General features: G+C 46.3%; 1 protein-coding gene across 1 annotated transcript; it reads right to left on the bottom strand.

Annotated features, from left to right (window-relative positions):
• Positions 1-630: 630 nt before the first annotated feature.
• Positions 631-98,045, bottom strand: DNAAF9 (dynein axonemal assembly factor 9). The gene is made up of 37 exons (XM_081332220.1): positions 97,910-98,045; positions 89,221-89,300; positions 82,454-82,573; positions 82,209-82,333; positions 79,239-79,335; positions 76,012-76,118; positions 73,742-73,819; positions 65,205-65,303; positions 62,925-62,980; positions 61,525-61,660; positions 60,723-60,804; positions 59,863-59,899; positions 58,556-58,643; positions 57,938-58,014; positions 55,861-55,905; positions 52,901-52,946; positions 49,202-49,313; positions 47,663-47,733; positions 45,312-45,362; positions 44,276-44,363; positions 42,169-42,272; positions 37,587-37,733; positions 34,116-34,204; positions 33,113-33,211; positions 32,294-32,408; positions 30,409-30,497; positions 29,141-29,299; positions 22,113-22,238; positions 20,231-20,268; positions 17,622-17,757; positions 16,597-16,683; positions 14,324-14,430; positions 13,778-13,852; positions 11,349-11,557; positions 8,430-8,495; positions 6,732-6,825; positions 631-5,412 (listed from the first exon to the last, which is right to left on the bottom strand). The coding sequence occupies exons 1-37, from the start codon at positions 98,005-98,007 to the stop codon at positions 5,300-5,302; spliced, it is 3,546 nt and encodes a 1,181-aa protein (XP_081188346.1). The 5' UTR covers positions 98,008-98,045; the 3' UTR covers positions 631-5,299.
• Positions 98,046-121,896: the final 23,851 nt, after the last annotated feature.

Here is a 121,896-nt window from a genome sequence, read left to right as displayed (position 1 = left end):
CCCGTATAACTTCAGCCACTTCTGACCACACTCATCCTCGTGTCGATAGGAAATAAAAAATAAAAACCACACAAACGGCTACGTGGGAAGTCAGCAAGCACGGAAACTCCTTGAGGACTGGGTTCGGTGCTGTTTGAGCCAGACGGCTGTGGTAGCCCGAGGAATCATGTAATAGCACTTTGGATGGGGAGTGTTTTGCAGCTCCAGAGGGCTGCTTTTCAGTGTTGTGTGCGTGTGTGTGTGTGTTCTTTTTAAAACAGCAGGCTAATTTTCTTGGCTACCACTCCCCAATTAAACGCCTATCAGCCCTGCCGTTCCCCTTCCCCTTAAAATATATATTTCTATATATAATAAAATAAAGAAAATTAGTTCCCCACCCCACCCCTTTAATAAAAAATGCTGTCGGTCTGTTGAAGCAATTCCTAATGGGGGAAAAAAGCCCGATTGTCTTCAAGTTCCCGACAGGATCAAGTATTATTCCGTTTTTATTGATTTATTTCAGTCCTCAAAGAGTTTTGAGATTCTCATTCTTTTAAAAGAACACCAGACGGAACCTAACTAAATACGTGTGCTAAATACGCTTTGCTAAGTTCAGAGTCCTTTCACCAAATGGTTTTTTGTTTTGTTTCCCCCCCCCCCCACTTCAAAAGAGAGCGCGGGAATTAAGGACCGGGACGTCACCCAGGTGTCCAGATCGGGCGGCGGTTATCCGTAACGCCGCAAAACAAGGCACTGGTATGTCTCGGGACAAGATCCTCGTCGTCACAGTTTTAGAAATGATTTTGGCTATTTAATTCTTCCCCGCCCCACCCATCCTGTTTTAGAGGGGGGGGAAAATCATCATCATCATCATCAAATCACGGTTAAAGATCAACCGAGTTGAGGTAACGAAACAAATTAACGAACAAAAAGGTCCCTACTCCAAAAAGAGAGAATTATTCACGTGGTACCGAGATGGTGAAAGGCTTTGAATCTAAAATACGGTGATTTTTTTTTTTTTAAAAAAATTCTTCTATTTTGCATGCAGTACAGAATACATCCTTCTCTAACGTCTCTTCGCTTTCAGCTTCTGCTAAATGGCTGACTCGGCGGTGCCAGCACGACTTTTAACGCAACACACGCACACAACAGCCAATGGCCCTCGGAAAGATCGCCAACGGGGCCCCCGGAGAGGCGCATGGACGAAGCCTGTTCTGCACCCTAATATATATATATATAATCCCTCGTTGTTCGTCAGATGCAGAATCGGAGCATCTGATTGAGCTTAAAGAATCAAGAGGGGATTCGGGCTATTTTCTGCGCACCGCTGGGTGACGGATGCTGGGTGCAGTCCGATAAGCAGGAAAGTTTCCTACACAATGGGAACCGTGTGCTATAGATTGATAGCTGTCCTAAGAAGCAGCATGAGCAGTCTGCTAATGGGCATGAAATTCGGAGCAGCTAGGCACACGGCGACACTGTTGTGTTGGTTTCACGCACACGTGGTTTCTGTGGGTGAAGGACTGTGCTTAATGCGGTCCCTGGAGCAGTGTTTCTCGAGCTTGGGGACTTTAAAATGGGTGGACTTCAACTCCCAGAATTCTGGGAGTTCAAGTCCATCCATCTTAAAGTCCCCAAGTTTGAGAAACACAGCCTTGGAGATTTTTTTTTTCTAGGCAGGACCTCCTGTGTGTTTCCGAGTTCAGCAGAGCTTCAATTCGGCAAACCTACTTCATTCATTCACAATTGCACTTAAAACCTACTCTTCTCAATCGACGCAGAAGCGGAGACAAACCCAGACTACGCTGCCTTTGTCTCCGCTTCCTGATGCTGGGTAGCAACAAGGTTATTTCGAGATATATGGCTTCGCGGATCATTCGACAAACTATGCTACGCAAGAGGAGCCTTCCGTAAAATGTGGCCGGATGGGCGAAAAAAAATAATAATAATTCTCCACCGGCTTTCCCTAGGAAGCGCTGGAGAAGCCGGAGGTGTTTCGAGGATCACCCTGTTTGGATCTTTCCCCTTTCTGGATGTCCCAGTTTGGGAGATATAACTCAACCGGGAAGAACTCCAGGATTGGAATGGATTTCGCGCCAAGACCTGCACGAAGAGTCCTAGTAAAAATGGCGAGAATCACATTGGACAACCCTGCCCATCTCTCCAAAACACCTGGCCTTTTCACCCGTTACAGCCACATGGACTTTCCATTCATGCTGCTCCTTCCTAAACAACTCCTAGCTACGTTACTCCTACCAGGCACTATGAGTTATATCTGAAGATTAACTAGGTTACAGCCATGCATAGATAAAATTCACAATTCTGATAAGGACACTCTATTCGTCTGCAAGAGGGGCGTTCAGACCTCTGACGGAAAGCTTTCTGCGTGGATTGAATTAGGAACCACTAAGCCTTTCCACTTTAAGGAAGTCACTTTATCCCTTGCAGACGACCTACGGAGTTTGAAAAAAAAAACAACTAAAAAACTAACCCTAACCCTAACCAGCCACCGTAAAGTATTCCAGAGCTTGGCTGTTCCAGATCAACTGGGATTCTTTTTCCAGGAAGAAGAAGAAGAAAAAAGGAATGAATTAATCAACCCTAAGAGGTAAAAATATGAAACGGCGTGAAGGATTTGTTTTTTCTTTTCGAAACATTTTAGGGATCGATTTTATTTCCCCCCCCCCGAGCCCGAAACGGACAGACGTGTTTTTGTTTCAACACGCCCAGCGTTTTAATAAGTAGCTGGGATTTCTTATCAGAATTAGGACACTTGCTGCCAATCTCCTTAGGTTGCTTAGGAGCAGCTTCGCGGAATACTTTAGTGTGTGTGTGTGTGCAGGGGAAAATAATTCAAAGACCATCATATGCTCTCAAAAATTTACGTTTCCCCCAGGTTTTTTTTTTTGCTTTAGGGACAGTTTAGAAACCAGAGCATGTTAATTTTGAGCATTGCTTAAGAACGCAAGTCTTCTCCACTGCTCAAATTTACAAATATACTCTATTTTGTACTTGTCTTCACAATTTGGGGCAGCTGTCTAACATCACTTGTGTTCCTCCGTTTTTCGCTTTAGGAATCTCACGGAAGCTGCCATGTTGATTAGTAGCAGTCCTTAAGAACGGCTACGTCCCCTCATTTCTCGCTTGAGGAACATCTCCAAAACCTCAAATGTTGGTTTGGGCTCAAAGTCAATTGTGTTCCCCTTATTTCTCGCCGCAGGAATGCTAACCAAGCCACCATGCTGGTTAGCAGTGGTTCGTAGGAACCAATGTATTTGCTCATTTCATGGCTTAGGAACAACATAGGCAGGACGCTATGTTGGACAGTAGCATATCTGGTTAAAAACAGGCATGTTCCCCCATTTCTCGCTTTAGGAACATCTTCAAACCATTGTATGTTGGTTTGAGGCAGTGTCAACATCATTTGTGTTCCCTCATTTCTCGCTTTGGGAACACCACCATGCTGGTTAGTAGCACTCTTAAAGGACAGATATGTCCCTGCTTTAGGAACATCTTTAAACCACAATTACATGTTGGTTTGTGTTCCCCCATTTCTCGCTTTGGGAACACCACCATGTTGGTTAGTAGCAGTCCTTAAGGACAGAGATGTCCCTGCTTTAGGAACATCTTTAAAACATGATTACATGTTGGTTTGGGGTAGCTCTTAAGATCATTTGTGTTCCCCCATTTCTCGCTTTGGGAATACCACCAAACCACCATGTTGGTTAGTAGCAGCTCTTAAGGACAAATATGTCCCTGGTTTAGGAACATCTTTAAACCACGATTACATGTTGGTTTGGGGTAGCTCTTAAGATCATTTATGTTCCCCCATTTCTCGCTTTGGGAACACCACCAAACCACCATGTTGGTTAGTAGCAGCTCTTAAGGACAGATGTGTTCCCTCAGTTCTTGCTTTAGGAACATCTTTGAACCCTCAAATGTTGGTCTGGAGCAGATCTAAAGATCATTTGTGTTCTCTCATTTCTCGCTTCAGGAACACCAGCAGACTATCATGTTGGTTAGTAGCAGTCCTTAAGGACAAGTACGTTCCCCCATTTCTCACTTTGGGAACATCTTCAAAACATTGGATGTTGGTTTGAGGCACTGTCAACATTATTTGTGTTGCCTCATTTCTCGCTTTGGGAAAACCACCAAACCACCATATTGGTTAGTAGCTGTCTTTACAGACAAGTATGCTCCCCCATTTCTCGCTTTAGGAACATTGTCAAACCACGATATGTTGGTTTGGGGCACTATCAAAATTATTTGTGTTCCCCCATGTTTCATTTTGGTAACATCTTCAAACCATGAGATGTTGGTTTGAGGTACTGTCAAGGTCACTTGTGTCCCCCAATTCTCGCTTGGGGAACGCCACCAAACCTCCATGTTGGTTAGTATCAGTCCCTAAGGACAAGTATGTCCCCCCATTTCTCGCTTTAGGAACATCTTCAAACCATAATATGTTGGGTTTGGGGCACTGTCAAGACTGTGTTCCCCCATTTCTCGCTTTAGGAACATCTTCAAACCATGAGATGTTGGTTTCAGGTACCACCAAACCACCATATTGGTTAGTAGCAATCCTTCAAAGCAGGCATGTTCCCCCATTTCTCGCTTTAGGAACATCTTCAAACCATGAGATGTTGCTTTGAGGTACTGTCAAGGTCACTTGTGTCCCCCATTTCTCGCTGTGGGAACACCACCAAACCTCCATGTTGGTTAGTAGCAATCCTTCAAAGTAGGCATGTTTCCCCCTTATACTCGCTTCAGGAACATCTTCAAACCATGAGATGTTGGTTTGAGGCAGCTCTTAAGATCATTTACATCCCTCCCATTTCTCGCTTTTGGGTTATCACCCCAAATCATCCTATAGCCTTTTCAGGTGGGTTTCCCTCAGGAACACAACAGGGGCTGCCAGACAATCACAGGCCCCGATTACGTTGCTCACAAAGGCATTTTGGGGAAGGTCAGAAAAGCAACGTTAAGGAACAGGAAATGCAGCTCTGGAAACGTTCGAACAGAAAAGAAAAGAAATTAAATCCCTACGTTGCTTTTCCATCAATAAGCCCATTGCTGATCTCGGCACAGATTTGGAAATACACCCCACCCACCCACCCCCCGACAAATATTCCTGGACCGTATCACATTTTAAGGTGCCAACCTCATGTGAATGCAACTTAAATATCAAAAAAACAAAACGAAACCAGCTGTAAATCTAGCAAAGGTGAAAAGGTGTTTTCTCGGTGACAAATAATTTTCAGAAGGTAAAGAAAGGTCTCTGGGGTATTTTTTCTGTACCGCACGGCGGGGGTGGGATCCCGCCTTAGGTCTTCCGCTCGAAGAGATCGTGGTATTCCTGCTCGTCCAGCTCTCGATTGTACTTCTCAATCTCGCGATTCGCCTCTTCCAAGTAATCGTTCATGAACTGGTCCATCACTGGGGTGAAAACGTTAAGGAGGAGAAAAAAAGGGCTTCCTGGGAAGAACCTGAGGAACGACTGAAGTGCAGTCCTTGACTTACGACCACAATTTGAGCCCGAAATTTACCTCGCTAAGTGAGACGTTGGTTAAACTGAGAGGGATCTCGGAGTCCTAGTGGAGGATCCCTTAAATAGGAGCCAGCCGTGTGCGGCAGCTGCCAAAAAAAGCCAACCCAGTGCTAGGCTGCATTAACAGAGGGATGGAATCAAGATCACGTGAAGCGTTAATACCACTTTACAAGGCCTTGGTAAGGCCACGCTTGGAATACGGCATCCAGTTTTGGTCACCACGTTCTAAAAAAGATGTTGAGACTCTAGAAAGGAGAGCAACAAAGATGTTCAAGGGACCGGAGGCTAAAAGATATAAGGAACGGTTGCAGGAATTGGGCATGTCCAGTTTAATGTAGAGAAGGACGAGGGGGGACAGGATGGCAGTCTTCCAGTATCTCAGGGGCTACCCCAAAGAAGAGGGAGTCAAGCTATTCTCCAAAGCGCCTGAAGGCAGGACAAGAAGCAACGGATGGAAACTAACCAAGGAGAGAAGCAACCTAGAACTAAGGAGAAACTTCCTGACAGTGAGAACTGTTAACCAGTGGAACAGCCTGCCTCCAGAAGCTGCGAATGCTCCAACACTGGAGGTTTCTAAGAAGAGATTGGACATCCATTTGTCTGAAATGTTTCCTGCCTGAGCAGGGGGTTGGACTAGATGACCTCCAAGGTCCCTTCCAACTTTATTATTATTATTGAGTTTGTGCCCTATTTGAGGACCTTTTTTTGCCACAGTTGGTAAGTGAATCGCTGCCATCACTAAGCCAGGAACATGGTTGTTGTTCAGCGAACCTGGCTCCCCCGTTGACTCCGCTTGTCAGAAGGTCGCAAAAGGGGGATTGCGAGACCCCGGGGGAAACGCTGTGACTGTCGTAAATACGAATCAGTTGCCAAGTGGCTGAATTTTGATCACGTGACACCCCCCCCGGGACGCTGTGACAGTCGTTAAGTGTGAAAAACGGGCCTAGGTGACTTTTTTTCAGCGCCGTTGTAACCTTGGGCGGTCAGAAACGGTTCTAAGTCGGGGACTACCTGCATTCTTATTGAATTCTGCGCCAATCTCTCTCAGTCCAATCCTAACCTGATAAAGAGTTGTGGGGAAGAGGAAGGAATATTAGGTTATATTCCTCACCGTAGGTTATCGATGAAAATGATGAAGGTGATATATAAATAAAATAAGGAATGCCCAGCTAGACTGCACAACCACAGGACGCAGGACAAAAGATACGCGGGTGATAATCCATCTTGTCTCCAAAGAAATTCACAAACTGGGTGCCGTTGTAGAAGTAGCCAGTTGGAAGCGGGTCCAAATGCCGTTTTACCTGGAATTCAGAGAGAGAAAGAGAGGGATTGCGGGATTGCGAGATCCCTAAAAACACACTCCCGTTGCAAGTCCCTGAATGTATATTTTTAAAATTTTAATCTGCATAGTTTCAATATGTTCGTTATTTTTCTGCCTTTTATAACCAGTGAGCTGCCCAGAGTCGCTGTATAGGGAAGATGGGCGGCAATAAAACTTTAATCAATAGAAATATAAATAAATCGGGATCACAGGGGAAGCCAGCTTGTCTGCAAACTGGGACTTCTGAAGCATGAACCCCCACAAAAAACGTCCCTTAGAACTGGCCCCAGCAGAGACCAGCACAAACCAACATAAAGAAGTAGGGAACTACATGTAGTCCTCGGCTTACGTCCACAACTGAGGCCAAAACACCCGTTGCTCAGTGAGTTTTGCTCCATTTTACGACCTTTTTTTGCCAAAACGGCTAAAGGAATCACTGCGTCTGTTAAATGAGTCACACGGTTGTTAAATGAATCTGGCTTTCCCGTTGGATTATGTGCGTCAGGTGGCCAAAAGGGGGATCGTGTGACCCTGGGGGGGGGACACCACAACAGTCATAAATACGAGTTGGTTGCCAAGCGGTGGAATTTTGATCATGTCGACCCTCCAGGACGCTAAGAGTGCCATTTTTTCAGTGCCGTTGTAAACTATCGGTCGCTAAATGAAACTGCAGTAAGTCGAGGACTACCTTTAGACAACTCAAGAGGAAGAAAATGTGCAAAGTGCTTCGGCACGGGGAGGGAGCACATTCTGCCTTTTTATCTAGCAGATTAAATTAAATAATAAATGAAGAAGGACAGACGGGAGGAGAGGAGACAAAATACAGCTGATCAACGGAGTCAGGACTCTAGTTGAAATGAAGGACTGTCTGTCTCCTTTATGTCCTTTATCGACTTTATTTTCCAAAGCCCCTGAAGGCAGGACAAGAAACAACGGATGGCAACTAATCAAGGAGAGAAGCCAGCTGGAATTAAGGAGAAACTTCCTAACAGTGAGAACAATCAACCCGTGGAACAGCTTTGCCTTCAGAAGTTACGAGTGCTCCACCACTGGAGGTTTTTTAAAAAAGGACTGCATAGCCACCTGTATGAAATGGGTATAGACCAGGGGGTAGGCAACCTTGGCTCTTTTAGGACTCGTGGACTTCAACTCCCAGAATTCCTGAGCCAGCCAAGCTGAGGGGAAAGGGAGAGGTTTCCAAGCTGAGCCAGGCTGGCTCAGGAATTCTGGGAGTTGAAGTCCACGAGTCCTAAAAGAGCCAAGGTTGCCTACTCCTGGCCTAGGCCTAGGCCGCTTTATGACTGGTGGACTTCAACTCCCAGAATTCCTCAGCCAGTCACGCTGAGGGGAAAGGGAAAGGTTTCCAAGCTGAGCCAGGCTGGCTCAGGAATTCTGGGAGTTGAAGTCCCCGAGTCATAAAAGAGCCAAGGTGGCCTACCCCTGGTCTAAGGTCCCCTGCTCGAGCAGGGGATTGGACTAGATGACCTCCAAGCTCCCTTCCAGTTCTATTCTGATTGATTGATACTTTTTGCCCCGCTCTGCTTACTCAGCTGCTCCTGCCCAGAAGCCACTTTGCTCACTTACATGGATGCTCTTGATCTCCTGGGACGTCAGCATGCCCCGGGTCTTCAAAGCTTTTCTTTGTGGTTTCTGCGTTTGGATGAGAGAGAGAGAAAAACTCAAGTTCAGCTTATTGAAAACCAAAAGGAAAACGAACAAACAGAAAACAACCCCAGGGTGGGATAAATGTAGGGTATAATGTGTTGGAAAACAAGTGTTGTGATTCCTCGCCAGCCGGTGGATCCGGCAGCTGAGTGAGGAATCAGAGGAGGAGGAGGAGGAGGAGGAGGAGGGGCCTGGAGTGACATTGGAGTCGGAGGAAGGCTCTGAGGAGCTCTAAGACTTACAGTCGGACGAGGAGCCTGGCCCCTCTACTCGCGCTCAGGCTGAGACACAGCTGTGCTGGGAGCCTGAGTTGGACGGTGATGAGGAACAGCTGGGAAATATCCAGGATGCACGAAAATGCCGGCAAGAGAAGCGAGTAGGACAGAGGAAGGCAATGGGGCGGCTCCAAAGGCAAAGGAGAAGGCATTAGGGAGCCACGCCTGGGCTGAATTATAAAAAGGGAAGGTGTGAGAGGTGCTGGTTGCCAAAGGCAGCCGTTCGTGTTGAGGATCGAGTTTCTGCGGATCGTGTTTGTTTGTCTTGGACGTTGACTCAGGTCTGTGAGAATAAAAAGGGGATGCCTGTTTCTTGGAAGAGGGCTTTCTCCTGGTGAGCCTAACCAAGACTCATGCAGGCTGGGGACAGAAGAGACGGGCACAGCCCACCAGGTTGAGATGCAGGCAACACAGACTCGCCCCTAACCACCTCTGCCCGTCTTCAACCACGAAGGCCGGTGGCTATCAAATATTCAGATTCCCACCTGGGATCTGGCCATGGAAACGTGGACCGCCGTTATTTCAGAGAGGACTGGGCCACAGAGACAGCCTGGCGCCAGGCGCGGGCAACTTCTAATCCAGAGCGGTTTAATTGAACAGCTGATCCAGCACAACGCCCTTTCGGCTTTGATCTCCCGGCGGAAAAACTGGGCAGCGCTCAGCCGGATTCGAACCAACCACACGGCAGGTGCCAATGTTGGAAACAGAAATGGGGGCTGGGGGAATAATCCTAACTTTTGACAACGGAAACGGCCCGCAAACTTTACGTCGCACTGCGACGGAAGCCCCCCCACCCCCACCCCCCTGGATCCTTGCCTGAAATACAACTTCTCGAGGGCGGTGCTGTCCAATGGTTAAAATGATCTAGCTACCCAGCCACGGGCTTAAGCCACCCCTAGTAACTTACTCATACTTAATTTAATGTTGTTCACAATTTTATGCATCACTCGTGCCGTGCGTTTTTTAAAATGGCTCAACTGAGCTGGTGTTTTATATTTCGGAGAAGCATTGGATACGCTTTTTTTTTTTACAGGTTTTTATGCATTTAATGCCGCCTTCTGTTACGCCGTACATGACCAAGGGAATAACCGGGGGGAAGGAATCTTGGCCAACGGCATAGAATCCAGGATTGTTGTTGTCTTAAACCAGCTAACTTTTCTCTGTTGAAGAATTCGTATCGTGACAGGAGGGAAGAAAAATGTTTTAGAAACGGCAGCCTAGACTGATGCTCACCCTTGGCAGCCTGATACATTTTTAAAGGACTTGGCATAGATATCAAAGATCCAGAAATCAAGCATTCCATCTGACGAATGTTCCACCAATCAATTTTCATGCGATGTTCGGAACCGATACACATTAATTAGGTGAATCACGGATGCGGATTGGGGCGGTTGATGAATTTTAAGATGCTTTAAATGTCAAGCTTCCGAAGAATCCTTTTTCCCATGTGCGAACTGGATGGCACACCTAGCTAGACTGTGTGGGCTTGCGCTTAAGATATTTGTCTGTGCGCCCACCAATGCAGATAACGGGACTTTCCACTTTGCTTCGATGCATACGGAACAGTGGGGGTGGGGTGGGGGTGTTTGGTTTTCATTCCCCCCCCCCTGCATCTGCTGGGTGGTTGCAGCAGGTTTTGGTCAATTCCCATGACCCTGGGACACTGTGACCGTCATAAATATGAATCAGTTGCCAAGCATCTGAATGTAAATCACAAGAACCTGGAGATGCTGCAACATCCCAGCTGATTGGCGCTTCTTCTGGGCTGAGCAGAAGCACCAGGATCAGCGCCGAGCTCCAGCTGGAGCCTGGTGCTGATCCTGGCGCTTCCGCTGAGCCCCGACAGCCCTGAAGAAGCGCTAATTCTGGCACTTCCGCTGAGCCCTGACAGCCCTGCAGCTCCAGCCGTCTCTCGCTCAGGCTTGTGCGGTGCGGCCACCGGTTCAGCTCATTCCCTTCCCCCGCTACCCCTTTTCTAGGATGGTCGCGTACCACCTGCCAGGTGCCAAAGTACCACAGGTGGTACTCGTACCACTGGTTGAAAAGCCCCCGATCTAATATTTAGGTGTCTGTCAAAGAGAGGGGTCCATCTATTCTCTAAAGCACCCAAGGGCAGGACAAGAAGTAACAGGTGGATCTAAGATCGGGAAGATCTTCAACCCATGCAACATAGGTGCGCACTTCAAACATGAGAATACACTAAGGCAGAAGCTTGTCCGCCCCAAGGATAAAACAGCCAGACAGAAACTGAGCCAAGTGGTATATGTGCAGTACAGTGCAGTGAGCCCATGGGCAGATCTGCACATTGGGGAAACAAAACAGCCACTTCATAAGCGCATGGCACAACATAGGAGATCGGCGCTTCTTCTGGGCTCAGACCATCCTAGAGAAGTGGCAGCGGGGGTGGGGAATGAGCTCCTCGTCCGACCGCAAGTCTTGGAGCTCCTCAGAGCCTTCCTCCGACTCTGATGTCACTCCAGGCCCCTCCTCCTCCTCCTCCTCGGAGTCCCCAGACTCGACTGCCGGATCCACCGGCTGGCGAGGAATCGCAACACATCCTCACCTGTTTGGCCGTCTGCCTCAGCCAGTCCTTGATGTCGTCTTCTTTGAGGGAGCATCCCACGAAGACCAGGAAACATTCCTGCGATCCAGGGTGGTCCCGGTTCTCGGTTCTGGAGTCAGGAGGGGCGGGCAGGGGCCCCTCCAGGACGGGTACCAGGCTTAAGGTGTTGGAAGATGTGTTGTGACACACTTCAATCATCCGGTCAGTATCTGCGCCAAAGAAAGGCAAAGGGTGAGGGTGGTATTAATGGCTGGTGGAGTTTTTTCTTCAGTGAGGGGGGGGGGGGCGCGGTCCTGAGGTGCTCAAGAGCCACAAAAGTCCCACCTCCACTTAACGCTAGCAAAAATAAATACCAGTCGGGAATAACAATTAATACGATAGTTCAGCTATTGGTCCGAAATGATATAAAGTCTCCCGCTTGAGCAGCGGGGGTTGGACTAGAAGACCTCCCAAGGTCCCTTCCCACTCGGTCGTTCTATTAATTGATCAGATCTGAAAGGCTGTTAACTTGTGTAGACGTGCAAGAAGCAACACAATCGAAGGCGGAGGAAAAATCCATTCTCTGGTTCAATAAACAAACAAACATTTATTTATTTACTCTGGGCGCTTGGCAACCAGACTGTTATTTATGGCTGTTTGTACTGTCCTGCAGTTTTGGGATGGTTTTGCCAAAAGCTGGCATTTCTTTCTGACTTTCAGGCCATTTTGGTCTAGTGGTTAAGGCAGCAGCTACAAAATTGGGAAGGCGCGGGTTCGAGTCCTGATTTAGCCATGAAAGCCAGCTGGGTGACTTTGGGCCAATCTCCAGGAGACGGTGAGTTCTAGTCCCGCCTTAGGCATGAAAGCCAGCTGGGTGACTTTGGGCCAATCACCAGGAGACGGTGAGTTCTAGTCCCACCTTAGGCATGAAAGCCAGCTGGGTGACTTTGGGCCAATCACCAGGAGACGGTGAGTTCTAGTCCCGCCTTAGGGATGAAAGCCAGCTGGGTGACTTTGGGCCAATCACCAGGAGACGGTGAGTTCTAGTCCCGCCTTAGGCATGAAAGCCGGCTGGGTGACTTTGGGCCAATCACCAGGAGACAATGAGTTCTAGTTCCACCTTAGGCATGAAAGCCAGCTGGGTGACTTTGGGCCAATCACCAGGAGACGGTGAGTTCTAGTCCCGCCTTAGGCATGAAAGCCGGCTGGGTGACTTTGGGCCAATCACCAGGAGACAATGAGTTCTAGTTCCACCTTAGGCATGAAAGCCAGCTGGGTGACTTTGGGCCAATCACCAGGAGACGGTGAGTTCTAGTCCCGCCTTAGGCATGAAAGCCGGCTGGGTGACTTTGTGCCAATCACCAGGAGATGGTGAGTTCTAGTCCCGCCTTAGGCATGAAAGCCAGCTGGGTGACTTTGGGCCAATCACCAGGAGACGGTGAGTTCTAGTCCCACCTTAGGCATGAAAGCCGGCTGGGTGACTTTGGGCCGGTCACCAGGAGACGGTGAGTTCTAGTCCCGCCTTAGGCATGAAAGCCAGCTGGGTGACTTTGGGCCAATCACCAGGAGACGGTGAGTTCTAGTCCCGCCTTAGGCATGAAAGCCAGCTGGGTGATTTTGGGCCAATCACCAGGAGACGGTGAGTTCTAGTCCCACCTCAGCCATGAAAGCCAGTCAGGTGGGCCAATCACCAGGAAACTGTGAGTTGTAGTCCAGCCTTAGGCATGAAAGTCAGTTGGTGATAGTACGTTCGCCGCTTTGAGATATTTGTAAAAAATAATAAAGGCAGGATGTAAACCCATTAAACAAATCCTAGCAAACTACTGTTTCACTCAGTGAGCACTCAGCATTTGCTGAACAACCACAGATTTGCTTAACAACCACTGCAAAACAGGTCATAAAACTGGGGACGGTCACGTGACTGAGCTTATAACTGTTGTGCATCACAACTCTAATGGGCAGGCTCCATTATGTTCATAACTACCTGTAAAGAAATAAGGGAAATTTCATTTCTTTCACTTCTGCAGCAGATAGATCTGGCAGATGTTTTGCCTGAAATGGTATAGGGTTTCCTGCCTGAGCAGTGGGTTGGACTGGATGACCTCCAAGGTCCCTTCCAACCTATTATTATTATTATTATTATTATTATTATTATTATTATTGTTGTTGTTGTTGTTGTTGTTGTTGTTGTTGTTGTTGTTATTATAGATGTGCTGAGTTTGGGGGAGGTTGGGAGTTGGGCTGTTACCCCAAACTTTGCCTGGAGATTATCGCGGCTGTATAAAAAGCCTATTTCTGTGCTCCAATTACTTCCTTCAGCTCCCAAACTAAGACACCCATTGAGACTCCGAAGTCACCAAGCATAAATACAAGCATTAACACAGGTACTATCAGATGACAATTTGAAAGACTTGAGGATAAAGAGAGTGAGGTGGAGGCTAAACATTTACCTGAAAACTTGACTTTGCCAAAAATGTGGTAGATGTTTCCAGAGAACGGGCTCGATTTGTTCGATGACTTCAAGGCTGTTTTGAAAAGGAAAAAAAAGACAATAATCAGGATCAGAGCAGAGTGTTTCTCAACCTTTGGGGATTTTTAAGAGGGGTGAACTTCAACTCCCAGGATCCCCCGGTCGGCACTGCCCCCAAAGGTTGAGAAACGCATTTTTACCCCCAAGTGCTTCTGTACAAGCCAAAAACACACACCAACGATGAAGACAACGATGGCAAGGGTGATCTTTAATGTCAAGAGGGAAGAATTCGCCGCGAGAAAAGCATTTTTTTTAAAAAGAAGTATATTCTAGGCTGGGCTGCAGTAATGTGAAAATAATTGCATGACCGGGGAGCTTTAAAACCAGAAAAATGATGGTAGACGTATTTCATTTGAAGTTTACCCAGGCTGCATTTGCTGGTTAACTGTTTCAGCCATATATTCTTGTTAGCCATTCCAGAGGCGGGAAATGCACAACACATGTGGCTGAAGAAAGAATAATTTACCTTTACATTTGGCTGCAAAGCGCATTTTCTCCAGAGGGCGGTTAAACCACACACAAATCTGGACCATGGGAGGGAAAGCAGAGCCGGCTCTAAATTTCCCATCAAACCTGAAAGTGGGGGGGGGGGGGAAATATTAACTTTTAAAAAATAATAATATTTTATTAATTTTCCAATTTTACATTCGAGTATTTAAAAAGCAACGCGGCGACTGGGTTAATCAGTCGTTCGATAACAAAATCTTTAGTGCAAGTCTCAGGTTACCACATCAGATATTTCTTCTCTTTTTCCCTTTAACGTTTTCTGTCTCGTATTCAAGCTAGTACAGTTCTAGTTATATCACCTCAATAAAAACAGAATTATTACGTTTATCAATAAATTTTTAGCTTAGACGTAACCTTAATCGCATTCAATCTTCACAAACAATTCATAAAGGTAAAGGCAAAGGTTCCCCTGCACATGCGTGCTAGTCGTTTCCAACTCCGTTTCAAAGCCGAAGAGCCAGCGCTTGTCCGAGGACGTCTCCGTGGTCATGTGGCCGGCATGACTAGACACCAAAGGCGCACGGAACGCTGTTACCTTCCCACCGGAGTGATCCCTATTTTCCTACTTGCATTTTTACGTGCTTTCGAACTGCTAGGTTGGCAGAAGCTGGGACGAGTAACAGGCGCTCACTCTGTTACGTGGCACTCGGGATTCGACCCGCCAAACTGCCGACCTTCTGATCGACAAGCTCAGCGTCCTAACGCCACCGCATCCCTAAACAATTCATATCCTGCTATTAATTTTGGCCCAATTTTTAGTCTCTCATCCATATTCCAATTTACCCTTGGATATTTATAATCTTCAGACTTTGGGTAACCGAGATTTCCCTTGTCTCAATTCGTAACACAATAAAACTATCCAAGATACACATTTCCTCTGTTCGAATGCAATCTTGTTCTATTTCCTAAAGCTTATCTATTTCCCACCGTATTAAATCATCTACTTAATAATACAAAAAGTTTTGCTTTTCGAGGAGAAAAGCAGCTGAAGAGGAGATAATGAATGTGAGGTCACAGAAAATATATGCTGTCTGGATTTGTCCGCTTTGAGCACTTAGGCACGCATGTTAAAAAGAGCATGAAATCTGGGAAGGTTATAAAAGCTGATCTCATGATCCTCGGGACGTTGCAACTGTCATAGCCACATGCCAGTTGCCAAGCGCCTGAATTCTGATCACGTAACCGTGGGAATTCTGCGATGGTCGTAAGTGCGAGGACCGATCAGACGTGACTTTTCCAGTGTTGTCGTAGCTTTGAATGGCCGCTAAACGAATGACTGTTAAGTCAAGCACGACCTATAGTTAGTTCTGTCTGACTGCACCTGGTTTGCTCTCAGCTCGAGACTATAAGTCCTTAATGTAGGCTGCCCGAGCAAGTCGTTAATTTTTCTCGAAGTCAAGTAAAAAGAGGCTTACGGAGTGCGCTAAATGTGTGCACCTCATAACAGAACACAAAGAAGAAGAAGAAATATGCAACTTCACAAGATCACATAAACATTGCGAGAGGAGTTCCAGATGTGCTGGATTCTAGCTGGGAGGGCAGGGCCCGAGGGAGGGGAAATTAAGCTTTGCAAATAGCGGAGGAGAAAAATTCCTAAAAATTCGTATCCAAAAGGCTCTGCTTAAGTTAACGGGAGTGCCTTCTGGGAAGCCTAACGTAAGATAAGACATTAGCATGAATTAAAGGGGAGGAAAATTAATGGCAATTAAGTAGGGAGAGGAATCCTCTAAAGCAGGGGTCTCCCCAAAATGGCGACTTTTAAGACTTGTGGACTTCAACCTCCAGAATTCCTTCAGCCAGGAGGAATTCTGGGAGTTGAAGTCCACAAGTCTTAAAAGTTGCCGAGTTTGTAGACCAGGCATGTCAAACTTGTGACGTCACCTGACGTCGCGCGACGTATCGCAACTTTTTCCCCATTGTCGGCAATGGGATGGGCGCGGTTTCGGCATGATGCATCCAGCCCGTGGGCTGGCAGTCTGACATAGCTGTTGTAGACCCTTGCTCTAAATTACCCTGGTTCTTATAAAACAGGGGTCTCCAAACATGGCCGCTTTTAAGACTTATGGACTTCAACTCCCAGAATTCCACCTGGCTGAGGAATTCTGGGAGTTGAAGTCCACACATCTTAAAGTGGCTAAGTTTGAAGGCCCCCTGCACTAAACGAAGGATTGTAAATCAAGGGCTATCTGCAACGTGCATATCAAAAGACTTTTTGCCAAAACCGATACTTGCCAGCCAGGATACATTAAATAGCGAGTCGCCAGCATCTGAGGATCGGAGAAGCTGGTTTCCGAAAGAATTAGCTCAAGGTCCTCATTCCTGGTGGAAAAGAATCAAGATATTATGGATTTATTAACATTTACCGAAATTTTGCTTTCACAGAGCCTTGAAGCAGGATTTCTAAAAATCGGATCTCTCTAGAACAGAATTCACCAACCTCTCTTGGTTGGTGGACCGGAGGAAAAGGGAGGGGGAAGCATTTTACACGTGTGTGTGTGTGTGCGCGCGCGGGGCCGTGAGCACACGAATGATGTAAACAGGGTGGAGCTAGCGCTTGTGTGATACTCACTAGCCCCGCCCTGTTCTTGCGCGGCACAGCATCGTTTCCGCGTCCTGGGGACTCAGTGGGTTATCCTGTTTTTGTGCCCCGCATCGCGGCAGCCTCCCGTTTTCGTACCCCAACGCTCAGCAGCGGCCCGTTTGTGCACCCCATAGCGCAACGTTGTGTTTTTGCAACCCGCCTTACGCACGAAAGCCAGATGGGTGACTTTGGGCCAATCCCCAGGAGACGGTGAGCTCTAGTCCTGCCTTAGGCATGAAAGCCAATTGGGTGACTTTGGGCCAATCACCAGGAGATGGAGAGTTCTAGTCCTTCCTTAAGCCTGAAAGCCAATTGGGTGACTTTGGGCCAATCACCAGGAGGCGGAGAGTTCTACTCCCGCCTTAAGCCTGAAAGCCAATTGGGTGACTTTGGGCCAATCCCCAGGAGACGGTGAGTTCTAGTATCGCCTTACCCACGAAAGCCAGCTGGTGACTTTGGGCCAATGACCAGGAAATGATGAGTTCTAGCCCTGCCTTACACATGAAAGCCAGCTGGGTGACCTTGGGCCAGTCCCTCCCTCTCAGCCCAACCCACCTCACAGAGTTGTTGTTCTGGAGGAAAGTAAGAGGAAGCAAGTGTTGGGATATGCTTGCGACCTTGAGTTATTCATAAACATAATAAAGGTGGGATACAAAGATAAGTCTCGACAGCTTACCGAGTTACGATGCCGTTTTCTGCCAGGATAAAACAAACGGAGGAGTTGGCAGCTCGGATGAGTTTCTGCAGCTGGACGAGGAGCGGGTTTCTCTGCTCGGCCGTGTGGCTTGTGAACACGACGTTACTCACTAAACCTGCCGGAGGAAAAGAGACCATCTACGTTAAGGACCGGGTACTCCAAGGATGCTCTGCTCTCTGGAGTCCAGAATGACCTCTAGGAACGGACAGTGTCTGACGTCCAATGCCACCTTACTTCTGGTGTCCTGCTATGAACCCCTGGGAGGTATAGATAGACCTCAACGTGCGACCACGTTTGAGCCCAAACTTCCCACGGCTCAGCGGGACGGTTGTGAAGTGAGTTTGTGCCCCATTTTGCCACTTTCCTTGCCCCAGTTGTTTGGCAAATCACTGCAGTCGTTAAAGTTAGTGACCCGGTTGTTAAGTGACTCTGGCTTCCCCATGGACTTGGCCAGTCAAAAGTCACAAAAGGGGATCACGTGACCCCCGGGACACTGCCACCGTTGTAAATACGAGCCGCTTGCCACATGTCTTAAAACAGAATAGAATCTGGAAGGGACCTTGGAGGTCTTCTAGTCCAGCCCACCGCTTAAGCAGGAGAATCTATACCATCTCAGACAAGTGGCTGTCCAGTGTCTTCTTTAAAACCTCCAGGGATGGAGCGCCCACGATTTCTGGAGGCAAGCAGTTCCACTGGTTGATTGTCCTCACTGTGAGGATGTTTCTCCTTAATTCCAGGTTGCTTCTCTCCTTGATCAGTTTCATATCATTATTTCTCGTCCTTCCCTCTGGTGCTTTGGAGAATAACGTGACCCCCCTCATCTTTGTGGCAGAATGGGATGGAATGGAATGGAACAGAATAGAATAGAATAAATATTGGAAAATAGAATGGAATGGAACGGAACAGAACAGAATAAATATTGGAAAATAGAATGGAATGGAATGGAATGGAATGGAATGGAATGGAATGGAATGGAATGGAATAGAATAGAATAGAATAGAATAGAATAGAATAGAATAGAATAGAATAGAATAGAATAGAATAGAATAGAATAGAATAGAATAGAATAGAATAGAATAGAATAGAATAGAATAAATATTGGAAAATAGAATGGAATGGAATGGACTAGACTAGACTAGAATAGAATCTGGAAGGGACCTTGGAGGTCTTCTAGTCCAGCCCCCTGCTCAAGCAGGAGACCCTACACCATTTCACAGGTGACTGTCTAGCGGCCTCTTCTTAAACACCTGCAGTGATGGAGCGCCCACAATTTCTGGTGGCCAGCTGTTCCACTGGTTGATTATCCTCACTGTCAGGAAGTTTCTCCTTAATTCCAGGTTGCTTCTCTCCTGGATCAGCTTCCAACCATTGTTTCTCCTCCTTCCCTCTGGTGCTTTGGAGAATAACGTGACCCCCTTCCTCCTTGTGGCAGCCCCTCAGATACTGGGATACTGCTATCATGTCTCCCCCTTTTCTTATTTTCTTTAGACCATGGGGATGCTAAAAGGTCGTAAGTGTGTACAATGGTCGTAAGTCAACCTTTTCGGTGCTCTTGTGACTTTTGAATGGTCACTAAGAGAACGGCTGTAAGTTGAGGACTGCCTCGACAGACTTGTTGGCAAGAGAATGTAGTTGCTAAACTACTGGCAATCTAGGAAAAATTTCCAACGGATCCACCCATAAACAGCAGTGGAAAGGAATGACAGACAGTTCTCGGTTTCGTTTGAAGTCACAACAGAACAGGGGGGGGGGGAAAGTGCCTTACAACTGATTCTCACACTTACGACCGTTGCAGCATCTCCGGCCGCAGGATCGAATTACCAGCGTTTGGCAAGTAATAGATCTTTATAACATTTGCAGTGGTGGTGTAATTACTACTGTATTTATGAGCATCCCCAGCCAGCTGGTGATGAGCAAAAGTCAACGAGGGAAGCTGGGTTCGCTTAAAGACGCACGCTTCGCTTAACAACCTGGCTCGGCACAAAGGGGTGTAAAATTGGGAGTGAACCCCCATAACAACCGGCCTGTTTAACAAAGGAAAAATCTGGTCCTAATTGTGGCCGTAAGCGGAGAAGCGCCTGTATTTTATTTCATACATTTCCCATAGGGAATCCTGTTAACCTGTTATGGCAAATATTATCAAAAGAGCCCCCAAAACAAGATAAACGTATTATTGGTTTTATAGCCCCCCCTCCCCATTCCCAACAACTCTGGACTGTTTATTTTTTTGTTGTTGTTCCTCTGTCTCAGGGTTTTCCCAAACTTGGCAACTTTTAAAACTCGTGGACTTCAACCCCCAGAATTCTTCAGCCCAGAGGAATTCTGGGAGTTGAAGTCCACAAGTCTTAAAAAGTTGCCAAGTTTGGGGAAAAAAAACCCCTTGCTTCTAGCTGCTCAGGGCATTGTGGCTAACTCCTCCAAGCGGGCCTTCTAGAAAAGCGAGACTCCGACTACCCTAATCCCCAGCTCGCACAGCTTTTGTTCGGCCGGGCATGATGGGTGCCAGGGTGCTGCAGCATCACTGAGAAGGCAGCCGGAAAGATGTGCCTGTTCTTCTCTCTACAAGCCAATTTTGGAGACATACTGACCTTGAGAACACTGGTCCAGAAATTTGGGAAAAAGAAACCTGAAAGAGACAAGGATGCGCGTGCGAATTTGGTACGAAGAGAAAGGCAATAATTGGCAAGCTTTTTCGCGCGATTCAAATTTAACGCTCTGCAGATTTTGTTCTTGGCTGAAAGCTCCGGGGCACAATTCGCGGGGGGGGGGGGATTGAGAAGTCAGTTCCTGAATGAGGAGGTTACAATAGAATAACGGGGTTGGAAGGGACCTTGGAGGTCATCTAGTCCAACCCCCTGCTCAGGCAGGAAACCCTATCCCATTTCAGACAAGTGGCTGTCCAGTCTCTTCTTAAAAACTTCCAGTGTTGGAGCATTCACCGCTTCTGGAGGCAGGTTGTTCCACTGGTTAATTGTCCTCACTGTCAGGAAGTTTCTCCTTAGTTCTAGGTTGCTTCTCTCCTTGACTAGTTTCCATCCGTTGCTTCTTGTCCTGCCTTCGGGCGCTTTGGAGAATAGGTGGACCCCCTCTTTTTTGGGGCAACCCCTGAGATTGTTGTTGTTGGGTTTAAGCCTTTTAGCTAGGGTTCCTCACCTTGGCCATTTGAAGAGGTGTGGACTTCAAGTCCCAGAATTCTCCAGCCAGCCATGCCCCCAGAATTCTGGGAGTTGAAGTCCCCAGCTCTTCAAATGGCCAAGGTTGAGGTACCTTGCTTTTAAGCACTTTCCTTCTGGGGATAATTTCTGTGCTCTTCGTCCCCTACCCCCACCCCAGAGCATGGAAGCCAGCTGAGATCCATTATTGTTATCAGTTCCTGCCTAATCTCAGCCAGTTTGGCTTAGTGCAGGGATCTTCAAACTTGGCCCTTTGAGGACTTCTGGACTTCAGCTCCCAGAATTCCTCAGTCAAGCACGCTGGCTGAGGAATTCTGGGAGTTGAAGTCCACTCTTCTTAAAGTCTGTATCAGGGGTCTTCAAACTTGGTCCTTTTAGGACCTGTAGACATCAACTCCCAGAATTCCTCAGCCAGGCACGCTGGCTGAGGAATTCTGGAAGTTGAAGTCCACTCCTCTTAAAGTTTTTATCACGGATCTTTACAAATTTGGCCCTTTTAGGACTTCTGCTCCCAGAATTCCTCAGCCAGGCACGCTGGCTGAGGAATTCTGGGAGTTGAAGTCCACTCCTCTTAAAGTCTGTATCAGGGGTGTTCAAACTTGGCCCTTTTAGGACTTCTGGACTTCAGCTCCCAGAATTCCTCAGCCAGGCACGCTGGCTGAGGAATTCTGGGAGTTGAAGTCCACTCCTCTTAATGTCTGTATCAGGGGTCTTCAAACCTGGCCCTTTTAGGACTTGTGGACTTCAGTTCCCAGAATTCCTCAGCCAGCGTGCCTGACTGAGGAATTCTGGGAGTTGAAGTCCACAAGTCCTAAAAGGGCCAGGTTTGAGCACCCCTGGCCCAGTGCTTAAGGCAGGAGCCTCCAGACTTGGCAACTTTAAGACTGGTGGACTTCAAACGGCTGGGGGAATTCTGGGAGTTGAAGTCCACCAGTCTTAAAAGTTGCCAAGTCTGGAGACCTCTGGGTTAAGGCACCCGCCTGGAAAACAGGGGACAGGAGTCCAAATCCCGCCTTCTTCACGAAAGCCAGTTTCTCTTTCTCTCGGCCCAACCCACCTCGCAGGGTTGTTGTTCGTGGAGAAAACAGGAGGAAGGAGGTGTGTTGAATACGTTCGTCGCCTCAAGTTATTTGTAAAGGCTAATGAAGGTGGGACGCACGTAAATCAATTCGAGCGAATTAACGAAGAGCCACTCTGCATAATAGCCTCCCGTTTCTTATGTGGCTTCTTGGGAAAATTCACAGGCCGTACGTGACCCACCAGGAGAAGAGGAGATGGTGTGTGTGTGTGTGTGTACCTGTGTTCCATGTAAGAGCTGAGGGGTTCGACACACGTTGTGACTGCACCAATGACAAAAGAGGCCTTCACGTCTGCGTCCGGGTGAGTCTGAAGCGCCTGGACAACGTCAATCACGTCGGTGTATCTGTAGAGGACATTGAGCAAAGTCAATGGGAGGCAAGCCCGATCCGCTTAACAGCCGTGCGACCGACTGGACAACTGGAGTGATTCGCTTAACAGCCGTGGGAAAAAAAGCCTGTAAAATCAGACGTGGCTCATTGGGAATTCTAGTCCTCCCTCCCGCCCCCCAGTCATAAGTTGAGGACAGGCTACCTGTACTTAGCACCATTTGTTTTAGTAACTGTTCCAAGTTAAAACAGCACTGGAAAAAAAAAGGGACTCATGAGCATTTTTCACCCTTATGACCCTTGCAGCCTTCCTGGGATCAAAATTTGGAAACCTGGCGACTGACTCGTATTTACGACGGTGGCAGAGGCCTTTAATGGCAGTTTGCGACTCTCTGATGCTTGGCAACCGATTCATATGTACGGCCGGGGGTCACGTGAGTCCCCTTTTGTGACCTTCTGACAAGCAAAGTCCAGGGGGGGGAGGCAGATTCACTTAATAGCTGTGCTACTAACAACTGCAGTGATTCACTTAGCAACGGAGGCAAGACAGGTGGTAAAATGGGGCAAAACTCACTTAACAACCACCTTGCTTAGCAACTTAAATTTACATCACCAGGATGTAAAAAAGATGTTGAGACTCTGGAAAGAGGGCCGAGAAGAGCCACAAAGATGATCACGGGACTGGAGGCTAAAACATACGAAGGATGGTTGCTGGAATTGGGGATGTCCAGTTTAATGAAGAGAAGGACGAGGGGGGACAGGATAGCAGTCTTCCAGTATCTCAGGGGCTGCCCCAAAGAAGAGGGAGTCAAGCTATTCTCCAAAGTGCCCAAAGGCAGGACAAGAAGCAACGGATGGAAACTCGTCAAGGAGAGAAGCAACCTAGAACTAAGGAGAAACTTCCTGACACTGAGAACAATTAACCAGTGGAACCACCTGCCTCCAGAAGCAGTGAATGTTCCAACACTGGAAGTTTGTAAAAAGAGACTGGACAGCCATTTGTCTGAAATGGTGTAGGGTTTCCTGCCTGAGCAGGGGGTTGGACTAGATGACCTCCAAGGTCCCTTCCAACTGTTAATCTGTTTTCCTTCCTTCCTTCCTTCCTTCCTTCCTTCCTTCCTTCCTTCCTTCCTTCCTTCCTTCCTTCCTTCCTTCCTTCCTTCCTTCTTTCCTTCCTTCCTTCCTTCCTTCCTTCCTTCCCTCCCTCCCTCCTACCCTTGTCCAAAACTGGAAGTTTTTAAGAAGAGACTGGACAGCCATTTGTCTGAAATGGTATAGGGTTTCCTGCCTGAGCAGGGGGTTGGACTAGATGACCTGCAAGGTCCCTTCCAACTTTACTGTTATTATTACTTGGAAGAGGTGAACCACAAGATTTAAAAAAATATAACCCAGAGCTGGACGAGCAAGGAATACCCCGCGGCCTCTTCGAGCAGAAGACCTAAGTCAGGAGCCACCATAAATTTGGGGCTCAAGTGTAGTTGCAAGAACGACCTCTAGAAAGGGCACAAAACTCGGGAAACAGGGGCAGCGATGGGCATTCGCTCCAATAAATGCATCTTCACGGCATCTAGAAAGGGCCACGGAGCTGTGATTTTTTTGATTATTTTTTTGGGGGGGTTGGATCACAAAAGTCAGGGTTGTGAAGCTGCTGAGTCCAACCTTCTGTTCAGGGCGGGGATCCAAATTCCATCATCCCCGACAGATGGCTGTCCGACCTCCACCGGAACCCGTGCAGGGAAGGTCGCTTGGCTCTCACCTCCACCCCTCATTCCGCATCGTGGTTTGTAGAGGAACAGAGAGCGGGGTCCTAACCTCCTCCTGCGCGACGCCCTTTGGAAATGCCAGCCTTTTGGCCCTCGTTTCTCCCGGCTAAATCTGCCATCTCCTTCCACCACTTTGGGAAAAAAACGGAGGGAGGGGGGTGGGGGGGGAAAGGATTTAAATTCTAGTTCTGACGGAAGAGAATGCTTTGAACTGCGGCCGAAAAGCTCACAAAATGGCTTGTCGCTCCGCAAACCAAGATGTGGTGGGGGGGCTGCTAATGGCAGGTGTAAGTCAGGGGCTAACCTGTTATTACTCTCCGCCCGTTTCGCAAAGCTGGATTACAGGGAATCCTCAACTTGCAACGGTTCACTTACCGACGAAGTTCAAAGTTACAAGGGCACCGAAAAGAAAAAAAAGAAAAAAGAGAAGAAAAAGTGGCCTGAGACCGTTTTTCACACTTAGCGACCGTCGCAGGGTTTTCCCCCACCCCCCCACCCCACGGTCAGGTGATCAAAATTCAGAAACTTGGCAACTGGTTCGTACTTATGACGGTCGCAGCGTCCCAGGGGTGTGTGTGTGTGAGAGAGAGAGACGTGATCCCTTTTTGTGACCACCTGACGAGCAAAGGAAGCGGGGGGATCCAGATTCGCTTAACAACCGTGTTTCCAACTTAACGACCGCAGGGATTCCCTTAACTGCTGTGGCAAGGAAGGTCGTAAAATGGCGCAAGACCCGCTTAGTCACGGAAATTTGGGGCTCAGTTGCGGTCGTGAGTCGAGGACTACCCGTGGGTTGTTTCGATGTGATCCGTTCCAGATGTGCTCGAGTGCAACCCAGATGCTGAGGGGGGGAGGAAGTGAGCGCCCCGGTGTCCAGCACATCTAGAAAGCATTGAGTTGGGGGACAGTCGTGCTTGGAGGCCATCCACATTCAAATGCCAGATGCCCCCAGCCTCACCCAGAGAAAACATCTGCCTTGAGGAACCGCTTGTGAATTTTCCCAAGGAATGCAAGCTGGCTCCGTCTTCAGATTCTGGATTATGGACAGAGAGACCCTCAAATGCAACCAGGAAGTCTCTCTATCTATCTATCTATCTATCTATCTATCTATCTATCTATCTATCTATCTCTATCCAGTGGCGTAGCGTGGGGGGTGCAGGGGGGGCAGGCCGCACCGGGCGCAACATCTGGGGGGGGCGCGCTCGCACTCGCAGCTCTCTGCCCCTGCCTGGCTCACTCACTCTCTCTCACTGCAGTGCTGGCTGTGTGAATCCGATCCGAGCCACCAGGTCGCCACCCACTGTGGAGGGGGTTAGGGGGCGCAAATTACTTGCCTTACCCTGGGTGCTGACAACCCACGCTACGCCACTGTCTCTATCTATCTATCTATCTATCTATCTATCTATCTATCTATCTATCTATCTATCTATCTATCTCTATCTCTATCTATCTATCTCTATCGATCTATCTCTATCTATCAATCTATCTATCTATCTAATTATCTATCTATCTATCTATCTATCTATCTATCTAATACCTATCTATCTATCTATCTATCTATCTATCTATCTATCTATCTATCTATCTTATCTATCTATATCGATCTATCTGTCTCTATCGATCTATCTATCTATCTAATATCTATCTCTGTATATCTATATGTCTGTCTGTCTATCTATCTATTTATCATCTCTATCTCTTTTATCTCATCTATCTCTATCTCTATTATCCTATCTATCTATCTATCTATCTATCTATCTATCTATCTATCTATCTATCTATCTATCTATCTATCTATCTATCTATCTATCTATCTTATCTATCTCTATCTATCTATCTCTATCTATCTATCTATCTATCTATCTATCTATCTATCTATCTAATATCTATCTATCTATCTATCTATCTATCTATCTATCTATCTATCTATCTATCTTATCTATCTATCTATATCGATCTATCTATCTGTCTCTATCGATCTATCTATCTATCTAATATATCTCTGTATATCTATGTCTGTCTGTCTGTCTATCTATCTATCTATCTATCTATCTATCTATCTATCTATCTATCTATCTAATATCTATCTATCTAATATCTATCTATCTATCTATCTATCTATCTTATCTATCTATCTATATCGATCTATCTATCTGGCTCTATCGATCTATTTATCTATCTATCTCTGTATATCTATATGTCTGTCTGTCTGTCTATCTATCTATCTATCTATCTATCTATCTATCTATCTATCTATCATCTCTATCTCTTTTATCTCATCTATCTCTATCTCTATCTCTTTCATCCTATCTATCTATCTATCTATCTATCTATCTATCTATCTATCTATCTATCTATCTATCTATCTATCTATCTATCTATCTATCTCTTCTCTCATCTATCTATATCTCTGTCTTATCCTATCTATCTATCATCTATCTATCTATCTATCTATCTATCTATCTATCTATCTATCTATCTATCTATCCATCCATCCATCTATCTATCTCTACCTATCTGTCTGAGATGCTCTTCTGCAACCAGTTTTGGTCACCACCCTATAAAAAAGATGTCGAGATGCTAGAAAAAATGCAGAGAAGAGCAACAAAGGTGATCAGGGGACTGGAAGCTAAAACATATGAAGAACAGTTGCAGGAATTGGCTCTGTCTAATCTAATGAAAAGAAGGACTGGGGTGACATGATAGCCGTCTTCCAATACTTGAAGGGGTCTCATAGACAGGAGGGGGCTCAACCTATTTTCCAAAGCCCCTGAAGGCCAGACAAGGAATAACGGATGGAAACTGATCGAACAGAGATTCAACCTAGAAATAAGGAGAAATTTCCTGACAGTTTGTGACAGTCAACCAGAGGAACAGAAGTTGCCTTCAGAAGTTGTGGGAGCTTAGTTACTAGAAGCTTTCAAGAAGAGAGCGGACTGCCATCGGTCAGAAATGGCGTAGGGTCTCCTGCTTGGGCGGGGTGGGTGGGGGTTGGACTAGATGACCTCCAAGGTCCCTTTCAACTCTGTTATTCTGCATTCCCAGTGATTCCAAAATGGGCCTAGGCCAGCAAGAGGAAACCGACATGGACTTCTTTTTTTTCTGTTTGGTTTCCCTTATCAAATCCATCTTTTCTGCAGATGGGATGCAGCTGCTGGATTGTGGGAAGGTCTCCCAAAAAGCCTTGTTTAGATCACCCCAATCGCACACGCGTGGTTTCTCCGAGCACGTCGATCATGTTAAAGACGTTTATCTGTAGTTATTTCGCCACATCTGTCAAAGGCCCCCAACCTAATTCTTAATTTCACGCTTGAATTTCGCAGAAAAGGCCACGGATTTGAGGTGATCCGTAAGTTCCACCTCGTTTCTAAAATTAGAAAGGCGTTTTTAGCTGAGGCAAACAGCTTTGCTAGAGATTGTCCAAGGTCCCTTTCATCTTGAACAAAACACAGAATAAACACATGCTTTTGACTTCACCTCAGCATTTTTACTAGATTTACACAATACCCTGAAGATTTCCACACTTAATACCTAACTCCCTCGATTTAAAACTGCACTTCCCTTGGGGAAAGAGATTTAAACGACTCCACCCAAGATACAATGCTCACCACATCCTATTTTTACTCGCTATTTAGGGAACATGATTTTAATCAAGAATAAGGCAACTTGCTCCCCCGAGTAGCTTGGGACCACTTACAAAAAAAAACCAACTCAGAATATACTTGTGATCTATATTAAAAGCCAGTGGCTTATTAAACATCTTGTATTTGATAAAATACTTTTTTTTCCTTTTCAAAGCTGGCTCGGTTAAGTTTGTGGGTTTTTTGGTCATGGATGTGTATGTATGTATATATAATAATAGAGATAGAGAGTAGATAGTAGAGATAGGTAGAGATAGATAGATAGATACATACATACATACATACATACATACAGTATAATAGATGTTAGATGTTTTTGTGCCAGCCCATGGCAGTTCCCCAAATAGGTCATCAGATAGGAGCAAAGAGGCTTCTTTGCTCCCACTGGTGGGTCAGGGGTCCCCCGGCCCCTGCAGCCCCATTGGCCAGTGTGTTTTATGGTTAGGGAGGGGCTGAGACCCCCCATAAATACCTCTGCTCAGGGGCTGCTCTTTGTTCGTTTTTTCTTTCTCTCTTGCATGCATTCTCTCTCTATCATACAGGCATGGATGCCTCCATGCCATATAGCTCTTTCTATATAATCTATCGATGAATAAAGCTTCATAATGATTGCATCTCTGCATCCTGCCTCTTTTACTTGGAAGCACCTTAACGATCCATCGATCTCTCGTGAGATCATCTTACAATAGATGTGAGATGGTCTCACGAGGTCAATGGATCGTTAAGGTGCTTCCAAGTAAAAGGCATCACGCAGAGATGCAATCATATGAAGCTTTATTTAACGATAGATTAGATAGAAAACTAGCATAGCATAACTGGAACAGAACAAGAAGCAGAAGCAGAAGCAGAAGCAGAACTAGAACTGAAGAAAGAGCAGCCCCTTGAGCAGAGGTATTTATGGGGGGTCTCAGTCCCTCCCTAACCATAAAACTCTCTCGCCAATGGGGTTGCAGGAGTCTGGGACCCCTGACTCATCAGTGGAAGCAAAGAAGCCTCTTTGCTCCCATCTGATGACCTTTTTGGGGAACTGCCAATGGCTGGCACAAAACATCTAACAATAGAGATAGAGAGTAGATAGATAGATAGATAGATAGATAGATAGATAGATAGATAGATAGATAGATAGATAGATGATAGACAAATAGAATGGAGATCGATAGAGCGCAGAAGATAAATAGAGAGATTACAGAGACAGACAGACAATGCAACCTTCCCCGCCCACTTCCGAAAGTCAAAGGGGAAGCTGGATTTGTTTAACGATCGCACAGTTCACTTAACATCTGCAGTGACTCGCTCAACAGCCGTGGCCAAAACAGTTGCAAAATTGGGCATCCCTCACGACAACAGCAAGGGAAATTCTGTTTCCGACCACAAGTCAAGGACTGGCTGCAGAAAGTCCATGGAGAAACCAAATCCTCCTTCCCCAGGGAAGTGAGGACGGCTAGAGATCTAAACACACACACACACACACACACACACACACACCAACCCTTGTGGGCGGATGGGAACTCTTACCCTTGAAGGACCACCAGCAGCCTCATTTTCTTCCGATGATAAGCAGAGGGCCGGGTGCTTCGGCTGTGCTGAGATTCAAGGACACCCGACAGGTATTTCTGGAAGTGCGCGGCGCTGAAGCATTCGGGACTGTCCATGGTTTGGCGATAAACAAGCCACCTGGAGGAAAGGATGAGGGTTTATTTGCTGCACTCTCCCCGGCCTGCTACGTACCTCAACCCGACCTCTTTAAACGGGAGCATGACAAATACAGACTTGGCTTTGACGGACAAGAATATCTGTAGCTGAGAGTTGTGGGGGGTCCTTGGCGCTGGCTGAGCTTGAGAGTTTTCCTGCAGACGTTTCATGGCCCAACTAGGTTACATCATCAGTGCTAGAAAGGAGTGGGGTTTGTCAAGAGGAGAAGGAGGAGGAGGAGGAGGACGACGACGACTGTGGGGTCCTGGGTGCTCTCTTGATGGTTTCCTTGCAGACGTTTCATGACCCAACTAGGGAACATCATCAGTGTTAGAAGGGATTGGGGTTTGCAGGGAGGAGGAGGGGGACTGTGGGGTCCTTGGTGCTCTCTGAGCTTGGGGGTTTTCTTGCAGACGTTTCGTGACCCAACTAGGGAACATCATCAGCACTAGCAAAGGGTTAGCAGAGAGAGGAGGAGGAGGAGGAGGAGGAGGAGGAGGAGGAGGAGGGAAAAGCATTATGGGGTCCTTTATGCTCTCTGAACTTGGTTGTTTTCTTGCAGACATTTCATTACCAAACAAGGTAACATCATCATTGCTAGAAGGGAGTGAGATTGGAGGAGGAGGAGGAGGAGGAGGAGGAGGAGGAGGAGGAGGGCGATGATGACTATGGGGTCCTTTACGCTATCTGAGCTCGGTGGATTTCTTGCAGACGTTTCATTAACCAACTAGACAACATCATCAGCGCTGCTGATGTTACATTAGTTTGGTAATGAAATATCTGCAAGAAATCCACCGAGCTTAGAGAGCACAAAGGTCTCCACCAAAACACGGTTTATCTGAAATATTTCGGTCAACTGAACAGACTCTCTGTAGATGGGCCTACAGTGGCTGAGAGACACAATCCCAACATCTCTGGAAAGCGCTTAGCTGGAGAAGTAAACATGCCTAGATTTGCAAGAAGTTAGAGGGCAAGTTGTGCTTCCCGGGAGATTTGTCAGACCACAAGTTAAAGACTGCCGAGGATTTCAGCTGAACCTACTTTTAATCAATCCTCAAGAAAAAACAACAACAACAACGGGTTCTACCAACCTTCCGTATTCTTTGTTAAAGTTGACCAAGAACGAGCATAGTTCACTCGACTGGCATCCGGGAAGACCCGTCAAGATGGTAATCACCACCTCAAAAGAGAAAGGAAACTAACGGTTATGAAATTATCACAGCTTTTTTTTTGGGGGGGGGGGGAAACCAGTTCTCGAGATTTTTAGGCTCAGGACTCCCAAGATTCTAAATCTGAGGAAGCTGCTCCCAGCTGCCCCTGTGGAACATCCGTCTCAGGAGACACCGAGTCAAGATCAGCCATGAGACTGATCAAAAACCGGTGCTGGAACAGTCTGATGAAGACGAGGCCCTAAACCTGCACACAGGTAGAGCCGACTGCAGAGCGGAGATGTTTTATGATGCTCCTTGCCAAGCAAGAGAATAAAAATCTACAGCCGGATTTTAAGAGGCAGCTCTGACTCGTAATGTTCCCTTTGCTGGAAGCAACACCTGATCTCCAGCACCTGTGTGATGTTTCTGCGAATCCTGTTTGCCGAAGAAACCTCTGTACTTCTGACCTCTGGGCTGGCTGACAATCCTGATCCGGCTCTTGGAAACTTGGACTGGTTTTGGGACTATTCTTCTGTGCGTTCCTATTTAAAAGCCAGTCATTCTGACAAGCATTGGAAGCTCGGCTTCGCATTCTTGACGTAGGACAGGGCTTTTCAACCACTGGAACGGGTACCCTCTGTGGTACATTGGCACCTGGCAGGTGGTACGCGACCATCCTAGAAAAGCGGTAGCGGGGGAGGGGAACGAGCTGAACCGGTGGCAGCACCGCACAAGCCTGAGCGAGAGACGGCTGGAGCTGCAGGGCTGTCAGGGCTCAGCAGAAGCACCAGGATCAGCGCCACGATCCAGCTGGAGCTCGGCGCTGATCCTGGGACTTCTGATGAGCCCAGAAGAAGCGCCAATCAGCTGGAATGTTGCAGCATCTCCAGGCTCTTGTGATTTACATTCAGATGCTTGGCAACCGATTCATATTTATGACGGTCAGAGTGTCCCAGGGTCACGTGAAGTGACCGAAAACCTGCAGCAACCACCCAGCAGATGGGGAGGGGTCTTGCTCGGCTGTGGCTGGGGGGGGGGCTTTTTTCAGTGCCATTGTAACTTCGAACAATCACTAAGCGAACTGTTGTAAGTCGAGGACTACCTGTATTTCATCACTTTTTTTCCTTTGGGGGGGTGTCATCAAGTTTTTGACCCCTTGCTAGGCGACTGGTGGTACTCGGATATTGCCATATCCTAAAAGTGGTACAATGGGCGAAAAGATTGAAAAGCCCTGACGTAGGAGATGACCAGGCTGAGCCCGAGGGAGGAGGGCGTCAAACGCGTCATCAGTCTCAAGTCCCTTTGCGCCCACAAGAGAGATAAAACTCTGGCCCTCCTTGAATTCCTTTGACTCTTATCTTACCGCCAGTTTGCTTCGACCGTTCGTAGTTCAGATTCTTGTAGAGAACTTAAAACCTACAATGAACCTTCATCGGTTCATTTAAACTGCCTGGGTTTCCCGATTTGGCACTCGACACCTTGGTTACCTCTTGATCTTGAGTTAAGTTGAATTACCGTTGCGACGGGGTCCGAACCAGTAGTTGAAACCAGAAGGACATATAAGACAGAAATGTTGTAAATTGTGACCGTGGACGCCACAATCGGCCATAAACGCAGGCCGGCTGCCAAATGCTCAAAATGCAATCCTGGCTGGGGGGAGTGGGAGTGCAGGGGTCATAATTTCGAATCTGGGTCACTGACGTATCTTTGAACATTCGCTAAGGGACTGGTCGTAAGTCAAGGACTACCTGTGTAGCCAAGGCAGTCGAAGCAAAGGGCAATTTGGAGATGAAAAGTTTTGCGTCACTGATAATGACCGCCTTACCTTGTCATTTTGTGCGTTATCCGGAATGGCCTCCGTCTGCTGCAGGAGCACCGGCAGATGCGGCCTCACCACTGGTTCCTGGCTGACGCTACCGATAGTAAAGTGCTGTAGAAAACTTTGAAGGAATAAGTGGAGTCAGACTTCATTGTCCTCCAAGTTCGGTCTACTTGCATTTTTTGGAGATGCGCTGGAGGGAGTCCTCTGAAGACCCACTTTATGTCCAGGCAGACCAGCCAAGATGGAACTGAACTATCTGAGAAGGCTTCACGTTCGAATGACTTTGCCCAACCGCGTCGTTTCTCCACCTTGGCAACCTGAAGGCGGGCGGACTTCAACTCCCAGAATTTTCCAGACAGCTGAATTCTGGGAGTTGAAGGCCACCCATTTTCAAGTTGTTGAGGTTGAGAGACACTGGTCCAACCCAAAGGTGGAACTAAGGAGAAATTTTTCTGACAGTGAGAGCAATTAACCAGTGGAACTACCTGCCTCCAGAAGCGGTGAATGCTCCAACACTGGAAGTTTTTAAGAAGAGACTAGACAGCCATTTGTCTGAAATGGGATAGGGTTTCCTGCCTGAGCAGGGGGTTGGAGTAGCTGTACTGGCTGGGGAATTCTGGGAGTCGAAAGTCCACACCTCTCGAAAGTTGCCAAGGTTGAGAAAAGCCACCGTAGGCAACGGCAAAGATGCTGGGAATTGCAGCTCAGCCACCGATGATGTACCCGTCGGACAATTAAAAAAAACAAAATGACACGGCTGGACCTCAGTGGGACAATCTGGGTTCGGTTCAGCACAAAAGCATTGTGGGAAGAAGCCCTCACCTGGCCAGATCTGGGAGGCCGGTGAGCAGTCTTAGTTGGCTCCATCGTTCTCCGGCGGGATGAGATGAGACTTCAAAGAGCTTCTGTATGTTGGAATGTCTAGAAAGAAAAGAGGCTGATAAATTGTCGGGCCCTTAGGAAGCACGTCAACACAAAACTTGTAAAGGCACAAGTAGGTTGTGATGCCTTGAACCAGGGGTGTCCAATCTTGGCCACTTTAAGACCTGTGGACTTCAGCTCCTGAAATTAAAGTCCACAGGTCTTAAAAGTTGGCTGGCTGGGGAATTCTGGGCATTGAAGTCTACGAGTCTTAAAAGTTAGCTGCTGGGGAATTCTGGGAATTAAAGTCCACGAGTCTTAAAGGTTAGCTGCTAGGGAATTCTGGGAATTGAAGTCCACGAGTCTTAAAACTGGCTGGCTGGGGAATTCTGGGAATTGAAGTCCATGAGTCTTAAAAGTTGGCTGGCTGGGGAATTCTGGGAATTAAAGTCCACGAGTCTTAAAAATTAGCTGCTGGGGAATTCTGGGAATTGAAGTCCAAGAGTCTTAAAAGTCGGCTGCTGGGGAATTCTGGGAATTGAAGTCCAGGAGTCCTAAAGTTGGCTGGCTGGGGAATTCTGGGAATTGAAGTCCACGAGTCTTAAAAGTTAGCTGCTGGGGAATTCTGGGAATTGAAGTCCAAGAGTCTTAAAAGTTGGCTGCTGGGGAATTCTGGGAATTGAAGTCCAGGAGTCTTAAAAGTTGGCTGCTAGGGAATTCTGGCAACTGAAGTCGAGTCTTAAAAGTTGGCTGCTGGGGAATTCTGGGACTTGAAGTCCACGAGTCTTAAAATGACCAAGGTTGGACACCCCTGGCATAAACACTAATGTTCAATATGGGGTAAAAGTTTACGAGAACATCAAATCTTTACCTCAAATGTTTCCCCACTGACACACACCCCCCCATTCCCCATTTTCTCTCCAATGCTGCTTGTGGAATACTAGAATTGGAATTAAAAACTTACAATCTCTCCTGTTCTGCAGACAGGGAATCGTCCTGGATCATTTTTAAGGCTACTCCCGAATTTCCCTGCTGTTGCCAGGCAGAAAAAACCTACAACGACAACGCAAGTCTAACTCACACCATTTCATAAGGCACATTACAACCTAAATGAAGCTTGAAGAAGGGAAATTGTTCAGGAGGGTGAAACCTGCCCCTCCCCCACACGTTTGGCTGCTGATAAAATGCTGGGTACTGAAATGTAATTAAAAATTCTCTCTATCAGTATCCTTTAATAATTGCAAATTGTGCTTGCTGGTCATTGCTCTGCTAATAAATGCGACAAGAGATCAATTAGCCCATTTGAATTTATTTTTTTTACAAAAAATTGCCGCGTTTAATGGACGAGCAATCATTTTTTTCCTCCTTGGGCTGTACGGTAAATCGAGTTCTTTTCCCTTCTTAGCAAGGGAGGTGGGCAAACTCTGGCTTCATTTGATTCTCTCGCGTCGGACAGGCTAGTCCTCGACTTACAACCAGAAGGGAACCTGTCCACAGTCATAAAGTGGGTCACACAGATGACCGGCTTGATTGTACTACCTTCTCGGCGGTGGTCGTTCAGCGAATGCCTCGGTCGTAAAGTGACTGTTGCAGTTGTTCCGCAACCCCTGTGTTCGTTAAGCAAAGCAATGGTTTGCTCTTTGGCTGGTTTTGGCGGAAACCGGGAGTAAATGCCCATTTTCAGCAAAAATGACGTAAAAATGCAGCCAAGGTGACCGTGGGACACCGCAAACGGCGGTAAACGCAGCACCCAAAATGCCACCCTGTTATTGTAGGGAAGAAGAGCTGTCAAAAATTCAAAACCAGGTTGTTAAGTACCGCTGGGGAAGCCTGTTGTAACTTTGAATGGCAGCTAAGTGACCGATCGTAAGTTGAGGACTTTTGGGTTTTAACTACGAGTAGTCCTTGACTTACAAGAGTTTGCGTAGTGACTGTTCAAAGTTACAAAAGCATTGCAAAAAGAGACTCATCACCGTTGTTCACACTTAATGACCGTCGCAACATCCCCAGGGTCACGTGATCAAAATTGCCAAAACGCTTGGCAACTGGTTCATAGTCATGACACTTGCCGTGTCCCGGGGTCGTGTGAACCCCTTCTGCAACCTTCCAATGAGCAACATCAATGGGGAAGCCAGATCCACTCAACAACTTAACAACTGCAATGATACACTTAACAACTGCGGAAAGAAAGGCCATAAAATAAGGCAAAATTCACTTAACAACCGTCTCACTTAGCGACATAAATTTTGGGCTCAATTGGGGTCTTAAGAGAACCTACCAATCGATCTCCCCGCAAAATTCTTGCCAAGTGGCCGGTCATTAAGTCAAGGGCTATCTTTACTCACTTGTAGGTTTTAACCGTCTTCCTTTAAGATTAAACAACTTTTCTCTTTTCTAAATTCTTGCCCGGTGACCAGCCACAAGCCGAAAACTACCTCGGTCGCTTCTAGGTTTCCTGTTTGACTGAACGATCAATATTCTCCCTAAATTCTTGCTTCTACACCAGTCTCTGCCCAACTAAACGCCGGGATGCATAAGAAGCGTGTGATAAAATGCTCCAGCATTAATACTTCGTTAACATTGACAGGAGCCCTGGTGATGCAGTGGCTAGAATGCAGAATTGCAGGCTAATTCTGCCCACTGTTACGAATTCGATCCTGACCGGCTCATGGTTTGACTCATCCTTCCATCCTTCTGTGGTCGGTAAAATTGCTAAGCACATTGATTTGTGCTTTAAATTGTAAGCCGCCCTGAGTCTTCGGAGAAGGGCGGGATATAAATGGGATTAAAATAAATATAAATAAATAAATAAAATGAGGACCCAGATAGTCGGGGGCAATAGGTTGACCCTGTAAACCGCTTGGAGAGGTCTGTAAAGCACTGTGAAGCGGTATATAAGTCTAAGTGCTATTGCTCAGTGCTAAGGAAAGAAGGGAGGGAAGGAGGAAGGAAGGAGAGAAGGAAGGAAGGAGAGAAAGAATTGGGAAGGGAGAGAGGGAGGAAGGAAGGAGGAGAGAGAAAGAATTGGGAAGGGAGGGAGGAAGGAGGGAAGGAAAGAAAGAAAGAGAGAGAGAGAGAGAGAGAATTGGGAAGGAAGGAAGGAAGGAAGGAAGGAAGGAAGGAAGGAAGGAAGGAAGGAAGGAAGGAAGGAAGGAAGGAAGGGAGAATCCTGGTGGTACAGTGGTTTTAGAATGCAGTATTGCAGGCTGACTCTGCCCACTGCCAGAAGTTTGATCTGGACGGGGCTCAAGGTTGACTTATCCTTCCATCTTTCTGAGGTCGGGAAAATGAGGACCCAGATTGTTGGGGGCAAGAGGCTGACTCCGTGAAACGCTTAGAGAGGGCTGTAAAGCACGATGAAGCCGTAGTTAAGTCTAAGTACTAGTATTATTGCCCTTCCTCCCTCCCTCCCCTCCCCCCCTGCACAGTGGTTAGAATGCAAAATTGCAGGCTAACTCTGCCGACTGCCAGAGGTTCGATCCTGACCGGCTCAAGGTTGACTCGGCCTTCCATCCTTCCGAGGTCGGTAAAAATGAGGACCCAGCTTGTGGGCGGCAACATGCTCTGTAAACCGCTTCCAGAGGGCTCCGAAGTACTGTGAAGCGGTAGATTAAGTCTAAGGCCGTGGTGGCGAACCTGTGGCACGGGTGCCACAGGTGGCACGCAGAGCCCTCTCTGTGGGCACGCGCGCCCTGGCCCCAGTCCCAGGCCTTCAGCTGGGTTTTATAAAACCTTTTCGCTTTAGGCTTCCGCCGTCATGTGCACAAAAAAAAAGAAAAAGAAAAAGAAAAAAGTTCAATCAATCAATTTCAACTTCTCGCGGGGAAAAAAAAAATCTCGCAAAGTTGGAACTGATTGATTGAACTTTTTAGTCCCACCCAGTCTGCCGTTACCACCGCAGCCACGCCCACCCCAATGAGCCACGCCCAGCCAATGGGCCACACCCAGCCAATGGGCCACGCCCACCCGGCACCCAAAAATACGTAAGTGGGCTTTGGGTTGCAGTTTGGGCACCCGGTCTCTAAAAGGTTCACCATCATTGCTCTAAGGCAGGGGTAGGCAACCTTGGCTCTTTTATGACTTGTGGACTTCAACTCCCAGAATTCCTGAGCCAGCCATGCTGGCTCAGGAATTCTGGGAGTTGAAGTCCACGAGTCATAAAAGAGCCAAGGTTGCCTACCCCTGGTCTAAGGGCTATTGCAGCGGGTGTTAATCTTTTCAGACAGGCAAATTCATTCCCCAAAGCCACTTGTCTGCATTGGTGAACATGCCTAATAATGACGGCTTAGCAGATTCCTCCTCCACAAGGCATGCCACGTCTTCTCCGCTCTGCCAGAAGGTCAGGCAAGAACCCGGAGATTGTCTCTTTGCCGCAAAAGCAAAGGACAGAGATTTGCGCCTAAGCCAAACCCGGACAGAGCGCGGCGGATGTTACCTGGGAGTAGAAAGCTTTGTAAAGGCTGGATTTGGGGCAGAGCGCAATCATCAGGACGTTGCTTGGGGCGTGCAGCTGGACTGGCAAATGAGGAAGCAGAGAAGGCTTGTATTTTATAAAAAGCGCGGCAACCACGCTGGTGGAATCCTAGAAGAAGACAAGGGGGGAAAAATGACAGACGTTTTGATACGACAAAGGACACGGAATTAAGCCAGGAGGAAGTTGGTACTCTCTGTCCACTTTCTGATGCTCTCTGTCTTCAGCGTCCCGGCGACAAACCTCCAAGACGCATTAAGTCGATGTTCCGTTACTCTGAAGCCAGAAAAGCAGCACTTTTAACACGCTGGTTGCAAAGCCCACAGTGCGAGTCAAGATTGAAAACAGCCAAGAAAGGTAGAGGAACAACACTGTGCCTTAACTAAGTGTCTTCCAGGTGTACCAGGACTATAAAATCTGAGCATTTCCAGCCAACGTGGGACTTGTAGCATCAGCATATTTGGAAAATAACAGCGGGGCAAAAAGTCAAAACGAAAATTCTGGCTTGCTCAACCAAGGCTGTGTTTTCTGAGCCACTGTGGAGAACGTTTGGAGAAAAGCAACTCAACGTTACTCCACGTTAGTGTTTGTTTTTTTTTTTTTAAAAAAAACAGGCAACTTTAAGATGTCTGGACTTCAACGTCCCAATTCCCCAGCCAGCATTCAGACTCTAAGAAAGAGTGCAGAGAAGACCAACAAAGACGATCAGGGGACCGGAAGCTAAAACATATAAGGAAAGGTTGCTGGAATTGGGTAGGTCTAGTTCAGGGGTAGGCAATCTGGGCTCTTTTATGACTCGTGGACTTCAACTCCCAGAATTCCTGAGCCAGCATACCTGGCTCAGCTTGGAAACCTCTCCCTTTCCCCTCAGCGTGGCTGGCTTTATGACTTGTGGACTTCAACTCCCACAATTCTTGAGCAAGCCATGCTGAGGGGAAAGGGAGAGGTTTCCAAGCTGAGCCATGCTGGCTCAGGAATTCTGGGAGTTGAAGTCCACGAGTCATCAAAGAGCCAAGGTTGCCTACCCCTGGCCTAGGCCGCTTTATGACTCGTGGACTTCAACTCCCAGAATTCCTGAGCCAGCCATGCTGAGGGGAAAGGGAGAGGTTTCCAAGCTAAGCCATGCTGGCTCAGGAATTCTGGGAGTTGAAGTCCACAAGTCATCAAAGAGCCAAGGTGGTCTACCCCTGGCCTAGGCCACTTTATGACACGTTGACTTCAACTCCCAGAATTCCTGAGCCAGCCATGGCTCAGCTTGGAAACCTCTCCCTTTCCCCTCAGCGTGGCTGGCTCAGGAATTCTGGGAGTTGAAGTCCATGAGTCATAAAAGATATGACGAGGGGCCTTGGACCCATGCAAGAGCTCAGCTGGAATCTGAAGTATTCAAGAGCCTGGGTCGTCGTGGTCGTGGTGGTAAACTAGGTTGGCTGAAGCCAAGCACGTCTTTCCCTAGACGCCTCTCAATGTGAAAAGCAAACAAACAAACAACAGAGGCCCTGAAGGGAGAAACACACCCTTGTGTACTCGTTTCCATAGCAACCAAACCGCTTATCTTTTTCCCTTTCTTTTATCACAGATGTCCCGTAAACCCCTGGGCCCGATTCTTGCCTTCTTTTGTGTTATTCTTAGCTCTTCGGCCTCACCCCTGGCCGGCCTTGGGGGGGCGGGGGGGGGGAAAGAAACAATGCGAATTATTCCCTTTCAAGGATTTGTTTATTTTATTTTTTTTTTTTGCTTTGGACAAAGGAAAAAAAAACTGATCAAAACCCGGCTACGTTTTCAGGAGTGACAAGAGGGTCCCATAAATAGCCGTACACCCCCCCCAAAAAAAATGAAGGTCTTGAAACCGAACAATAGCGAAAAAGCCGGTTTGCAAGGCTTACAAAAAGGGGAGTGGAGCAGGAGAAGAAATGAAAGAAGAAATGAAATTTTTGCAATTTAATCAGAGCGAACAGCCCCTCGTGGAGAATGAAGGCTAGCTGTGGAAATAAATCCCCCCAGGGCGAAGAGGGGACGTGTGTGTGTGTGTGTGTGTGTGTGTTTGTGTGTGTGTGTGTGTGTGTGTGTGTGTGTGTGTGTCCCCACTTGACTCTTTGCAGCCCAGCTGAGGCCTGCCCTTCAGGCACACGCACACATACACACACACACACACACACACACACACACACACACAGAGTGTAGCATTGTTGGGTTGTGGGGCTAAGGAGGGGTGGGGAGCAGGCTGGGATGAATGGGTCCTAAGGCATTTTGGAGGATAGAAGAGGAGAGACAGGGAAGGACCGCCAGGGTCAGCTCGGCTGCTGGGTTGCAAATGTGGCAACTTTTAAGAGGGGTGGACTTCAATTCCCAGAATCCCCCAGTCAGCTACACCCAAGCACACACACATTGGGGTGTGTGTGTGTGTGTGTCTCAGTTTCTCTCACACGCACACCTCTCATGCACGTCTCTCACACACACATCTTGTCTCTTACATACACACATATCTCTCTCACACATACACGTCTCACACAAACATCTCACACAAACCCTGTCACACAATCTCACACACGGAAATATAAACAACTCTCACAGTCTTTCTCACACAAACACATAGATGTCTCTCTCACACACAAACACCCCTCTTTCTCACACACGCACACAAACACACTCTCTGACACAAACTCACACCTCTCACACACACACATTTCTCACAAACACACAAACACCTACCTCTCTTTCACACAACCTCTCACACAAACATCTCTCAGTGTCTCTCTCTCACACAAACACGTGTCTCACATGAATATCTCTCTTTCTCACAAACACCCAACCCACATCTCTCTCACACAAACATCTCTCTCACACACACACACCCAAATGTCTCTCTCTCTCTCACACACACACACAGAGAGAAATCTCTCGCGCTTACACACACACACACAAAATACCCCCATCCTCTCTCTCTTTCTCTCTCTTTCTCTCTCTCTCTCACACACACACACACAAAATACACACATAGATATGCTGACTGGGGGATTCTGGGAATTGAAGTCCACACGTCTTAAAGATGCCAACTTTTAAAACCAGTTCAGTTCTACCTGAAATGCCACATAAGTCTTAACCAGGGCTAGGCAACCTTGGCTCTTTTATGACTTGCAGACTTCAACTCCCAGAATTCCTGAGCCAGCATACCTGGCTCAGCTTGGAAACTTCTCCCTTTCCCCTCAGCGTGGCTGGCTCAGGAATTCTGGGAGTTGAAGTCTATTGCCCTAATTCAGGGGTAGGCAACCTTGGCTCTTTTATGACTCGTGGACTTCAACTCCCAGAATTCCTGAGCCAGCATGGGGGAACTATGGCCCCTTCACGACTCGTGGACTTCAACTCCCAGAATTCCTGAGCCAGCCTGGCTCAGCTTGGAAACCTCTCCCTTTCTCTTCAGCATGGCTGGCTCAGGAATTCTGGGAGTTGAAGTCCACGAGTCATAAAAGAGCCAAGGTTGCCTACCTCCTGGTCTTAACAAATAGATAAATTGCCCCAGTTCCCGACTGGGCCTCGTACCTTAACCATGGTTAAGTCCTTCTCCCGAAGCTACTTTCATCATAGCTAAAGCTTTGATCCTAAATTCTGGATGGGGCTCTAGAATGAGGAGGCTGCTTCGGTTCCCCCTCTAGAAAATCGGATGGGATCAGGAGGGAATTTTGTGGATCTGGTTCCTAATTTTCAGGGAGAAGCCACAGATCTGAGGCTTCGGGGGACTATTTATAAGGCGCTATTTCAAGTGTCCGCACGCGTCACGGGAGAAAAGCAGATAGAATGCAACGTAATGTAATATAATGAGGATTTATAGCTGGAGGGGCTCAACGCTGCCCTGAAGATTTTCCAAACGGGCTGAGAAGACGACGAGAGGAAGCCCTTTTGCTTTTATGGAATATTTAGATTAGATCAGGTTATTTTTTTCATCTGTAATCTGTATTACTTTATAAGTAAGTCAGGGTGGTGAAGCTACCAACACGCTTTCCTCCTCCTACATTCCCCATAACAACAACCCTGTGAGGTGGGATGGGCTGAGAGAGAGAGAGAGATTGGCCCAAAGTCACCCAGCCGGCTTTCATGCCTAAGGCGAGACTAGAATTCGCCATCTCCTGGTTATTGACCCAAAGCCTCCCAGTCAGTTTTCATGCCTAAGGGGACTAGAATTCACCGCCTCCTGGTGACTGGCCCAAAGTCGCCCAGCCAGCTTTCATGCCTAAGGCAGGACTAGAACTCTCCATCTCCTGGTGACTGGCCCAAAGTCACTCAGTTGATATTCAAGGTTTAGGCAGGACTACATTTCACAGTCTCCTGGTAATTGGCCCCAAACCACCCGACTAGCTTGCAGGTCTAGAGCAAGACTAGAACTCACGGTCTCCTAGTTTCTGGCCTAATGCTTTTCTCAGTGAACTAACCTGGCTGTCTTGCTATCTTGCTAGAAGTCCCAGTCTCCCGGTTCCTGATCTGGTGCTCTAACCCCTAGACCACACTGTCCCTCACGTCCTACTTTGTACGAGCCAGGCTGGCAAGCGCTTACCCCATCGTAGAACTGAATGGACGCCATGTGTGCCTTGGAGATCGTAATGCTCCCGTGGTGGGGGTGGCAAAACAAAAGACCCTCGGAAAAGAAATGAAGCTTTCCTGCAAAGAAAAATAAACCAGGTTATGATATCTTGGATTTAAACTGATTTATATCACCAATTACCAAGATGATACCGAGACCACAGATATTAAAAACTGTCAAAAGGCTGCTTCAGACGCAGCCTGTAATTCCCATCTGCAATTAAAACTCTGTGTAACGTAAAAGTAGGCCTCGACTTACGTATCTCAACTGAGCCCCAATATTTCTGTTGCTAAGTGGGATGGTTGTTAAGCGAGTTTCGCCCCGTTTTACGACCTTTGACACAGCTGTTAAGTGAATCATTCAAGTCGTTAAGTGAGTAACACGGTTCTTAAGTGAATCTGGCTTCCCCATTGACTTTGCGCGTCAGAAGGTCGCAAATGGGGATCGCGTGACCCTGGCGGGACGCTGCGACCATCATAAACGCGAGTCGGTTGCCAAGTGTCTGAACTTTGCGGATGCTATAACGGTCATAAGTGTGGGAAATGGTCACAAGCCACTTTTTTTTAGCCTGTATTACTTCAAACGGTCACCAAACAAAATGTTGTAAGCCAAGAACTACCTGTATATTCCAGGCATAATTGCGCGGGTAGTAGATTTTATCTCGCTAAATTCAAACGTTCATTGAGGCTGTGAAATAAAGAAACTTTACAAAATAGAACAACAGAGCTGGAAGGGACCCTGGAGGTCATCTAGTCCAACCCCCTGCTCAAGCAAGAGACCCGATACCATTCCGGACAAATGGCAGTCCGGTCTCTTCTTGATTGATCTTCTTTATTTTATTTATTATTCGCCCGGAGTTTCTCAAAGGTGAGATGGGCAGGATACCAATTGAATTAAGTAGATCAATAAAAATGAAATAACTGGCGTTACCAGAGAGGCGATCTCAAGTCTAGGCAGAATATTATTATTATTATTATTATTATTATTATTATTATTATTATTATTATTATTATTATTATTATTATTATTATTAATTGGATTTATATATTGCCCTTCTCCCGAAGGACTCGGGGTGGTGTACAGGCAATTAAAACACAATATACAATATACACTATACAAACTTAAAAATAAATTAAATTAAATTAGCCCTAATAAGTAAAACACATAATAATGGAGATACGTCACGCTGACAATAAGGGTGGGTACTATCAAGACCAGGGCTTTTCAACCAGTGGTCCGGGTACCACCTGTGGTACATTGGCACCTGGCAGGTGGTACGTGGCCATCCTAGGAAAGTGGCAGCCGGGGAGGGGAATGAGCTGAACCGGTGGCAGCACCACACAAGCCTGAGCGAGAGACGGCTGGAGCTGCAGGGCTGTCAGGGCTCAGCGGAAGCGCCGGGATCAGCGCCAGGATCCAGCTGGAGCTCGGCGCCGATCCCGGCACATCTGCTGAGCCCAGAAGAAGCGCCGATCAGCTGGAATGTTGCAGCATCTCCAGGGCCTTGTGATTTACAGTCAGATGTTTGGCAACCGATTCATATTTATGACGGTCACAGCGTCCCAGGGTCATGTGAAGGGACCAAAACCTGCTGCAACCACCCAGCAGATGCGGGGGGGGGGGGGAAATAAAAACCAAACACCCCCACCTCCCACCCCCGCTGCCAATCCTCAGCAGAAATGCTCACAACCATGAGAACCTCGGACAGGAGGAAGAGCGCCGCCAGGCGGTCAGGCAGGTGTCTTGCTCGGCTGTGGCTTGGGGGGCCCTTTTTTCACTGCCATTGTAACTTCGAACCGTTACTAAGCGAACTGTTGTAAGTCGAGGACTACCTGTACTTCATCACTTTTTTCCTTTTTTTTTTTTTTTTTTGGTCATCAAGTTTTTGACCCCTTGCTAGGCGACTGGTGGTACTCGGATCTTGCCATATCCTAAAAGTGGTACAATGGGTGAAAAGGTTGAAAAGCCCTGATCAAGACTACAGTTTTCCAGCTGCAATATCTGTCTTAGACAAGTGGATCCCCCAAGGAAAAATGGTTGCCTTTGAACTGTGGCGCTGTGGACATTTTTGATTACTTACCTTCCTCCGGTCTACAGAGACAATTACTAGCAGCAATATAGGCTCCATCGCCTCCAGTCAGGAGGGTCCCCAGGAAACTGTCTTCTTTCTTTTTAAAAGAAAAAAAAGAACAGAAAAACAGTTTTTGAAGGATATTTCCATGTGGAAGTTATTGGCTTTACCACGAAAGGCCAACACCCCCGATGCTACAGGGCAGGGGTCTTCAAACTGCCTCCTGCCTCATCGTAGGACGTTGGCCAATGGCGACGCTGTCCGTGCTGCTGACCTCCCCCTGTACCAAGAGGCAGAAACGCAGGCAGTCCTCAACGTTATGACTGCAATTGGAGCCTGGGATGAAGAGTCGTCAATCGTGCCGGCGGTTAAGCGGATCGCCACGGCGGTGGGGCTAATTTTACCACGTTTCTTGCAGAGGTCACGAAGCGAATCCACGGTCGTGGAAGAAGAGAACGTGGCGGTTCGACAAGGGAACCCGTAGCCAGCCACGGGTGTTTTTTTTGGGGGGGGGGTCGGAAATGGGAAGCAGATACCAGTTTGCAGCGAAGCCATTGTAAATTGGGCTCCCGTGAGCGTAAGAGGCTGCAAATGGCCGCAAACGTAGGTTGGGGGTGGGGGGCAAGCACCCAAAATGCGATCGTGTGGCAGTGTGTGTGTGTGGGAGGGAAAGGCTGGTTGTCGAAACTTTGAATCTAGGTCGTAAGTATGGTTTTCTGGATCTGTCGTAATTTCAAATGGCCACTAAGCAATCAGTTGTTAAGTCAAAGACTGTCTGGAATACCATTTTTCTCAAGCTGAGCAACTTTGAAGACGGGGGACATCAACTCCCAGAATCCTCCAGCCAGCCATGCTGGCTGGAGGATTCTGGGAGTTGAAGTCCCCCGTGTTCAAAGTTGCCAAGCTTGAGAAACACCAAACTTAAAGAGATGAGCAAAACTAGCTAACTCACAATATTTCATGCTGGCTGGTGGGGGTAGTTAGCAACCCCCCATCTTGCCATGCCCAAACTAGAAGAAGGGAAACACCAAGTTTTGAGACGAACCTTCAGGATTTGCTGCGCCCGTTCGGATAGCTTCACTTCGTTCTCTTCAACCTAGAGGCAAAGCCAACAACAGCTTCAATTCTGGTTTAGGGACGAACATCCTGCATTCAATTCTGGTGTTCCGTTTCCCATTCTCTGCAACCTTGCAGCTTAACCCCCCCCCCTTGCAATGCTGTTTAAAAGAAAGTGATCAAGGCTACGATGGCCCAAAATACTTAAGCAAAAATATAATACAATAAACATCATAAATATCATATCATCTATATAACAACATATATCATAACAATATAACAGCAACAGCATATATCGTATATATGATATATGATTGATACGATACAATATATACTATACTGTACTGTATTGTACTATACTATAATATACGCTATACTATACTATACTATAATAGAATTATAATAAATATGATAAATATAATAAATATAATATATCATATACATAACATATATAACAATATAACAGCATATATCGTATATATATGATAGATACGATACAATACGATACGATACAACATATACTATACTGTACTGTACTGTACTATAATATACACTATACTATAATAGAATTATAATATGATAAATATAATAAATATATCAAATATATCATATATAACATATATAACAATATGACATAACAGCATATAATAGCATATAACAGCATATATCGTATACATATGATATATAATTGATACGATACAATGCAATATATACTAATACAATACAATACAATACAATACAATACAATACAATACAATACAATACAATACAATACAATACAATACAATACAATAATATCGTGCTTATGCCTGGAGCCTCAGCCCAGATGGGGTTTGCTTCTTGGTTACGATGAATGTCTGAAGGTTAGGGTTGTTGTCTTATATTTTCCTGGTTGCTATAGCTTTTACGGGTTTTTTTTGCATGTGTTTTAAAATTGTTTTTAAGACTGTTAGCCGCTCAGAGTCATGTAACTGAAACAGGCAACCATTTAAATCTACTAAATAAATTATAATCCCAAGTGTTAATGCATGAACTGGCCTTATTGCCTGGCCTGCCTGCCAAGAGCTTGATTTTTTTTTTAATTAAAAAAACAACCCCCTGGAATACTGGTATTTTAATATAAATGTGAGACAAGTTTCCTCAGCTGTGAAAACCATAAAAGGTTTTCTACACCTCATAAAATGATCTATGGGTAAACCTACAAAGATGGCTAATCTTTTTCCCCCGATATTATGGGAGAGATTTAATGTTTTTGCCAATCAGTATAAACACAAAGTGAGCCGGTTTGGGGTAGCAGTTAAAGGCACCAGGCTAGAAACTGGGTGATGGTGAGTTCTAGTTCCACCTTAGGCACGAAAGGCAGGCGGATAAACTTGGGCCAATCATCTGGAGACGGTGAGTTCTAGTCCCACCTTAGGCATGAAAGCCAGCTGGGTGACTTTGGGCCAATCACCTGGAGACGGTGAGTTCTAGTTCCACCTTAGGAATGAAAGGCAGGCAGATAAACTTGGGCCAATCACCTGGAGAGGGTGAGTTCTAGTTCCACCTTAGGCATGGAAGCCAGCTGGGTGACGTTGGGCCAATCACCTGGAGACGGGTGAGTTCTAGTCCCACCTTGGGTATGAAAGCCAGCTGGGTGACTTTGGGCCAATCACCTGGAGACGGTGAGTTCTAGTCCTGCCTTATGCATGAAAGCCCTAGGCTGGCTGAGCTCAGCCATAAGAAGGAGACAATGGCCGACCGCTTATGAAATCCCACCAAGAAAACTGCAAACACCGCTCCGGGCAGTTGCCGGGAATCAAGGCTGACTCAAGTGGCACCGAAATCAGTAAATAAAACGCAACACCAAATACGGGGCGATGGATGTTTTTCTTTGCACCCAGCACGCTTCTCAACCCGAAAGGCCCTGATTTGGGGATAAGGGCGCCGTGTTTTGCACAGCCCAGACTCTCCACCTCAGCTGCCCGCAGCCACCTCAGCACTTCCTTGCTTGGCTCTCATCTGACCTGCCCTGCCTGGGGAAAAAAAAATCAAAGGCACACACACTCCCGAGAGAGAGAGAGAGAGAGAGAGAGAGAGAGAGAGAGAGAGAGAGAGAGAGAGAGAGAGAGAGAGAGAGAGAGAGGAGAGAGAGAGAATTCACCCTTTTGTGTTTTCAACCACCTGCAAAACCGTCACAAAAGAACAAATTTTCCCTCCTTGCTTTGGACCGGCTGGGGAAAACAACTCCTTAAATCTGTTTTTCTACATTCATTTTGCAAAAGGAAGGGAGGTGGGGGGTGGGGGTGGGGGGAGAGAGGAAAACCTCCGAGGCTTTAGCAGGAGTCAAGGTCCGCTTACCAGCCAGGACGCCGATCTGGGGATCACCGCAGTCAGGATGAGGTAGCTGGTCTCTGGGCTCAGGCTGCCATCTGCAAGAGAACGGAGAGGGTGTCAGAATCCATTTATATCACATTCATAAATGTATGTTTAAAACATTATCCCTCCCCCGCCCCGGATTCTGCCATCTCCCGAGGAAGGAGGAGCGGATGTGGATTCAGCCTGCCTTAGGTTATTTCAAAGACCAAGGGGAAACTTTTGAACTGGGGGAACAAAGGGGAGGGTTAGGGAAGGAGGCGTCTGGCCTGTGTATCCATTTGAATCTGTAAAGGCAGAAGGCAATAACCGTAAAGATCCGAAGTTCCCTTTTTCCCACGAAAGGGATGACACGAAGTAAATGATGGGGGGGCTGACCAAATGGGGTTGAGGGAAGGGGGGGGTTGAACTGGGAACTCTTTATAAAGTTTCAATCTGTAAAACAATACCAGGTCCTGTCTTGTATTTCCACAACCAAACATGTCCTAGTAAAAATTCCTTTGGGACTAGAACTGACTCCAAGAGTTTTTGTTTTCCTAAGACGTGGATTGGGGTGGGTCCTGACAGAGGGGGTGGGGGAGCTGAGTGGCTGGAGGACAGTCCTGAAACGTCAAGTCACTGCGGGGGTCCTCGAGGGGTCTCTGAGCTTGGCTGCGCTCTTGCGAGACATTTCGCTAACCAGCTAGGTAACGCCACCATGCCGGAAGGCGAGAGGGACCCCCACGGAGTGGTTGGTCTGATTGGTCTCATCAGTGTGTGTGTGTGTGTGGGGAGGGAATTGATTGGATTGGGTTAGGGTGGTTTTTTTTATTTCTGTAAGCTGCCCGGAGTCACCGTGAGTTGCGGCCATGTAAGCTTTCGAAACAGAGAGTAAAATAAAATATATAAAGTAAAACCAGAAGGGAATGGGATTTTGGGAGAGTGGGGGGGAGGAGGAGGAGGAGGAGGAGGAAAAAAAGGGACTGTGGGTCCTTGGTGCTCTCTGAGCTGGGTTGTGTTTTTGCAAGACATTTTGTTAACCAGGTCGGTAATGCCATCAAGGGTAGAAGGGTGTGGAGTTTGCAGAGAGAGGAGGAGGAGGAGGAGGAGGAGGAGGAGGAGGAGGAGGAGGAGGAGGAGGAGGAGGAGGAGGAGGAGGAGGAGGAGGAAAAAAAGGGACTGTGGGTCCTTGGTGCTCTCTGAGCTGGGTTGTGTTTTTGCAAGACATTTCGTTAACCAAGTCGGTAATGCCATCAGGGGTAGAAGGGTGTGGAGTTTGCAGAGAGAGGAGGAGGAGGAGGAGGAGGAGGAGGAGGAGGGAAAAAGGGACTGTGGGGTCCTCGGTGCTTTCTGAGCTGGGTGGTTTCCTTGCAGACGTTTCACGGCCCAACTAGGTAACGTCATCAGTGCTAGTGCAAGCAAACAGCCCAGCCCAGAGCGCGCCAGGGACACACACACACACACACACCCATTTCACACCACTCCCTTTGACCCCCTTTGAAATCAACTGTGAAAGTAAACGAGGTTGGTTTCTCCGCACAGAACCTTTTTCCTTCACAAGAATCTGCGACGTCAGGAAGGACTCCGAGAAGACCACGGAGCCCAGGCAGCCTCTCCCGGCCAGCAGGTCAGGGATGTCGTACGCAGCCATGGTCACCTGCAGCCAAGCAGGAGGAGAGCTGGTTAGAGGCAGTCCTCGACTTACGGCCACAGCCGCGCCCAAACTCTCTGTGGCTAAACGAGACGGTTGCGAAGCGGGTTTTGCCTCCCTTCACCACCTTCCTCGGCGCAATTGCTAAGGGAATCCCTGCAGTTGTTAAGTTAGTAACAAGGTCGTTAAGAGAACCCGGCTTATTAACAGGTCGCAAAAGGGGATCACGTGACAAACCACCACCACCCCGGGACACAGCGACCGTCATAAATATGAGTCAGTTGCCAAGGGTCTGGATTTTAATGCTGCAAGGGCGATTCGGTGTGAAAAACAGTCCTAAGACGCTTTTTTCAGTGCCGTCGTAACTCGAAAGCAGTCACTAAGCAAACCGTAGTTCCCGACTTACAACAGTTCACTTAGTGACCGTTCAAAGTTACGACGGCGCTGAGAAAAGGGACCTATGACCCGTTTTTCACACGTAACGAGCGTTGCGGCATCCCCGGGGCCATGTGATCAAAATTCAGATTCTTGGCACCTGACTCATAGTTATGACGGTCGCAGTGATCCCCTTTGGCGACCTTTTGAGAGGCAAAGTCAAGGGGGGAAGCCAGATTCACTTAACGACCGTGTCCCTAACTTAACAACTGCAGTGAGTCACTGAACAGATGTGGCTAGAAGAGTCGTAAAATGGGGCGAAACTCACTTGACAAATTTCTCACTTAGCAACACAAATGTTGGGCTCCATTGTGGTCATAAATCAAAGACGGCCTGTACCTGTACTCGGCTTCTTTTTAAAAGGAGAAGGCCCTAATTCAAACCTTCCCAGGGATCCTCCCACTTCCTAACTTGGTGCTTTAACCACTCCCCCATACTGTCTCTCCTTTACTTTGCAGACGTGATGTGGTTTTCTCATTACATTTGTGTACCTGCCTGCAGTATATCTTTTTTTCTTTTTCCTCTCCAGCCTGTGGATCTGGCAGCTGAGTGAGGAATCAGAGGAAGAGGAGGAGGAGAGGCCTGGAGTGACATTAAGAGTCAGAGGAAGGCTCTGAGTTGCTCCAAGACTTACAGTCGGACGAGGAGCCCGGCCCCTCTACTCATGCTCAGGCTGAGACACAGCTGCACTGGGAGCCTGAGTTGGACGGTGATGAGGAACAGCAGGGATAAATCCAGGATGCATGAAAGCACCGGTAAGAGAAGCGAGTAGGACAGAGGAAGGCAATGGGGCGGCTCCAAAGGCAAAGGAGAAGGCATTAGGGAGCCACGCCTGGGCTGAATTATAAAAAGGGAAGGTGTGGGAGGTGCTGGTTGCCAAAGGCAGCCATTCATGTTGAGGATGGAGTTTCTGTGAACTGTGTTTGTTTGCCTTGGACACCGACTCAGGTCTGTGAGAATAAAAAGGGGTTGTTTTTTTCTTGGGGTTCCTGCCTGTTTCTTGGAAGAGGGGTTTCTCCTGGTGAGCATAGCAAGAAAGCACGTAGGCTGGGACAAAACACTTTCTTTCTTTCTTTCTTTCTTTCTTTCTTTCTTTCTTTCTTTCTTCCTTCCTTCCTTCCTTCCTTCCTTCCTTCCTTCCTTCCTTCCCCTTCCTTCCTACTATTCATTCATTCATTCATTCATTCATTCTGCGTAGGAGAAACAGGCAGAAGACTAGCAGAACGCATCCATAAACGCCAACTGGGAGTCAGAAGGCCTGAAGGAAATTCTTTCGTTTTACAACATTCAGACAAGATTTAACCACGGTTTCAATTGGGGAAAGGTGACCATCCTAGACCAGGCCAGATCCAAAAATGCCCGGGGAATTTCTAGAAGCCTGGTGCTCTGACCGATCAGCCACAGACATTAACAACATCGAAAGATTATGCAGAAGAGACAGCCAGCCCGCCCAAAAGCGAAAAGGGCCCCAGCGCTTCCAACAGTAATCAGCACTCAGATCAGCACGGATTAACTCCCAAGGTCAACAGACCAACAGTCAAGGAAGCAATGTAATCTCCCCCGGCCAAATCAAGAAACTGCCAAAGAGCCATTAGTAGCAGCCCAAGCAGAGAATCCCTAAGATGCCCCACACACACACACACACGCCCAGACAGGCAAGACACCAGAATATAAACGGACACTAGCACTGAGGTGGTTACCTAGTTGGGTCAAGAAAAGTCTTCAAGAAAAGAAGCAAGTTCAGACAGCACCAAGGACCTCACAGTCCTCCTCCTCCCAAACCCCACTCCCTTCAAGCACTGATGAGGTTACCTAGTTGGGTAATGAAATGTCTGCAAGGAAACCACCACCCAGCTCAGAGAACATCCAGGATCCCTCAATCTTCCTCTTCCTCCTCCTCCTCCTCCTCCTCCTCCTCCTCCCAAACCCCACTCCCTTCAAGCACTGATGAGGTTCCCTAGTTGGGTCAAGGAACGCCTTCAAGAAAAGAAGCAAGTTCAGAGAGCACCAAGGGACCTCACAGTCCTCCTCCTCCTCCTCCTCCTTTCTGCAAATCCCACTCCTAGTAGGGTCATGAAACGTCTGCCAGAAAACAACAACGCTCAGAGATCCTCAAGGAACCCATTCCACCTCTTCCTCCTCCTCCTCCCCGCAAACCCTACTCCCTTCTAGTACTGATGATGTTAACTAGTTGCGTAATAAAACATCTGCAAGAAAACCACCAAGCTCAGAGAGCACCAAGGACCCCACAGTTGTCGTCCTCCTCCTCCTCCCTCCTCCTCCTCCTCTCTGCAAACCCTTCTCTCTTCTAGCACTGATGATGTTACCTAGTTGGGTCATGAAACGTCTGCAAGAAAACAAGCCAGCTCAGAGAGCACCAAGGACCCCTCATTCATTCATTCATTCATTCATTCATTCATTCATTCATTCATTCAATCAGTCAATCAATCAATTTATTTGCTGCCCATCTCGCCACAAAGCATATGGCTCAGTGGATGTTCTGAGTGAGATTTTACCCCATTGCTGAATACGTTTTTTTCTTCCTAATATGGTTTTTACGTACAGGTTTTATATGTTTGTGGCTTTTATGTGCATTTTCTTTATTCTGCGAAGCCTTGCTTTTAACGGTTGTGAGCGACAAGGAGAGTCAGCCCTGTGAGGTGGGCCGCTATATAAATTGAAGAAATAAACGGATGCATCTCCTAGTGGAGGACGAGAAGTCAGCTTCAATTAATTTTTTTTTTAATTTTAATTCCATTTATATCTCGCCCTTCTCCGAAGACTCAGGGCGGCTTACAAGCTTAGCAGTAATATGTAGGTATGAAATGTCTCTACCTTTCCACAAAATAGGAAAACATTAAAAGACACACCGGACAATCTTCGTTGGTTTTACACGTAGAGGTAACCCTTGACTTGCGACCACAATGGAACCCAGAATTTTCGTTGCTAAGCGAGACATTTGTTCAGTGGGCTTTTGCCCAATTTTGTGACCTTTCGTGCCAGAGACCGCTAAGTGAATCGCTGCGGTGATTAAATCAGCAACACGGCTGTTCGGTGCCTCTGGTTTCTCCCACTGTCCCAAGATCGTCACGACAAATGCCCCTCGGCGTGTTCAAATGTCAGTAATCCTGCTGCAGGCAGAAAAAAAAACTACTCACAGTTTTAACCAAGTACAGGCTGTCTTTGTTATCCACTGGAATAATTCTGCAGGGGAGGAAAAATAAGATTTTAGGATGCTTTCGTTGCGAGGCGGATCGCGTGGCGCGTCTCCAACGTTCAACCCCAATGGCACAAGTTGGGCAGAAATAAAGGGGGGGGGGACTTTAGCATTGGAAAGTAGAACAGAGCTAGAACTCACTGTCTCCTGGGGACTGGCCAAAGACACCCCAATGACTTTTAATGCCTAAGGGGGAACTAGAACTTACCGTCTCCTGGTGACTGGCCTCAAGTTGCCCAATCGGTTTTCGTGCCTAAGGCCGAACTAGAACTCACCGTCTCCCATATTTTAGCTCACCACTATACCAAACTGGGTCTCCTTTAGTTTACTTTCCATAAAACTAGGATGGGTCTTTTCTGATGCTTCCCACATTTCTTTTTCTTTCTGTGGGATGAGAACTCTAACCCTTTTTACATGACGGTTGCCTCATCTGTTATAACAACAACAGTAGTAGCAGTAGTAGTAGTAGTAGTAATAGTAGTGAGGTCTTCTAGTCCAACCCCCTGCTCAGGCAGGAAACCCTATACCATTTCAGAGAATAGAGTAGGGTAGGGTAGAGTAGAGTAGAGTACAGTAGAGCAGAGCAGAGCAGAATAGAATAGAATTAAAAACAGAATAGAGTAGAGTAGAGTAGAACAGAATAGAATTAAAAATAGAATATAGAGTAGAGTAGAGTAGAGTAGAATAGAATTAAAAATAGAATATAGAGTAGAATAGAACAGAATAGAATAGAATTAAAAATAGAATATAGAGTAGAGTAGAACAGAATAGAATAGAATTAAAAATAGAATATAGAGTAGAGTAGAGTAGAATAGAATTAAAAATAGAATATAGAGTAGAGTAGAACAGAATAGAATTAAAAATAGAATAGAGTAGAGTAGAGTAGAATAGAATAGAATTAAAAATAGAATATAGAGTAGAGTAGAATAGAATTAAAAATAGAATATAGAGTAGAATAGAATAGAATAGAATAGAATAGAATAGAATAGAATAGAATAGAATAGAATAGAATAGAATAGAATAGAATAGAATAGAATAGAATAGAGAGAAGGAATGGAAAAACAATAGAATAGAATGGAATGGAATGGAATAGAAATAGAATTAATAGAATTGAAATAGAATTAATAGAATAAAATAGAATAGAATAGAATAGAAATAGAATTAATAGAACAGAATAGAATAGAAAAGAATAGAAAAAAATAGAACAGAACAGAATAGAAAATAGAACAGAATAGAATAGAAAAAAGAACAGAATAGAAAAAAGAACAGAATTGAAAATAGAATAGAATTGAAATAGAATAGAATAGAATAGAATAGAATAGAATAGAATGGAATGGAATGGAATGGAATGGAATGGAATGGAATGGAATTGAATGGAATAGAACAGAACAGCACAGCATAGCATAGAATAGAATAGTTGGAAGGGACCTTGCAGGTCATCTAGTCCAACCCCCTGCTCAGGCAGGAAAGCCTGGCCTACAGCATTTCAGACAAATGGCTGTGCCGTCTCTTCTTAAAAACGCCCTGCACTGGCGTGGTCACAACTTCTGGAGGCAGCCTCTGGAGACCCTACCTCTGACGTACGGCCTCCTACTCGAGCAGAGGGCTGGACTAGAAGACCTTCCAAGGTCCCTTCCAGCTCCTCTCTGCTGATTCTGATTCCGACCTCCAGCTCTCCCTTCTTGTCTGCCAAGGTCATTCTTATTCCCACAGACACGACCGTCGCTTTCTGGACCTGCTCTACCCCAAAGGGCTGTCGTGGGTTTTCCGCCCACACGAAAAAGCTGCCGACGGGCTCAGCTCCTCTCTCTCTCGACGACCCGTGTCCTCCCTCCCTCCCGCCCCTTTCTTTCCTGGGCTCCCCTCATGCATGATTAAGCGTGACAGGCGTGTTTGCAGGGTGTTGCATTCCAAAGAGAGACTCTGGGGTCAAAAACGCTGCCCCCCCCAGCAGCAGCATCAGCAGCCGAAGCAGATGGTAGAATCTGCCCTGGGCGACCTGGGTCTTCATGCAGAGAATGCTAAATATCGCCTTATACTGGATTGGCAGCTCAAAAAAAAAAATCTCTGCCAGCGTCAACGGCTGTTTGCTTTGTGCCCCTCGGGGATGAGGGCTGCTCAAGGCCCAGAACATGCCGGAAAAATGTTATTCGCGTTTTCCATTAAGCCATCTGAGTTTGAACCTGCTATCAGGGTTTAGCGTTATTTTTGTCGGGATTTAAACCGCGTCTTCTCCGTTTCCGTGAAAGCCGGTTCGCTCTCTAGTGGGAGATGGTGAGTTCTAGTCCTGCCTTAGGCAAGGAAGCCGGCTGGGTGACTTTGGACCGATCACCAGGAGACGGTGAGTTCTAGTCCCGCCTTAGGCAAGGAAGCCGGCTGGGTGACTGTGGGCCAATCACCAGGAGACGGTGAGTTCTAGTCCTGCTTTAGTCACGAAAGCCAGCTGGGTGACTGTGGGCCAACCACCAGGCGACCGTGAGTTCTAGTTCCACCTTAGGCATGACAGCTGATTAGGTGACTCTGGGCCAATCACCAGGAGACGGTGAGTTCTAGTCCTGCTTTAGTCACGAAAGCTGACTGAGTGACTCTCTCTCTCTCTCTCTCTCTCTCTCTTTCTCAGCCCAGTCGACCTCACAAGGCTGTTGCTGTGGGCAAAACAGGTTCTAGTCCCGCCTTGGGCATGAAAGCTGGCTGGAGCAGTCCCGGTTTCTCAGCCCAACCCACCTCGCAGGATTGTTGCTGGGGGAAAAAGATTTAAGAGGCAGATTGAGATATAGAAAAACAGTGGGATTGAAAAAAAAATCTAATAATGGGAATAGCGACAAACATGACCACAGCCCCTCACATCAAACCGCTTCGGACCGAAAGGCCTTGTCTTCTCGAGAGAAGCAGAGCACTTACCTCCCCTGTTTGTTCACAGCCTGAATCCAGAAATCTATCTTGGTGCTGCAGAAAGCAGGGAGAAATTTGAAAAAAAGAAAGAAAGAAAGAAAGAAAGAAAGAAAGAAAGAAAGAAAGAAAGAAAGAAAGAAAGAAAGAAAGAAAGAAAGAGGAAGATAAATGAAATGCCGAAGTTAAGCAGATGCTCCTGTCAAAACTAAATGTCACGTTTTCCAGGCCGGTTGGAGGAACAAGCTACAGGCAGTCCTCGACTTACAACCACGACGGAGCCCAAAATTTCTATTGCTAAGCGAGACGGTCGCTCAGTGAATTTTGCCCCATTTTTAACCACCTTTCTTCCCACGGCTGTTAAGTGAATCACTGCAGTCGTTAATAACACGGGTGTTAAGCCGCTTTCCCCTTGACTTTGCCAGTCAGAAGATCGCAAAAGGAGGTCTCGGGACCCCGGGGATGCTGCAACGGTCGTTAAGTATGAACCCGTGGCCAGAATGCAGCCGCGAGAGTTGTGTTGGGAGTCTCCCGATACTCCCACGTTACACCTCTGCTCCGTGAGCTGCATTGGTTGCCAGTTGTCTTCCGGGTGAGATTCAAGGTACTGGTAACGGTGTTTAAAGCCCTCCATGGCATGGAGCCGGACTACCTTAGGGAACATCTGCTGCCGGCATCAAGCTCCCTGCGCCCTGTGCGTTCCCACAGAGAGGGACTCCTCAGGGTGCCACCGGTCAGAGAATGTCGATTGGTGGCCCCCAGGGGGAGATCCTTCTCTGTGGGCGCTCCGGAGCTGTGGAATCAGCTACCGGTAGAGCTCCGGATGGTGCCCGATCTTCGCTCCTTTCGTCGCGATCTCAAGACGTTTCTATTTGTACAAGCCGGCCTAGCCTGATGGGGATTGGTGGGGTTTTTTATTTTTGGTGTCTTAATTTTAACTTGGTGTTTTAGAATTCTATTCCAATTGTTTTAACTTGGGCAACCATTTAATCTTTTTTTAATGTTTGTATTTAGTATTTTATTCTGCCCTGTGAACCGCCCTGAGTCCTCAGGGAGAAGGGCGGTATACAAATATTATTAAATTAAATTAAATTAAAATTAAATTAAGTGTCCAAATTTTGATGGCATGATTGAGCGTCCCGCCGGCACTAGCGCCACGTCAAGCATCCTGCTGGCGTTAGCACCACCCCGCCCTGAGCGTCCCGCCGGCACTAGCACCACCTTGAGCATCCCACTGGAGTTAGTGTCACGTGACCCTCCGGCACTAGCACCACGCTACTGAGAGTTCCACTGGTGCTAGCGCTGCCCCGCCCCGAGCATCCCTCCGGCACTAGCACTACACCAAGCATCTCGCCAGTGCTGGCGCTGCCCTGCAGCAACCATCCCGCCGGTGCTAGCGCTGCCCATTTGTGGCACTCGCACTTGCGCAGCCCTGTTTGCGCATCCCCATGTGCTTTCACGCGGCCCATTTGCAGATGCCCATGCACTCGTACGCTGCCCATTTGTGCATGCAGACGGGCGTTAAAGGTGCCGATGTCAACGCTGCTAACATCGGATGTTTTTGCTTTGACAACATGTGGAGATGCAATCGTTTTTCTTCTTATGTTTTACTCTTAAGAGTTAGAGTTAGATGATGCTGGGGTGGGGGAATGTGCACGAGAGTTTAGCTAGACATAACAATAACGAACCTAGTGTGAGAACCAAGGTTATTGAAAGAAGAGATGATAAGGATTGGTGGGCTGGAGAACTGGAGGGAAAGAGCCTGCATTTCAAACTAATTGGAGAATGTGATTTATGACTGTGAATTGAGGGAGGGAATTGTGCTTTGATACTGTGTGCTCAGGGGGAGGGGAACTCAGATTTTGACTTCGACTGTGTACGTGCCGACGCTATGCTACTCAAATAAAGATTCTTTAAGGCAAGCAATGCCTCGAAGTTCTTTGAAAAGTTTCATCTGTCGGAACCATGACATTAAGCCAAAATCTGAATTTCAGGGCCGCCAAACCAAACAGGTTGGGGAATTCCAGGTTTCACAATCCCAATTGTGTAAAAAAAAATGCTAAGAACGACAAAACAGAGACAGACGTACCGTAGCGGAGTTTTAAAGCAGGAAAGTCCAAAGGCCTCAAGCATCTTGAAAAACACTTTCTCGGCTTCTTCTTTCGCCTGAGGAGAGAAAGGATGAGGGGAGGGGAAAAAAATTAAATCCAATCCAATCCAGGCTATTCCCCCCAAAATTACGCACAAGCGCATCGGACAGGGGAAGGAAGCGGGTTGCACGATAGAGGCGGTCCCTGACATACGACCAAAATTGAGCCCAAGGCTTCCATTGCTAAGCAAGACAGTTGTGAAGTGACTCACGCCTCATTTTGCCACCTTTCCCCCCCCCAACGGTTGTTAAGGGAAGCATGGAGTTATTAAGCGAATCCAGCTTCCTCCAGATGGCTGCAAAAGGGGATCGCGTGACCCCTGGGGATGCTGCAACCGTCGCGAAGTACAAGCCAGTTGCCAAGTGTCTGAATTTTGATCACGTGACCACGGGGATGCTGAAATAAGCGTGTGTTGTGTGTGAAACTTTTTCCTCTTTTTTCTCAGTGCCGTCGCGACCTTGAGCGGTCGCTAAATGAACTGCTGTTAAGTCAAAGGCTACCGGGACCGAAGGCTAATCGCCAACTTTCCGTTTTTGAAAAAGGAAAAAAACTCGCACCCGGGTAACACTGGACGTTTTTGAGAAGGTCTCTATGCCGGCCAGGACAGCCTCCACCACGGCGAAATAGATCTGAGATAAGAGTTTACTAAAAAAAGAAAAAAGAAAGAAAAAGAAAAGAAAAGAAAAAGAAATGCAACATTAATTATGAAAGTTATTTAAGATTTTTTTTTTACTTCGCGCAATCCCAAATTCCCTTTACAGAACACAGTCACACAGTGATAGTTTTTTTAAAGAAAAGTCCAAGGTCCCTTCCAACTTTATCATTATTATTATTATTATTATTATTATTATTATTATTATTATTAAACTTTTATTCATTCAACATGAACCTGTCAACTGAACAATTATTATTATTATTATTATTATTATTATTATTAAACTTTTATTCATTCAACATGAACCTCAGTCAACTGAACAACTATTATTATTATTATTAAACTTTTATTCAACATGAACCTCAGTCAACTGAACAACTATTATTATTATTATTATTAAACTTTTATTCATTCAACATGAACCTCAGTCAACTGAACAACTATTATTATTATTATTAAACTTTTATTCATTAAACATGAACCTCAGTCAACTGAACAACTATTATTATTATTATTAAACTTTTATTCATTCAACATGAACCTGTCAACTGAACAACTATTATTATTATTATTATATTATTATTATTATTATTATTAAACTTTTATTCATTCAACATGAACCTCAGTCAACTGAACAACTATTATTATTATTATTAAACTTTTATTCAACATGAACCTCAGTCAACTGAACAACTATTATTATTATTATTATTAAACTTTTATTCATTCAACATGAACCTCAGTCAACTGAACAACTATTATTATTATTATTAAACTTTTATTCATTAAACATGAACCTCAGTCAACTGAACAACTATTATTATTATTATTAAACTTTTATTCATTCAACATGAACCTGTCAACTGAACAACTATTATTATTATTATTAAACTTTTATTCATTCAACATGAACCTCAGTCAACTGAACAACTATTATTATTTTTATTATTATTAAACTTTTATTCATTAAACATGAACCTCAGTCAACTGAACAATTATCATTATCATCATCGTTGCTTTTTTAAATAAATGTACAACTAGAAAATCGATAAAACATGTTTTTAAAAAAGGAAATAAAGCATTTCAAACTGCCATTGTGTACGGAGTACAATCACGACTGGCACACACACACTCTGGGTTGTTGTGTTAAGGCAAGGAGGGCTTAGAAAGGATCGGAGAAGCATAAAAAGGACATTTTTAAAGACTTACACATCTTCCATTTTCTTTTCCAATCCGTCGCCGTTCCCTTTTGCACAAATAGAGAAACGCAGTTAATTCCTCCTGTCTGCCGTGGCCAAAACACACCCCCCACCCTTCCCTGGTTGTTTTAAGATTATTTTATACAATTGTTGAAGCGCGCTGAAATATCTCGGGGGCACTTTTAGCGTTTCGAACTTAGGATACACACAGGGTGTACCCCGATGTGCGACGGTTCATTTAGGGACCGTACGAACTTAACAAGGGGCGCTGAAAAAAAGTGACTTTTGAGCATGTTATAACCGTTGTGGCGGCCCCATGGTCACGGGATCAGAATTCGGAAGGTCGGCTCACATTTATGACGGTGGCCGTGCCCCCGAGCAGTCGCGTCATCCCCTTTTGCCACCTACGGACGAGGCAAGTCCATGGGGAAGCCAGATTCACTTTAACGACCGTGTGACTAATTTAACAACCCACAGCGGTTCCCTTAACAACTGCGGCAGGAAAGGTCGTAAAATGGGGAAGAACTCGCTTAACCAGTGTCTCACTTAGCGACCAAAATGTCGGGCTATACTGTGGTCGTATGTTGAGGACTTCCTGTATGCACTTTTAGCGTTCTGAACTTGGGATACGTAGCGCTGAACGACAAGTAGAAGTTTACTAGATGTTTCTAGAAGGATCTGGAAGAGGTGTGTGTGTGTGTGTGTGTGTGTGTGTGTGTAAAAAAGGCCAAGAGGGAGTTGCCATCCTCTCCCCCGGTCTGCATTTTGCGATAGTCGTCTGAACTTATGGCCATTTTTAAGGGCTGCCTATTACGGGGGATCCTCAAGAACCAGGAAGGTGAGGCGTCCTGGTTTGGCGGCTGGACTTACCGAGGTAAGGAGTGTGGGTGGCGCCGAAGAAATAGGTCCTGGAGCAGGCCAGAGGGCCCTTGGGGGAGACACACTGCACGGCCTGTTGTGGGTAAACACAAAATGCACTGGTCAATGAGGGCCTCAACAGCTGCCTGCCTGCCTGTCCATCTCTCTCTCTCTCTCTCTCCATTCATCCCTCTCTCTCACTCTCTCTAACTCAATCATCTAACATCTATCTATCTATATCCATCTATCCATCCATCTTTCTATCTCTATCATCAATCTCTCCTATCTATCTATCTATCTATCTATCTATCTATCTATCTATCTATCTATCTATCTATCTATCTATCTCTATCATCAATATCTCATCTATCTATCTATCATCTATCTATCTATCTATCTATCTATCTATCTATCTATCTATCTATCCATCCTTCCATCCATCCATCCATCCATCCCCCCCCCCCCCTCTCTCTCTCTCTCTCTCTCTCTCTCTCTCTCTCTCTCTCTCTCTCTCATCAATCTATTTCCCACATTTTTACAAAGAACTGAAGGCAGCGAACAGATCAAAACACATCTTCCTCCTCCTGTTTTCCCCACACCAACAACCCTGTGAGGTGGGCTGGGCTGAGAGAGAGAAGGAGGTGGGGGGGCGAGAAACAGGCCGAAAGTCACCCAATGGGCTTTCCTGCCGAAGGTAGGACTAGCACTCGCCGTCTCCTGACAATTGGCCCAAAGCCAGCCAGCCAGAATTCCCCAGGCAAAAAGACGCAATGACCCCCAGCTGCTGCTTAAAATTTCGTGCCTTCAGGCTCACCATGTGTTTGGCGATGCTGCCCGCCAGGCCCGTGTTGCGGAGCAGGTGTCCTTCCGAGGGGAAACTGAAATTGCCCGAATTCAGGTTTTCTCTGGATGAGTGGGTGCCAAAGAGCGCAAACGGTTGCCTGCTGGGACTGATCACACACACACACAAAGAGCAAATGACAACACTTCTGTGCTATTGAAAGTCTGGCTCCAAGCACTAAGGAAGAGGTCCCCAGCCCTCAGAACTCTGCATATGGGTCATGAAGCACCGTTTTGGGGATCCATTGTAACTCTGAACATTTGTTAAGTGATTGGTTGTAAGTTGAGGACTACCTGTACATCCTCAAAAACACTATGGCAAGCCTCAGGTGCATTCTTCATGGGAAAAACATGATTATTCAGAGGCCTTTTTAACCTATTCAGTGGTTTTTCTCAGGGAATTCTGACGTAAGTAGAGGGGGAAAAAACCCCACCCCAGGGTTGAATTTCCCCAAGTCTTCCGATAAAACACCTGGCTAACAGCTAAGACGAAGACCCCTCTTTTGTGCCAGAGACACATGACAGCGGCAATCTGACAAAATAATAACAGGTCTCCCGCTCCGCTATACATCAATTTCCAAGGTTATATATCTGGGCTGGATGCCAAAATGTTGCCGGGCAGGAAAAGCAAAGTTAACCTTGATGACACGTGATCGGACTTTGGGATGAATGCAACAAATCTTACATTTTATATAGCATTCTTGTTAGATGTTTAGTGCCAGCCATTGGCAGTTCCCCAAAAGGGTCATCAGATGGAGGCAAAGAGGCTTCTTTGCTTCCACTGATGAGCCAAGGGTCTCGGACCCACAGCCCCATTGGCGAGAGTGTTTTATGGTCAAGGAGGGGCCAAGACCCCCCATAAATACCTCTGCACGAGGGGCTGCTCTTTGTTCTCCATTTTCCAGCTTCTCCAGTTCTATCTCTACTCCTAACCTCTAGTTTAGTCATGTAATCCTAGCTTGTTTTGTTTTATTTTATTTCTCTCTCACATGCAGGCATGAATGCTTTCATGCCAAGTATTTCTTTCCCTTTGATCTATCATGAATAAAACTAATATGATTGCATCTCTGCGTTCTGCCTTTGCTTGGGAGCTCCTTTAACGATTCATTGTGAGTCCACCTCACAATTCTTCCTTCGGCGGTTTGATGGGAGAAGAAACGGTTTTCAAAGGCTCAAGGCGCAAACGTCTCCTCTGAAATTATAGCTCCTTCCCCCCGCCCCCCCCCCCCGTTAAGAGGAAAAAACTAGAAATTATATTTGCACGGGGATAGGACCCTGCGTGTGAAGGAAGTTATACAAATAATTAATAATAATAATAATAATAATAATAATAATAATAATAATAATAATAATAATAATAATAATAATAACAACCTGTTATCTGTTATGTGGCTTGAAATCAGCCCGTGGCTGAAGTAACTTCGGAATGGCTAAAGAGGAGGGTGAAAAAAAAAAACACATGGATATCATTAAAAAGAACAGGGAGGTTAAAATGGATCGTCCTTATGCGACCAAAGATTGACGAGTGTAGCGCTGCTCTGTAAACTATTACAGATGACGGACATATTGGTGGTCCTCGACTTACAACGGTTCATTTAGTGACTGTTAGAAGCGACATCGCGAAAAACAGTGACTTGTGACCCGTTTTTCACACACTTACGACCGTGGCGGCCTCCCCAGGGTCCTGTGATCAAAATTTAGAAACTTAGCCACTGGCTCACATTTATGACGGTCGCAGTATCCCCTTTTTGCGACGTTCTGACAAGCAAAGTCAGAATAAGCCAGATTCACTTAACAACCGTGTTCCTAATTTAACGGCTGCGGTGAGTCAGTTAACCCCTGTGGCGAGAGAGGTCGTAAAATGGGGCAAAATTCGCTTAGTCCCAGAATTTTGTTTTTATGATCCATTGTGGTCCTAAGACCACAAACCGTGCTGGGAAAAGGGCCTTGTGACCGTTTTTCACACTTAACGACCGTCGCGGACATCCCCACAGCCACCTGATCAATATTCAAACACCAGGCAACTGACTCGTATTTACGACCGTTGCATTGTCCCAGGGTCACATGATCAAAGTTCAGACGATTGGCAACTGGTTCCTATTTATGACGGTTGCAGGGTCCCCGGTGTGTGTGTGTGTGTGTGTGACGTGATCCCCTTTTGCGACCTTCTGACAAGCAACGTCAATGGGGCAAGCCAGATTCACTTAACAACCTAACTTGACTGCCCTTGATTCCCTTAATATCTGCTCCAAGCAAAGTCGTAAAGTGGAGCATACCTCACTTCACAACTATGTCGGTGAGCCCCACACCTTTGGGGCTCGACTGTGGTCAAGGACTACTTATACGCAGACATGCCAGCTACTTCTCCCAATGGCCAGCCCTAGCCAAGCCCGACAACGTTGTGTTCTCAAGAGCGGTTTGGGCTCTTGCAAGAAGCTTCCTGGCCATCTCCAGGTGGCACCTCCTGCGCCCCCAGCCGTGTCTGTGTCTTCTTCCGTTGGGCAGGGTCCAGTTGGCCTTCACCCAGCCAGGTTGATGCCTTTTTCATTCTCGAAGAGGAAGGATGCTTGATCTCGGGCAGGGAACCAAGGAACTGAAAAAGGCTGGTTTCATTCCACCCTTATCCTACCCTAACCCTAACCCTATTCTCTGTTCTGTTCTATTCTATTCTATTCTATTCTATTCTATCCTATTCTATTCTATTCTGTTCTATTCTAGTCTATTCCTAATAATTCTTATTCTGTTCTGTTCTGTTCTGTTCTGTTCTGTTCTATTCTATTCTATTCTATTTTTTTATTCCATTCTATTCTATTCTATTCTATTCTATTCTATTCTATTCTATTCTATTCTTTTATTCTATTCTATTCTATTCCGTTCTGTTCTATTTTCTATTTTCTATTTTCTATATTCTATATTCTATATTCTATATTCTATTTTCTATATTCTATATTCTATTCTATTCTAATTATATTCTGTTCTGTTCTGTTCTGTTCTATTCTATCCTATCCTATCCTATTCTCTGTTCTATTCTATTCTATTCTGTTCTATTCTATTCTTTTATTCTATTCTGTTCTATTCTATTATCATTATTCTATTCTATTCTATTTTTGTTCTATCCTATCCTATCCTATCCTATCCTATCCTATCCTATCCTATCCTATTCCATCCCATCCCATCCCAATTCTCTATTCTCTATTCTATTCCATTCCATTCCATTCCATTCCATTCCATTCCATTCTATTCTATTCTATTCTATTCTATTCTATTCTATTCTATTCTATTCTATTCTATTCTATTCTATTCTGTATTTCTATTCCATGCCATTCCATTTCATTCTATTCTCACGGTCGTTAAGCAAATCCAGCTTCCCTACTGACTTTGCTCGTCAGAAGATCACCCAAAAATGATTATGACACCTCAGGACGCGGCAACCCTCATAAATATGAGTCAGTGGCCGCGCACCTGAATTTTGATCACGTGACCACAGGGAATGCTGCAAAGGTCGCAAGTGTGGAAAAACGGTCCTAAGTCCCTTTTTTCCAATGCTGTTGTTAAGTTCAAATGGTCACTGAATGAAGGCTTGCAAGTCCAGGACGACCTGTAATCAGATAGGTGAAATTAAGTTTTTCTTTCCCTCCGAAATTCGGCCCCTACCTCTCCTGTCTGAGATTCTGAGAGTTCCAGAATGAAAGGAATATCCGTGTCAAAGTTGGCAAAGAAGTTGGTCCACTGGTGTTCAAAAGTCATCAAGTCCTAGAGAGCAAAAGAAACGTTTTGTTACCGACCCACAACAAGCCAACACCATTTTAAAAAAAGAACCCCAAAAGAGGGTGAAGGAAGAGGTCAAACATTTGCATTGATGGAGCTGGAAAGATCAAGGCCTAACCTGCTCAAAACGTTTTGCAGCAAAAAAAAAAAAGCTTTTTTTAAAAACGAAAACGACAACAACGACAAGCTGCTTCTTGTCAAACTCTGAAGTCAAGCCAGCTCGGGGGTTAAAGACAATAATAAACGGCTGGCAAAAATTAAATTAACTGCACATCAAACCTATCCTTTTGCCGGTAGCAGCTGCCGGAAATAAGATTCCACTACGCCAGCAAGGAGGAATAAAACATCAAAAGAGGGGGGGGGGAAACAGAGCGTGGCAATTTCGTGTAATTTATTGATTATTTTTAGAAACAACTCAGCCGAAAGCAATCCCTCCGGATCCCTCTGGATTTGATCTTGGTGGAGGAAGGACCGGTTTGTTTGTTTCGGGTTTGAGAAAAAGACATAGGGCCCTCCACTATCTTGCCTATATAATCGGTCATTTAATACGCCATTTGCTGTCCCACGTCTTGGAGAGGTTCTGCCAACAGACCCGAATGCGCTGAAGGATGCTTCAGAGCAGAAATATCTACACGGGAGCGTCTTATTTTTTTGAACATTACGCAGCCGGCGGAAAGGAAACAGTGGTCCAAAACAGCTCAAGTGACGGCCACTAGGTGGCAGCAGAGGAGCGGTTATCGACTCTTCCCAGGTTGTCGAGGGGGAAAAAAAACTCTTCCGGAATATGAAACGCTAGATCAGTGATGGCGAACCTTTTAGAGACCGGGTGCCCAAACTGCAACCCAAAACCCACTTACGTATCGTCGGGTGCCGGGTGGGCGTGGCCCATTGGGTGGGTGTGACCCATTGTCTGGGCGTGGCGCATTGGCTGGGCGTGGCTGCGGTGGTAACGGCAGACTGGGTGGGACTAAAAAGTTCAATCCATCGATTCCAACTCTGCGAGATCTTTTTTTCTTCCCCCATGAGAAATTGAAATTGATTTGATTGATTGAACCTTTTGTGTGGGGTTTTTTTTTTTGCACACAGCGGCGGAGGCCTAAAGCGAAAAGGTTTTATAAAATCCAGCTGGAGGCCTAGGACTGGGGCGACGGCACGCGTGCCCACGAAGAGGGTTCTGCGTGCCACCTCTGGCACGCGTGCCCTGGGTGACCAAAAAGCTTAATAGCCTCTTGGAATCTGAACGAAAGCTCGTGAGCCCGTAGCAAAGCCAAAAACAAAAATGAAAGAAGCCACAACGCGGCAGGTGATGGAGAGGGGAGCGTTCCTCGTGCAGTGGCACTCGCACTCACACAGCCCTGTTTGCGCATCCCCATGTGCTTTCACGTGGCCCATTTGCAGATGCCCATGCACTCGCATGCTGCCCATTCGTGCATGCATACGGGCATAACAGTGCCGATGTCAACGCTGCTAACATCGGATGTTTTTGCTTTGACAACAGATGGAGATGCAAACATTTTCTTCTGACGTTTTACTCTTAAGAGTTAGAGTTAAATGACACTGGAGGGAGGAATGTGCACGAGAGTCTAGCTAGACACAACAATACCGAGCCTAGTGTGAGAACCAAGGTTATTGAAATAAGAGACGATAAGAATTGGGAGAACTGGAGGGGAAGCCTGCATTTTAAACTAATTGGAGAATGTGATTTATGACTGTTAATTGGAGGAGGGAATTGTGCTTTGATACTGTGTGCTCAGGGGAGGGAAACTCAGATTTTGGCTTCGACTGTGTACGTGCCGACGCTATGCTACTCAAATAAAGATTCTTTAAGGCAAGCAATGCCTCTAAGTTCTTTGAAGAGTTTCATGTGTCGGAACCGTGACATGTAGCCCATCTGAAACACACCCCACTTAATCCAGGTATAGTCCTTGACTTAGGACCACAATGGAGCCAAAATTTCCACTGCTAAGCAAGACAGCGAGGTAGGCCTTGCCCCACCTTGTGATCTTTCTTGCAACGGCTGTTAAACGAATCACGGCAGCTAAGTGAGTTAAAGCGGTTGTTAAGCAGATCTGATGTTGCTTGTCGTTTTGCAAAAAGGGGATTTATATGACCCCGGGATGCTGCATCCGTCATAAATAGGAGCCAGTTGCCAAGCGTCCGAATTCTGATCACGTGATCACGGGGATGCTGCAACGGTCGTAAGTGTGAAGTCACTTTATTCAGTGCCCCTGTAAATTTGAAGAGGCACTAAACGGTTTGCAAGGCAAGGACTAGCTGTGTGCTTTTTTATGTTGTGCTTTTAAATCGGTTTGCTCGAGCTAACAGCAAAGCTGAAAATCTCTGTATTTGCTGGAGGGTTCACTGGATCCAAAAGAACCAGTTGCCTGGGCACCTGATCACTGCCTCCTGCCCCTTGGCGGAACGAGGGACAAACGAGGTCCCCAAACATGCGTCCCTCAAATGCATCTGGACACGAACGGAGGAGTGACCGCTCTCCGTGCTTCCAAGACAGGGTCCACCTGGAAGCCATTTTAGAATCAGCCGCCCTCTCTCTGCCGTTCTTCCTCCTCGACAGCCCACCGAACCACCTGACGGGTACGTTTTCTTGAAATGACCCACAAGAACTGTGAGAGGGATCTCGGAGTCCTAGTGGACAATCGCTTAAATAGGAACCAGGCCATCTGCGGCAGATGCCAAAAAAGCCAACACAGTCCTAGGCTGCGTTAACGGAGGGACAGAATCAAGATCAGGTGAAGTGTTAATACCGCTTTACAAGGCCTTGGTAAGGCCACACCTGGAATACGGCATTCAGTTTTGGTCACCACGATGTAAAAATGATGTCGAGACTCTAGAAAGAGTGCAGAGAAGAGCAACAAAGATGATCAGGGGACAAGGATAAAACATATAAGGAACGGCTGCTGGAATTGGAAATGTCCAGTTTAATGAAGAGAAGGACGAGGGGGGACATGATAGCAGTCTTCCAGTATCTCAGGGGCTGCCCCAAAGAAGAGGGAGTCAAGCTATTCCCCAAAGCACCTCAAGGCAGGACAAGAAGCAATGGATGGAAACTCGTCAAGGAGAGAAGCAACCTAGAACTAAGGAGAAACTGCTTTGCTCAAGAAGCAGGCGAGACAGCAAGTTAACAGTTTAACTTTTTATTTGGAACCAGGCAAAGAACAAGGGAACAAGACATCTATTTATACTGACAGCTGCCGGCGGCTTGACCAATCAGGGGTGAGTCTGCTCCCGCGCCGTAGTCTCCGCCAATCGGAGCCGTCCGGTTTTGACAGCTCGGAGCTGTCATCTGTAGCGCGTGTTGAACTGTCAATTGTTGGCGCTTGCGCGGTTTCGCCTGGCAGCTTTTGACAGCTGTCAAAAGCTGCCGCGGTTTTACCTCAGCCCTTGTACTTCTGTTTAATTCACTATAATAACAATTAGTAAATACACAACACCCCTTCCCCCTCCCTCTGATTGAGTTGAATTTACCCCAACTGTTTCTTTTTAGGGTTTCCCCATTCGTAGTCTTTCAGGTATGGGGGAGGTTTCTTTAATCTCTCGGAGCGCCGGGGGGTAGTCTCGGTGGTATGTTCTGGTTCTCTTGGCGCTTCTTGGGTTGGCTCCGGGGGTGGGGGGTTTGGCTCTGCTGGATCTGCGTTGATTGGAGTGGGGTGTTGGAATGGTATGTTCCGGTCAGGGGAGTTTTGGCGTGCCAGTCTTTGCGCCGGTGCTTCTGTCGGTATTTCGTCGTCACCCCTTCCCCCTATAGTTTGAGGACTGCGTTGGCGTAGTTGGTCTATGTGTCTGCGGATGTGTATATTTTGTCCGATGTCAATGATGTAAGACAAGGGACCTGTTTGTTCGATGACCACCCCTTGTGTCCATTTGTTTCCTCCCCCGTAGTTTCTCGCCCAGACAGCTTGCCCAGTGGTGAGGGTTCTATGATGGAGGGGCAGTTCTGGGTCTGGAGGGGATCTGTCTGGGTGGAGACGGTCCAGTCTGGTGGTCAATCTTTTGCCCCAGCGAAGCTCTGCTGGGGACTTTCCAGTAGTTGTGCAAGGCGTGGTGTGTTGGGAGAGAAGAAATTGCGCCAGTCGTTGGTGCCAGTTGCCGGAGATGATCTTGCGCAGGGCCTCCTTGGTTGATTTTACCATCACCTCTGCCAAGCCGTTCGATGATGGGTGAAAGGGAGCCGAGGTGGTGTGCCTAATAGAGTTCGCCGTTGTGAAACTCTGGAATTCGTAGGAGGTAAATTGGGGCCCGTTATCGGAAACTATAACATCAGGGAGGCCGTGAGTGGCGAATAATCCCCTTAAAACTTGTATAGTGGCCGAGGAGGTTGTGTTGGCAACCGGCGCCACTTCGAGCCATTTTGAAAAGCTGTCTACGACAATTAGGAATGATTGTCCCTGGAACGGACCTGCATAATCTATATGGATGCGGGACCAGGGTGACTTTGTCGTTTCCCATCTATGTACGGCCGCCTGTGGCTGAGCTGCTCTAACCAGCTGGCAGGCATAGCAGCCAGCTACGTGTGCCTCAATGTGTTTGTCTATACCCGGCCACCACACATAGCTCCTGGCCAGGGCCTTCATTTTGACGGTGCCCGGGTGTCCTTCGTGGAGGCTATCTAGCACCTTAAGCCTGTGTTTGTCAGGGATGATTACTCTGCAGCCCCACAAGAGACATCCCTGATGGGTGGATAATTCCTTTTGTTTTAAGAAGTAAGGTTGGAATTGTGGTTCTTGGGGTGCATATTGCCAGCCCATGGTGACATAGCCTAGGACTCTGCCTAGGATTTTGTCTCCCGCGGTAGCTGCGGAGATATCTTTGACAGTTAAGGGGCATTCTGGCAGTTCTGAGATAGCCAGTATCCTTCCAGCTGGTGCTGGGTCTGGGTCAACAATTGGCTGCGGCAGTCTGCTCAGGCCGTCTGCATGGCCCATGGTTTTCCCTGGCCTGTATTCTAGTTTGTATGAATAGGCTGATAGAAATGTAGACCATCTCAGGATGCGGGGAGATAATATTTGTGGTGTTAGCCTGTTTACTGTAAAGAGTCCTAACAGGGGCTTATGGTCAGTGTAAATAGTAAATGGTCGACCATACAGGTAATCATGAAATTTTTTTACGCTGGCCACTATAGCTAGAGCCTCTTTATCGATTTGAGCGTAATTCCGCTCAGGTTTTGACAGCGTTCTCGAATAGAACGCTACAGGGGTCTGTATTCCTTCTTTAGTTAAATGGCTTAGGACCGCTCCGATGCCGTACGGGGAGGCATCGCAGGCGAGACATAAGGGCAGCTGATCGTTAAACAGGGCTACCGTTGTGCTGCTGGAGAGTAAGTTTTTTAGGAGATTAAAACTTTTATCATGCTCAGGGGTCCACGTCCAAGGTTTGCCCTTGTCTAATAATCTATGTAAGGGTTCTGCAATGGAGGCCTTATGCGGTAGGAAAGTGTGGTAAAAGTTGACTAACCCTAGGAAAGCCTGAAGTTCTTGTTTGTTTTTGGGGGTCGGTGCTGTTTTGATAGCTTTAATTTTTGTGTCCGTGGGGTGAATTCCCTTAGCGTCTATTTTAAAACCTAAGAACTCTGTTGAGGGCACCCCGATGGAGCATTTGTCTCTTTTTAATTTGAGACCGGCCTTCCTGAACCTTAGGAGTACCCTAGTTAGTTTGTCCGCCAGGTCATTTTCCGATTCCCCTGCAATTAGGACGTCATCAAAATATGGGCAGACCCCGGGAATTCCTTTAAGTGTTTTTTCCATGATTTCCTGGAAGATTCCCGGGGCTGCAGAGATGCCGAATTGAAGGCGGTTAATTTTGAATGCTCCCTTGTGGGTGACTATTGTTTGAGCCAAAGCGGTGTCAGGGGTGACAGGCAACTGTAAATACGCCTGCGCCAAGTCTAATTTGGCAAATATGGCGCCTGACTTGATGGCCGCGAGGATGTCTTTGACAGCCGGTACCGGGTAGGCATGTGCGTTTAAAGCGAGGTTGAGGGTCGCTTTATAATCGGCACATAATCTAATTTGGCCGTTTGGCTTAACTGGGGTCACTATGGGTGTCTCCCACTCGGCCCCTTCTACCGGTTCGAGGACCCCTAAGTTTGTTAATCTGTCAAGCTCCGCTTCTATTTTTTCCCTCAAGGCGAAGGGAACCCTTCTGGCCTTGATTCTGACAGGCATTACATTTGGGTTCAGTTTAAGTGATACGGGCGGTCCCGTGTATTTCCCTAGTGAGCTGTCAAAAACGTCCGCGAATTGACAGCAGACGGATTCCAATTTTGACAGCTGAATGGCGTTGACACCTGTCAACGCTATTCCTAGTGCCTCAAACCAGTCTAATCCTAGCAGGCTTATTCTGTTTTCTTGGGTCACCAAAATAGGAAGGGATCCTTTAAATTTTTTGAACTCTACGGGGACGGAAGCTTTTCCCCGGAGTTTAATGGGCGTTTTCTGGAAGTCGGCTAGGCGGAGTTTGGTGGGTCTAAGGGCGGGCCTTTCCCTACTTCGGTTACAAATGTCCCTGTACGTTTGCCATGAGATTAGTGAGACGGAGGACCCAGAGTCCACCTCCATCTCACAGGGAATTCCATGAATCCGGACGTCCACCTTGATTTTGGGCTTAAGAATGCTGTGGACTGTATGTTTCTCCGCCCTCCCCCTTACGTTAGACACTGGGGTTCTGGGGCTGTGCCTAGCTCTGAGTGTATATGGGGCCATACCTTCGGCTGTCACCTCCAGGTCGTGCAGGTTTTCCCGGCTCCGGCTGCGGCACACGGCTTTGAGGTGGCCTGTCTTCCCGCACCCGTGGCATTTGGCACTTCGGAACCGGCACGTTGCCCTAGGGTGGCTTCCGCCGCAACTGGCACACTTCGCCCTGTTTGTCGGGAAGTTGGGCCCCCTCTGATTGTTGGCAGGGCCCCCCTTGTAGTTGCGTTGCATCCTCAGTTTCTCGAACCGCCGTTGCACCGCGTCTATATCTGTGGGGCCATCGTCGTCCTCAGACCCGCTGAACCTGCCGTCTTCCTGGTGCACGGACCCCCGTGGTCCGCTGTCCGGTACCCGTCGGTCGTCTCCGTGGCAGTCTTCGTATGCGATGACTTCCCTAGCCACATCGGTCATTGTCATTTCAGGCTTGGCGATCAGCTTCTTCCTCAGCCGTTCGTCCTTAAGCCCTATGACAATCTGGTCCCGGATTCGGTCTTCCAAATCCGGGAACCGGCACCGACGTGCGGCATGTCTGACCCTGATTATGAAGTCATTTGCTGACTCGTCAGGAAGCTGGAGTTTCCGAGCGAAGTTCACTCTCCAGTAGAGTTCTGACTTGAGGGGCATGAAGTATTTACTCAGCCCCTCAGTGAGGTCTGCATAGGAGATGGTGGCGACCGGCTCCGGGGTGAAGATCCCCACAGCGGCATCATAAACGGCGGGGCCGCTGAGCCAGAGGAGGGCGGCCGCCTTGGCCCGGTCATCCGTGATCTTCTTGACTACCAGGTACCCTTCTACCTGGCCCAGATGCGATTCCCAGCCTTCTGGGTGGCGGGTATCGAATTCTCGAATGTGGCCGTGGTTCGTCATGCTGTCTGTAATTGAGGTGTCGCTGCTTGCGTTGAATGGAAGTTTGACTTCCAGTGACTTCAGCAAGTGACCAGCTCGGCTAAGGGAAAAAATCTCTTCTCCCCTTAGGTAGTGACTTCAGCTAAGCAAGCAGCATCCCACCTTCGTCGCCAGTGCTTTGCTCAAGAAGCAGGCGAGACAGCAAGTTAACAGTTTAACTTTTTATTTGGAACCAGGCAAAGAACAAGGGAACAAGACATCTATTTATACTGACAGCTGCCGGCGGCTTGACCAATCAGGGGTGAGTCTGCTCCCGCGCCGTAGTCTCCGCCAATCGGAGCCGTCCGGTTTTGACAGCTCGGAGCTGTCATCTGTAGCGCGTGTTGAACTGTCAATTGTTGGCGCTTGCGCGGTTTCGCCTGGCAGCTTTTGACAGCTGTCAAAAGCTGCCGCGGTTTTACCTCAGCCCTTGTACTTCTGTTTAATTCACTATAATAACAATTAGTAAATACACAACAGAAACTTCCTGACAGTGAGAACAATTAACCAGTGGAACAACCTGCCTCCAGAAGTTGTGAATGCTCCAACATGGGAAGTTTTGAAGAAGAGTCTGGACAGCCATTTGTCTGAATGGTTATTCTATATTCTATATTCCACCCATTCTCCAAAGTGCCTGAAGGCAGGAGAAGAAGCAATGGATGGAAACTAGTCAAGGAGAGAAGCAACCTGGAACTAAGGAGAAACTTCCTGACGGTGAGACCAATTAACCAGTGGAACAACCTGCCTCCAGAAGCGGTGAATGCTCCAACGCTGGAAGTTTTTAAGAAGAGACTGAGAAAAAAGGGGGAGAAATGCCGGACACTTTACCTCATCGAGTAAGCTCTCCAAAGAAACGGGATCCACTTTGCTGTAGGCTTTCCAGAGATCCAGACTGACGTCCATCAGCTGCGAAGAAGAAGACTGAGTCAGAGATGGCCAAGAGGCATGGGGGTGAGGGGTAGGGTGGGGTGGGGTGTCTCGGCCGGGATGGCAAATGGGATTGTATGAGGAAGGGGTCTCAGGAATTCAGCGGTCAGACCAAAGAGCGCTGGGGGTCTCTACAAGAGGACGCTTGTAAGCAGAAGTGCACATGAGGGAACACACAACAGAATTACACAATCTTTGGGTTGGGAGGGACCTTGGAGGTCTTCTAGTCCACCCCACCCCCCGCTCAAGCATGAGGCCTACTATCATTCCATGCAGGAGTCCTGGTGGCAGCGTGGTTAGAATGCAGTATTGCAGGCAAACTCTGACCGCAGTCTGGAGTTCGAATCTCACCAGGCTGACTCAGCCTTCCATCCATTTCCGAGGTCGGTTAAAATGAGGACCCGGATTGTTGGGGACAACGTGCAAATACAGGTAATCCTCGACAACTGCCCCCCCTCCCCCAAAAAATTTCTGTTGCTAAGTGAAACATCCGTTAGTGAATTTGGCCCCAATTTATGACTTTTTCTTGTCTAAGGTCATTAAGTGAATCACTGCAGTTTTCCTAAAACGGTTGTTCAGCGAATCGGTCTTGCCCCCAGGACGCTGCGACCGTCATAAATCTGAGTCAGTTGCCAAGCGTCTGAACGTGGATCAGGTGACCAGGGGGATGCTGCGATGGCGGTTAGGTGTGAAAAACGGTCCGACGGTCCTATTGTTTCCGGTGCCGTGGTAACTTTGAACGGTCACTAAATGAATCATTTGTATGTCGAGGGCTAGCTGTAAAGCTTACAGAGAGTGGATAGGGCGGAATATAAGTCTAAGTGGAATTGCTATAGCTATTTCCAGACAAATGGGTTGCCCAGTCTACACAACTGACAGGGATGGGGCACCCACAACCTCTGAAAGGCAAGCTGTTCCACGGCTTAATCGTTCACAATGTCACACCCAGACGCAACCAGAAGGCTCAAGATGAAGAACCATTTGCGGCTGGGGTGGATGGAAAGTGTGTGTGTGTGGGGGGCTCTGATCTGGCTTCATGCTGACGCATTTCAGCTACAGTTACTAACAAGCCTGCTATTATAGCTGGAAAGTGGTGCTGTGTGGGCTGAGGGCGCCCTTGTTTTGCGACACCCAAAGCAGCCATTTTGTTTCCCCAGCTGGGGAAGCCAGTCAAAGAGCCCCTCCCAGCTAAAATGGAGGAGCCCCACCTGACTGAAACGATCCTAAAGAAGAACCCTATGGGGGGGGGGAAATCCTACAGAAAAAAATCCCACAGAAAAAAGTCCCACAGAAATCCTATAGAAAAAAATCCTACAGAAATCCTATAGAAAAAATCCTACAGAAATCCTATATATTAAAAAAAAATCCTATAGAAATCCTAAAGGAAAAAAAAATCCTACAGAAAAAAGCTGCACAGAAATTCTATAGAGAAAAATCCTAAAGAAATAATCCTACTAAAAATCCTAGAGAAATCCTACAGAAAAAAGCCTCACAGAAATCCTATATATATTAAAAAAAATCCTATAGAAATCCTAAAGGAAAAAAAAATCCTACAGAAAAAAAGCCTCACAGAAACCCTATAGAAAAAATCCTAGAAAAAAATCCTATAGGAAAAAATCCGAGAGAAATCCTACAGGAAAAAGCCCAACAGAAATCCTAGAGAAAAAAAAATCCCAGAGAAATCCTATAGAAACTTTAAGACTTCTGGACTTCAACTCCCAGAATTCCTCCTGGCTGAAGAATTCTGGGAGTTGGAAGTCCACTACATTCAGCAGAACCAGGCTCTTCAAACTGGGCCACTTTTAAGACTTGTAGACTTCAACTCCCAGAATTCCTCCTGGCTGAGGAATTCTGAGAGTTGAAGTCCACAAGTCTTAAAGTTGCCAAGATTGAAGACCCCCTGGTTTAGAGTCTCCTGCTTGAGCAGGAGTGGGGGTTGGACTAGATGACCTACAAGGTCCCTTCCAACTCATGTTATTCTATTGTTCTATTCTATCTTGATTTTTTTCCCCAACACACAGAGGAGACACTCGTGGGATCAAAGCTTTCCAAATGCAAATCGGGTTCGCTGGGGTGCTGGAAAAGTGGGGTGCCTGATCCCCACCCTATCCCTCTGATCGGCTTCCTGGAAGCCCCTTGCCGTAACTGAGCCCCCTCCCCGCCAATCTTACCTCGTATTTCATGGTGAAGAAGCCATCACCGCCGATGCCTTCCAGCGCAAAAGCCTGCACAATGGGCCACTTTTCCACCACAAACATGTCAAAGATCTGCAGGTGACCTGGAAGAAACCAAACCTGGATTTGCAACTTGGTTTTTTGTTTTTTTTTTGGCAGGTGGTCCTCGTTTAGTGACATCCAAAGTTAACAGGGCACTGAAAAAAGGGACTTATGGCTGTTATTCACACCTACACCGCCCTCACTGAAAGATGGGGAGAGAGGGAGTAGGACAGAAAGGCTATAATTAGAATTTAATCTGGGGCCTTCAAACCTGGCCTTTATGACTTGTGGACTTCAACTCCCAGAATTCCTCAGCCAGAATGCCTGGCTGAGGAATTCTGGGAGTTGAAGTCCACTCCTCTTAAAAGTCTATATCATGGGTCTTCAACCTTGGCCCTTTTAGGACTTGTGGACTTCAACTCCCAGAATTCCTCAGCCAGGCACGCTGGCTGAGGAATTCTGGGAGTTGAAGTCCACAAGTCATGAAAGGGCCATAGTTCCCCCATGCTGGCTGAGGAATTCTGGGAGCTGAAGTCCCCAAGTCATAAAAGGGCCAGGTTTGAAGGCCCCTGATTTAATCCATGGGACAGCAGACAGCCCTGCAAAACATACAGTGTAAAGGTGTTGTTTGCAGCGTTTTGGGACACTGGAAGACGTAAATGCTTTTGGTCAAGACCAGCGAAAGCAGTGGAGAAGGTTGTGGGTTTTTTGTTTTCTTTTGACCAAGCAAAAAATAAGCCACTGTTACTGAAAGATATTTCTTTTCAATGTCTCTAGGATGTTTCCTAGCCATGTTAACAGAATAACAGAGTTGGAGGTCTTCTAGTCCAGCCCCCTGCTTGAGCAGGAGAACCTATACCATTTCAGACAAATGGGGGTCCAGTCTCTTCTTGAAAACCTCCAGTGCTGGAGGGACCCACAACTTCTGGAGGAAAAGTTGTTCCGCTGGTTAATTGTTCTCACAGTCAGGAAGTTTCTCCTTAGTTCTAGGTTGCTTCTCTGCTTGACTAGTTTCCATCCGTTGCTTCTTCTCCTGCCTTCAGGGGCTTTGGAGAAGAGCTTGACTGCCTCTTCTTTGGGGCAGCCCCTCAAATGATTGGAAGACTGCATTCATGTCACCTTCATTAAACTGGACTTGCCCAATTATAATAATAATAAAGTTGGAAGGGACCTTGGAGGTCTTCTAGTCCAACCCCCTGCTCAGGCAGGAAACCCTATACCATTTCAGTCTCTTCTTAAAAACTTCCAGCGTTGGAGCATTCACAGCTTCTGGTGGCAGGTCGTTCCACTGATCAATTGTTCTCACCATCAGGAAGTTTCTCCTTAGTTCTAGGTTGCTTCTCTGCTTGGTTAGTTTCCATCCGTTGCTTCTGGTCCCGCCTTTGGGCGCTTTGGAGAATGGCTTGACTGCCTCTTCTTTGGGGCAGCCCCTGAGATACTGGAAGACTGCCATCATGACCCCCCTCGCCCTTCTCTTCATTAAACTGGATCTACCCAATTTCAGCAACCGTTCCTTATATCTTTTAGCCTCCAGTCCTTTAATCCCCTTTGTTGCTCTTCTCTGCCCTCTTTCTGCAGTTACTCAGAAACCTACGGAGTTCTGCTTTCTTGTTTAACGTTCATTAAAAAATAAATAGAGTTACAACAAGGAGGCTTGCAAGCTTCTTGCATCAGCTCACTTGGGCTCTCCTCAGTAACCGGTTCCCCCCCCCCCTGCCTCTCCTTCACGATCCCTGCAAAGGCTGTTCTGCTGAAGATCCTGGCATCCCATCATTAACAGGAAACCAAAAGCTGGGTCTTTTCTGTTCTAAAAAAAGGAAAGCTACATAATAATAATAATAATAGTAAAAGAATCCATTCTTTCCGTGCATAAAAGAGGATTTATATGTAAAGCACAGGGGATCTTTTGTGTCTGAATTTTACAGAGGGTGATTTAATGCAAATGAGGAGGGGGCTCAAATTACTCACTTTGGAGACAATGCGCCAGTGATTTTCCTTCGAGTCCCACTAAAACAGGGGTCTTCAAACTTGGCCCGTTTATGACTTGTGGACTTCAACTCCCAGAATTCCTCAGCCAGCGTGCCTCATCATAAAGGGGCCACAGTTCTGCATGCTGGCTGAGGAATTCTGGGAGTTGAAGTCCACAAGTCATAAAAGGGCCAAGGTTCCCCACCCCTGCCTGAGAAGAAGGAGGTTGGACTAGCTTAGGCGCCTTTGCAAAGGATTTGGGGGATTGTAGTTTGTCAACCGAAATTCGGGCCTCAAATATCGTCGTAAGTCGAGGACTACCTGCATTCACACCAGCTTTCTGAGTATTTTTCTCCTGGGAATCGTGGCAATGCTTTCCAGAAACCCAACAACACATGAAAACGTGGACAAATGGATACCCCTGGACCCCCTTTTCTCCTGCATCCCACTTTTCAGCCGGGCAAAAGCGAGCTGATCTCGAACTCAGAGCTACAGAGGCCAGAATATGTCAAGCCTGGAATCTTACAGAGCAGCGTGCCTGGCTGAGGAATTCTGGGAGCTGAAGTCCACAAGTCATAAAAGGGCCAAGTTTGAAGACCCCTGCACTAAAATGAAGACCAAAATCCAGATGGGGACAAAAGCTCAAGTAGTCCTTGAATTATGGCTACATCTGAGCCCCAAAATCTACGTCGAGAAGCGCGGCATTTATGAAGTGAGTTTTGCCCCATTTTATGACCTTATCCACCGTCGTTAAGCGAATCTCTGCAGTTGTTAAATCAGTCACCCGGTTGTTAAGTGGATCTGGCTCCCCCATTGACTTTGCTCGTCCGAAGGTCGCAAAAGGGGTTCGCGTGACACCGCGCCCGTTCTAAGTACGAATCGGTTACCGAGCATCCAAATTTTGATCACGTGACTATGGGGGGGATGCTATATCGGTCACTAAATGTGAAAAGTGGACGTTAAGCCGCTTTTTTCAGTGCTGTTGTAACGTTGAACGGTCGCTAAATGAACTGCTGTAAGCCGAGGACTATCTGTGCGGCGTCAAGAGTCTGTATTTAAAAGATCTGGAATTTAATTATTATTGCTGGGTTTTTTGTGTTGTTTTTTTCAAATATATAAACCAAGACGACACGCTGTACACCAGGCGCTGGAGATTGTTATGGTTAAAAACCAATTTTTTAAAAAAACATATATAAAATAAAATAACAACCCACCTTGGGAACTGAAGGGGATGCCGATCCGGCTGCAATCTCGGACCATGTCCACGAAGCTGGCAATTTTAAATTCTTCCGCCGCCTCTTCGTCTTCATACTAATAAAAATGACAAGAAGATTGGGGGGGGTGAGGAGAACCTTTTGAAAAATAAAGAGCGTAAGGCCAATATTTGGGTGGGTTTCCCGCCGGATGATTTATGAGGGCTTTTAATTCCTTCAAAAAACACAAAAGCCTCTTTAAGCACCGCTTCAGGTGGCTCTGAAAAGGCAGCAGTGTGGGATCGTCAATTTCGGCCAAGCGAAATAAGGAATTCTAGTACAGGGTGCCCTCGACTTACCGCCACATTTGAGCCCCAAAATGAGGTGGCTCAGTGAAAGATTTGTTAAGCGAGTTTATGCCCCATTTAGGCTTTCACTCCTCAGGCGGAACTAGAACACCCAGTCTCCTGGTGATTAAGGTAGGTTGGGCTGAGAGGGAAGGACTGGGCAAAAGTCACCCAGCTGGCTTTCATGCCTAAGGCGGAACTAGAACTCCCAGTCTCCTGGTGACTGGCTCAAAGTCACCCTGCTGGCTTTCATACCTCAGGCAGGACTAGAACTCCCAGTCTCCTGGTGACTGGCCCAAAGTCACCCTGCTGGCTTTCATACCTCAGGCAGGACTAGAACTCCCAGTCTCCTGGTGACTGGCCCAAAGTCACCCTGCTGGCTTTCACTCCTCAGGCAGGACTACAACTCTCTGTCTCCTGGTGAGCAGCCCAAAGTCATCCTGCTGGCTTTCATACCTCAGGCAGGGCTAGAATTCCCAGTCTCCTGGTGATTCAGGTAGGTTGGGCTGAGAGTGAGGGACTGGCCAAAAGTCACCCAGCTGGCTTTCATGCCTAAGGCAGAACTAGAACTCCCAGTCTCCTGGTGACTGGCTCAAAGTCACCCTGCTGGCTTTCACTCCTCAGGCAGGACTACAACTCTCCGTCTCCTGGTGATTGGCCCAAAGTCACCCAGATGGCTTTCATACATCAGGCGGGACTAGAACTCTCCGTCTCCTGGTGAGCGGCCCAAAGTCATCCTGCTGGCTTTCATACCTCAGGCAGGGCTAGAATTCCCAGTCTCCTGGTGATTCAGGTAGGTTGGGCTGAGAGGAAGGGACTGGCCAAAAGTCACCAAGCTGGCTTTCATGCCTAAGGCGGAACTAGAACTCCCAGTCTCCTGGTGACTGGCCCAAAGTCACCCTGCTGGCTTTCATACCTCAGGCAGGACTAGAACTCCCAGTCTCCTGGTGACTGGCCCAAAGTCACCCTGCTGGCTTTCACTCCTCAGGCAGGACTACAACTCTCCGTCTCCTGGTGAGCAGCCCAAAGTCATCCTGCTGGCTTTCATACCTCAGGCAGAGCTAGAATTCCCAGTCTCCTGGTGATTCAGGTAGGTTGGGCTGAGAGGGAGGGACTGGCCAAAAGTCACCCAGCTGGCTTTCACGCCTAAGGTGGGACTAGAACTCAGTGCCTCCTGTTTTCTAGGCCAACACCTTAACTACTAACCCCAAACTCCCTCTCTCTTTCTACTAGGTGGAATACGGTAAGCGAGACATTTTCTGCCCCAAGGTCGAAATACTTTTGCAAGTCCCCCCCCAAAGCTGGCCGGTGTTGAATTACAAAAAGGACCCCTACGTTCCCGCCACTCTCTTTCCCTGCCCCTCATTTGAAACCCGCAAATGGCTGTGAGAGGCGCAGCCTTGTGCCCCCCCCTCCCTGAAATTCTCAAATTCAAGAGCGGAGCTCACGCCGGCCCCCCCTTCCTTTAAAAACAAAAGAAAACCAATCAACAGAACAAAAGCACCAAAGCCCAAATACGGGACGTGTAAACTTTTGCCAAGCTCCATTTTTGGTGTGGGGGGGGTTTGTGTGTTTTTAAAAGGGGCATTTTTACAGAACTTGCTAACTGAAAAGACCCCTGGCACGGGCTCTCTTTGTGATTTTTTTTTTCCAGAGCCAGGCTGGAGGATTTTTTTTTCCCCCCGTAAGCCCCTCTCCAATTTAAAATCCCTGCCTATTGTACTTGGGACTCTTTCACGGGTGCCCAAGACCCCAGCGACGAATTCGTTTGACGGCGTTTCCCGCGTTTTCGCGATCCAAGGCGGCCCGCTTGAAACGACGGGCTGGTGGGACGAGGGCTGAGAAGGGAGCGAAACGAAAAGGAACAGCAGAAAGACCATTTTGGACCGCAAAAAGATTTGAAAATGTTAAATGCGCCTTGGTGGAGCAGGGGGCTAATGCCTCCTTAAGTAACACCAGCTGCCTGCAATTAGTGCCGGTTCGAGTCCCACCAGGCTCCAGGTTGACTCAGCCTTCCATCCTTCCCAGGTAGGTAAAATGAGGACCCAGATTGTTGGGGGCAATTAAGCTGACTTTGTAATAATGCCGCTTGGGGGTGTGTGTGAAAGCCCTAACAAGCAGGCATATACATAGGATGAAGGCTACTGCTAAGCTTGTAAGCCGCCCTGAGTCTTCGGAGAAGGGCGGGATATAAATGGGATTTAAAAAAAAAAGCCTGCCTAGCAGGAAGGCCGAGTCCCCCTGCCAAGGGGTAAAAATAAAAAAAAAGGTCTCCGAAATAAAAACTCCCAAATGGCCAGCTTGGAGAGAATGTTTGAAAAGCCGCAACCGGGCGGCTCTGGAAATTGAAAAACTGGGGCTGGAGGGATACGACACCAGGGGAATTATAGAATCTGGGTTGATAGCCAACAGGAGAAGCGGGGTTTTTTTTTGCTTCTCCGCAACAGTCGCGCCAGAAACGGGGGGGAAAAATGGAAGGAATTGGGGAAAAAGTCCGAGCCGTTGGTGGATTTCCAATCCCGGAATTCCCCTGCCAGCTAGCTAGCCAGCCAGCTGAAATCCTGGAAGTCCAGACTTTCACACGCGAGAGCCTGTCTCGGACAAGCCTTGTTCTAACCCCGCAATCTGTGGCTTGTTCGCTCACCTCGGTTTCCGTCAGGCAGTGGAAATGCAAGTTCCTCCAAAACGCCACGTAGGGGAGAAGGTAATTGTAGTTGACGGGGTTGCAGTACAGATGGACGCTGTCTGGCTTAATCAGCAGGATCACATCTGCGGTCACGAAAAGAGGACGCGTTAGAAGGGGAGGGGCGCCAGCGTCATGTGCGAACTCAAATGGGGGGGGGGGGCGGGGCGGCTTCTGCCGGCCCGTGGGGACCGCTCCCCTCTTACCGTCCAGGACTTCTTCGGGAAATCCTGATCTTTCAAACTCAGCGTTGCCCTGGCTGTACAAGCCGAAGAGGAGATGGTTGGCAAGTTCCCAGCATCCTTCATTGTACCGACTGTCAATTCCTGCAAACGAAACGAAAGCGAAACAAAACGGGACGTTTGGAGAAGAAGAGACTGGGGGAATGTGACTGGTTGTCTGGAATCAGGGTGGCTGAGGACTCAGGAAGAAGCGAGAGAAGAGAATATCTGTATTCATGTATATAAGTATGTATGTATGTAAGTGTGTGTGTGTGTGTGTGTGTGTGTGCGCGCGCGCGTGTGTGTTTTAACAAAAAGCACTGGGAAGCAAGTTCTCCCTTGCATCTGCCCCCACAACTTGGGTGTCCTCCTGGATTCACGGCTTAACCTGGAAGGGTTAAGGTCTTGCGGAAGAACAGGGTAGAACAACAGCTAATGACCCTCTTTTACCGGTCTACTATAGAGAGCGTCCTCTCGTATGGTATTGTGGTTTGGTATGCTGGTCTGACAGCCGCGGATAGGAAAGTATTACAGAGGGTAGTGAGCACAGCACAAGACATTGTGGGCTGTCCCCTGACACCACTGGATGACCTCGCCAGGGCTCGTTGCCTTGGAAGAGTGAGGAAGATTCTCAGGGATGACTCACATCCTGGACGGTATCTCTTTACTCTCCTACCATCCGGTAGGAGATATAGGAATATAGCCAGCCGTACCAACAGGCTGAAAAATAGCTTTTATCCGTGGGCTGTTAGGCTTTTAAATGGGACATAATCTTATGCAGGATTGACTTGGGAGGCCGGTGTGTGGTGTAGTTGGTTCACATGGTGTGGTGGGATGGAGGGTTTGTTGTCACTGTGTGTTGGGGGGAGGGAGCACGGGGGGAGGCTCAGCTAATCTCAATGTACACATGGTTGTACTTTGACAATAAAGGTTTATTTATTTATTTATTTAAGACCATCTATCCTCCGTGACCAGGGGGGGCCTTTGCACAGGTTCGCCTGGTGCGCCAGTTGCGCCCCTTTTTGGACCGAGATGCCCTATGCACGGTCACCCACGCCCTTGTCACTTCTCGCCTGGATTACTGCAACGCTCTCTACATGGGGCTGCCCTTGAAGTGCACCCGGAGGCTTCAGCTGGTGCAAAATGAGGCCGCATGGGTGCTTATGGGAGGATCTCGATACTCCCATGTTACACCACTCCTGCGCGAGCTGCATTGGCTTCCGGTTGCCCTCCGGGTGCGATTCAAGGTACTGGTAATTACCTTTATTGCTCTAAATGGCTTAGGCCCGGGGTACTTGCGAGACCACCTGCTGCCAATGTCAACTTCCCATCGCCCGGTTCGCTCCCACAGAGTCGGCCTCCTCAGGGTGCCGTCGGCCAGGCAATGCCGGCTGGTGACCCCCGGGGGAGAGCCTTCTCTGTGGGTGCGGTTGTTCCAACCAGCGGGCCTGGACTGACTATGGTTTTAAATTTGGCTTTTATTGGGTTAAATTGTCATTTATTTATTATATCCATTGTTTAATGGATTGCTAAGCACATTGGTTTGTGCTTAAATTGTAAGCCGCCCTGAGTCTTCGGAGAAGGGCGGGATATAAATGGGATTAAAAAAAATAATCCTTTTTTTAAATTTTGTACTTGATGTTTTTTTAATTTCTTATTGTTGTGAGCCGCCCTGAGTCCTTGGGGAGAAGGGCGGCATATAAATTTAATAAATCTCAATCTCTCTCTCTCCTGCTTCTTGGTTTAACCCCCTGACTGTTTCAGCCAAAGCTAAACGGAAACGGCAGGAAGGAGGTTTGAAAAGCCCCCCAGCCCCCCCGGTGAGTTTCAGTGGGGCTGGCCACGCTGAAACCCCATAGCCACAATGCTGTGTGCAACTGCACAACCCTCGCACTGGGCCAGGGCCAGGCAAAGCCTCTTAGGACGGGGACCAGGCTGAGGGGATTAAGCCTCGGGGAACATCTGGGGGTGGGGGGGCGGAGAGGGCAACCGCAGGCCGCCTCCTCCTCCTCCTCCGTGGGGTTACGCAGGGATAAAGGCCCCGGGGGTTGCCAAGATAGACAAGCCAGGATCAGAGCCCCGTCTGTGGAAACTAGGGCAAGCAAATTAGGTCGTGCGGGTTGCTTTCCAAGTTCAAGAGTTCAACAGACGGGTTTGGGTGTTTTGGCACACGAGGCCCGGCTCATTTTGATCCGAGTCAGAACAGCCTCAAGGGCTGTCAGCGTTTAGCAATAAATCTTCCTACGTCCATCTGGCAAACGTTCTTGGCCAGGATGTCAGCACAAGCCCTGCCTACATTTCATTCCCATCAACTGGAGACAGTTCGGTCTAGCGGTTAAGGCACCAGGCTAGAATAGGCCTTAGGCATGGAAGCCGGCTGGGTGACTTTGGGCCCATCACCAGGAGGCTGTGAGTTCTAGTCCCGTCTTAGGCATGGAAGCCGGCTGGGTGACTTTGGGCCCATCACCAGGAGATGGTGAGTTCTAGTCCCGCCTTAGGCATGGAAGCTGGCTGGGTGACTTTGGGCCCATCACCAGGAGGCTGTGAGTTCTAGTCCCGTCTTAGGCATGGAAGACGGCTGGGTGACTTTGGGCCCATCACCAGGAGGCGGTGAGTTCTAGTTCCTCCTTAGCCAGGAAAGCCAGCTGGGTGACTTTGGGCCAATCACCAGGAGGCTGTGAGTTCTAGTCCCGTTTTAGGCATGGAAGCCGGTTGGGTGACTTTGGGCCAATCACCAAGAGGCTGTGAGTTCTAGTCCCACCTTAGGCATGGAAGCCAGCTGGGTGACTTTGGGCCCATCACCAGGAGGCTGTGAGTTCTAGTCCCGTCTTAGGCATGGAAGCCAGCTGGGTGACTTTGGGCCCATCACCAGGAGGCTGTGAGTTCTAGTCCCGGCTTAGGCATGGAAGCCGGCTGGATGACTTTGGGCCCATCACCAGGAGGCTGTGAGTTCTAGTCCCACCTTAGGCATGGAAGCCGGCTGGGTGATTTGGCCCAATCATCAGGAGTCTGTCAATTCTAATCCTGCCTTAGGAATGAAAGCTGGCTGGGTGACTTTGGGCCAGTCACCAGGAGACGGTGAGTTCTAATCCTGCCTTAGGCATCAAAGCCAGCTGGGGATCCCATGATCAATTCCTGGGCCACAGTTCCCCCATGCTGGCTCAGGACTTCTGGGAGTTGAAGTCCACGAGTCATAAAAGAGCCAAGGTGGCCTACTCCTGGCCTAGTGCAATCTTTCTCAACCATGCTGGCTGGGGAATTCTGGGAGTTGAAGTCCACCTGTCTTCCAGTCGCCCAGGTTGAGGAACAGGGGCACAGAGATTTCTAGCAGCTATATCCTCTTACCGATATCTTAATAACAGGCTCTTCTGATTAAAATAAAACAAAAAACAAAAACCAGGCGTTTTCTTCCCAAGCTGCAACTCATTTAACCTTTGCCTTTCTTGTTTTTTAATTTGACCTTTCCTCAGCAAGCGTTTCTGATTCAAGGAGACATAAAACCGCTGCTACCTGTCACCCCCAAGGCGGTGAATAAAAGCCAAACAAAAACCAAAGCGAAGCAAGCCTTCCTTTCACAGGGCGAAATCCAAATCCAAATCTGTCTTCTACCAGGTTGCCGATTTCGCCCACAGGATTTACTCTGAGCCTTCGGGAAGAATGGCGAAATTGTTTAAACTAAGGATTTTCCAAGCAGCCTCCAGATTTAAAGAGAAAGCTCCCGGGGATGGCAAAGGAGACAAAACAGGTAGTCCTCGACTTACGACAGTTCACTTAGTGACTGACGTTACAGCGGCACTGAAAAAGAAGTGACTTAGGACCGTTTTTCACACTTAGGACCGTTGCAGCATCCCCATGGCCAAGTGATCAAAATTCGGACACTTGGCAACTGACTCGTACGTATGACGGTCACAGTGTTCCTGGGGTCACGTGATCCGCTTTTGTGACCGCCTGACAATGAAACTCAATGGGGGAAGCCGGATTCGCTTAACGGCCACGTTACCATGTTAATAATTATGGCGATTTCCTTAACAAATGTGGCGAGAAAATTTGTAAAGTGGGGCAAAAATTGAAAGAAAAGAGGGAGAGAGAGAGAGAGAAAATGAAAGAGGGGAAGAATGAATGAAGTAAGAAAGAGAAAAGAAAGAGAAAGAGAAAAGAAAATGAAAGAGAAAGAATGAAGAAAGAAAAAGAAAAGAGAAAAAATAGAAAAAGAAAATGAAAGAACGAATAAAGAAAGAGAGAAAGAGAAAGAGAAAGAAAGAAAGAAAGAAAGAAAGAAAGAAAGAAAGAAAGAAAGAAAGAAAGAAAGAAAGAAAGAAAGAAAGAAAGAAAAATGAAAGAGGGGAAGAATGAATGAAGAGAAAAAAGAGAGAAAAGAAAAGAAAATGAAAGAATGAATGAAGAAAAAAAAGAAAAGAAAAAATAGAAAGAAAAATAGAAAGAGAAAATGAAAGAGAAAGAATGAAGAAAAAGAGAAAGAGAAAAAGAGAAGAAAGAAAGAAAGAAAGAAAGAAAGAAAGAAAGAAAGAAAGAAAGAAAGAAAAAATGAAAGGGGAAGAATGAATGAAGAAAGAAAATGAAAGAATGAAGAAAAAAGAAAAGAAAGAAAAAAATAGAAAAAGAGAAAGAGAAAATGAGAAAGAATGAAGAAACAGAAAAAGAGAAAAAAAGAGAAAAGAGAAAAAGAAAGAAAAGAGAAAAGAAAGAAAAAACAGAGAAAGAAATAGAAAGAAAAAATAGAAAGAAAGAAAGAGTAAAAGAGCTGCAAATGTCTCACTTAGCGACATAAATTTGGGGCTCAGTTGTGCCGGTAAGTCGAGGACTACCTGCTTCCTTCCAATGCTAAAAAATAAATGGGAAAAAAATCCCCCCTTTTCCCCCCCACCGTTGCAAAAAAGAAAGAGAGAACGAAAGAGCAGCCCCCTCGGCAACGGAGAGGAGACGGACTTGGAATCCGGCGAAGACAAAATGGCTTCAGCTGCCGAGGACCGAGGACCGTTAACCCCGGTTGCAAAACCTCTCTGGGGACGGAGGGGCTGAGCAGCCAGGAAAAAGACCTTGGGAAGCGGCTGGGGGGGTGGGGTGCAGATCGTGGGAAGGGGCAAGCCGCTGGGGGGGGGGAGGGCTGGAGGTCGAAATCCAGGCTGCCACACCAAGGGGAGTAGTGGGACACAGGCGAGAGTGCCGGGTGTTTGTTTGTGCGAAGGGAAAAGCCGCTCTTTGCAACAGTCGGAGAGGTGGAAGGACTTAAATTGGGGATGAAAAAATCAGGCGGCAGCTTTAACTTTTTCTTCCTTCCCTTTCTCGTTCTTCCTTTTCCTTTCCCCTTCCCTTCCTCTTATATCTTCCTTCCCTTCCCTTCCTCCCTCCCTTCGTTCTTTTAGAGCCCACTTTTTATTTTTTTTTACCTTAAATAATTTAAGGTGGCAAACACACACAATACTCCTTCTTAGTCTTATTTTCCCCACAACAACAGCCCTGTGAGGTGGGTTGGGCTGAGAGACAGGCACTGGCCCAAATTCTCCCAGCCAGCTTTCGTGCCTAAGGCGGGACTAGAACTGGCCATCTCCCGGTGATTGGCTCAAAGTTACCCAATTGGCTTTCATGCCTAAGGCGGGACTAGAACTCTCCATCTCCTGGGGATTGGCCCAAAGTCACCCAGCCGGTTTTCCTGCCTATGGCAGGACTAGAACTCACCATCTCCTGGTAATTGGCTCTAAGTTACCCAGCCAGCTTTCATGGCTAAGGCGGGACTAGAACTGGCCATCTCCTGGTGATTGGCTCAAAGTTACCCAATTGGCTTTCATGCCTAAGGCAGGACTAGAACTCTCCATCTCCTGGTGATTGGCCCAAAGTCACCCAGCCGGTTTTCCTGCCTATGGCAGGACTAGAACTCACCATCTCCGGGTGATTGGCCCAAAGTCACCCAATTGGCTTTCAGGCTTAAGGCGGGACTAGAACTCTCCGCCTCCTGGGGATTGGCCCAAAGTCACCCAATTGGCTTTCAGGCTTAAGGCAGGACTAGAACTTTCCATCTCCTGGTGATTGGCCCAAAATCACCTAGCCGGTTTTCCTGCCTATGGCAGGACTAGAACTCACCATCTCCTGGTAATTGGCTCTGTTACCCAGCCAGCTTTCATGGCTAAGGCAGGACTAGAACTCTCCATCTCCTGGGGATTGGCCCAAAGTCACCCAATTGGCTTTCAGGCTTAAGGCGGGACTAGAACTCTCTGCCTCCTGGGGATTGGCCCAAAGTCAGCCGGGTGGGACTAGAACTCAGAGTCTCCCAGATTCTAGCTTGACCAAGTCAACTGGCTTTCTCCTCTTCTTAGCCAAAATCCCACCGTGAGCCAAGGAAGACGAACAGGTGCCGGGTCTTGTGCCTCTAACCAAATTTCAGAGTCCTTTCCAAGCGTCAGGCCAAGGCAGGCCCTGTTTTATCCCGCACTGCCTGCTTGTTCAGGGAAAAAAAAGCTGGAGAGGGTTAGGGCGAATTCTCCCAGTGCCCAGCAGAAGAGAATGAGGGCCATTTTTTAAATTCATGGATCCTCTTCTTGGCAAGAGAGGAAAATCTTCAAAAAGCAGCCACTTTCTGCATCCAAAGAAGCTTACTACGGATCAAATGCTTCTCACGCAGGGCACGGAGTCCCAGTTTCCACCACCCCCCCTCTCTCTCTCTCTCTCTCTCTCTCTCACACACACACACACACACACACCCAGGTCAATGCACGTTAAGGAGGAAAAGAGTTTACCCAAAATGCAGAGGATGCCATCTGGCTGGGATTTGCTGCTCTCCGTCAGAATGTTTTGAATTTGTCGAAGTCGGCTGCAGCTGGGAAGAGAAAAACGGGGAAGGAGAGTTAAGAGGCCGCGCTGGGGAAGGAGACCGGGTTTCCAGCCCCGCTAAAGCAAAAGGAAGCGTTTTTTAGGCTGAACTGGCAAAGCAGAGAGGTTATGAGTAGCAGTATTTGCCTTCTGCAGAGTTTGCAAAACGCGATCCAACCCATTCATCTGAAATGGTATAGATAGGGTTTCCGGCCTGAGCAGGGGGTTGGACTAGATGACCTCCAAGGCCACTTCCAGCTCTGTTATTCTATTCTATTCTATTCTCCAATATTTATCCTATCCTATCCTATCCTATCCTATCCTATCCTATCCTATCCTATCCTATCCTATCCTATCCTATCCCATCCCATTCTATTCCTATTCCTATTCCTGTCTCCATGGCCATTATGTTTTTCAGTGCGGTTGTAACTTCAAAACGTCACTAAATGAATTGTTGTTAACCGAGAACTACCTTCACTCTTTCCGTGCAGTCATAACTTTCTAATTTGCCTTCTCCTGCCCCTGGGATTCATCTCAAAAATACCATTTTAACACGGCTCAAGGCCCTTCATGGTAAGCATTGAAGACTTCCACAGACCCCGATAGTCCTCGACTTACGACAGTTTGTTTATTGACCGTTCAAGGTGACAACGGCACTGGAAAAAGAAAACATTTTTTCACACGGCCGCCACGGCTTCCCCGCGGTCAGGCGATCAAAATCCAGACCGTTGGCAACGGGCTCCTATTTATTTATTTATTTATTTATTTATTTATTTATTTATTTATTATATTTTTATACCGCCCTTCTCCCGAAGGACTCAGGGCGGTGTACAGGGCAATAAATACAAAAACAAGATACAAAAGTTAAAAGCGATTTAATAAATGCCCAAGGATAAAACAATAATTAAGATGTACTGTATTTTCAGGCGTATAAGACGACTGGGCGTATAAGACGACCCCCTACATTTCCTGTTAAATTATAGGGTTTGGGCTATACTCGCCGTATAAGACTACCCCTCTTCCAACGCACACTAAATAAAAATTAAAAAACATCAGATTTGATTTTAATATGGTAATTTTAATTCAAATGCTTATGACATGCAGGTGCTTAGTAGGAAAACTGTCACTTATAAACATAAGGCTGTTTGTCATCAAACATGTAAACATAAAACAGTGCAAGTGGATTAAATAATAATAATAATAATAATAATAATAATAATAATAAGAAGAAGAAGAAGAAGAAGAAGAAGAAGAAGAAGAAGAAGAAGAAGAAGAAGAAGAAGAAGAAGAAGAAGAAGAAGAAGAAGAAGAAGAAGTTGGAGGGGACCTTGGAGGTCATCTAGTCCAACCCCCTGCTAAGGCAAGAAACCCTATAAACCCTGTAAAAAATCACAGACTGCAGCTTCTTCTCCAATTGGTCCCGCTTTCCCTGCGCAGACTAAATGGGAGATCCGCTCCAGGTTTTCCAGCCAGCCCTGTCCCTAAATTTTCAGCACCCGGCGTATAAGACGACCCCTGACTTTTGAGAAGATTTTCATGGGTTAAAAAGTAGTCTTATACGCCAGAAAATACAGTATTTAAAACCCCAACCCTAACCCATCAGACCAGGTCTGACTGCTCAAATAGATGCGTTTTTAGATCGCGCCAGAAGGAGCGGAGGTCGGGCGCCGTCCGGAGCTCAACCGGCAAGCGGTTCCACAGGTCTGGCGCGCCCACAGAGAACGCCCTCCCCCTGGGGGTCGCCAGTCGACATTCTCTGATCGGAGGCACCCTGAGGAGGCCCTCTCTGTGGGAGCGCACTGGGCGGAGGGAAGTTGACGCCGGCCGCAGGTGTTGCCGTAGGTAATCCAGACCCATGCCATGTAGGGCTTTGTAAGTCATCACTAACACCTTGAACCTCACCCGGAGGGCAACCGGCAGCCAATGCAGCTCGCGGAGCAAAGGTGTAACATGGGAGTATCGGGAAACCCCCAGCACAACTCGCATGGCTGCATTCTGCACCAGTTGGAGCCTCCGAGTGGTCTTCAAGGGAAGCCCCATGTAGAGAGCGTTACAGTAGTCAAGGCGAGAGGTCACGAGCGCATGAGTGACCGTACACAGAGCATCCCGGTCCAGATAGGGCCGCAACTGGCGCACCAGGCGAACCTGGGCGAAGGCCCCCCTAGTCACAGCTCCAATATGCTCTTCCAAAGAGAGCTGTGAATCTATAAGGACCCCCAAGTTGCGGGCCCTATCTACGGGGGGTAATAGCTCACCCCCCATAGCCAGAGATGGGATAATCGGAATTTATGACGGTTCGCAGTGTCCCCAGTTCACGTGATCCCCTTTTGTGACCTTCCGACAACTCAAGTCCATGGGGAAGCCAGATTCACTTTAACTAGCTTTAACAGCCGCAGCGATTCACTTAACAACCGTGGCAAGCAAAGTTGTCAAATGGGGCGAAAGCTGTCTTTAAAAAAAAACAAAAAAACTCTCGCTTAGCCACAGAAACGGTCGGGCTGAATTGCGGCGTTAAGCCAGGACTTCCTGTCTTTGCTGCGGAGCGTTGAAGCCCGTCATTTCTGCTCTGACCCACGGCCGAGGCTTTTTATAGCTTGGGTGCCAAATTCCGGCCCACGGACAGATGGACAGACGCAGGGGAAACTGTCTCGGGGTCATTTTCTCCCACGCCGGCAGAGCGACATTCCCAGATTTTGCCACCTTCCAAATCAGCGCAAACTTATCCTACCCTTTTCGCCAGCCAGAAATTATTACATTTTCTGCTTCCTCCGCCATCAAATTAAACAAAGAATTGGGGGGGGGTGTTTTATAACCGCGTAGAGCAGAGGCCCCCAACCTTTTGGGCGCCACCGGGGACCGGTTCCTTGGAGAGAGGTTTTTCCCGCAGACCGAGACCGCGTGGTTTTGTGTGCTGCCTGCATCCCGCGCGGATGGGGCTTTGCTTGTTTGTGCGGGCCGGTTGCTGACGTGCCGTGGCCCGGTACCGGTCCACGGATAGGGGGGGGGGGTTGGGGACCCCTGGCATAGAGAAAAGGGGTAGAAAACAGCCAAAGTGACTCTGCCGATGTGGAGGGAAAGGACTGGAGAGGCTTCTGCGTTCTTAGAGGTCAGTTTAAGTCGGTTGCAGAAGCCGCGGCTGGTTTCGTGTTTTTTTTTTGACATTTGAAAGAAGGGCAGCCAAGATTGGCGCCCAACAGCTGTTTTCTCCTCCTCCCGCCCGATTCCGTTCCTGATCATTCCTTCCTTTCTCTTTCTTTTTTCTCTCTTTTCTTTCCTTTCTTTTCTTTTCCTTCCTTTCTCTTCCCTCTTTCTTCTTCTCTTTTTCTTTCTTTGATTTCTCTTTTCCTTCCTACCTTCCTTTCTCTTCCCTCCTTTTTCTTTTTCTTTTTTCTTTCATCTTTTCTTTTCCTTCCTTTCTCTTCCCTCTTCCTTTCTCTTCTTTTTCTTTCTCTTCCCTTTTTCTTTCTTTCTTTCCTTTTCCTTCCTTCCTTTCTCTTCCCTCTTTTCTTTCTTCTTTCTTTCCTTTCTCTTCTTTTCCTTCCTACCTTCCTTTCACTTCCCTTTTTCTTTCTTTTTTCTTTCCTTTCTTTTCCTTCTTCCTTTCTCTTCCCTCTTTCTTCTTTCTTCTTTCTTTCGTTTCTCTTCTTTTCCTTCCTACCTTCCTTTCTCCTCCCTCCTTTTTCTTTCTTCTTTCTTTTTTCTTTCTTTCCTTTCTTTTCCTTCTTCCTTTCTCTTCCCTTTTTCTTTTTTCTCTCTTTATCTTTTTTCTCTTCTTTCTTTCTCTTTCCTTTCTTCCTTCCTCTCTTCCCTTTTTCTTTCTTTCTTTCCTTTTCCTTTTCCTTCCTTCCTCCTTCCTTCCTTCCTCGTTCTCTCCAGTCTGTTAATTTCCTTCTACACTAGGAAGGGGAGCCTTGCCTGCCCCCAGCCATCCTCCCAAAGCCCCCCCTCCCCCGCAGACAATCGGCTTTTCTAAACGGTGGAATTTCACAAATTCTTGGAGCTGGGGGAGAACGGAGGCTTCAGCTTTCTCCCCCAGCTCCAAGAATTTGTGAAATTCCACCGTTTAGAAAAGCCGATTGTCTCCCAGGATGCTCGGAAGGGTTCCTGATTCCTAAACCAAGCAGCGGCTTCTCAATACAGATAATCCTTGACCTACAACCCCAATCGGGGCTATTTTCCACTGTACTGAGCAGGGCCTTTGTGAAGGGGGCTGCACCCTGTTTTACGACCTCAGCTTTGCTTAATAGCACAGGTCATCTTGGACTTACGACACAAGTGGAGCCCAAGATTTCTGTTGCTAAGCAAGGCAGTTAAGCGAGTTTGGGGCCCCACTTTACGACCATTCTTGCCACAGTTGTTAAGCAAATCACCGCAGCTGTTAAGCGAATCGCGCGGTCGTTAAGCAAATCTAGCTCCCCCGCCCCCACATTGATTTTGTTGGAAACCGGTCGGTCGGGAAATGGCGATCCCGACCCTGGGACATTGCAACCGTCACAAACACCCAAGCGCCCGAATTTTCTTGCCGGGATTGATTGTAGGGACGCTGCAACGGTTGTTAAGCATGAGGACGGATTATAACTTTGAACCACTGCTAAACGAACGGTTGTAAAACCGAGGACAACCTGTAATGCAAATAAGCTGTTCTATGCCATGTGGCGGGAGATGTGCGTGCGTACACACACACACACACACACACAACACCCTCCCCCAAGGAAATGTGAGCTTGTTTATCCTTTGTGCATTCTGGAAACCAAAGAATCCTTACATTACCGTATTTCCTCGAAAGTAAGACCCAGCAGGAAAATAAGCCCTAGCGTGATTTTTTTCGGACGCTCCTAATATAAGCCCCACCCCACAAATAAGCCCCAGTTAAGATCGTCAGCCAGACGGACCGCATTTAGTACCGTATTTCCCCGAATATGAGACCCACCGGGTTTTAATTTAATTTTAATTTAATTTAATTTTAATTTAATTTTAATTTAATTTTAATTTAATTTTAACTTAATTTTAATTTAATTTAATTTAATTTTAATTTAATTTTAATTTAATTTTAATTTAATTTTAATTTTAATTTTAAATTTTAATTTTATTTTATTTTTTAATTCCATTTATATCCCACCCTTCCCCGAAGACTCAGGGCGGCTTACAAGCTTAGCAGTATTTTAATTTGTTTAATTTTAATTTGTTTAATTGTGGGCTAGTCTTAATTTAATTCTATTTTAAAGTGTACTTATTTGTATTGTTTTAACCCGCCCTGTAAACCGCCCTGAGTCCTTCGGGAATAGGGTGGTATATAAAATCAATTAATTAAATAAATAAATAAATAAAATAAGCCCTAGCACAGGGGTGGGGAACCTCGGCTCTTTTATGACTCCTGGACTTCAACTCCCAGAATTCCTGAGTCAGCACGATTTTTCAGGATGCTCGTAGTATAAGCCCCACCCGCAAAATAAGCCCCAGTTAAGACGGTCAGCTGGATGCATTTAGTACCGTTTTTCCCCGAATATTTATTTATTTATTTTTATTTTAATCCCATTTATATCCCGCCCTTCTCCGAAGACTCAGGGCGGCTTCTTTGGGAGCAAAAATTAATATCAAACCCGCTTTTATTTTCGGTGAACCACGGTACTGGCTGGGTTTAGTTTCACACATTCCTCAGCTTTATGCGCCATTCCTTTCTTCTCTTTTGATGACTGGGATGCATTAAGCCGCTGAGGATGTATTAAGTTACCCGTCACCTTGGCAAGCAACTTTTGCTGTACATGCAACTTGGCATTTAGGAGGAGAGATAGGTTGCAGATTTCTCTGTAAATCAAGGGGTGTCCAGCCGTGGCCATTTTTTTGGATTGGTGGACTTCAACTCCCAGAATCCCCCAGCCAGCCTGCTTCTCCAAAGTAACCCGCCATGCCAACCTGCTTCTCCAAAGTAACCCGCCATTAAGCCTCAAAGCGCCAATCGTCTCTCAAGCTTGTTGTTTTGTGCTGCGGTTTTTCCTTAGGCCACCCACCACGACGAAAAATCAGCTGCAGGCAGTCCTCAACTTACAGCAGTTCGTTTAGTGACCGTCCAAAAGTTACAACGGCACTGAAAAAAAGGGACTTAACGACCAGTTTTCACACTTAGGACCGTGCGCAGCATCCCCGCGGTCACGCGATCCAAATTCAGCCGCTTTGGCAACTGACTCGTACTTACGACGGTGGCAACGTCTCGGGGCCAGGTGATCCCCTTTTGCGGAGTCGATGGGGAAAACCAGATTGGCTTAATAACCGCGTGACTAATTTAACAACTGCGGTGATTCACTTAACAAACGTGGCAAGAAAAGTCGTCAAATGGGGCAAAACTCACTTAACAAATTTCTCACTTAGCCACATAAATTCTGGCCTCCGTCGTAAGTCGAGGACTACCTGACCAGGAACGATCCCAGAATTTATGTTGCTAAGTGAGAAATTTCTTAACAAGGTCCCAAATTTTAATTACGTGACTTTAGGGATGTTGTAACTACGGAAGATCAGTAATGAGAGATTTTTTTTTATTTCGAACTATTTGGTTGCTAAACAAATAGATGAAAGACAAGGATTAATGAATCCTTTATCTCGGCCATGTCAAACTGCAATGGGGAAAAGGTCACTTGATATGGTGAGTTTGACATGCCTGAAAAATATTGGGATTTTCCATGCATTTGTTTAGATTCCTGAAACTGCTCCCATCTCTCCTGCAGACCAGCCGTGTTTCTCAACTCTGCCATCTTTTTAAGATTTATGGACATCAATTCCCAGAATTCCCCAGCGAGCAAGAAAAGAGCTTTTCTTTACAAGGGCTCAAGAGAAGGAGCTCTTTTGCCAAATTTTTTGGCAGGATTTTATTGCTTGGCCTGATGGGGGATGGGTTGGGTTTTTATTGTCATTTTAATATATGTATTTACTGTTTTTTATTTGTATTTATTTATTTATTTATTTATTTATTTATTTATTTATTTATTTATTTATTTATTATTTATTTATGGGATTTATATCCCGCCCTATCTCCCGAAGGACTCAGGGCGGCTAACAACAAAACATATAATAAGTAGCTTGGGCATATGTTTAATTCTTTTTAACTTTTGTATTTTTTGTATTTTTATATGGTTGCCCTGTTCACCGCCCTGAGTCCTCCGGGAGAAGGGCGGTATATAAATAAAATTATTATTATTATTATTATTATTATTATTATTATTATTATTATTATTATTATTATTATTATTATTATTATTATTATTATTATTATTATTATTTTATTGAGCATGGCTTGTCCTCAACTTACGACCACAACTGGGCCCAAAGTTTCTGCTGCTAAGCAAGACAACAGTGGCCTTGGCTCTGTTTTACGAGCTTTCTTGTCCCAGTTGTGAATTACTGCAGTTGTTACGTTAGTAACGCAGTTGTGAAGTGAATCCAGCATCCCCATTGACTTTGCTCGTCAGAAGGTCACAAAAGGGGATCACACGGCGACCGTCGTAAATATGAGTCAGCTGCCAAGCGTCTGAATTTTGAACGCGTGACCCTGGGGATGCTGCAATGGTCGTGTGGAAAACCATCATAAGTCACTATTTTCACTGCTGTGGCAACTTTGAACGGTTACTAAATGAACCGTTGTAAGTCGAGGACTACCTGTATTTTATCTGCCACCTCCTCCCCGCAAACCTCCGTACGTTCTCGTCACCATCACCCTGCGGAAGAGTTGGACAAGGCAAGCAACTGGCTTCGAGCCATCTACAGCGTTGCTCCCAAATCACCAATCTATTTAAAAGACGCATCCACACAACATGCCTAACCCGAAAGCAGATCTAGCTTTGCTTCCTGGTTTTGCAGCTTACAACCAACACAAGGGCGCTGACAACAAGGCGAGCTGGAAATCTCCTTCACACACCCACACACCCCACCAGTCCAGCTTTGCAAATGCACCCACTCCGGCTGAAATTTGGTTGTGGGAACATAGCCACACTTTAAACTCCCATCTGAAAAATGGCCCGGCTGAATACAATTCCGGGCGCTAAGCCAGGCAGCCTGGTTGACTAGCTATCCAGGCGTGGATTTACATTTCTCTTCTTCTTGGGAGATGTTTCCGAGAACCACAGTCATCATGCCTGCAGACGTGGGGTTTCCTGGTGGTGCCCTATCCACCCCTGACCCCAGGTCGCCCAGGTCTGCTAAGGGTTCTCCCTTCTTGGGGCCAACTGGGCAACCCCGGGGATGCCTCCCTGCAGGGTGAACCAGGCAGAGGGGCGGCTTGCCCCTGCCTTCTTTGGGATGACTATCCCGCCCCACCCACCTGGATCTCCTGGTGGTTTCCCATCCGATCCCAACCAGGCCCATTCTGCTCTAGCCATCCTGCAGGATTTGCCCACAAAAGTGTGCCCCCCCATTCCCCCCCCAACATAACACCCCCCCTGCACACGTGGCCCCCTCGCTTGCCCCGCCCCCAGGCCCCGCCCCCTGCCCCACCCGCGGCCGCCTTGGGGCGGCTCCCCAGCCAGGGATTGTTTCAACCCGGCATGAACGGGGAGGGGCCGCCCCGGAAGCGCCTGACTCGGGTCAGGCGCGTCGTGCGAAGGCGGCGGCCGACCCGGGTTGGCTCACCTGGCGGCGGGCCGGGCGCCCCCTCGGGCCTTGGAGCGCCCCCTGCCGGCCGGGGGCGGCAGCAGCGCCAGCGGGCTCCGCGCGGGGAGCAGCGCCATTGTCCGTCCGCCGGGCCTGCCGAGCGCTCTGACGGGAGGGAGGGGCGGGCCGTACCAAGGGGCCAGCAGCTGGAGGGAGGGACGCGGGAGGGAGGAGCCAACAACGCCGCCCCCTCAGGGCGGGTCCTCCCGTCTCCCTCCTCCCTCGCACGACGGACACCCCCGCCCGCCGCCCGGATGGTACGGCCCGTACAGCTGCTGTTTTGCAGGGGGAAAAAGAAAGAATGGGAGAGGGAGAAGGCCGTTGCCTCGGCAACCGCGGAGCAGCCCGCCCCGCCCCTAGCGACCGCCCTGCCGGACGCGGAGAAAGCAGGCGGGCCTTAGCAACGCCTCTCTTTCCCCAACCGGCGCCCTCCGGCTCTTGGGGACTCCCAGGCCCATCCTCCCCTGCCCGGCCTTGCCAGACTACAATTTCCATGATTCCCGGCCAGTAGGAATTTTCAGACATCGAAGATGTTGAAAGGCCGGAACAGCCACTGAGGACGGCGAGGAAGAAGATGCTGAGGACCCGGGCGCGAAGTCTGTAGAAAGGGACCGAGATTGACAGCTGCCTCTCGGGAATGACATAACTCAGCATTTTGCAAGCTTGGCAACCTTAAAGGTGGCTGGACTTCAATTCCCAGAATTCCCCAGCCAGCATGGCTGTTTGGGGGATTCTGGGAGTTGAAGGCCAGCCATCTTCCGGTTGCTGAGATTGAGAAACATTGTTTTAACCATAATTTGGTTTTAATCTCTCCTGCCTTTTATCTTTCTCGTTAAGTGACCTTTTAATTATTGGACTGTTTTAATTCTAATTTATATGTCATATAGGCAAGATGGGCTGCTATATAAACCATTTCCCCCCCTCTTTCTCCCTTTTCCCCCCTTTTCAGTTACAATCTTTCCCATTCCTGCCTGAGACACCAAAGGACATTTAATGCTCTTTTTTAAGAGGTGTTTAAAGAAACGCCTGGATATTCTCACACACATGCAAATACACCCTCAATCTTAATCTGACTGGGTGAACCACATTCTAGCAAAGATTGCTCTGAGTCCGTTTCCCCCCCTTGAAACAAAGAAACAAACCTTGTAATTTTCCGGGGCTGAATCCCGATAAACCATTTAAGGCTTGAAAAATGATCGCCCAGGATCTATTTCCAAGGCTGACCCAGAGGCCAGCTGGCAATTTCTTGCCAGGGAGAGAGAGTGTGGGCAGAAAACCACCTACTGTTTTCTGCATGATAGAAATTCTTTGATAAAATCGGAAATAGGCACATAAATCACATTTTCTCCTGCAGCGGAAAACCCTGGAAAATCACCTGGCTAAGCTCTGTCCCAGGAAAGGAAGCCCCAAACATCCATATTCAGATGACATCTTGAGGCATAAACTATAAAGCACTTTTTTGAGGCTCGAATATCATGCAGATCCCGGCCAGATGCTTCAGAGAGTTTTGCAAACTCAGAAAATTTGGTTTATTATGCACTTTGCATAAGGCTGCTTTCTCCCAAAGCAAAAGATGGGGTGGACTTATTGTAGGAACAGAACCATTGGCTGCCAAGACTAGAAAATGTAATTGCTGGAAACTGCAATTATGGAATACACAATTTTTAAAAAATCTTTTTCTTTGGGATTTATCCAGGACTTGGAATTAGTAGGTGCAATATGATTGAATGGTGTAATTTGCAACACTTGTGCAAATTATGTAACTTCCACTTGTATGATGATGTCATAATGGATGCATGATATCATCAGGGCATCATCAAGCATTCCCAAAGAGCGACATCCACGAATTATGACTTAGCGCCATAATTCAGCCCAACAAACTGTGGATTGTCCCGCCAACTTTGGTTCAGCAATATGTGAACCCAGTCCCCATTCTGAAATAGAAAAAAATATTTCCATTGCACATGCTTCACGCTGAGATCTCCACTGAGGTACAAGGCCGTGCAGAAACTCGTGAATTAGGAAGGAAGGAAGGAAGGAAGAAGGAAGGAAGGAAGGAAAGGGAAGGAGAAAGAAAGACAAAGGAGGGAAGGAAGGGAATAAGGGAGGGAGGGAGGGAGGAGAAAGAGAAGGAGGGAAGGAATGCAAGAAGGGAGAGAGGGAGGAAGGAAGGAAGGAAGAGTGAAGGAGGGAAGGAAGGCAAGGAGGGAGGGAGGGAGGAAGAAGGGAAAAAGGAAAAAAAGATGAAGGTGGGAAGAAAGGTAAGGGAGGGAGGAAGAAAGAAAAAGGGGAGGAAGGGAGGAAGGAGAAAAAAAGGGAGGATGGAAGACGTAAGGAAGGAGAGACAAAGAAAGATGAAGAAACATAGGAAAGAGAAAAGGATGGAGGGAGGAGAAGGAAGGAAGGAGAGAGAAGGAGCCAAGGAAAGCAAGAAGAGAGGGAGGAAGATAGGGAAGAAAGAAAAAGAAAGAAAAAGATAAAGGTGGGAAGGTAAGGGAGGGAGGAAGGAAGGAAGGAGAAAAAGAGAAGGGAGGGAGGAAGGAAGAAGGAGAAAGAGAAAAGGAGGCTGGAAGACATAAGGAAGGAGAGACAAAGAGAAAAATGGAGAAACAGGAAAAACGATGGAGGGAGGAGAAGGAAGGAAGGAAGGAACGGAGGGAGGGAGGGAGGAAAGGAAGGAAAGAAGGAGAAAGAGAGAGAGAAAGGGTCTCCTCCATTGACTTGCTTTCTAATCTGGAGCTGACCCCATCTTTGTGGATTTTTTTGGAAACATTTCAAAATGTTCTGGTTTGGGTTAGGGCAGAGATAGGCAGCCTTGGCTCTTTTATGACTCGTGGACTTCAACTCCCAGAATTCCTCAGCCAGCATGGCTAGCTCAGGAATTCTGGGAGTTGAAGTCCACGAGTCATAAAAGAGCCAAGGCTGCCTGCCCCTGGGTTAGGGTCTTCCGGTTAGGATGCAATTGTGCTCTTTTTCCATTTTCTTTTCCCGGTCCTGCTGTCCTTGTGCTTCCGGTCTGCTTATCACAGTTGCCGTTATCATCACGTTGATTAATGTCAAGCTGGCCTTGGACCTTTCAACCATTGTTTACTTAGCCTCTTCGGGCCCTGCAACTGTGACAGACAGGGCGGAAGCTGAATGATTAAACCAGCCATAAATCTCCTTCCCCTTCTCAGCAGCTCCAAGAAAGTCTCCAGGCCTTCAACGGATGCAGGATGTTGGTAATCCACAAAGGGGTCCAAAATGGGGTCCAAAAAGTCAAGATGGCGACCACCGCCGCAGGGCCGTTGACGCTCTCCCCAATTTTACGTGGGTTGTACATGCTGCTGGAGGTTTGATTGCAGAGTTGGGGGGGTGGCGCCATCTTGTCTCTTTTGACCATGCCCCACGAAGGCCGGAAGTTGGAGATGAAGATGGCCGCAAAAGTAGAAGCTGAGTTTGGAAGGCGATTTGCTAGCAAATATTTCTTTTCTGCACCTTCAGAGTACAGGTCTGCAAACACAAAGAGTTAATTAAATAAGGTCTCCCAGATGAACTGCATGTTCACAAGACTAACTATACCAGGGGTAGGCAACCTTGGCTCTTTTATGACTCGTGGACTTCAACTCCCAGAATTCCTGAGCCAGCTGGCTCAGGAATTCTGGGAGTTGAAGTCCACGAGTCATAAAAGAGCCAAGGTTGCCTACCCCTGAACTATACCTACAGGCACACACACATGCCCCTCAGGGGTCACACCTAGGAAAGCAGTGTCTCTGTACCCCATTTTTCTGCAGCTGCCCCTAAAGGCAAACTCCTTGCTTATAGGAATAAATATTTCTTCTTTCCTCACAGCTGCCTGGATCTCATTTTTATTTATTTTTACGCAGCCCCGGCTCAGGTTGGAACCTCAAGTTATTCTTCTGTCAGAGTCCAGTATAAGCATTATTGCTTCATTGGAGTTCTTTTAAGCTGAAGATTTTGCCTCACTTCTTCAGGCTGTATCATATAGAATAGAATAGAATAGAATAGAATAGAATAGAATAGAATAGAATAGAATAGAATAGAATAGAATAGAATAGAATAGAATAGAATAGAATAGAATAGAATAGAATAGAATTAAGGAAGGGAACGGAACAGAACAGAACAGAATAGATAATATGGAATGGAGTGGAGTGGAGTGGAGTGGAGTAGAGTAGCGAATAGAATAGAATTAAGAATGGAATAGAATAGAATAGAATAGAATAGAATAGAATAGAATAGAATAGAATAGAATAGAATAGAATAGAATAGAATAGAATAGAATAGAATAGAATAGAATAGAATAGAATAGAATAGAATAGAATAGAATAGAATAGAATAGAATTAAGGAAGGGAACGGAACAGAACAGAACAGAATAGATAATATGGAATGGAGTGGAGTGGAGTGGAGTAGAGTAGAGAATAGAATAGAATAGAATTAAGAATAGAATAGAATAGAATAGAATAGAATAGAATAGAATAGAATAGAATAGAATAGAATAGAATAGAAATAAGGAAGGGAACGGAACAGAACAGAACAGAATAGATAATATGGAATGGAGTGGAGTGGAGTGGAGTAGAGTAGAGAATAGAATAGAATTAAGAATAGAATAGAATAGAATAGAATAGAATAGAATAGAATAGAATAGAATAGAATAGAATAGAATAGAATAGAATAGAATAGAATAGAAATAAGGAAGGGAACGGAACAGAACAGAACAGAATAGATAATATGGAATGGAGTGGAGTGGAGTGGAGTGGAGTAGAGTAGAGAATAGAATAGAATAGAATTAAGAATGGAATAGAATAGAATAGAATAGAATAGAATAGAACAGAATAGAATAGAATAGAATAGAATAGAATAGAATAGAATAGAATAGAATAGATTTCTTGGAGCAGAGCCAGGCGTCTGCGACCACCCCTGCCTGAAGAAAGGACTATGGATTAAAAGGAGCAGGCAGAGCGGTACAAGAGGAAAAGGTGAAGAGGATTATTTTATTTTACTCTCGAGCTTGATGGATTTTTTAAACTTTAAGTGAAAGTGCGTCACAAGTGAAAGTAAAAGATGGCGGCTAAACCTCCCCCTAAAACTCTTCGGAGTGGTGGATCTTCTCCGGTGCAACAATCATCATTACAGGCGTTGCACCCTCCTGATGTATTGACACCGAAGGACTTACGAGATGCTCTGGATAAACTTTTGGAATCAATTAATCAATCAATGGGTGATAAATTTGCACAGATGGAGGAGAAATTGGAGAAACTGGAGGAGAGAATAGAAGAGAGGATGGAACAGAAGTTCAGCGTGATGAAGGTAGACATTTTGTCTTCAGTGCATAAAGTGGCGGAATGTGTGGATGATTTGGATGATGATTTGACTCAAAAGAATGCCATATTAGAAGCAAAAGTACGGGAGAATGAAGATTTAAGAGATAAAATGGAAAGGGAATTAAGTCTTGCTCAATATTACCAGATGCAGTTTGCTGTTAGAATCAGAGGCTTAAAAGAGAATATTAAGGAAGATTTAAAGCAGCTGATTTCTGAGGCTCTCGAAGTGGTATTGAATCAGCCAGCATCTGAAATAAGAGGAGCTATGGATAAAGTGTTCCGTGTGAATTCATGGATTGCTAGACAAAGAAAGCTGCCTAGAGATGTGGTGGTCTACTTTGCAAAAAGAGAAATTAGAGATGAAGTTATACAAGCTGCCTATGATGCTAAAGTTGTGATTGCTGATCAAGAAGTCTTGGTTTTAAAAGAAATTCCTCCAAAGATTTTAAGGAGAAGGAAAGACTTCACATTTCTTGTGCAAGAGCTCAAGCAACGAGATATAAGGTTCAGATGGGAGATTCCAGATGGGTTGATGGTGATGTATGAAGGCAAAAGGTACCGGCTGATTACTGTGAAGCAAGCGCGTGATTTCTACAATAACGTTTTAAAAGCAACCCCATTAACACTTCTGGAAGCTGCAAAGGGATCTGGAGAGGGAGAACATCAAGAGGTTGAAGTAGAGGAAAACGGTGCTGGAGGAGATCAAGCTATAGCTTCTTTGGATGATCCTAGAGAGCAAAGGGTAACGCGTGCTGCTTTAAAACGAGCAAAGAAAATAAAAGAACAAGACCAGCAAAAATCTTCGGAATCTTCACAACGTACTCATAGCCAAGCAGTGGGAGGAGCACGGCCTAAAGAAGATAGTCCTATCAAAGCAGTGCTTCAAGAGCTTTGGGAGGATATGCATGGCAACTAAATTTTTGACTTGGAACGTTAATGGACTAAATTCACCACAGAAGAGAAAGAAAGTTTTTCAATATTTAAAACAATTCAAGATAGATGTTATATGTTTGCAAGAAACGCATATTAGGGCTATGGACCAAAAGCTTTTATTGAACTCAAGACTGGGTACGCACTTTGTTGCCTCTGCAATGAATAAGAAAAATGGAGTGGTTGTTTATATTAAAAGTGCCATAACAGCGGACTTAATTGAAGCAGACAAGCATGGAAGATATGTACTGATAGACTTGTTGCTAGAAGGCAAAAAGACGCTTTTAGTTGGACTGTACGCCCCTAATCAACAACAACAACAGGCTGACTTTTTTAGTTTACTTCATACAAAGCTTACCCAGTTGGATTATAAATCTTTTATTTTTATGGGGGACTGGAATGGTGTTTTGGATGTACAGATGGATAAGGCTGGAGCTTTTAAGCGCATTCCAAGTCATGCTAGACTGCCTAAATCTTTTTTTGAAATGAAGGATGACTTGGAACTGCGAGATATTTGGCGTGAGAGACACTTGCAGGAAAAGGATTATACTTTTTATTCTGATAGACATCAATCTTTTTCGAGGATTGATTTTATTTTGGTGACTAACGACTTTTTTTTGAGGACTAAAAAGGTGAAGATTTGTGCAAGAACTATCTCTGATCATAGTCCAGTTTGGTTAGAGATTGATAAGGAGAAAAGAGACAGGCGCTCGTGGCGCGTAAATGAGAATTTGTTTAGAAATCAGAGAAATGTGGAAGAATGTAAACAGCGGATGAAGGATTTTTTTGAAACTAATATGAACAAAGGTACCTCTATGGATATGGTGTGGGATGCTAGCAAGGCCTACATGAGAGGGGTGTTGATATATATGAATAATAAACATAGACGTGCTGTGGAAGCTAGGAGGAAAGAATTGGAGAATGAAATAAAGGAAAAAGAAAAGGCTTTGATTTTGAACTTAGAGGATGTGAAAACTAAGGAGGCTATTAAATTGTTAAGAGGACAATTTGATAAATTAATGGCTGACCAAGTGGCAACCAATTTGCGGTTTGCCAGGCATAATACTTTTTGCAACGCTAATAAACCAGGTAGATGGTTAGCTTATAGATTGAGGAAAAAACAAAGGGCTTCTAATATAGACAAGATTGAGCATAAAGGAAGGGTTGTGTTTCAACAGGACCTTATCAAGGACGCTTTTGTGGATTTTTATTCTAAATTATATGCTAAGGAGAAAATTAATGAAAAAGACATTGATATATATTTGGAAAATGCTAGCATCCCGGTTCTTACGCAAGTACAAAAAGAAGGGATTAATCAATTGATTACAGAAGAAGAAATTGTTACAGCAATTAAGGAATTGAAGGTGGATAAAGCACCAGGTACGGATGGTTTGACTGCGGCCTATTACAAAAATCTACAAATAGAGATGATAAAACCGTTAAAGGAACTGTTCCAGACAATCCAGAGGGGGGGAAAGGTGCCACCATCTTGGAGAACAGCTTTTATTTCCTTGATTCCGAAGGAAGACCAAGATGCTACTCAAGTTAAAAATTATAGACCAATATCGCTTTTAAATACAGATTACAAGATATTTGCTAAGGTTTTGGCTAATAGATTGATGAGGGTTCTGCAACAGGTGATTCATGGGGACCAAACGGGGTTTATTAGTGGTAGGCAAATGAAAAATAATGTGAGGCATATAGTTGATGTGTTAGAGTTTTTGGAAAGGAACAACCAGATCTCTGCGGCGCTAATTTTCTTAGATGCTGAAAAAGCTTTTGATCAATTGAATTGGCAATTTTTGTTGAAAGTTCTAGACAAAATGGATTTTGGGGAAAAATTTTTGCAACCGATTAGGGCATTATATCAAAAACAAACTGCCCGAATTATAGTTAATAATAGCTTGACAGAAGCATGTAATATTGAGAAGGGCACAAGGCAAGGCTGTCCGTTATCGCCCTTGTTATTTGTGTTAACATTAGAGATATTATTGGTTAAAATACGGAATTCGGAAAAAATTAAGGGGATACAAATTAGAGATCAGGATTATAGATTGAGAGCATTCGCAGACGATCTGGTTGTTACAGTGACCCAGCCAGAGAACTCTGTTGTGGACCTGATGGAGATAATAACACAATATGGGAAGGTTTCTGGATTTAAAGTTAATACACAGAAAACCAAAATTTTGGTCAGAAATATGACAGTTTCGCAAAAGGCTCTTTTAGAAGGACTAACTGGATTTGAGATTGTTAAAAGGGTTAAATATTTGGGGGTGTTTTTGTCGCCCTCTAATACAAAGTTATATAAAAATAATTATGAAAAACTATGGGGGAAAATTCAAAAAGAATTGGAGAATTGGGAAAAATTGCAATTGTCTTTGTTGGGACGGATTGCAGCAGTGAAAATGAATGTCCTGCCTAAATTTTTATTTCTATTTCAAATGATACCGATTCTTAAGAAAGATTCTAATTTGGAGGAATGGCAGCGAGGTATCAATAAATTTGTGTGGGCAGGGAAAAAGCCACGAGTTAAACTTAAGATTATGCAGGATACTCGTGAGAGAGGTGGGCTTAAAATGCCCAATCTTAAACTATATTATGAAGCTGCTGCATTAGTAGGAATAAGTGATTGGATTAATTTGACACAGAAGAGATTATAAAATCTTGAGGGCCATGATTTGTTGTTTGGCTGGCATGCATATTTGTTGTATGACAAGAAGGTAGACAATGTGTTTAGAGTGCATATTTTAAGACAGGCATTGCTGAGAGTTTGGAAGAAGTACAGACATAAGCTAGATTGCAAGATACCACTGTGGGCAATTCCAAAACACGCAATAGAAAATATACATGCTGGTTTCAAACATGATGTGACTACGTACAAGGAGATCCTAAGTTTGGAAAGAAATGTATGGTGTTTGAAATCATATAGTCTCTTGCGAGAAGAGAAGGTTGTTCAAAACTGGTTCCAATATACTCAGTTACGGGCCAGGTGGAAAGAAGATCAGAAAAATGGTTTTACAATGACTGATGAAAATTTGATAAAGCAAATTAGAAATCAGGGACCGGCACATATTAAACGGATATATCTTGCATTGATAGAGATTGATTCAGAAACAGAACTTGTTAAGGATTGTATGATAAAATGGGCCCAAAACATCCAGGAAGTTATTACAATGGACACGTGGGAAAAGATTTGGGTGAGGAACGTAAAATTTACACAAGCTCAAAATTTAAGAGAAAACTTTTACAAAATGTTTTATAGATGGCATTTAGATCCCAAAAAGCTCGCAAGTATGTATCCGAATTATCAGCCTAAATGTTGGAGGTGCGGTGATGAAGATGCAACATATTTTCATATATGGTGGACATGTAAAAAGGTTAAGGCCTTTTGGATAAAAGTTTGGTGGAACATGCAGAAGATTTTTAAACAGAGGATAAAGTTTTGTCCGCAACTTTTTTTGTTGGGAATAATTACAGATGCTACAGTTGTGGACACTAAGTTGATGTTGAATTTAATTATGGCAGCAAGACTCTTGATAGGTCAGTATTGGAAGAAAGAGGAATTGCCGTCTATAGAAGAGTGGACTTTAAAGGTTTCCGACCTGGCAGAGATGGCGAAGATTTCGGCCTATTTGAAAGATCACTCGCAAGAACGCTATATTATGGAATGGAGAAAAAGGATTGAGTTTATCCAGAATAAGTATAGGGTTAAGAAGTTTTATGTAGCATTTGAATAAGTCTTCTTTCTTTTTTCTTCTTTTTTTTTCTTTTAGTTTTTTTTTATATATATATTTAATATTACTAAGGTTTGTTTTATCCTATATAAGCTAGAGAGTGATGGATTTTAGAGCTTATAGTTGTTAGTATATGATTGTTTATGATTGGTTTTTTTTATATATACCTTGTATTTAGCTCTGGGAAGTCGGGGGGGGGGGAGGGGGGGAGGGGGGAGAGGTAGGGGGGGAGGGTGAAGGGAGGGGGAGGGGGGGTTTTAAAGAAAAATTGTATGTTAAAACTTTTCAATAAAAAAAAAAGAATAGAATAGAATAGAATAGAATAGAATAGAATAGAATAGAATAGAATAGAATAGAATAGAATAGAATAGAATAGAATAGAATAGAAATAAGGAAGGGAACGGAACAGAACAGAACAGAATAGATAATATGGAATGGAGGAGTGGAGTGGAGTGGAGTAGAGTAGCGAATAGAATAGAATTAAGAATAGAATAGAATAGAATAGAATAGAATAGAATAGAATAGAATAGAATAGAATAGAATAGAATAGAATAGAATAGAATAGAATAGAATAGAATAGAATAGAATAGAATAGAATAGAATAGAATTAAGGAAGGGAACGGAACAGAACAGAACAGAATAGATAATATGGAATGGAGTGGAATGGAGTGGAGTAGAGTAGAGAATAGAATAGAATAGAATTAAGAATGGAATAGAATAGAATAGAATAGAATAGAATAGAATAGAATAGAATAGAATAGAATAGAATAGAATAGAATAGAATAGAAGAATAGAATAGAATAGAAATAAGGAAGGGAACGGAACAGAACAGAACAGAATAGATAATATGGAATGGAGTGGAGTGGAGTGGAGTAGAGTAGAGAATAGAATAGAATTAAGAATGGAATAGAATAGAATAGAATAGAATAGAATAGAATAGAATAGAATAGAATAGAATAGAATAGAATAGAATAGAATAGAATAGAATAGAAATAAGGAAGGGAACGGAACGGAACAGAACAGAACAGAATAGATAATATGGAATGGAGTGGAGTGGAGTGGAGTGGAGTGGAGTGGAGTAGAGTAGAGTAGAATTAGAATAGAATAGAATTAAGAATAGAATAGAATAGAATAGAATAGAATAGAATAGAATAGAATAGAATAGAATAGAATAGAATAGAATAGAAATAAGGAAGGGAACGGAACAGAACAGAACAGAATAGATAATATGGAATGGAGTGGAGTGGAGTGGAGTGGAGTGGAGTAGAGTAGAGAATAGAATAGAATAGAATTAAGAATGGAATGGAATAGAATAGAATAGAATAGAATAGAATAGAATAGAATAGAATAGAATAGAATAGAATAGAATAGAATAGAATAGAATAGAATAGAATAGAATAGAAATAAGGAAGGGAATGGAACGGAACAGAACAGAACAGAATAGATAATATGGAATGGAGTGGAGTGGAGTGGAGTAGAGTAGAGTAGAATTAGAATAGAATAGAATTAAGAATAGAATAGAATAGAATAGAATAGAATAGAATAGAATAGAATAGAATAGAATAGAATAGAATAGAATAGAATAGAATAGAATAGAATAGAATAGAATAGAAATAAGGAAGGGAACGAAACAGAACAGAACAGAACAGAACAGAATAGGTAATATGGAGTGGAGTGGAGTGGAGTGGAGTGGAGTGGAGTGGAGTGGAGTGGAGTAGAGAATAGAATAGAATAGAATAGAATAGAATAGAATAGAATAGAATAGAATAGAATAGAATAGGGCTGGAAGGGACCCCGGAGGTCTTCTAGTCCAGCCCCCTGCTCGAGCTGGGCCCTCAACCATCGCCCGAATAACTCCGCTTTCTCCAGAAGAACAAGAGGGAGAGCCAGGCCTCCTTCGGCCCGGCCCAAAACCTCTTCCTCTTTTCCCAGGGCAGAAGATCCTCCAAGGAGCTTAAACAAGCTGCTCAAAAGCCGTTCTTGTCCTCGAGACGAACCTTCGTCGAAAAGAGAGAAAGGAAGGCCGAGAAATATGCTTTTTGTGCAAAGAAAGCCAGACGCTCAAAACAGGGAGGTCAAGCGATTCTCTTCCCGCCCAGGGAAGCTCGGCCGGGAACGGGGCTGAGGTAATGGATAAAAACGGCCGCCTTGTCCCCTGAAATAAGAAATCATATATCATTTGTCATCTGGCTTTCGGGAGATAATCTCTGCGGAAGAGCCGGGGATCCTTGGAGAGAAGCCCTTTCGGGAGCTGGACTGGGCTGGGAAGGAGGGAAACGTTGTGCTGAATTTGAGGGAAAGGAAAGCAGCCTCCTCGCTTAGTAACGGAATTTCTGCTCCCTCCTGAGGTCGTAAGTCAAGGACTGCCTGCAAAATGTTCTCCGGGAGTTAGCTGAGGGATGAAAGCTTCGGGGTTTTTTTTCTTTTTTCTTTCTGATAAATGCTTGAGTAATCATTTTGTGTTGCTTTTGACAAAGCAAGGGGGGAAAGAGGCATCTGTGTGTGCTGGTTGGGTTGCAGTTTTGCACAGGTTGGTCTGCGCCAAAGTCCTTTCGGCACAAAATTCCCTCAAGGTGGCATTTGGGGGGGCTTGATCTGGCCCACAAGCGTCCGCAGCCGGGGCCTCGGCAGAAGGTGCGGTTTGTTCTCTCAACACAAGGAGGCACTGGATGCACAAGAAACCCACAATTGCCAAAGACACAACTGGGACAGTCCTGGCCAAGAGGGATCGGCTCCAGGTGCGAGAGACAGGGACGGCATCTTGGGACAATTCTGGCAAGGCAAGGAAAGATGCCCGATGTAAATTTAGTCCTTGAGGTATGACAGGTTGTTTAGCAACCATTTGAAGTTATGCACAATCCTCAGGTGTCGTAACCCTAACCCTGACCCTAACCCTAACCTTAAACCTTAAACCTTAAACCTTAAACCTTAAACCTTAAACCTTAAACCTTAAACCTTAAACCTTAAACCTTAAACCTTAAACCTTAAACCTTAAACCTTAAACCTTAAACCTTACCCTAACCCTAACCCAGGGGTAGGCAACCCTGGCTCTTTTATGACTCGTGGACTTCAACTCCCAGAATTCCTGAGCCAGCATGGGGGAACTTTGGCCCCTTCATGACTCGTGGACTTCAACTCCCAGAATTCCTGAGCCAGCCATGCTGAGGGGAAAGGGAGAGGTTTCCAAGCTGAGCCGTGCTGGCTCAGGAATTCTGGGAGTTGAAGTCCGCAAGTCATAAAAGAGCCAAGGTTGCCTACCCCTGAATTAGGGCAATAGACTTCAACTCCCAGAATTCCTGAGCCAGCATGGGGAATTATAGCCCCTTCATGACTCGTGGACTTCAACTCCCAGAATTCCTGAGCCAGCCACACTGAGGGGAAAGGGAGAGGTTTCCAAGCTGAGCCGTGCTGGCTCAGGAATTCTGGGAGTTGAAGTCCGCAAGTCATAAAAGAGCCAAGGTTGCCTACCCCTGGCCTAACCCTAACCTTAAATCTAACCCTAACCTTGTATTTCAGGCTGAGATCAACAGAGCCGCAGGAAACCCTGCCGAATTCAATCCCCCTTGCACCAAAGGAAACATTTAGCTGAGCTGCTGCGTGGTTGGTTCGGCAGCTCCTACCATGTTAACAAACCCCACCAAATTTGTGCTGCTTCTGGGGCCAGCGATTAAGTCACGTTAGGGCGGTGAAATTTCGGACGAGCCTTGCCAATCGTTCAATGTGTTTTATTTATTTATTTTTGTAAAAAACAACAACGCAACAACAGCTAGTGAAACAGCCCAACTCTTGCGCTAAGCCCGGAGACATGGCGATACCTTCCTCCTGTTCGCTGCACCTGGTTTGCCACCAGCTGGGGAGATGACTCTGCCAAAGGTGTGGTCCTCGGAGGCTGACGAAACTCTTGCTCAATCCAGGATGGTGGAATGTCAGTTTGTCAGTGCAACAACGTGCCAAAGAGCTTCCGGCTCGGGGGAATTATTGCTGTCATTTTGGGCTGAAGCCAGGTGCAACTCGCTGTTTTTTAAAAAAAAAACCTGTTGTTTTTACTGTTTTACAACTGTGGGAAGTCAGCCTGCCGCAGAGATGGAAATATTAAAAGGGCAGAAAAATACATTTCCTCAAAGGATCTTGAAGAGGCAGAAAAGCATGCCCAGTTTTTTTCTTACTATCCCCAAGTCTCCCTCCCCCCAAGCAGAAATCAGCTCTGTAGAAATGCAGATGTGATAATCCATTCAGGAAGGTTGGAGCTAGAAGATTAAGAAGACAAAGACACCTAAAATCTACATACCCCACCCAAACTCTAAGACAGGGCGTAATAGGATTAACCCACAGAGGCCAAAGGGACACAAGTCAAAATACATGACACAGGAAATACAAAGCCTCAAACAGGAACAGGAAACAACCTCCAAACAAAAGGCTCCAGAGGGTATAAAAACCCACTCCCTACATGTGCTCTCTCTTTCTTTTCTTCCAGAGCCATCTTTCTATCTGGCTCTCCTCTTCAATAAACTGCAACCTTCTTCCTAAAGCAGTCGCCATGTCGTTTATTCCCAGCTTGGACTGAACCACGATGAAGACGTTTCCTTCAACACAACCTTTATAGGATTTTCGTCGTAGCGTGTGTTTTTGAATTCAGACACCCGTTTGTCTGAAATTGAAGACAGTCTCCTGCTTGAGCGGGGGGCTGGACTAGACCAGCGTCTCCCCACCCCCCAACCTTTGGGGCACCAGGGACCGGTTCCGTACAGAGAAGATTTTCTGCGGACCGGAGGGAACGTGGATTCACATGCTGCCTGTATCCCACGGATGGGCTTTGCTCGTTTGCGTGGACCGGTTTCTGGTGCCGGTCCACGAACCGAGGCTTGGGGACGCCGGACGTAGGTGACTCAATCTGCAACCATCACGACTTATGAACATGATGTACTCGCTCCCTCACAGTCATAACTCAAGGACTACTTATACTGGGTGTCCTCGACTTACAATGGTTTGCTTAGCAACCATTCAAAGTTGCCGGCGCCACTGAAGAAAGTGGCTAGCGGTCCATTTTCACACTTAACGACCGTTGCAGCATTCACTTGCTCATGCGATGAAAATTCAGAGGCTGGACAATCGGCTCCTATTGATGACGGTCACAGTGTCCTGGGGTTGGTGCCCCCAAGCTTTTGGGTACCCGGGACCGGTTCCTTGGAGAGAGGACTTTCCGCGGCCGGGGATGGGCGTGCTTTCGTGTGCGGCCTGCTTCCCGCGATTTGGGCTTCGCTTGTTTGTGTTTCTGGTATGTTGCGGACCGGTGCTGGTCCACAGACCAGAGGTTGGGGACCCCTGGACTATATATAGAACAGAGGCCCCCAACCTTTTGGGCACCAGGGACGGGTTCCGTGGAGAGAGGCTTTTCCACGGACGGGAGGGTGCGTGGTTTTGTCTGCTGCCTGCATCCCGCGGATGGGGCTTTGCTTGTTTGTGTGGACCGATTGCTGGCGTGCTGCAGCCTGGTAACGGTCCACGAACCAGGGGTTGGGGACCACTGCCATAAAGCAGAGGTCCCCAACCTTTTGGGCACCAGGGACCGGTTCTGTGGAGAGAGGTTTTTCCGTGGACAGGAGGGTGCGTGGTTTTGTGTGCTGCCTGCATCCCGTGGATGGGGCTTTGCTTGTTTGTGTGGACCGGTTGCTGGCACGTCGCGGACCGGTACCGGTCCACAGACCAGGGGTTGGGGACCCCTAACAGAGATGACCTCCAAGGACTTTTCCAACTGTAATGATGATGATTGCAGAATTGTCAGCCAGCAAGAGTCCTTTGCTATGATGGGTGGCTATACAAATCAAATCAAATCGATCAATTTGCAAAGAATGGGACCTGATTTTTATCCCGTCATATACCATAATAAGCCCCTTACTCCATTTTCTAAATAAATAATAAACCTTTATTGTCAAAGTACAACATGGGTACATTGAGATTAGCTGAGCCTCCCCCCGTGCTCTCTCCCCCCAACACACAGTGACAACAAACCCTCCATCCCACCACACCATGTGGACCAACTACACCACACACCGGCCTCCCAAGTCAATTCTGCATAAGAGTATGTCCCATTTAAAAGCCTAACAGCCCACGGATAAAAGCTGTTTTTCAGCCTGTTGGTACAGCTGGCTATACTCCTATATCTCCTACCGGATGGTAGGAGAGTAAAGAGATACCGTCCAGGGTGTGAGTCATCCCTGAGAATCTTCCTCACTCTTCCAAGGCAACGAGCCCTGGCGAGGTCATCCAGTGGTGTCAGGGGACAGCCCACAATGTCTTGTGCTGTGTTCACTACCCTCTGTAATACTTTCCTATCCGCGGTTGTCAGACCAGCATACCAAACCACAATACAGCGCGAGAGGACGCTCTCTATAGTAGACCAGTAAAAGAGGGTCATTAGCTGTTGTTCTACCCTGTTCTTCCGCAAGACCCTAAGAAAGTGAAGCCTCTGTTGGGCCTTTCTAGCCACCTGAGTTGTGTTAACTTTCCAGGTCAGATCTTCACAGAGGTAGACTCCCAGAAATTTAAAGGAGGAAACTCTCTCTACACAGTTCTCTCCGATGTGAAGTGGGGCAGGTTCCTCCTTTTTTCTACGGAAGTCTAACACCATCTCTTTCGTCTTGCCGATGTTTAGGTGCAAGTTGTTGTTACTACACCATATGGATAGTTTTTGTACCTCCACCCTGTATGCTGTCTCATCCCCACCTGTAATAAGACCCACCACAGTTGTATCATCTGCGAACGTGATTATCGTAGGAGTGACATGATAGCAGTCTTCCAGTATTTGAGGGATGCTAAGAGAAAAGAGCAGGTCTGTCGATTCTCCAAAGCGCCTGAAGGCAGGACAAGGAGCAACGGATGGAAACTCATCAAGGAGAGAAGCAACCTAGAACTAAGGAGAAATTTCCTGACAGTGAGAACAATTAACCAGTGGAACAACCTGCCTCCAGAATTGGTGAATGCTCCAACACTGGAGGTTTTTAAGAAGAGATTGGACAACAATTTGTCTGAAATGGTCTAGGGTTAACTTCCTGAGCAGAGGGTTGGACTAGAAGACCTCCAAGGTCCCTTCCAACTCTGTTATTCCGTTATCCTCTTTGCTCCTTAACACGGAGTCACAAAGTAGCTAAGCCCACACTTCCTTTCTGCAAAGTTGGTTTTCTCCATTGAGCTGCCTTTTGTATTGCATAATTCTTCTTCCCTGTTTTTTTGGGTCCAGACGTTAGCTACCAATTTTTTTTTCCAAATTTTCAAATTACTTTTTGGCACACTTTGAGTCCAGATGCGCGCCGGGTTTGCATGATCTCATTCTGGAGAAGTCAGGCCTCTCCTGTGCTGAGGTCGCGCATCGGAAATGAGTCAGATTCCTGCGTTTTTGCCAAAAACGGCACTCCGTGGAGCCAGCGGTAACAAAAACAGCCTAACCGTAGTAAAAGAAATGAATAAAGGCAGAAATACAATTAGCTGCAGATTTCTACACAAACAGACATCGGCCTTCGAAGTCCACTTTATCTGTAATAACATAATAAATCATATTCTATTATACGCTCACTTCTGCAGCCCAAAGCTTCGTTTTGACTTATTCCTCCTACAACCAATATTAGTCCATTTCTATTATCCATTACTACACATATTTATTATTCCTTCTGAATCTCACTTATACTGGGGACATTTTCTCCCATACGTATACGGATCCCACACTCTTTATTGGCATTTTGAATCAAAGAATAAAGGAACTCGTTTTTCACTGCCAAGAAAAGGGGAAGGGGGGGGGAAATCACACGTGGATTTGAAAGTTCGCCCTTCATTTTTCACTCCCTGCTTCTGTTCCCATGACACGCGAAATGCGGGGATATGGTTTAACCAGCAGGTTAACCTGGTTCAAGAACAGTAACTGCGAGAGGGAACTCGGCATCCTAGTGGATGACAATCGCTTAAATATGAGCCAGCCGTGTGCTGCAGCAGCCAAAAAAGCCAACATAGTCTTAGCCTTCATTAAGGGATGTATAAAATAAAGATCACGTGAAGTGTTAACACTACTTTACAAGGCTTTAGTAAGACCACACTTGGAATACGGCATCCAGTTTTGGTCACCACGATGTAAAAAAGATGTTGAGACTCTAGAAAGAGTGCAGAGAAGAGCAACAAAGATGATCAGGGGTCCGGAGGCTAAAACATACAAAGAACGGTTGCTGGAATTGGGTATGTCTAGTTTAATGAAGAGAAGGACGAGGGGGGACAGGATAGCAGTCTTCCAGTATCTCAGGGGCTGCCCCAAAGAAGAGGGAGTCAAGCTCTTCTCCAAAGCACCTGAAGGCAGGACAAGAAGCAACAGATGGAAACTCATCAAGGAGAGAAGCAACCTAGAACTAAGGAGAAACTTCCTGACAGTGAGAACAATTAACCAGTGGAACAACCTGCCTCCAGAATTGGTGAATGCTCCAACACTGGAAGTTTTTAAGAAGAGACTGGCCAACCACTTGTCTGAAATGGTATAGGGTTTCCTGCCTGAGCAGAGGGTTGGACTAGATGACCTCCAAGGTCCCTTCCCGCTCTGTTATTCTGTTAGTCCCCCATCAGGAACAGCTGGGCGTCAGAGCACCACAGGATGGAATCTGAAACAGGCAGAATTTAGAATCTGCGATTGGGAACCGAGGTTTGTTCCCAAGGTGGATGGCAGGTAACAAGGCCAGGATCCCCACACAGCCCTGTAGCTGTTTAGCTTAGTTTTCTTTCACGTGCTGGGGGTGTACAATGGTTGTTAAGCAGAAGTAGCCAAAAAGTGCCAAAAACAAAAAACAAAACCCAAGCATTTATTGCATGCAATGTGACTCAGAGACTGTCCAGGCTGAGATGGTAAATTTTGGGTGCAAATTTTGATTACAGGTGTCCTTGACTTTTGTCTAAAAGGGAGCCCAAAATTTCTGTTGTTCCCTAGTTGGGTGTTGAAGCATCTGCAAAAAGACCACCCATCTCAGAGAGCACCAAGGACCCCACAATCCTCCTCCTCCTCCCTGCAAACCCCACTCGCTTCCAGCACTGATGATGCTACCTAGTTGGGTGATGAAGCATTTGCAAGGAAACCACTAAGTTCAAAAGGCACCAAGGACCCCACAGTCCTCCTCTTTCTCCTCCTCCTCCTCTCTCTCTCCTCCTCCTCCTCCTCCTCCTCAAACCCTCTTCCTTCTAGCACTGATGACGTTACCTAGTTGGGTGATGAAACGTTTCCAAGAAACCCACCAAGCTCAGAGAGCACCAGGGATCCCTCATATCAACCCTGAGCTACAAATATTCTCCTTTATTAATCCTCAAGATGCTCACACAGAACAGGTGGTCCTCCAGATATGACCGTACAGAGGCTGCAAATTATGGCAGTATGTTGTAACGACTGTAAAATTGAATACTTTATGTGGTAATCTGCCTTCCCCGTCTCTCGCACCCTCAGGTTTGCTCCGATCCCTGGTCCCTCTTGGCCAGGACTGTCCCAGTTGTGTCTTTGGCAATTGTGGGTTTCTTGTGCATCCAGTGCCCCCTTGTGTTGAGAGAACAAACCGCACCTTCTGCCGAGGCCCCGGCTGAGGACGCTTGTGGGCCAGATCAAGCCCCCCCCCAAATGCCACCTTGAGGGAATGTTGTGCCGAAAGGACTTTGGCGCAGACCAACCTGTGCAAAACTGCAACCCAACCAGCACACACAGATGCCTCTTTCCCCCCTTGCTTTGTCAAAAGCAACACAAAATGCTTACTCAAGCATTTATCAGAAAGAAAAAAGAAAAAAAAACCCGAAGCTTTCATCTCTCAGCTAACTCCCAGAGAACATTTTGCAGGCAGTCCTTGACTTACGACCTCAGGAGGGAGCAGAAATTCCGTTACTAAGCGAGGAGGCTCCTTTCCTTTCCCTCAAATTCCGCACAACGTTTCCTGCCTTCCCAGCCTGGTCCAGCTCCCAAAAGGGCTTCTCTCCAAGGATCCCCGGCTCTTCCGCAGAGATGATCTCCCGAAAGCCAGATGACAAATGATGTATGATTTCTTATTTCGGGGGACAAGGCGGCCATTTTTATCCATTACCTCAGCCCCGTTCCCGGCCGAGCTTCCCTGGGTAGGCGGGAAGGGAATCGCTTGACCTCCCTGTTTTGAGTGTCTGGCTTTCTTTGCACAAAAAGCATATTTCTCGGCCTTCCTTTCTCTCTTTTTGACGAAGGTTCGTCTCGAGGACAAGAACGGCTTTTGAGCAGCTTGTTTAAGCTCCTTGGAGGATCTTCTGCCCTGGGAAAAGAGGAAGAGGTTTTGGGCCGGGCCGAAGGAGGCCTGGCTCTCCCTCTTGTTCTTCTGGAGAAAGCGGAGTTATTCGGGCGATGGTTGAGGGCCCTGTTCTGTACCAGCCTGCTACCGGCCCTGCAGAAAAGGCAGGGACAACCCCATTACAAACGGCAAGAGGCTGGAATAAAGCCTGCCAAATTTATTAACATAAAACAGACACCAACCATGAAACAGGAGCTAAGAAACAGGAACTATCCAAGCGGTTGCCTTCAGCAAACCAGCCCTCCCACGCATTCCCCTTTTATACAGTTCAGGGCGTGGCTTCTCTCTGCCTCCTTCCAAGGTGCCCCATTGCCTTCCTCTGTTTACTCCTGATTGACTGCCTCCTGCATTGGGCGTCCTTGAACAGGGCCAGCTGTGGGTCATCTTCATCCACGCTGTCAGGCTCACACAGCTGGGTCTCCGTCGTGACCAGGTTTAGTTTAGTTTAGTTTAGTTTATTTGATTTCTATACCGCCCTTCTCCCAAGGGACTCAGGGCGGTTCACAGGGCATATATAAATAGCAGTACAAAAATTAAAAGGAAATTAAACCAATGCCCAATTAAAATACAACAGTAATAGAATAATAAAAACTAATTAAAAAACCCATATTCCCCCATCAGGCCAGACCAGCTAATTCAAATAAGGGGCCTGGCTGGGGGCTCTCATCAAGCTCTTCAACACCCCCCTCCTCCTCCTCCTCTGAGTCGTCCGACCCAACTGCCGAACCCACAGGCTGACCCTGAATCACAACAGGCCCAGCTCGAGCAGGGGGCTGGACTAGAAGACCTCCGGGGTCCCTTCCAGCCCTATTCTATTCTATTCTATTCTATTCTATTCTATTCTATTCTATTCTATTCTATTCTAATTTTCTATTCTATTCTATTCTATTCTATTCTATTCTATTCTATTCTATTCTATTCTATTCTATTCTATTCTATTCTATTCTATTCTATTCTTCATTCCTTCTATTCTATTCTATTCTATTCTATTCTATTCTATTCTATTCTATTCTATTCTATTCTATTCTATTCTATTCTATTCTATTCTATTCTATTCTATTCTATTCTATCTCTACTCTACTCTAAAGGTAAAGGTAAAGGTTCCCCCGCACATGCGTGCTAGTCGTTTCCGACTCTAGGGGCCGGTGCTCATCTCCGTTTCAAAGCCGAAGAGCCAGCGCTTGTCCGAGGACATCTCCGTGGTCATGTGGCCGGCATGACTAGACACCAAAGGCGCACGGAACGCTGTTACCTTCCCACCGTAGTGGTCCCTATTTTTCTACTTGCATTTTTACGTGCTTTCGAACTGCTAGGTTGGCAGAAGCTGGGACGAGTAACAGGCGCTCACTCTGTTACACGGCACTCGGGATTCGACCCGCCAAACTGCCGACCTTCTGATCGACAAGCTCAGCGTCCTAACCCACTCCATATTATCTATTCTGTTCTGTTCTGTTCCGTTCCCTTCCTTATTTCTATTCTATTCTATTCTATTCTATTCTATTCTATTCTATTCTATTCTATTCTATTCTATTCTATTCTTTATTCTATTCTATTCTATTCTATTCTATTCTATTCTATTCTATTCTCTTCTCTTCTCTTCTCTTCTCTACTCTACTCTACTCTACTCCACTCCACTCCACTCCACTCCACTCCACTCCACTCCACTCCACTCCACTCCATATTATCTATTCTGTTCTGTTCTGTTCCGTTCCCTTCCTTATTTCTATTCTATTCTATTCTATTCTATTCTATTCTATTCTATTCTATTCTATTCTATTCTATTCTATTCTATTCTATTCTATTCTATTCTATTCTTAATTCTATTCTCTTCTTTCTCTTCTCTTCTCTTCTCTTCTCTTCTCTTCTCTTCTCTTCTCTTCTCTACTCTACTCTACTCTACTCTACTCTACTCTACTCCACTCTACTCCACTCCACTCCACTCCACTCCACTCCACTCCACTCCATATGATCTATTCTGCTCTGTTCCGTTCCCTTCTTTATTTCTATTCTATTCTATTCTATTCTATTCTATTCTATTCTATTCTATTCTATTCTATTCTATTCTATTCTATTCTATTCTATTCTATTCTATTCTATTCTATCCTATCCTATCCTATCCTATCCTATCCTATCCTATCCTATCCTATCCTTATTTCTATTCCGTTCTTATTTCTATTCCATTCCATTCCATTCCATTTTATTCTAAATGATCCAGCCTGAAGAAGTGAGGCAAAATCTGCGGCTTAAATGAGCTTGGTGACTGATTCGTATTTATGACGGTTGCAGCGTCCCGGAGGTCAGGTGATCCACTTTTGCGACCTTACAAGCAAAGTCAATGGAGGAAGCCGGATTCGCTTGAAAACCGTGTTATTAATTTAACAACTGCAGTGATTCCCATCACATCTGTGGCAAGGAAGGTCGTAAAATGGGGACAAAACTCATTTAAGAAACATCTCACATAGCAACAGAAATTAGAAGGCAGAGTTTGTCGGGCTCAAATATGGCACTAAGCCATAATTCATGGATGTTGCCTTCTGGGAATTTTTAATGGTGCCAGGATGATGCCACGCAGCCCTTCTGACATCATCTGACAAGTGTAAAATATATAATTTGCATGCCTCAAATTACAACAGTCACATCACATTATATCTACTAGTTACCAGTTCCGGATAAATCCCAAATTTAAAATTTTGCATTTTTTTAATTTCATAAAATTGGTTCTGTTCTCCCAACATATCATGAACATTTGATACACCTTTTCTTTTAGGGGGAAAAGCACCCGAATACGCCCCACTTCATGAATAATAAACCCCAGTTTCTGAGTTTGCAAAACTCTCTGAAGCATCTGGCCGGGATCTGCATGATATTCGAGCCTCAAAAAAGTGCTTTATAGTTTATGCCTCAAGATGTCATCTGAATATGGATGTTTGGGGCTTTCTTTCCTGGGACAGAGCTTAGCCAGGTGATTTTCCAGAGTTTTCCGCTGCAGGAGAAAATGTGATTTATGTGGCTATTTCCGATTTTATCAAAGAATTTCTATCATGCAGAAAACAGTAGGTGGTTTTCTGCCCACACTCTCCCTGGCAAGAAATTGCCAGCTGGCCTCTGGGTCAGCCTTGGAAATAGATCCTGGGCGATCATTTTTCAAGCCTTAAATGGTTTATCGGGATTCAGCCCCGGAAAATTACAAGGTTTGTTTCTTTGTTTCAAGGGGGGGAAACGGACTCAGAGCAATCTTTGCTAGAATGTGGTTCACCCAGTCAGATTAAGATTGAGGGTGTATTTGCATGTGTGTGAGAATATCCAGGCGTTCCTTTAAACACCTCTTTAAAAAGAGCATTAAATGTCCTTTGGTGCCTCAGGCAGAAATGTGAAAGATTGTAACTGAAAAGGGGGGAAAAGGGAGAAAGAGGGGGGGAAATGGTTTATATAGCAGCCCATCTTGCCTATATGACATATAAATTAGAATTAAAACAGTCCAATAATTAAAAGGTCACTTAACGAGAAAGATAAAAGGCAGGAGAGATTAAAACCAAATTATGGTTAAAACAATGTTTCTCAATCTCAGCAACCGGAAGATGGCTGGCCTTCAACTCCCAGAATCCCCCAAACAGTCATGCTGGCTGGGGAATTCTGGGAATTGAAATCCAGCCACCTTTAA

Source organism: Vipera berus, assembly GCF_964194415.1.
Source record: "Vipera berus genome assembly, chromosome: 7".
Taxonomy (NCBI): Eukaryota; Metazoa; Chordata; class Lepidosauria; order Squamata; family Viperidae; genus Vipera; species Vipera berus.
Note: the sequence above shows the minus strand (reverse complement) of the source record. Positions and strands in the feature narration are given on the sequence as shown.

Bases quoted from the DNA above. Each gene is read 5' to 3' on its own strand.
- DNAAF9 (XM_081332220.1), bottom strand. From the start codon at position 98,007: ATGGCGCTGCTCCCCGCGCGGAGCCCGCTGGCGCTGCTGCCGCCCCCG. The intron at 59,900-60,722 runs GTAAGTCCAGCC...TTTGTGCAAAAG, and splicing joins CACCCACACTCCTTACCTCG to GGAACGGCGACGGATTGGAA. The intron at 49,314-52,900 runs GTGAGTAGTTTT...GCTTGGCTGCAG, and splicing joins GCCTGTACTTGGTTAAAACT to GTGACCATGGCTGCGTACGA.